At 33.2% G+C, this 144,179-nt stretch overlaps 1 protein-coding gene and 1 pseudogene across 1 annotated transcript; one reads left to right on the top strand and one right to left on the bottom strand.

Moving 5' to 3' along the window:
- Positions 1-36,947: 36,947 nt before the first annotated feature.
- Positions 36,948-115,873, bottom strand: TRPA1 (transient receptor potential cation channel subfamily A member 1). Its single transcript, XM_031946268.1, has 27 exons — positions 115,712-115,873; positions 106,973-107,135; positions 104,939-105,114; positions 100,582-100,689; positions 87,760-87,868; positions 87,429-87,574; positions 86,025-86,161; positions 82,374-82,422; positions 80,348-80,447; positions 79,791-79,891; positions 78,862-79,031; positions 78,479-78,643; positions 72,406-72,520; positions 71,801-71,967; positions 67,742-67,835; positions 66,034-66,093; positions 63,253-63,348; positions 58,554-58,624; positions 57,979-58,141; positions 56,376-56,465; positions 50,608-50,777; positions 48,279-48,408; positions 47,740-47,922; positions 46,306-46,374; positions 40,079-40,189; positions 38,752-38,849; positions 36,948-37,846 (listed from the first exon to the last, which is right to left on the bottom strand). The coding sequence occupies exons 1-27, from the start codon at positions 115,826-115,828 to the stop codon at positions 37,645-37,647; spliced, it is 3,360 nt and encodes a 1,119-aa protein (XP_031802128.1). The 5' UTR covers positions 115,829-115,873; the 3' UTR covers positions 36,948-37,644.
- LOC105749680 lies at positions 76,513-77,277 on the top strand (annotated as a pseudogene).
- Positions 115,874-144,179: the final 28,306 nt, after the last annotated feature.

Here is a 144,179-nt window from a genome sequence, read left to right as displayed (position 1 = left end):
CACTTGCATTATTATAAGAAGTTAACTAGAGAACCCTCCAGCCTTCTTTTTCCTTGTCATGGTGACCAAGTTTAGGGTGGCAGAGGTGACCTAACTACATGAACTGCCCCCCACCCCATGTACTTTGCATCTCTAGACCAATCTTTTTGTCCAACAGAAGCAGGTGACTATATTTTGACCACCTTATGATTACTTAGGTCACTGATTGTGATGATACCTTGTATCATCTCATCTTGACTCATGTAAGGAGAATTCTTTTCATCTTCTGACCACCTAATTAGTAGAGATATTCCCTGCTTCATCCATTCTGTGACCTTGCTGATATGTTATTTTGCTTATTTTAGCTCATGCATCAGATGTTAATTGATGGAATTATTTTGTATTTGGTATAGATGTTCTTGAATGTTTAGCTATTTAGTCCTATAAAAAATAGGGTCCTGGAAGAAAGAGACATTTCAGATCATGAGAAAGATGTGAACTCTACTTAATTAGAGGGGACCATGGACCCTTTAATGAAGTATCCATTGGCTCAAACCTCTGCCTTGTCTTTTTCATTGTAAGTAGGAAGATTTTAATCCCCACATCCTATAGGAAAGTAGGAGGGAAATGGGGATAAGAGAAGGGAGGGGGTGGTGCTGATAGAAGGAAGTTCAGTGTGAGGGAAGTAATAATCAGTAAAAAAAAACACTTTTTAAAAAAATAGCATTTTCTTGACAGAACATATGCACAGGTAATTTTTCAACATTGACCCTTGCAATCATTTCTGCTCCAACTTTTCCCTTCCTTCTCTCCATCCCCTCCCCTATATGTTTACATGTTAAACATGCTAAAGTATATCTAAAATACAATATATGTGTACATGTTTATATAGTACTCTTGTTGCACAAGAAAAATAGAATTTAGAAAGATAAAAATAAACTGGAAAGAAAAACAAAAATGCAAGCAGTCCACACTCATTTCCCAGTGTTCTTTCTCTGGGTGTAGCTGGTTCTGTTCATCAGTGATCAATTGGATCTGAATTGGACCCTTTTACTGTAATTGGAACCTTTAACTGTAAAAATGTTTTCCCAGTTTATTGAGAAGCAAAACACTTTTGAGGTTGGACAGTGTGAAAAGACAGCAAATGTAGGATAAATGGGAGGAAATAGGATAGAGAGAAATATACAATTAGTAATCATAATTATTTTATATTTCTCTGATAAAGATCTCATCTTTCAAATATATAATGAACTGAATCAAAATAAAAAATAGGAGCTATTCTTTAATTGACAGTCAAAAGTAAAAAGAGGCAGTTTTTGGATAATTAAAGCTATTTATGATCATATAAAAATGTTATATGTCACTATTATTAAGGAATTGAAAATTAAAACAATTCTAAGGCACTACCCATACTTATTAGATTAGCTAATGTGGCAAAAAAGAAAATGATGGTGGAGGAGATATGAGAAAATGGAGATACTAACGCACTGTTGGTGATATTGTGCATTGACTCAACCATTCTGGAGACAATATGGAACTATGTCCAAAGGAATATAAAACTGTGCATATGCTTTGACCCACCAATACTACTACTTTCAAAAAAGAAAAAAAAAAGACTTTTCTATGAAAAAATTTATAGCACTTCTTTTAGTGATTGCAGAGAATTGAAACTTAGGGGCATGACTATTAATTGGGGAATGGCTGAACAAATGGTTATGATGAAATACTATTGTACTATCAGGAATGACAAGCAGGATGCTCTCAGAATAATCTGGAAAGACTCACATTAACTGATGCAAAGTGAAATGAACAGAATCAGGAAAACCCAATTATAGCAATATTGTATGTTGATAATCAATAAATAACTTAGCCATTCTCAGCAGTACAATTATCCAAGAAAATTCTGAAGGATTTATGATGAAACATGCTATCCATTTCCAGAGAATGAACTGATGGAGTCTGAATGCAAATTGAAGCATACGTCTTAAAAACTGCTTTTATTGGGATTTTTTTCATGTTTTCTTTTATATGACTAATATGGAAATATTTTTTCTGTGACTGCACATATATAACCTATTACAAATTGCTTGGCTTTTCAGGAGGGTTGAAAGAAAGGAGGGATGGAAAGAATTTGGAACACAAATTTTTTTTTTAAATAACGTTACATTTGTTTTTGTATGTAATTCAGGAGAAATAAAATATTAAGTATATTTATTTTTAAAAAGATAACTACCAGTCTTTGTTACCCTACAAAGCACTAAAGAAAGATTTCTTTCTTTCATGCTTCAAAAATGTACGACCATAAGAGCTCCTTTATATAAAATTTTGCCTGCATTATTTCATTTTACCTTCACAATAACCCTGAAAGGGAAGGTGCTGTTGTTATACACTTCTATTTCATCGATAAGGACTTAGAGTGTTTAAATGATTTGCCCCAAATCCCATAGCTGGCAAATATTTGAGGCAGGATTCAATTCCATGTTCAGTTCCTTATTTTAATTAATGCCACCAAGAGATATATACTTTAAAAAAAACCTTTTCAAGAAACATAATCTTAAATACTTTTAAAATAGCTTAATTCAGAAAAAAATTGGAATTCTCTTGCCCATTTATAGGGATTTCCAAGAGTACCTTCTATAGGCCATTGATGTTGTGGTGCTGAATCACAGTAAATAAAATAAAATAACTTGGGAATTTTTAAAAGTTGCTAATAACAGAAATGAGATGGTCTTTCCTATTGAATAAATTTCAAAATAGATATGTCTTTTAGAAAGGTTCTCCATGAAATAAAGGGTAGAGAGATAGAGGACTTTTTGATTTCAATTTAAATGGCTGAAAATGGAATGAAAGAAATAATATCTGGTATCCAAGGGACATTTTCTATATTAAAATTGAGAAGAGGTCAAAATTGCTTTGTACTTTGAATATTTGAATGCCAATGTATTTTCCAAAGAAATGTTGTCTTTTACTGCCACCTACTGTTATTCAGGTAGTGGAACTTTTCAGAATTTTTATTATTAAAATCCATATATTGTATTTCTCATTCTCTAAAAACAAAATGTCAAAACTCTTTCCTCGATTTTTATAAACATAGATTGTGGAAAAAGAAAAGTAATTAAGACTAAGCATGTCTTTCAAATATCTTGCCTTTGCCTAAAATTCCTGTATGCCTCAAATCAGGTTACTATCTTTCTATTATTTTCACTCCAAATCCCAAGTCTCCAGGCTTTTCTTTTACCTTTAGTCATCTACATTTAGCCATTGGTCACCTACCTATCAGTATGTAGGGCAAATATCATTTCTCAGACTATTGATTCTCACATTGTCTTATTTCTTCTTCATAATGTGATCTTTCAGAGGTGGGCTGGCCAGAAAAAAAGAATAACAGCTGCAAAAGTTATATAGTAACTAAATAAAAACATAGTAAAAAAAAGGAAAGCAACAATTTGTTCTAAGGGGAAAAAATATCTATTGCTTTAAAATAAATCAATCCTGACACAAACGTTTTATGATAAAGATACTCCTACTGACTTCAGTGTCTATCCCCAAATCTTATGACTGACCTCAGTCACTGACCTCTTACCACTACAATGGATGAGGGAGTTTATTAAAAAAAAAAAAAAGAAAGAAAGAAAGAAAGAAAGAATTAGGGTAGCTAGGTGAAACAGTGGAAAAGCAATTGCTGTGGACGCAGGAAGACCTGAGTTCAAATCCAACCTCATATGTTTGACACTTTTTGTATGCCTTTGGACAAGTCATTTAACCCTGATTGCCTCAAAATAAATATGTAAACTGAAAAGAATCAAAACTAATACAGAATCCTGCAAAAATGATGTAAAAAAGCTAACAAATACTTGTTGACTATTTTCAGTATAAATTGGGAAGGAATGAGTGGATACACAGTAATTTTCAATGAGTTCAACTAAGTGTGGCCTAAGTAATTCATCCCAAGGAACTGTGGAATGGAGTTACTTAGGCCATCCTTTTGATAGTGCAATAGTATGTGTGATTTTTGAAAAAAAAAATGAAGAATCTGTAGAAAGTGAATCCTTCTATTTAGAGACTAGCTGGTGAGTATAAATTCAACTCCCTATAAAATCTTAGAATGTTATAGTCAGAGATAGTTTGGTAACCTTTAGAAGGTAAAGCATGTAATTAGTAGGAATCAGCTAGACATAACCAAGAATAGGTTATTGCAGATTAAATTCATTTCTTTTCTTTTCTTTTCTTTTGAGAGCAACATCTGGTAGATCAGAGGAGTGCCAAAGCTTGATTATGTCTAGATTCCATTGGATTAGTTGTTGTAGTTCTTTCTTTGTTTTCAAAGAAGACCGATGCTATCATGAGGTGATGTCTTGGATTGTGCATGAATTGGATTTAAGTGAAGCATAGTTGTACAAAGTCTTCAGTCTCTCTCTTATTTAAGTCATCAAAGACCAATGGCAAGACAAAATTCAGAATGACTGACAGTGACCTGGGTTGTAATATATGACCTTGGCATTTTTGATGTCTAAGCACTAAGCAGTTCACAGCACTTGTTTCAAGCTGCCATCATAGCTGTTGGAACAAATTGTTCTCTTCCTTCCATTGTATCAGGGGAAGTCTTCACATGTTTAGGGTAAAGACCCCTTAATGCACGGATAGGTTTGAGAACTGTTGGTCACCTTCAACCTGGTTTAGCCCATATTTATATCAGGAGAAAAATGGACAATAGAAGTAGGGGAGTAATGATTGAGTGATCAGACTCCAAAGAGTATTGTTAACGCATAATTATCAACCTAGAGAGAGGTCTCTAAGAATCTCTCCCTTGTTTGATTTAATATATTTTTATCTATCACTTGGATAAAGTCATTTAAAAATGCTAAAACTTTAGAGTTTTATTCAGAAAAAATAGCTTCTTTACAACTTGGATAAAACCTATCTTACTTGATCAAATCCAGTAAAATAAAGTATAATAAAAAAAATTCCAGAAGACTGCACAATTGTAGTTTAAAAAAATCAACTGACAAGAGGGAAGTCTGCTTAGAGGACAATTCAGATAAAAAAGACCTGGGCTTTTTAGAAAATTTTAAGGTTAATATGAATCAATAATATTATTTGGTATGATTCTTTCATTACAAAATTTTCATGTCTTTATATATATATACTTTATCCTTAACATATATATGAATGTATAAGTGTATGTATAGTTAAGAAGAAACTTTTGTTTTTAATCACAAAAATTAAAAAATGCAATATTTCTCATGGGCATCTTAGTCTTCTCAGATCTTAGTCACAGTACCTTCTTTATCAATTGATTAATATTGTTCTTGGGGACATGAATATCTGGAAGACATATACATATTTGGAAGACTATCATATATCATATGATTTAAGAAACAACATGGTATGGTAGAATAATCAGTCAGGGTAATTGGGTTTTAGTACCACCTCTATAACTTACAAAGTATGTTTTCCTATGAGGATTTCTTTCATTTTTGCATTGACTACATGACTAGTGAGGTCACATACAACTCTCAAATTCTATACATCTATGAAATCATAGGTCTCCATATCTTCATTTCTGAAATGTAAAGGTTATTCTAGATGTTCTATAAGATGTGTGCCAAGTCCAAATTATGGTCCCTTGATTAGACTTGATTTTTTTAGATCTTATAGAAATATGTAGGGATTATAGTTGAAAATTATAGCAAGGTAGATTTTGGGATTGATAGGAAAATCTTCCTAAAGATTCAAGCAGCAATGAAACAGAATGGGTTGCTTAGGAAAATCATTACTTTCCTAATCACTGGAAGATTTTTAAAAGTTGAGAAAACTTTTATGGGTGGCATTGTAGTAGGAAAGATTTATGATTGACTTTTATGATAGGCTTCTCCAACTCTGAGCTTCTGTTATCCTCTTTGTCATTAGGTAAAGAAGAAAGCTGTGCCTTTGTCTCTCTTGAGATACATTCACATAAAAAAAATTACTATAAATCATCAGTTTTATTGTCTTAGATGCTTCTAACTCAACTGAAACCCTGGCTATTCAATCTACTTTTTTACTTATAACTAATTGACCTCATTCTGGCAATTCTTATACTGTCTGTCTTTATATTCTATGTGCCATTTGCCTCTGTACTATCTACACCTTATTAAAGAGTGACTGAAGCATTACTTCCAGCTTGCTGTCATTATAGTATTTTCTGAAGATTATCCAAAAATGAAAACAGACATGTTTACCTTGAACCAACAGGACCACTTTGTGTTTCTTTTTCCTTAGCTCATAAATAGGAATCATTGACATTGAAGCTTTTTCTGTTCCCCAGCTATAACTTTCATGGATGAGCATGGCACTATAAATCCACTGGTGGGCAGATGAATCCTCTACTCCTTTTTGGAAGGAACTTTTTTATCATTGTGTCATAACAAAGGAATGAATAACTTATCCCCAGTGTTGAGCACAATACCTGAAACATAATACATTTTTATAGATGTTTATGGACTTTTTAAGGACTTAGGGCTCCTCCTGTTTTCTTTTCATGATGTTTTATAACTAAATTTGTTCTTGTTTAATCTACTATTGAAACACCTCTCTTTTAGCTCAAAGATTCTTTTATATTTAATTTTGTTGGAATCAAGATGACTTTGAAAACATAGTTTTTCAATTGCAATTTTTTAGATTCAAGGTCTGTTTATTCAGCAACTTTTCCTTTCTCATCTGTGGGCTCCTTTATTAACACAATCCAAGTTTCTAGTCAGAATTCCTATTTGGAGGAGAGGATGATGATTCATATATACCTATTTGAGGCAAAAAAAAATGAGTCTTAATTATCCCCAGAAATTAGAAGATTCTAATGTAAAATGCTCCAAGCTTACCTGAAAACTTGGATTATATTAGGTTAATCTGCTTTTATGCTATAAGAATATATCACTTCTCTTTTTTCCCTCCTTTTTGACCATTTTGGAGTTTTTGGTATGGGGATAACTCAGTGGTTTCCATGATTTATTATTTTTCTTTCAACAGAAGCCAAGGACATAAGATAAAAATATTTAAGAGCCATTAGACTTGAAAATATTATGCTATTTTCTCATCAATAAGTCAGTGGTTTGTAGATACTGAGCTAAAAGATTAAGGATCATTTAAACCAATCCCTCCTTCCCCCACCCCTTTTTTTTTTTTAACAAAGGTAAAAACTGAAACTGAGAATTGCACTATTTTGTCCAACATTGCACAGGTTGTCAGTAACAGAAAAAAAGGATTTGAATCCTGTTCCTTTGATATCATATCCACTGTTTTTCCCCCAAGATCCAATACAACATAGGCTATTGGCATTAGCATTGTGAAGAGCTGGAAACCATAGGACAGGTGGACACCATAGACATCATCAAGCACAGAGAATTATTTGTGATTATTCTATTGTTTTTAGTCATGTCTGACTCTTCATGACATCATTTGGGGTTTTCTCAGCAAAGATACTGGCATGGTTTGTCATTTCCTTCTCCTGCTCATTTTATAGACAAGGAAACTGAAGTAAACAGAATTAAGTAACTTGCCAGGATCACATGTCCAGTAAGTTTCTGAGGCTTTATTGGAACTCAGGAAGATGATCCTTTCTGACTTCAGGCCTGTCATCTAATTCACTGTTCATTCAGCTACCCACATAATTATTAAAGAGCACTGAACAGGTTTTTTTTTTTTTAATTTTCCTGATGGTTGTCTGATTATTTGATCCTGTCCTAGTCCATACTGTAAGCTAAATTCTCATGCTCCTGTCCTCCTTTGATCTGACCTCTGGCATTTGATTCTTTTGAAAAATTTTTATTTTATTTTCAATTCATGGAACAAAATAAATATTTCCTTAATACAGTACAATAAAAAGATGATTTCACAAGAAACTGCACATCTACCAAATACAGATTACTATTCCTTCCAAATATAACAAAGATATCACATAAATTTCTTCTTTCCTCTTTCTTTTTCTTCCCTCTCTTGTCCCCTGCCTTAGAGATGGCTACCATCACACACACACAAACATGTGTGTGTATATAAAATTATTCTATGTATATCTCTATTTAACAGTTCTTTCTCTGAATTGAGATAATGTCTTTCTTCATGTGCCCTTTATTTTTAATTTGTTTATAATATGCAAATGACAGTCACTGAAAGTCATTTTTTTTTTGTAAATAGTATTTTATTTTTTCCAAACACTTAAAGATAGTTTTCAACATTCACCTTTGCAACATCTTGTGTTCTAAATCTATCTTCTTCCTTCCCTCTACCCACTCCAACAGCAAACAATCCAATATAGGTTAAACATGTGCAATTCTCCTCAATATATTTCCATATTCACATTCATTATATTAGCTCTGCCAACTCTTGAGCACTTGATATTCTCCAAATATTTAGATATAACTTTATTTCTGTGAAAAGTGTTTTATAATTGTATTCATATAGTTCCTGACTTTGTCTTGGCAGGTAGACTTCAAAATATTTTATATTATTTACAGTTATTTAAAATGGAATTTATCTTTCTTGTGGTTGAACTTTGTTGGTAACATATAGAAATGTTGATGAGTTATATGGGTTTATTTTATATCTTGCATCTTTGCTAAAGTTGTTAATGGTTTCTAGTAGTTTTTTTTTTTAGTTGATTCTCTAGAATTCTCTAAGTATACTATCATATCTTATGGAAAGAATAATAGTTTTATTTCCTCACTACCTACTAATCCCTTCAATTTCTTTTTCTTTTGTTATTGCTAAAGCTAACATTTCTAGTACAATATTGAATAGTAATGGTGATAATAAGCAACCTTTTTTCACCACTGATCATATTGGGAATTCTTCTAGCTTATTCCTATTACATAAAATGCTTGCTGATGGTTTTAGATAGATACTACTTATTATTTTAACGAAAATTCCATTCATTCCTGTGCTCTGAAAAATCATTCTTAAAACAATATTGCTATTTCTGTATGCAGTATTTTCTTGGTTCTGTTTACTTTGATTTCCATCATTTCCAGTAGGTGTTGTCATGCCTTTTTAAATTATTTAGCTCATCATTTCTTATAGCACAGTAGTAATCCATCACAACAATACACCACAACTTGTTGAACTACTCCCCAATTAATGGGGATCCCTGCAATTTCTAGTTCTTTGCTACCACAAAAAGAATAGTTATAAAAATCCCATTAATATTTGTGAATTTGTAGAATTTGCTAATTATTTTCTTTATAAGCCTCTCTTTCTACTCTGTTGGTATTACTTTATCTTCTCCCCTCAACCTCCCATCCCTATTTCACCCAATCAGCTCTCCAATCACAATCTACACACTCCTATGAAAATTCTCCCTGCATCTCATCCCCCAGTTTTCTCATCTCTCTACATCTTCAATAGGCTAATTTTCAGGCTCTGTGCTCTATCTAAACCAATATTTAGCAGTTTGGAAACTAAAAAAAAAAAACTGTAGTAGTTCAATTCAGGAAGAATGAAACATGCCCTCTAAAAAAACTAAACCAAACAAACTTTAAAATTTCAAAACATCTCTGTGCTGTTTTGTAAATACTAACTGTAGTTTGTTTCACTGTGGATGAGTTGTTATTATTATTATTAGCTCCTTGATGATTACAAATTTATTTCTCATGCTCTCAAAGTCCTTCATTTTGATCCACAGCACCAAAAGATATATTGAATCTCTTTTTTTAAAAATCAAGTTCTTTCATGTGGTAAGAAGAACCAACAACCTGAAAAAAATGTTCAAATCAGTAATTATCAAAGAAATACATATTAAAACATGAAATAATGCCACACCCATTTATTGAAATAACTTTGAAAACAGAAAAATGTTATAAAAGTTGTGGGGAAAAAAAGTAATGAGAATGCATTACTGAAAGAATTAGATTAGTTCAGCTCTTCTGGATAACTTGATTTAGAATTATCAAAAAATTACATGATTGTTAATGCCACTGTACTCGGATATTTCAGCATTTTATAATACTTCACAGATGTGTATTGTGACAGCAAGACCTACCTGTTTAAAAACATTCATAGCAACATATTTATTATAATAAAAAAAAACTGAAAACAAAATATGTAAAAAAAAATCAGGGGGCCGCTAGGTGGCACAGTGGATAGAGCACCAGCCCTGAAGTCAGGAGGACTTGAATTCAAATGTAGCCTCAGACACTTAACACTTCCTAGCTGTATGACCCTGGGCAAGTCACTTAACCCCAATTGCCTCAGGGAAAAAAAAAAGAAAGAAAAGGAAAGAAAAGAAAAAATTCAGCATATCAGGCTATCAGGACATTTCTTTCTTACCAGTATAGCATACTATTATTATTTGTTTGTTTGTTTTTTGCTGAAGCAATTGGGATTAAATGACTTGTCACACAGCTAGAAAATGTTAAATGTCTGACACCAGATTTGAACTCAGGTCCTCTTGACTTGAGGGCTGGTGCTCTATTCACTGCACCACTTAGTGCAATACATTATTACCATTTCTATGAGTAAGCAAAAGCTATCTAAGTTTGATTAAGACTTTCAGTTTCCAAACCAAAAAGAATAGAGATCATATATTTGCAGGCTAAGATATTACCAAATTTTAAAAGATAAAAGTTCTTACTTTTGCTTTTCACTATTTTTCTGTAAAAAATAATATTCATAAATGACCACTTGACCTTATGAATGAATTTTATTCTAAAGTTGCTGGACCAACTATTCTATTCAATATGAAAAGAGAGGAAAAAACAAAGATATTTTAAATATAGAATGAGCTATATTTCATCTGTTATGGAATATGTTTCCAGAAGACTCAAGATCTCTGATAAAAGGAATGAGTTGGGAATGACAAGTGGAAATAGTTAGCTTGCAGCTATAAAATTTTAGTGAGGCTAGAAATGAAATGGTTGTGAGGATCCAATGAAATAATAGTTGCAACGTGCTTAACACAGTGTCTGAGACAGTAAGCATTTTGCATGCTTTCATTTCCTTCCTTTAATCCTTTTAAATTTGGGGCTATGAATGTCACCTATCATTTTCAATTCTTTTATCCATTTTCCCCTTTTGAGCAGTCCTAGAATCTTGTTACCATTCTATGATCTCTTGGGAGACTGTTAAGAGTCTTATCTTTCATCAGGTACTGTTAGTTCACAGTCTTTGATATTATGTAATTCTTGCATCAAAATCCATTGGAATTGGACCTCTCTTTATTGGTGGAGATAAAAGTCCTTCCCTGTGTGAGAGTGAAAGTAGAGCCGTAGGAGGTAAGAGCTTCACTTCTCAGGTATACTATCTATTCTACCATACTGCCTTTCAAACACTAATATTGATTGGTGTCTGTTTCACATTTGCTATGCATAATGGTGTTTGGAAGTCCACATAGGGATGTGGCACAAGAAGGAACTTAGATTATTCCTTTAGACCTTCTCAAACTAAAGGCTCCCCAGGATATTTGCTCAGACAACTTTTGTCAAGGGTGAATCTTGATGTATTCATTTAGTTGGCAGAATTGTTATCAGTTTAAAAACAAGTTATTTCTTCCTTTATTCTTTTGCTCTATGTATTGTGAATTAAAGAAATAATAAAATATGAAGGAAAAAGTGCTAGATTTTGAGTCAAAACACTTTTATAAGAATCTTGATTCTGCTGCTTGCTCCCTGTGTCAGCATGGTCAATTACTTCACATTTCTGGGCCTCGGTTTCCTTATCTATAATTTGAAGGAATTGAACTAGATAATTTTTTCACGTATCACTTCCTTTTTTCCCTCTTTTCTTGTTTTTATCCTTGCTTTCTCTAATTATCCTTTCTCTAAGTTGTTTTGATACAATTAATCAATTTATTGCATGCCTTAACATCCTATGCAAATGCAGCTGTCAGTCAAGATATAATTCTGCAGAACCATAACAGCTATTATCCTCTAATCATTTAAGTTTATTTTTTTTTTACCAGAGATACTTATTTCTAATGGTTTCTTTTTTGTATTTATTTATTATATTTGTATTTAAAGCTATTTTAAATGTCATTTCAAATTTCATTTTCTCATTGATTCGTTTATTATCATCTCTTTCATTATTCTATTATTATTACTATTATTATCTTAGGATGGGGTAAGTGTTGGAGACCAATGACAGAATGAGAATTTTAAGTATCTGAGCTCTCCTTGTTCTCCTGCTGCCTCTGATTGGTTTTATGAAAACTGGTAACATAAAATAGTGTGATTATTCCCTCAAAACTACATTTAATAGCAGTTGTCAATAAGTAATATGTAATCTTTGGATTTGTATCGGACTTAGAATCAGAGATGCTACTCAGAGATTTGTTTTTTGCATTATGTTGTGTCTTTAATGAAGTTATAAGAACTGGAGATTATAAAATATAGCTAGATAATTAAAAGTATCTTTTAAAAAAGCATCTGTTTTACACAGATGAATGGCATGCTATCAGCCCCTGTCCTTATGTGATAAGTGATATGTTTGATGCTATAAATAACATTTACTTTAAAATCCAGTCCATCTTCCACTCAACTATTAACTGATCCTGCTAAGGCACTGCTCTGACCACATCATCTCACTATCCATATTCACTAGTCACATTATTCTTAATCTGATTTCTTCCTACCTTTTCTATTTTTTTTTTTTTTTTTACATCTTCCTCCCCTTTGTGGACTATATGATCTAATAACATTGATCTTCTTACTATTCTTTACAAAAGACATTCTCTGGATTCTGGCCATTTTTACTCTTTCTCAGATTCATAATTCTCTCCTTACTCATTTCAATTGCTTCCCAGGCTTCTTTTAACTTGTATCTAATGTCTATCTTCTGCAAGAAGTCTTTGATCACAAAATCTCAGAATTATAGTATTAGATGATCTCAATGTCTGAATAATTCCATCCACATTACATACTTGACAAATGTTCTCTGCTCTGCTTAAAAGATCTCTAGGAAGTGGGGACATGCTAATTTCCCAGGTTTCACTGTAGTATATCTCTAATTGTTAGAAAGATTTTTCCAGAAAGAAATAATGATCTTTGTAGTCTTGAGTGAATCACCTAACCTTGATGCACATCAGTTTCTTCATTTTAGAATGAGTAGGGAGGAGGTAGCATATTTAGCTATCAAATGTCATCTTTAACAGTCACATCTTATATCATTTAATAACATAAATATTTTCCTTTAAGTAAAAATGTTTTCTTCTCTTTTCATCACCAAATTACAGTACACTTTACATCCGAATATCTTAAACTTTTTCCACTCACAACCCCTTTTCATCTAAGAAATTTTGTGTGGGGGGGGCGGAGCCAAGATGGCGGAGAAGACACACGCGACTTTCTAAGCTCTTCTCTTACCCACTTTATCAATATTATATCGAGCCTCAAAAATAGTCTTGACTGCTACAATTCGTAAAGATAAGAAGTAGAACAACTCAACGGCCGAAGAAAATCTCAGTCTCGCCAAAAAGGTTGGTCTGGGCCAGGGGAGATTCGGCGCAGACGGGAGAGAAATTAGGTTCCAGGAGAGTCTCAAACCCAGGGTGAAGGCACAGATCTCAGCACAAGCGGCAGCCCAACCCGCAGTACAGGGCTTCTCCTTGGGCAGGTGATCCTGCACAGCAGGAGGACGAGCGGTTAGCCTCCAATCTGCGCAGTGGGGAGCCGGCTTGGGCCATAGAGCTTTTCCAGGGCCGATTTGATCAAGCAGAGACGCTGGGCAGAGTTTGCGCGGTCTGCGGTCTGCAGTCTGTGGTCTGTGGTCTGCGGTCAGCTGCCAATACTCACAGTCCCACAAGAGGCCCGGCCTGGGGGGCAGTGAACTTTCACCACTTAGTCTCTAGCCTAGGGCAATCGCTAACCCACTCAGCCCACTAAGCAGTTTGATAGCCTCGGCCAGTGCTGAATCCACTTCCTGTTGGGGACGGAAAACTCCCCAGAGCACCCCATACCTCGGAGCCGGAAATTGGTTTAAATCTTTCCCTGCTCTGCTGAGGAAGCTGGTAACCCCTTGCCTAGAGACCCACCCTAAAGGCTTTAAACATGAATAAAAGATGAAAAGAAGATCGACAGCTTCTATGCAGAAAAAGAGCAGGTCACAAACCTGAAGAGACCTCAAACAGCAAAAATGCATCAGACTGTCCTCCTTAATAATGCTTCCTAGGAGACCATTAAAAGTCTCAAAAGAGAGTTAGAAGAAAATGGGAAAGGAAAGAGAAGCCTTACAAGAGAGCAACAACTCCTGAAATACGAATTGGAAAAATAAAGAATTCACTGATAGGATCTGTGAATTGGAAAGAAAATAATTCACTAAAAAAAATTAGTGAAATGGAAAAATTCCACAGACCAAAACAATACATTCAAAAACTCAATTGGACATATACAGAAAGAAGTAAAAAAGCTAATGAAGAAAATAATTCTTTAAAAATTAGAACTGAACAAATTGAAACTAATGATTCATTGAGACAGCAAGAATCAGTCAAGCAAAAACAAAAAATGACAAATGGAAAAACCATGAATTATCTACTTGCAAAATGACAGACTTGGAAAATAGATTCAGGGAGATAATCTGAGGATTATTGGACCTTCCGAAAACTATGATGAATAAAAGAACCTAGATACTATTTACAAGAAATCATCAAAGAGAACTGCCAGATGTAATAGAATCAGAAGGTAAAATAGGCATTGAAAGAATTCATCGAACGCCTTCTGAAAGAAAACCCTGAAAATAAAAACCCCAGAATATTGGGCAAAATTTCAGAACTATCGATTAAGGAAAAATTTTACAAGCAGCCAAAAAAACCATTTAAATACCGAGGTGCCACAATAAGGATCACCCAAGATCTGGCTGCCTCTACATTAAAGGAAAGAAGGGCCTGAATATGATATCTCGAAAGGCACAAGAACTTGGGATGCAGCCAAGAATAAACTACCCAGCTAAGTTGAGCATTTTCTTCCAGGAAGAAGATGGACATTTAATGAAACAAATGAATTCCATTTGTTTCTGAAGAAAACCAGAATTAAACAAAAAATTGATTCCAAAAATAGAACTCAAGAGATGCAGAAAAGGTAAAATAACTCTTGAGAATTGTATTTCGTTGTGGATATACAAAAAGAATACATGTAAAATTTGATTGTACTGATATAAATAAAAAAGTAGATATGGAAAAGGGATGATGGCAGAATAAGGTGGGAAGGAGGGATAAAAGAGGAAACCACATCCCACAAAGAGGCAAAGGAAACTTATCATATCTGAGGGAATTTAGAGAGGGAGGAACATTGGTGAATCTTACCTCATCAGAGTTACCAAAGAAAAATAATTGACATTTGTTTTAGAGAAAATTTCCTGCCTCATTAAAAACGGGGAGAGGAAAAGGAAAAAGAAAAAGAGTAATAAGGGAAGGAAGGGGAAAGACCCAAAGGGTGGAGGGAGGGATTATAAAGAGGATAAGTATCGTGATACAAGAGGGTACATAAGTTTAAAAGGGGAAAGAGGGTTGGGGAGGCAAGAATAAAAAGCACAATCTGGGGTTTAGGATGGCAGGAAATACAGATTTAGTAATTCTAACTGAAATGTGGAATGGGATGAACTCCCCAAAGAGGAGGCAGATAGCAGATGATCAAAAGTCAGAACCCTACAAATTGTTGTTTACCAAGAAACAATTTAAAGCAGGGAGATACATATAGAGTAAAGGTAAAAGGCTGGAGCAAAATCTATTATGCTTCAGGTGAAGTCAAAAAAGAGGGTAGCCATCCTTATCTCAGATCAAGCAAAAGTAAAAATTGATCTAATTAAAAGAGATAAGGAAGGAAACAACTCCTGCAAAGAATAAACAACAAGCAATATCAATATTAAACATATATGCACCAAGTTAATGGCACCAGCTTCCTAAAGGAGAAGTTAAGAGGAAGAAGAAATAGACAACAAAACTGTAATAGTAGGAGATCTCAACCTTGCACTCTCAAATTAGACAAACCAAACCACAAAACAAATAAGAAAAATTAAGAAGTAAATAGAATATTAGAAAATTAGGTATGTTGATCTTTGAAAAATTGAATAGATAGAAGGAATATTTTGTTCTCACAGTTCATGGAACCTATTCAAAATTGACCATATATTAGGACATAAAGACCTCAAATTAAATACAAGAAAGCAGAATATAAATGCTTTCTTTTCAGATCATGATGCAAAAACTACATTCAACAAAAATTAGGGAAAAACCAAAAGTAATTGAAACAAACAATCTCATCTTAAAGAAGATTGGGTGAAAGGCAAAATAGATACAAATAATTTCACTCAAGATAATGACAATGATGAGACATCATACCAAAATTGTGGGATGCAGCCAAAGCGGTAATAAGAGGGAATTTTATATCCTAAGGCTTACTTGAAAAAGAAAAGAAAAGATTAATGAATTGGCTTGCAACTAAAAAAACTAAAAAGACCAAATTAAAACCCCCAATCAAAAATAAATTAAAATTAAAATTAAAAGGAGAAATTAAAAATATTAAATAAAAACTATTGAAACTAATAATAAAACTAAGAGTTGGTTTCTATGAAAAAGCCAAAAAATAGATAAGCCTTTGGTAAATCTATTAGAAAAGGAGGGAGGAAAAAATGTAGTCTTAAAAATGAAAAGGAAACTTTCCACAGAAGAGGAAATTAGAGAAAAATAAGAGTTATTTTGCTCAACTTTATCCAAAAATTTGAAACCTAAGGAAATGGAATGACTACCCAAAAATAGACTTCCAACTAATAAGAGGAGGAAGTAAATTGTTTGAATAGTCCCATTAGAAAAAGAAATAGAACAGGCAATTAAACAACTCCGTAAGAAAAACCCAGGACCAGATGGATTTACATGTAATTTTACCAAACATTTAAAGAACAATTGCCCCAATGATATAAATTATTTGATAAAATAGGAATGAAGAGTCTTACCAAATCCTTCCATGAAACAGATATGGTAATTGATACCTAAACCAGTAGGCTGAAAACAGAGAAAGAAAATTATAGACCAATCTCCCTAATGAATATTGATGTAAAACTTAAATAAGATATTGCAAAAGACTACAGAAAATCATCTCCAAGATAATACACTATGATCAAGAGATTTATACCAGAATGCAGGCTGGTCAATATTAGAAAACTATCAATATAATTGGCCATGTTAATAACCAAATTAACAAAACCATATGATCATCCTCAATAAGCAGAAAAACATTTGATAAAACCAACATCCATTCCTATTAAAACACTTAGAGCATAAAAAATGATTTTCCTTAAAATAATCAGCAGCATCCATTTAAACCATCAGTAAGCATCAATGTAATGGAGACAAACGCAACCATCTAATAAGATCTGAAGGAAACAAGGTGCCCACTATCCGTTACTATTAATATTGTATTAGATACACTAGCTATAAATAAGAGCTGAGAAACAGATTAAAGGAATAAGAATGCAATGAGAAGCCAAATTATCACTCTTTGCCGACATGATGGTATACGAGAACCCCAGAGATCTCAAAGTTATAGAAAATCCAACTTTAGCAAAGTTCTGGTTAAAACAAACCACATAAGTCATCAGATTCTTATATATCACCAACAAACCAACAGTCAGAGTTACAAAGAGAAATTCCATTTAAAGTAACTACTGATAATATAAAATATTAGGAATCCATCTGCCAAGGAAATCAGAAACTTTAGAGCAAAATTAAGACCACTTTCACACAAATAAGTCTGACCTAACCAATTGGAAAAATAAATGCTCTTGGATAGTCAAGCAAATAATAAAGATGACAATATTACCTAAACTAATCTATTTATTTAGCGCTATACCAATCAGACTTCTAAAACTATTTTAATGACCTAGAAAAATAAACAACAAAGTTCATATGGAAAACAAAAGGTCAAGAATTCAAGGAATTAATGAAAAAAAATCAAATGATTGGCTTACTTACTAGATCTAAAATTATTATAGAGCAGCAGTTACCAAAACTATTTGGTATTGGCTAAGAAAGATTAGTTGATCAGTGAATAGATTATCTCGGGACAAAAGTCAACAAATATACAACCTAGTCTTTGACAAACCCAAAGATCCCAGCTTTGGAAAGAACCACTGTTTGATAAAATTGCAAAATTGGAAACTAATATGGCAGAAACTAGCATTATCCATACTAACGCCAGACACCCAAGATAAGGTCAAAATTCGACCAGGCATAAAAGAATGAAATTATTAATAAATTAGAGGAACAAGGATAGTTTACCCTCAGACCGAAAGGGAAGGTCTTATGACCAGCAGAACTAGAGATCATTACGATCACAAATAGAAAATTTCGATTATACTAAACTGAAAAGTTTTTGTACAAACAAAACTAATGCAGACAAGATGAAGAAGCAACAACTGGGAAAAATATTTTACAGTCAAAGTTCTGATAAAGGCCCATTTCCAAAATATATAGAAAATTAACTCTAATTTATAAAATCAAGCCATTCTCCAATTGAAAAATGGTCAAAGGATATGAACAGACAATTTCAGATGAAAAATTGAAACTATTTCTAGTCATATGAAAAGATGCTCCAAGTCATTACTAATCAAGAAATGCAATTAATACAACTAAGATACCACCACACACCTGTCGATTCTAAGATACAGAAAAATAATGATGATTGGAGGATGCGGAAAACTGGACAATGACAATATGTTTGGAGTTGAACGAATCCAACCATTTTGGAGAGTAGTTTGAACTATCTCAAAAGTTATCAAACCGTGCATACCCTTTGATCCAGCAGTGTTACTACTGGATTTATCCCAAAAGAGATTATAAAGAAGGAAAACCTATTGCACGAATGTTTGTGTACAGCCCTTTGTAATGGTAGAAACTGGAAATAAGGTCCATCAGTTGAGAATGGCTGAATAAATTGATATGAAAAATGAATATTACTGTTCTGTAAGAAAACCCAACAGGATGATTTCTAGAACCTGGAGGATCAAATGAACTGATGCTAGAAAGAGCAGACCAGGATATCATTATATTCAAAATACTATATAGACCAGTTCTGATGGACCAGGCCGCCCCAGCAACGAGATCAACCAAACATTTCTAATGGAGCAGTAATGAACTGAACCAAAGCTATGCCCAGAAAAATAACCTGGAGATGACTAAAAACCATTACATTAAATTCCCAGTCCCTATATTTATGACACATGCATTTTGATTTCCTTCAAGCTTAATTGTACAATAATTCAGAGTCTGATTCTTTTCACAATAAAATAATGTTTTGCCGATACTTATTGTGTATCTGGATATTTAATATATTTACATCTACTGGTCATCCCCATCTAGGAGGGGTGGGGGTAAGAGGAAAATTGGAAACAAGAGGTTTGGCATTGTTAATGCTGTAAAGTTACCCATGTATATATCCTGTAAATAAAAGGCTATTAAAAAAAAAAGAAAAAAAAAGAAATTTGTGTGAATCTGAGCTAAGATGTTTTTTGTTAGCATTCATGCATTCATAGTTCAAAGTGTATATATGTTGTACTTTCAGAATCAAGGCCACAGTGAAGTTGCTAAATGCAACACAGGTAAATGCTACCAGAAACACTTTGGGTTCACTATGCACTTGATTTTGAATTAATTTTTTGTTATTGTATTCAGAGACCTTTTGTGACCTACAGTTTAAAAAGCGTTGCCTTATACTATCAGTGCATTTTTAAATACTACATAAAACTGCATTATTCAAAGCTTTGATATGTACCCATAGAAGGAGAATCTAGAAGACAGAATATCTAAGCATTATCATTCTCACTTTGCTCACCAAAGACTCCATTTTACTTTAATGTTCATGGTTTAAGACAAAGAAATTTTTGTTTCAAGAATTCTTTTTAAAATTAGATTCTTGAATTTTTAAAATGAATGCTTCATTTAGTGTAGCCCTTTGAGGTAGCAGTAGGCAACACATTACATTTAAGTAATTTTTTTTTTTAAAGCTGGAGTTTTTTAGGGCATCACTGATAGGATGTCCAGTAGGATGCTTCTGACTAAAGGCTCATCAATATGACTAGTAGCCTTGGAAAATTTATAAATCAAGAGATTTGAGACATCAGTGGACTTTGAACATGGGCTAATTAGGACATTATGTGCAAATAGCTGAGTAGCTGTAACTAATTGATGAGCTTTTTTTTCTTTTAAATTCTGTATCTTGCAAAAAAGCAGCAATTGTTCTTTCTCAGAGACCTTGGCTGAAATAAAGTGAGACATTCAGTCATATCCAAGCTAAAATGCAACACCTACAGAAGACTGTCAAAAGTTTCCACTTAACATCTGAGGATAAATTTATAACAAAGATGATACAGTTCAGCTGAAACCCATTTTATTTGCCCCTTTTCCTAGTAATCATCTAAAATACATGTACGGTATAAATTCTACAACTGCCAAATAGTTGGGATACCACCACTTATAGACATTGAAAAAAAGAAACAGGAGGCAGAGTCAAGATGACAAAGTAAAGGTTAGAACTGGCCCAATCTCTTCTGTTAGCCACTCCAAATTCCTTTAAATAATAACTCTAAACAAATTTTTGAACATAAGAATATTCAAAAAGATGAAGTAAAATATTTTCTAGCTAAAAACAACTTAGAAAATCATCAGGAAAGGTCTGTAGCACCAAGGTGGAAGTCCAACATGCAGTCCCAGTGCATAATGTACCAGCTCCAGCCCACTTCTGGCCCCATGTCAGCAAACCAGGGACCTCTGAATCAACACCAGACCTGGAGGATTCCAGAGCTCTCAGCCCAAAGACACCCAAGAAGACTTGGAAGGTCAGCAGAAAAGTTCTGGGACGACAGGGTGGGAGTCCAGTGCCTAATCCCAGCACAGGCCATGCTAGGGCAGGTCTGGTCCCATCTGCTTATGTCTGTGCTCCTGTCCTCAAAGGATCAGCATCATCAAGCTCATTACCCACGGGCTATAAGGGAGTGGATTTTTCGGACAAAACAAATTTTAAAGATCATTTCCCAAATAAGTTGTGATTTGTGTCAGTGAAGGGAGTACCTATATCAGCAAAATTATATATCTCTGAAGGATTGGTTGTCTAATCTTTGGTGGAAGTAGCACATCTTCTCTACTGTGACTGCCGTTGCTCATTTCAAGTAAACTTGCATAAAATAAAAGATATAGGAATAGAAATGGGGGAACTGAGAGGTATGGACAAGTTGGAAGCAACAAATATTAATAACAGTTAATATGAATGAAATGACAAGTAAGAATTAAAAGTAAGGTTTCAAAGATTTCATACAGTAGAAACAAAGATAAAAGTAGGCAAGTCAGAAGCAGCAAGTAGTGGGAAAGGTGAATCTGTTTTTGAACAAACTCATAAATTGAAGATTGATAGAACATTCAAGTTTCTGTGTAAATCATGTATTAGGATTCAGTATGTCTGAGAATTTTCCTCTAATTATTTTTCCATTCTCTACAGAGAGAGACTGAGTATCATGATTACTCACCTAGAAATTGTTCTTTAGGAAATAGATGTCCCGTTTTTCAAGGACTAATTTCTTTTTTTCTTTTCCCTACTTTTATCCTTTTTCTTTTCTTTTCTTTTTTTAAAAGCAGTAATGCAAGATAGCCATAGGGTAGCAAAAAAGAGCAGAAGATAAGATATCCAGGTTTGTGTTCTTTGTCCAAATTCTGTGATCTTGGCTAAGTTATAAATATATTCAGAATCTATGTATTTGTGTTTGGTAGCTAACTAACTTTACATATATAAAAATATTTATCTTTATCTGTATAACTATATATCTTGAATTATCTATAATTATATAATCTCAAGGAAAATACTTCAAGCAGCCAGAAGAAAAAAAATTCAAATATCAAAAAGCAATCAGGATTATCCAGGATTTGGCAGCTTCTACAATAAAGGATTCATACAATAAAAGCCTGGAATACCATATTCCTGAAGGTAAAGGACCTGGAGTCATAACCAAGAATTAACTACCCGGCAAGACTAAGCATTAACTTTCAGAGGAAGTGATACTTCTTCAATGAAGTAAGAAACTTACAATCACTTCTACTGAGAAAAAAATACTGAATTAAACAGGAATTTTAATCTTCAAACATGGACTCAAGATAAGCATAGAAAGGTAAATTGGGGAAAATATATACAAATATAAACATATATATATATATATGTGTGTGTGTGTGTGTGTGTGTGTGTATACATATATTTAAAGGTTAAACTATTTGTATCCCACAATTAATAATTTCACTCAAGATAATGACAATGATGAGACGTCATACCAAAATTTGTGGGATGCAGCCAAAGTGGTAATAAGAGGGAATTTTATATCCTTAGAGGCTTACTTGAATAAAACAGAGAAAGAAAAGATTAATGAATTGGGCTTGCAACTAAAAAAAACTAAAAAAAGACCAAATTAAAAACCCCCAATCAAATACTAAAATGGAAATTTAAAATTAAAAGGAGAAATTAAAAATATTGAAAGTAAAAAACTATTGAACTAATTAATAAAACTAAGAGTTGGTTCTATGAAAAGCCAATAAAATAGATAAGCCTTTGGTAAATCTGATTAGAAAAAGGAGGGAGGAAAATGAAATTAGTAGTCTTAAAAATGAAAAGGGAGAACTTTCCACCAATGAAGAGGAAATTAGAGAAATAATAAGGAGTTATTTTGCTCAACTTTATGCCAATAAATTTGATAACCTAAGTGAAATGGATGACTACCTCCAAAATATAGACTTCCCAGACTAACAGAGGAGGAAGTAAATTGCTTGAATAGTCCCATTTCAGAAAAAGAAATAGAACAGGCAATTAAACAACTCCCTAAGAAAAAATCCCCAGGATCAGATGGATTTACATGTGAATTTTACCAAACATTTAAAGAACAATTGGCCCCAATGCTATATAAATTATTTGATAAAATAGGGAAATGAAAGAGTCCTACCAAATTCCTTCTATGACACAGACATGGTACTGATACCAAACCAGGTAGGCTGAAAACAGAGAAAGAAAATTATAGACCAATCTCCCTAATGAATATTGATGCTAAAATCTTAAATAAGATATTAGCAAAAGACTACAGAAAATCATCTCCAAGATAATACACTATGATCAAGTAGGATTTATACCAGGAATGCAGGGCTGGTTCAATATTAGAAAACTATCAATATAATTGGCCATGTTAATAACCAAATTAACAAAAACCATATGATCATCTCAATAGATGCAGAAAAGCATTTGATAAAATCCAACATCCATTCCTATTAAAACACTTGAGAGTATAGGAATAAATGGACTTTTCCTTAAAATAATCAGCAGCATCTATTTAAAACCATCAGTAAGCATCATATGTAATGGAGACAAACTGCAAACCATTCCCAATAAGATCTGAGGAAACAAGGTTGCCCACTATCACCGTTACTATTTAATATTGTATTAGAAACGCTAGCTTTAGCAATAAGAGCTGAGAAAGAGATTAAAGGAATAAGAATAGGCAATGAGGAAACCAAATTATCACTCTTTGCCGATGACATGATGGTATACTTAGAGAACCCCAGAGATTCTACTAAAAAGTTATTAGAAATAATCCACAACTTTAGCAAAGTTGCTGGTTATAAAATAAACCCACATAAGTCATCAGCATTTTTATATATCACTAACAAAATCCAACAGTCAGAGTTACAAAGAGAAATTCCATTTAAAGTAACTACTGATAATATAAAATATTTAGGAATCTATCTGCCAAGGGAAAATCAGAAACTTTATGAGCAAAATTACAGACCACTTTTCACACAAATTAAGTCTGATCTAACCAATTGAAAAATATTAAATGCTCTTGGATAGGGCGAGCAAATATAATAAAGATGACAATATTACCTAAACTAATCTATTTATTTAGCTATACCAATCAGACTCCCAAAAACTATTTTAATGACCTAGAAAAATAACAATAAAATTCATATGGAAAACAAAAGGTCAAGAATTTCAAGGGAATTAATGAAAAAAAATCAAATGAAGGTGGCTTAGCTGTACCAGATCTAAAATTATATTATAGAGCAGCAGTTACCAAAACTATTTGGTATTGGCTAAGGAATAGATTAGTTGATCAGTGGAATAGATTAGGTTCAAGGGACAAAACAGTCAACAAATATAGCAACCTAGTCTTTGACAAACCCAAAGACCCCAGCTTTTGGGATAAGAAGTTACTGTTTGATAAAAATTGCTGGGAAAATTGGAAACTAATATGGCAGAAATTAGGCATTGATCCATACTTAACACCGTACACCAAGATAAGGTCAAAATGGGTTCATGACCTAGGCATAAAGAATGAAATTATTAATAAATTAGAGGAACACAGGATAGTTTACCTCTCAGACCTGTGGAAGGGGAAGGTCTTTATGACCAAAGAAGAACTAGAGATCATTACTGATCACAAAATAGAAAATTTCGATTATACCAAACTGAAAAGTTTTTGTACAAACAAAACTAATGCAGACAAGATTAGAAGGGAAGCAATAAACTGGGAAAAATATTTTTCCAGTCAAAGGTTCTGATAAAGGCCTCATTTCCAAAATATATAGAAAATTAACTCTAATTTATAAAAATCAAGCCATTCTCCAATTGAAAATGGTCAAAGGATATGAACAGACAATTCTCAGATGAAGAAATTGAAACTATTTCTAGTCATATGAAAAGATGCTCCAAGTCATTACTAATCAGAGAAATGCAAATTAATACAACTCTAAGATACCACTACACACCTGTCAGATTGGCTAAGATGACAGGAAAAATAATGATGATTGTTGGAGGGGATGCGGAAAACTGGGACATTGATGCATTGTTGGTGGAGTTGTGAACGAATCCAACCATTTTGGAGAGTAGTTTGGAACTATGCTCAAAAAGTTATCAAACTGTGCATACCCTTTGATCCAGCAGTGTTACTACTGGGATTATATCCCAAAGAGATTATAAAGAAGGGAAAGGGATCTGTATGTGCACGAATGTTTGTGGCAGCCCTTTTTGTAGTGGCTAGAAACTGGAAACTGAATGGATGTCCATCAGTTGGAGAATGACTGAATAAATTGTGGTATATGAATATTATGGAATATTACTGTTCTGTAAGAAATGACCAACAGGATGATTTCAGAAAGGCCTGGAGAGACTTACACGAACTGATGCTGAGTGAAATGAGCAGGACCAGGAGATCATTATATACTTCAACAACAATACTATATGATGTCCAGTTCTGATGGACCAGGCCATCCTCAGCAACGAGATCAACCAAATCATTTCTAATGGAGCAGTAATGAACTGAACCAGCTATGCCCAGAAAAGTAACTCTGGGAGATGACTAAAAACCATTACATTGAATTCCCAATCCCTATATTTATGCACACATGCATTTTGATTTCCTTCACAAGCTAATTGTACAATATTTCAGAGTCTGATTCTTTTTGTACAGCAAAATAACGTTTTGGTCATGTATACTTATTGTGTATCTAATTTATATTTTAATGTATTTAACATCTACTGGTCATCCTATCATCTGGGGAGGGTGGGGAGTAAGAGGTGAAAATTGGAACAAGAGTTTTGGCAATTGTTAATGCTGTAAAGTTACCCATGCATATATCCTGTAAATAAAAGGCTATTAAAAAAATAAAATAAACTATTTGTATCCCTAGATAGGAAAGTGATATCTGTAACTCTTGAACTGTGGCAGACAGGAGGGGGTGGGAACCACATGAACAGACCATTGGTTAAGAATTGATCTGATATGATGATGTCATAGAAAAACATTAAGGATTAGAAAGAGGATGAATTGGATCACATGAAAATCTATTACAATTGATGGAAAGAGAGTGGGAAGGGCTGAGCATTGTCTGAAGCTCTGTTTTGGCTCAAAGAGGGAATAACAACTTAATCATTCAGTAGGGTATAGAAATTTATCTAACACTGTATAAAGAAGTAGCTCTAGAAAGAGGAAAGAAAGGGGAGGGACTGGATACAAGGAAGGGCAGAAACATTAGGGAAAAGATAAGAGAAGGGGGGAATGATGATAAAGATAAGGTGATAGGTGTGTTAAAAACAAAACATTACTAAGGAAAGGTGGAAAGAACAAAAGTACTTACAGGGGAGAATATGGGATGAAAGGAAATACAGAGCTGGAAAAGTGGAAAGGAAATAACTGAATGAGATGAACTCTTCTACAAAACAGAAGCAAAGAGCAGAGTATATTAAAAACCAAAATCCTACAATGTTTACAAGAAATACATTTGATACAGGGACACATAACAGAGTAAAGATAAAAGGCTAGAACAGAACTTATTATGCTTCAGCTGAAGTGAAAAAGAAGAAAAAAACAAAAACAAAAAACAGGGGTAGCAATTCTGATTTCAGATAAAGCAAAAGTAAAAATAGATCTAATTTTAAAAAAAGGAAGGAAAGTACATCTTGATAAAGGGGACTATAAACAATGAATTAGTAACAATATTAAATATAGGTACTAAGTAGTACAATGAATAAATACTTAGATATTAATCTAGTTACATGGAGAAATAGATAACAAAACTATACTAGTAGGAGACTTCAGCCTTCCCCTCTCAGAACTGGACAAATTTAAACACAAAAATAAACAAACAAAGGAAATGAATAAGATTTCAGAAAAACATAGATATGATAGAACTTTTTTCTCAGCAGTACATGGCAAATACACAAAATTGACCATGTATTAGGGCATGAGAAACTCACAATTAAATACTAAAAGGCAGAAAAAGTAAATGCTTCCTTTTCAGAGCACAATGCATTAAAAATTGTATTCAATGAAAAGCCAAAGAAAACTACTGGAAATTGGAAAACCAATTGGAAATTAAATAATCTAATTCTAAAGAATGAGGAAGTCGACAACAAAAAAGCCCCACAGAAACAATCCATAATATCATCCAAGAGAATGACCTATGGGATGCAGCTAAAGCAGTTCTCCAGGAAGCTTTTTAGATCCCTAGCTACACAAATAAAATAGATGGGAAAAAAAGATCAGTGAATTGGGCATGCAACTAAAAACTTGAAAAAGAACAGATTTTAAAACCCTTAAATACCAGATTAGAAATTCTGAAAACCAAAGAAGAGACTAGTTCAATAATTTTCTTAGTTTCAATTTTATTAATTAATAAAACTAAGAGTTGATTTTATTGGGGGGGCAGGGATAGATAATCCTTTGGTTAAATTGATCAGAAGCAGTTTAAAAAAAAGTGACCACCATCAACAATGAACAGAGGGAACTTTTCACCAATGAAAAAAAAAAAAGTTAAAGCAATAATTGGGAGCTATTTTGTCCAACTATATGGCAGTAAATATTACAATCTAACTGAAATGGATGAATACTTACAAAAATATAAATTGCCCAGATTAAGAGGAAAGAAAATGAATTAAATAGTCCCATTTAGAAAAAGAAATTGAATAAGCCATTAATGAACTCTAAGAAAAAAATCACCAGGGTCACATGGATTCACAAGTGAATTCTACCAAACATTTAAAGAACAATTAATTCTAATATTATGTGAACTATTTGGAAAAATAGGTAGAGTCCTGCCAAATTCCTTCTATGACAGGCATATGGTACTGATATCTAAATTGGGAAGAACCCAAGCAGAGAAAAAAATATTAGACTAATCTCCTTAATGAATATTGATGCAAAAATTTCAAATAAGATATTAGCAAAGAGATTATAGCAATTTATCAGCAGGATAATACACTCTGACCAAGTGAGATTTATACCAAGAATATAGGGCTCATTCAATATCAGGAAAACTATTATCATAATTGATCATAGCAATAAAAAGTCAACAAATCATGATATCAATAGATGCAGAAAAAGCTTTTAACAAAATACATTATCCATTCCTATTAAAAACACTAGTGGGCATAGGGATAAAGGGAGCTTTCCTTAAAATAATAAACACTATCTAAAACCAACAGCAAGCATTATTTGTAATGGAGAGAAGCTAGATGCATTCACAGTAAGGTAAAGGGCAAAACAAGGATGCCCATTATCACCACACTTATTCAATATTATACTAGAAATGTTGGTTTTAGCAATTTAAAAAAAAAAAAAGAAAAAGGAATTAGAATATGCAATGAAGAAATAAAACTATTGCTCTTTGTAGATGGTATACTTAGAAAATCATCCAAAAACCTACTGGAAATAATTCACAGCTTTAGCAAAATTGCAGAACATCAAATAAACCTATACAAATTATCAGTATTTCTATATATTAGTGAAAAGTCCACCAGTAAGAGATAGAGAAATTCCATTTAAAAATAACTTTAAACAAAATAAAACACTTGGAGGTCTATCTCCGAGACAAACTAAAGAACTACAAGAACACGATTACAAAAACCTTGTACATATAAAGTCAGACCTAAACAATTGGAAAAATATCAATTGCTCCTAGATAGGCCAAGTTAATATAATACAAATGATAATTCTGCCTAAATTGACCTACTTATTCATTATCCTACCAATCAAACTATCAAAAACTTATTTTATAGAGCTAGAAAACATAACAAAATACATCAGGAAGAACAAAAAATTAAGAATATTAAGGGAATTAATTAATTTTAAAAGGATGGTAGTTTAGTATCAAACCAAAAATTATATTAGAAAGCATCATTCAACCAAACCATTTGGTACTGGCTAAGAAATAGAATATTGGATCAGTGGAAGAGATTAAATACACACAAAACAATCAAGACCTATAGCAATCTAGTATTTGATAAACCCTTGAATTACAGGTTCTGGGATAAGAATTCTCCATTTGACAAAAATTGCTGTGAAAACTGGAAACTAATATGTCAGTAATTCATCACAGACCTACATCTCAAACCTCATACCAAAGAAAGATAAAAATGGGTACATGATTTGGGTATAAAAGTGATATCATAAGCAAATTAGGAGAGTGATGGATAGTTTATCTATAAGATCTTTGGAGAAAGGAGGAATTTGACCAAAGAAGAACTAGCAAACATTATGAAATAGACAATTTTGATTACATAAAATTAAAAAGGTTTACACAAACAAAACCAACATAAACAAGATTAAAAGGGAAATACAAAGCTAGGAAAAAAATTTACAACTTGTATTTCTCATAAAGGTCTTATTTGTAAAATATATAAAGAACTGTGTCAAATTTAAAAGAATACAAGTCATTACCCAATTGATAAATGACCAAAAGATATGAACAAACAATTTTCAGATGAAGAAATTGAAGCCCTCTAAAATCATATGAAAAAAAAAAAGTTCTATGTCACTATTGATTAGAGAAATGCAAATTAAAACAACCCTGAGATATTACCTCACAGATTGGCTAAAATGACAAGAAAAGATAATGATAAATGTTGGGGGGCATGTGGGAAAACTGGGATACTAATGCATTGTTGGTGGAGTTGTGAAATGATCCAGCCATTCTGGAAAGCAATTTGGAACTATGCACAAAGAGCTATAAAACTGTACATACTACTGAGTCTGTATCCCAAGGAAATCATAAAGGACAGAAAAGAACCATGGGAGAACTATGGAGATTGAATGTAAATCAACATATGCTATGTTTACTTCTTTTTTCTGTTATTTTTTTTTTCCTTTCCCATGGTTCTTTCCTTCTGTTCTGATTTTTCTCTCTCGACATGATTCATAAAGCAATGTATACTATAAATAAATAAATAAAAAGATTGAGATCAAGATTGGCCTTTTTATTCAATTCTACTCAACAAACATTTATAAAATAACTAAAAGAATCTCCTTTGTAGCACTACACATGAGATTTTACCCCAGATCTAAGGCCATTCCAATATCTGTCCAAACTTTATTTCAAATTAATCAAGCAAATATTAAGTGCCTACTATATGCAAAAAGGTGTAGCTTCATAAAAGGAAATGACCATCCTTTGAGTTAGAAAAACACAGATTCAAATCTTTTCTATGGCAAATATCTTGTCCCTCATACCAGTTACCTTCTAAACCAGTGAAATTAACTTCCTTATTATGTTCACAAAGCATTTTATATCTCAGCTACAGGGAATTTTTTCCAGTTGACCTACACCTAGAATTCTCTTTTTTCTCATCTCCCACCTGACTTCCTTCAAGTTGCAATTAAAATCCCATCTTTCCCAAACCTAAATTCTAGTGCCTTCCCTCAACTATTTCCTATTTATCCTATGTATATTTTGTATATATTCATTTACTTGTTTTCCCTATTAAATTGTGAGTCCCTTGAGAACAGGGACTGTATTTTGCATTTTCCCTAAAGTGCTTAGCATTGGTCTGTTAGGAAGTAGGCTCTTAAAAAATACTTATTATTCACTGATTGACTGACTGTTACCATGGACAAAACATTGTAACTATAAGTTATAGATAAACTATTAATCTTCATTAATCACAGGCATATGAATTTAAAGGTGGAAGGTTCTTAGAAATCACTGAGTCCAATACCTGTCTTTTTAAAAATCAGAATACAGAGACAGAAAGATTCTCTTATCCAGGCTTACAGTTACCAAATGTCTGAAGTAGCATTTCAACTCAGGACTACCTGATTGGTTTAAGTAAGTTCCAGACATGCAAGGTAATTTGCTGGACACTATATCCTTACAATAGCTCTAATTGCACATTAGAAAATAATTCAGTTTACTAGAGGTATATAAGGGATTTGAAAAGTAAAGAATCCCTTCTAGTTGGAGAAATCCTGGAAGGCACTATAAGAGAAATGTCATCTATACTGAGACTTGAATGACAGTGATAATCGAAACAAGCAGAGCTATAGAAGATGGAAATATGAGAGAGTACTTTCACATGGGAGAATGAGCTGAATGGGGACAGGAGACAATGAACCTGTAATCCAATCTGGCTTTAGCATAGGGTGCTTGGAAGGAATTAGTAGTAATGAGGCTGGAAAGACTAGACACAGGTACCATCTTTATATATATTCTTGGCCTATTTTTTTGAGTCCCATATTTTCCCCCTACTCTTTTATTTTGCTTATTCTTTTTTAACACCCCCCCAATATTTTTGTTTTAGAAAATACTCCATTTTCTTCTACACCTAACCCAAAGAGTCCTACAATGCTAGAATCTTATAGCCAAAATAAATTTGAGGTGATAGAATTCAAATTCTTAGCTAAGGAAGCAATCCCCTAGATAATATCTTCTTACTTGGCCATCTAGCTTATATTTGATTCTCAGTGAGAGAGCTCTTATTACATCTAAAGACAGTGCTAATTACTTGAAAAATCTGTCCTAAATGTGCATCCTGAGAGCCTTCACTCTTTATTCTTAGCTCTATCCTCTGGATATCCTCTGGATATAATGTCTTTACAATTTTACAATTATAGTGTTCTTCTCCAGAATTTTTTTACCTTGATCCAACATCTCCATTTTCTTCAACCACATCTACGATTTCCAGATATTTTGGTCATCATTTTCGGCTAATATTGTTCATCAATTCATCAATATTCATCAATTCGGCTAATAATATTCTCCTAAAATGATATACTCAAATTGAATATGTAATTCTTCTATTAATTCAGGCCAAAGTTTCATTAGCTTTTGTTGACATCATTCTGCATTTACTTGTAACTATTGAAAACCTTAAGTAATTGTTTCTTCATATAGATTATTAAATCACATCTTCCCATCTTATACTTATTTAACTGACTTTATGAAACTAAATATAAGATTTTAGATTTATTCCCATTTAATTAATCCCCTTGTAATTATATTTTAACAATTTCAGCTGTTCAAATTTTAGAATTGTAATCCTGTCAACAGCATTAAATATTAAATATCCTTCCCAGCACCATCATTGGCAAGTATGATAATCAGGCATTTTATGCTTTCATTTATAAAAGTATCCAATAGGAAAAGGCTAATATCAACATCCTATAATACATGACTAAAGATCTCCTTTTAGATAATTAAAACATTGATTTATAGCCTTTGCATTTAATTGATTAAACAACTACACATCTCTTTAACTATAATCACTCCACATTTCTCTATCTTGGATACAAGGATACAATGAGACTTTCAAATATTTTAGAGGAATCAAGGTGGTCTCTGTTCCTGTCATTCTCCTAATCTCTGAGTCTACTTTCTCCTCCCCTTCCTTCTTATCAGTCTATTTTGGTGGAGCATTCTTTATAACTAGCATTCCCTTCATCATCTCTAACTATTGAAATTATAGCTTCATTTAAAGCTTTTGTTGGGCCACAGTTCTCTTAAAGTCCTGACCCAGTTTCCCTAATTGTCCTATTCGGTTACTCTGCCTCAGGTTATAACCATTCCCTCTTAATGTTTGATAGGATAAAGGTCTTATATCTTAGACCTTAGGTTATACTTTTTCCCTCTTAATGTTTGATGGGATAAAGGTCTTTATCCATTTTAGACATCATTAGCATATCAGAAGCCTCTCCAGTACCTCCCTCCAATATGTCATCCTAGGTGCCTGCCTCCATCATGTCATCCTCATCCTAGGTTCCTCTCCCCATTAGGTCATCCCCATCCAAGTACCTCCCCCATTATGTCATTGGTCTTATAATCGTCTAAAAGAATCTTGTATCCGACATTCAGGGCTAGATTCTTGGAGAGGATAGTCTCATTCAGCCCTGGGACCAAATCATGCATCCATTTGGTCCCAGTAAATCTCTCCATTTAATAAATTATTCAATACTCTCTGATCTCTATCTTGCTCAGTTTCTCCAGCATTATACTTTCAAGGCTAACTACTATAAAGTTTTAGAAAAAATTTATTTGGAATAAGATAATCTGTTCTTGAATCTCAATCTTGATAATCATTAACTGCATATCCATGGATAAGTTGTTAAATTTCTTAGCTTCCATTTTCTAGTATGTAAAATGTGAGGGTTGGATTTGATAATCTCTAAGTATTTCCAGCTCTAAAAGTTGTCACTTTCTCCATAAATTCTTCCCAAGAATACAGTTTAGAAATAATCCCTCCCTTCCAAATTCTCTCCATCTGAAAATCCAATATTCACTTATCATATTCAAATAGATCTACACAACATATCTGTGATGTTGCCTTGGATGTGTCCACTCTAGATGTGACCAAGGAGATCAGGATACTAGAGAAGTATATGTGCTTATATGCCCTAACTTCCTCTGTGGCCTTTCTCCTTGAGCAATTTGCCTTGATCTTGGGACTGGCGGGAAGTCTGACTTTGGCAAACTTTTCCTTATCTTTAACTTTTAGATTACTGGATCTATGCTGTGGTCACCAGGATGGCATTCCAGAATGAAGAGTGTTTAGGTCAATCAGGCATGAAGCATGCTGAAATCCTTTTGGCCTGTTGTAAGGTAAGGGAGTTTCCAACCAAGGAACTCTGAACTTCCCTTAGCCCCAACCAAGGAGCACCCCTCCAGCAAAAGGGCAAATTGATACTGAAGAGACTGGGAGCTCCAGTTTGATTATAAAGAAGCTTTAAAAATCATCTGTGTTACATAGGGGCTGTCTGGGATAGTTGCCAGATGATTCAATGGATCCCTGTCATGCAATATGGGGCAGCATCCAGACTATTCAGTGAATTCCCCCAAATCCCCCCAAGAAGTCCATGGTATTTATAGACATCAGACAAAGGGAGAAGGAGCTAAAGAAAGTCATTGTATATATGAGTGTGGTTTTGGTTAGAGTTTTATTTACTCCTCAGTATTAGGCCTGGTTCCAGAACCCAGGTTCTAGGCCAGTGCAGATGTTCAGAAACACAAGGTAATTTGCTGGACACTGTGTCCTTACAATAGCTTTCACTTCAGTAGAGAACGTACAAAATTGTGTAGGCTGTGGGTACTAGACCCCTTTCCCAAATTAACCAATCAGAGACATCTTCAGGTACAACAAGAAAGTATTTATTTAGTCCCTGCAGGGAGAGGCCCAAGCACACCTGGGAGCCATTTCAGTTTCCACCTTGTGCTTGTGAACCTGGCCAGCTTTCGGCTTGTCCAAGATTTAAAAAGCAAAAGACCTGAATCTTTTCACTGGATAGACTAAAAGGATGTAACCATCCTTGACCAATGCTGTCTGCTTCCTGTGGGTCACTTCACTTCCTATGAATCTTTGAGGGTCTGACCTTTAGAGACCATGTGACTCCCTGCAACTCAGGGTTCAAGACCTCATCTTCCAGTTCTGGGAATAGGGATCATGTGACTTAGGCCTAGTCTCATAAACTAGGCTCATAAACTTGAGAAAACGTCATCCCATCAGTCCCATTCAGACCTCAAAAGGGACTCTATGTTCCACCCCTAAAGCCTTTGCTATGGTTTTCACCAATCAGGACCCCACACTTGCGGATAGAGATTGATAATTACTTTCATTTTCATTTGCCTTCTTTTTTCCTTTCTTTATCTACAGGGCCAGTCCATGTCTCAGAGTCTGCCTCCCTCCTTATCTTTGCTTTTAAAAGTCTGTTTATCTTTATGTTTTTAAACACATTCTGTATTTAAACAGGGTTTATCCTGCCTCTCAAGATAATAAATGTGATAAAAGCTATTAAACTGTGTTGCTGCTGCAAAAAAAGAGAAAAAACCAATGGAGAACCTGGGAAGCAGAGAGAGAGATAACAAGTTGTAGTGTTTTCTCAAAAGATGAACTTTGGCTCAGGGCTTGACTGAGGAAAGTTATCAAGCCTAGTTTATAACTTACTAGGATAGAGCAAATATTTTTCATAAGATCTTAACTCATTAGGCTGGCACTAAGATGGACAGACATAATTTTTATTCCTATGGCCTAGTTTGAAAGAAAGACACTCCCCCACAGGTGGAAGAATAAAGGGAATGTTTGAAGGTATTTCAAGGCAGGTGGGAAACAGTGATGGAATGACAATTCATTAGCACTAGCATAACACCTAACAAACCACTATCAAATATCATATTACACAGTGGGTTATTAGCTTTTTGTCACTTTTACATCTCCAGCATCTAGTACAGTGCTTTATATATAGTAAGCAATTAATATTTATTGCTATTATTCAGTCATGTCTGACACTTTGGGAATTTATTTATTTTTTTTTTGGCAAAGATATTGGAATAGTTTGCCATTTCCTTACCCAGCTCATCATTCAGATAAGGAAAATAAGAGAAACAGGGCTAAATGTCTAACATCAGATTTGCACTCTATCCATTGTACCATCTACCTGATCTAGTTAATATCTACCCCTTGCTCATTCTTTAAGGTGATACCATGAAAATAAGAATTGCAGGAAATGTTGTATCTGAGCAGATTGTTTTTTATCAAGTTCCAAATGCTCATGATGTTGAACTTTAATGGACTTCTGCTAACAAGACAGATTGCCTGGGATGGCAATGATAATGATAAATGGGAGACAGATCCAAGAAAGAATGGGAATCTAGCCAAAGGGGGGTTATAATCCAGACCATTCAAGCAAGAATCTAAGTGAATGGTTTGATAGGCAACTACAAACATTTTTAAATTTTAATTGAAATGCTGAAGAGAGATCCAGGATAAGTCCATGAGGACATGGACTGTTTTTGCCTCTTTTTATATCCCAGCACTTAGCACAGTGCCTGGCACATAATAGGCATTTCATAAATGTTTATTGATTATTAATTGCTGATCAAGAAGTTATTGCTCTGTCAGTCAATAAAATTTGTTAAGCATCCACTTTGTGCCAGTGACTGTGCTAAGTACTGTGAGTTTCTATTTTGGTACTTGGAAATATGTAATATTCTTCTCTAAATTATAATATTCTCTTTTGAGGTTTTCTTGGGGTCTCTGGAGGCAGCCTTTGTTTCAGTTCAGTAATGGAAATATGTAATATTCTTCTCTAAATTATAATATTCTCTTTTGAGGTTTTCTTGGGGTCTCTGGAGGCAGCCTTTGTTTCAGTTCAGTAATCATCCCAAGTGCAGCCAGATGTTAAAGTCCAAATCCTTTATTGTCTCCTTCACTTGGGGCTCAGCTAGTTTTCTGGAAGCCTTCCAGTCTGGCGTTGGTTCAGAGAGCTTGAGCTCCCACCTGCCTCCTCTGGCTTCTGAATCTCCCTGACTTCCAAGGATTTGTATTTCAGTCTCCAGCCACAACAAAGGTGGAAGATGGAATGAATCTGTCTTAGCCTCAGAGAGCTTCTGGTACGCTCATCCTCTCTGGCCCTGAGAGCTTCTTGCTTATATGCTGTACCCTGAGGACAAACCAATCATTATATCACTAGGAAACCATTATTTTTGTAGGATTAAATCAGTGCTAAACTAGATTTAACCATTGTCTCCTCATTCCACTTAGCACCTTGTTTCAAGTTCTGGCCCATAACATCTCCTTGTAGGATTAGATCAATCATACTGAACCATGCTAAATTAGATAAGTATTGTCTCTATCAATTCCACTGACTTAGTACCTTGTTTCAAGTTCTGGCCCATAACAGAAATAGACCTCATATTCAGAGGACTAGATCCAAAGAGACTTTGGGGATAATACAGTGATTATTAACTTTATTTGTGATTTGTCCTCAGAGAATTAATATTTATATTTGTTGTGCTAGTCATTTTAGACTCTTCAAATGGAATCATTTATGTTTTTCTCGGCAAAAATACTGAACTGATTTGCCATTTTCTTCTCCAGCTCATTTTATAGATGAAGAAACTGAGGCAAACAGGATTAAGTGACTTTCCCAGGGTCATACAGCTAATAAGTGTATAAGGTCATATTTGAACTTGGGAATATGAGTCTTTTTAACTCCAGATCTCGAACTTTATCCACTCTGCCACTCGGATGCCTATATATATTTACATATTTGTTTCATTTGATCATCATATCAGCCTTGTAACTTAAGTACTATTATCACTTCCATTTTCTAGATAAAAATACTGACATCGAGAAGTTAAATTATTTGTTCAGAATCACACTAATAAATATCTGAGCAATTTTTTTTTTTTATAAATCTTAAATTGATTGAATACCAAGGAACACTTGAACTCTAGAGATAGTTTATTAGGATAATTTCTAGAACTGGACATACAGAGCCACATGTTAGATTTACATGTAGAGAGGTTATTCTTTTCATGCAGAGTAGAGTACTTTATATTGACATATAAGCTTTGATGACATCAAATGCATTGGTGGTAGGAAACCAAAATCAGGGACAGTATCTTAAAAAGATACAGAATAAACAAGAATAACAAAAAATTCTGGGACCAATATAGTTCTTATGATTATGATCTATGAAGTAACTTATTATTCAAGATAAGTATTCCAGAGTTATGCTTTTTGACATTTGAGCTCTAAAATAATATCCTTATATTTATATCTGTCTGTTTATCTATCTAAAACCTTATCATTTGAGGGTTTTTTCCCCTACAATGCCTAGAAAATTATTTTTTATTCAAATAATAAAAGAGATGTTTCAAGTTGAAGATATCAGCAGAGATATATTTTTAAATATATACATATTTTCAATGAATGAAACATCAGGGAGATCAAAGAGAGTTGTTTAATTTTAAATAAATTTTAAGGATATTTTATTCTATTTAAATTACTTGTGCCTTTAAAATCAAAACTTTCTCTTCCTGTTCCCTCCTCTCCTTCACAAATGGAAACCTGATATGAGAAAATGAACAAAACTCCCAAATGAACCCAGTTAATAAAAGTAGCAAATCTAAGAGAAAGAATAAGGATGTTACTAAAGACAATTTGTTTTTGCTTTCATTGCTTTTAGCACAGTGTGCCACTTGCTATTTTTCTCTAACTGTTGGTTTCTAAATCTTTGTTGATATGAAAAACTGCTATCTTCATCCTCAGCCTCAGAGATAATCTCCATTTTCTGAATGATGAGTTTGATGAGCTCATGTTGTTTGTCCAGGAGAACACCAAGATCCTTCAGCCTAAAGGGATACATACAATTTATTAAGTCATTTTCTCTTTCATCATAATCACTCAGCTACCGTAAGGCTTGGGACTCTATCTCTCCTCTCAAATTAGCCAAAAACTCATTTTCAAGTTATTCTTCCTAAGATGTTTAATTTCAAGAGGCAAGGAATCTGAGAGAAAGGTAATATATATAATAACCTGGGGCATCTGAGTTTAACTTATAAATTAGGAAAGATACACTAAACAAAAGTGAACTTTTCTGTTTTTTCTTTCTTTTTTTTTTTTAACTGAGGCAATTGGGCTTAAGTGGCTTGCCTGGGGTCACACAGCCAGGAAGTATTAAGTGTCCAAGACTAGATTTGAACTCAGGTCCTTCTGATTTCAGGGTTGCTGCTCTATCCATTGCATCATCTAGCTGCCCCCAAAAGTGAAATTTTCAAAGAGAATGCTTTCTGTCTTAATGTTACTATCTAATAGAGCAAGCCGGAAAGTTTGGTGCTTTCTCTGTGAATGATTCTTTCTCAAGAAACAATTTTATCATTTGAATGTTCTCAGAAGACAGATTTGTTGCACTTTGCCTCTATCCACATGATCTTTTACAATGAAGAGATACATAATGTTAATAAGGTCCTTCAAAACATGTTTTTTTGGAAAATAACATCATTGTGCTATTAGCACCTAAATAAAATGTCTACATAGACAACAATTTTTCCTAAACATTTCCAGAACTGATTTCTTATATTTAAATGCAGAAAGCTTTTGCATAGATGAGATTCAAACATCGATACCAAATACCCAGAAAAGTACATTTTACTTCCCACTTAACCACTACTAATATCATTCAATGAAACAAGTCTCCTTGACACAAATCCACAATTATCAATGAAATTATCTGATACAGAAAAAGCAAAAGTAATACCTGTATTTCTGCTTCAAAACTTCAACTTCTAAAGTGTTATCAGCATAGTGTGTTTCTGGTTTTGTATATCGAGCACAAAACCAGTACTGGAACATGTTCTGTGAGATAAAACGTGGCAATTAAACTGTCATTTGATTAAAGTGTTTTTTTTTTTAATCTCAGGTAATATAAATTAATAGCATCTTAGATATTAATTCTCTAAAAATTATCTTCCTTTTATTCAGTAAAATGATATTAAATGACAAATTTACATGGGTCTTTGGTAAATTGTTTTTATGAAATTGTACCATAAATGAATAGCCACATTTTCTAAATCAGATTTAAATCACTGTCAGAGTGTTTGTTGCTGAGGAATTTTCATTATAAAGTAGATTAACATGAAAGCACACTGAGAATAAGAGGGGCAATAATCAAATGATAGGATGCACCATATATATGTATGTGTGTGTGTGTGTGTGTGTGTGTGTATAGGAATAGAGTACGCCTGGTCAATTTTCTTTGAGTCTTCTATGAACTACTACATTAAATGAGATAAGTATGTGTGTCTATGGACTGAAATAACAATAGGGAAAACTAAACAAGACCTTCACTAATTAAGGTCCTATCTGTATTTGTTATATTTGTTGCTGTTTTGGTTTTTTTTTTAATTTGTTTTCAAATCTGAAAATTATTGGAACTACATTGTTCTAAAATTATTACTTGCAAATACATTTTTTACTTTAACAAGGATGTTATATATAATATCTAATATTTTACATTTTTGCATTAAGGTAGAGACTAAGTGATCTTTGATTAAAATCATAAGCTTTTAGGAACAAAGCTGGCATTGGAACTCAGGTCTTATAGTTTCAGATCACTATTTATTCAGAAATAACACTTTCCTCTATATGATGCTGTACGTGTTATTGTTGATGAATAAATGTATGGAAATTCAACTTTTAAAAAGATATTAATTTAAATATTAACACAGTAGGTTCTTTATATCTGAATGAATGAGCTAGCTTAAAAAGTCACTTTGACCATGAATTAAAGCTTTTATGTCTTCAACTACTCAACAACAATGCTCATTTTTATAGGAATATTGTGAAAATTAATACATTCAGTCCTATCTTATAGAAGAGAGTGATAACTAAGTTTGGGAAGACTCCTTTAGATTTATTTAAATCATCTCTCCTAATGCATCACTCACCCAACAACAAAAACAACAAAAAGATAATTACTTCCTCCCACAGACTGGATTAGTCTCAAAGTCCAAAAAAGAAGTCCTGAAAGATAACACTATATAAATGCCAAGCACTATAAATGTATTATGATTGCATGCATTTACCATGAATCCAAAGTTCTTCCTTCTATTAGGATACACAATGATCGATTCGTGGTCCACTTTATTTAGGAACCAAAACGGCAGTTTTTTCTCTAAATTGGTATGAAGTTTCACCTTATATATAAAGACACAGCAAAAATATACTCATTAGCATAATTATTAAACAATTTTTACACAGTTTAATAAAACTTAACTGGAATTTATTATATTATTACTAAAAAAATCACTTAAGAACTTATTTCCCTGTTTTCCTTCACTTTTCTTTTCTCTTGCTGTTCTGTTTGGTACCAGCCCTAGACCCATCATTTACCCATCCACTAATGTAGTTTATTGTGAAAGGTTGGATAAATAAGGGAGAATAAACAAAGGAGGGAAAAGCCAGTCTCTTTTTCTTCTATGTCCCCTCCCTTGGAGAATTAATTTATTTTCAGTGTTTTAAATATGGTATCAATGCCAATGGAATCTTGCCATCTGTCCAATTACTCTCCCCTCACCCTTGAATTACTTACTATCTGGCTTTTCCATTTGCCATGAATTAAAAGAACACAAGAACCCTCACTTATGAGTTGCCTTTCAATTAAAATATGAACTCCCTAAGAACAGAGACTGTTTTGATATAGCCTCAGCACTTAACAGACTATTTTGTATATTGTAAGTATTTAAACTATGCTATTCTATTCTATGTAGTTTTGTAACCTTCACCAGCTCTCTAGTGCACTCTCTGCAATAATCCACAGGACTTGCTCACTTATATGTTCCATCATCAAAATTCAACAAGACAAATGACCATCTTCCTACCAAACAATCTTAATAAGTTTCTCAATTATGACATCATTCACCCACGTACACAATATTGGAACTATCCTTGACTACTCCTTTTTCTTTTTAATTATATGAGAGGTAGTTTGGCAATAAAGAAGACCTGAATTAAACCCCTTTGATATATACTGACTTCATGAACCTGGGCAAGTCACTTAACCAATCAGGTAAGATTGTGCCAGCACATTATTAAAAAACAAAACAACAACAACAACAACAACAAAAACTTGAGTTTTCTCATCTAGGAGTTTCTAATAACATTCACTAATATTTATACTTTATGGTTCACAAATGTGAGAAATAGATGAGGCTTCCACAGTTATGAAACTTAAATTAGAGAAAGGAAACTTAAATCAGACACAAATTAGAAAAATGAAATTGAAACCTAAGAAATGGAATCTGAAGCTTAGGCTGAAAAGGAACAAGGAAATAAAACATATGAAGGGAAGCCATAAATTAGAATAAGAAAAACATTAAAAGATGTAATCAGGGGTGGAGACTTAGAACAAGAAACACATTATAAAATGTAATTAGAGGTGGAGACTCACTTCCAAGTGGAAGGGAAGATGTAATTAAGGATCCACACTCACTTGAATGGAAGTTGTTGTCAGAGGTGAAGATATAATGATGTAATTAGGGGTGAAAACTCACTTAGGGAATTAGGATCTCCAGTGAGGCTATAACCTCTGTAATACCTGGGCAATGGGGAATCAGGGAAGGGACTTGCATTTTGATATGCTTTTGCACTTCAAGGGTATGCCTACAAGAGATACAACTCTTGCAAGAATAAAAAAAAAAACAAACAAAAAAAAAAAAAACCTAAAACTTTTTGTTCTTGAATTCTTCAGACTCAGTGGAGTTCTTAGTAAGACATTTTGTTTCTTACATCAGACTACTGCACATAATTGTTTCATCTGATCCTCACAATGATACTGTGAGGTAGTTGCTATCATTTTTGTTGAATTGTTTCAGTCATGTCCAACTCTCTGTGAACCCATTTGGAGTTTTCTTGGCAAAGATACTAAAGTGGTTTGACATTACCTTCTTCAAATAATTTTACAGTTGAGAAAATTGAGGCAAATAGAGTTAAATCATTTACCCAGGATCCTATAGCTAATAAGTGCCTGGGACCAGATTTGAACTTACACCCTTTTGACTATGGGTCTAATCTTCTACTCATTGAACCTCATAACTGCCCAGGGTACTGTAATTATTCCCATTTGGGGTCATACTGCCAATAAGTGTTTCAGGCAGGATTTGAACTCAGAATCTTCCTGATGCTGTTTTTTATTCTCTATTTATTAATAAGTCAAATCTATTTGTTATGCAGAACAAAATTCAGAAAGCATCTTCCTCACAATAAGTCTGAGGAGGGAAATATTCCTATTTAATAATGAGAAAACTGATTTCCAGATAACTTATTTGCCCAGAGTCATACATGATAATTTGCCATTACTAGGGAATAATATTTGTGCCTAGTCCTCTTAATTCTAAGTCTAGTACTCTTTACTATATAACTCTCAAATCAGTTCAAATAACTGTTTTCTAGCAATTATTCCTTTGCAATGTCACACAGATTTAATGTCTATTTCAATTCCACTACCATCTTTGTTCAGTCAGTCAACAAACTATTGTTAAATATTATGTGCCAGGCACTGACTGGACTCATGTGCCATGAGGCTTCAAAACAACAAGAATGAAACAAGGTCTTTGCCATCAAATATGGCAAGCGTTAATGAAAGAGATAATGTTGAAAAAAATGTATCTACTAGACATAGTGTAAGGGGAAGATAATTGCACAGAGAAAGGCTTCCTGCAGAAGGCAGGGCTGGAGCTGAAGAAAGAGAAGAAAAAGATACAAATCATGCTGATTCTCCATCTGTTGCTTTACTTTCCCCATCACTCCCCTCCTCCTCCCCCCCAAAATTCTAATCATCTGAAATCTCATCAGCATGAAGAAAGACTCAGTTTTATATATTCTACACCTCTTCAATTAACCCATAGATGTCTCTAACCCTTTAATGGAGGGAACACAATTCTTTCCAAAGACTTGCTTTATAGGGAACTCAAAAACTTCCCTCCTTCAAACTGTCATAGCTGTCCATCAGCAGTTCTAGTTGTTGTCCATTCCCATGTACCTTCTTTTTTTCTTTCCTTTCTTCCCCTCCTTCCCCTCTCTTTTTCAGTTTCCTTTTGTGTGTGGTCTTTTTCCTATTAGACTATAAGCTCCTTGAGGGACTGTTGTTTTGTTTTGTTTTCTTATTTGTATCCATAGGGCTTAGTACTATGCCTGAAAAGTAATAGATGCTTAATAATTGTCTATTGAATTGAAGGGAGAAAGAGAGAACATTCCAAATGTGGAAACAACAAAAGGTATTTTGCTAAGGAAAGGTGTATCCTGGCAGAGAAATAGCAAAAGACCAGAGTTATTACATTAGACAGTATGTGGTGTGTAGTAAAGTGTGAAAAGACCAAAAAAGTGGCAAGAGGTCATCATTGCCTAGGATCCCATTTTATTTCTAATTGACATTACTGTAAACATAATATTAGAGATTTCCCTGACTCTTCCCAGCCTCCTATATATCAGCATGATTTTATAAAACATTATGATATTAACATTTCTTGTATAAAATTTCCATTATGTTATTTTCTTTCCCAAGAGCTCAAATACTCGCAATACTGTATGGCAAGTAAAATTTTAACCTCGTAATACAAGACCTCTCATAATCTAGAATCAACTAGATATTCATGAATTCGTGAAAAAATTAATGAACTTTTTACTTCAGCCAAGTAGTCTTACTAGTCATTAAACATAAAATTAACTTGTACTTTTCTGCTTTTGCTCATTTTATTACCCCTAACTATGTTTGTTTCTTTCTATACTTTAAGTTCTATTCAATCTTCAATGTCTAGTCCAAGTCTCATTTCATCTAAAAAACCTTCTCTTACTTTAGTAGAGTATCTCCCAAATTCGTCATTTATTATATATTGTTCATTCACTTGTTCTCTGTGTTAGTCTTTTCTCTCCAATAAATTTCAAGAAAACTGAAGATCCTTAGAGTATAATATTTTTGTCTCTCTAATGACATCTACTATAATGTGAGACACATGTACTTCACAGTTAATGAGAGAAGGCATTTAGTATATTCTTTATCGTTTAACTCCCCCCTAAAATAGATTTTTGCAATTTAATATATAGATATAGATATATGGATATATAGATATATAGAGACAGGTTATTTAGATATGTATATGTGTATGTCTGTTTTGTGTATATGCATATATTAAGATGTATATATATGAGAGAAACACATACAAAGTATCTACATATGCATATATATTCATATATATGTATATGTGTATGCATCTACATATATTTTATTGTAAACATGTTTATGGTTTTGTCACATATGTTTTTGATACATAGAATCTCACTATCTCTTCCAAATGGAAGTGGGGAGGCTGCTCACAACCCCAGTCCTAATACTGATCAGCACAGAAATTTTAAACTATTCCATTTTCCCAATTTAGATCAGTTCACCCCTCCTTAGACAGCCTGATGGTTCTCCATACTCAGCATTATTAACTAGTTTTTAAACAATTCAGGATCCTGCAAGGACCAAGTCTTTTATCTCTTTATCTCCTCAGAATATGTAATATATTGTTATATATCCACAGCAGATCTTGGAAGCTATATTTTGAATAAATTAATGAACAGCAGGAAATAAAATTCTGAATGATTAGAGTCAAGAAAGTTAAGTGATCTCTGTTAGGGGCAATGAGGCACTGTTCTCTCTGAGATATGCCACGTAGCCTGTATGTTATAGACCACGTCTAAGGAACAGGATGACTCTCCAAAAGCCCCCACAACAGTGAATCATAACATACTTGAAGAAGTTGCAAACAAGCTTTACTGATGCAGATGTTGCTTGTGAATTGGGAATGAAATAAGTTGGAGGCAAGAGAGAAGAGGAGAGAGATCAGAGAACACAGCTGCTTCTCAGTCTTCTTGTATCATTATCATCCTCTCACATGAAGGGATCTATTCTGCTGGTCAAAATTAGATCCCCATCAGTTACTAGCCAGTTGCTCCCATAACAGATCTCAGAACTTGTCAGACCACATTATTTATGGTGTGGAACTCTGTAGATACAAATGATAATTATCCAATTTTCTGACAGACTTAAAACTCATTTTTGAGGGAAAAATTCATTCCACCCACTGCAACTCTGAAAATCCAACCTACCTCTTTGTGAGAACATTATATAGCCCTCTGAGTGGGCAAAATTAAAAATCAGACTCCTAATAATTCAAAAAAGAAAATCAACCCTTCTTCTAGCACACCAGAATATAAAGAATAAAAATCCTTCTTGAATTCACAAAATAGAACTGCAGCATTTTAGCTGACTGGCAAAACACTCTTGGATTGATGGAAATCTAATAGCTTCCAAAGGAAGGATGTCTTCTTAGGAGAAGGGGCTATATTTTTTTTGTATTTTTTGTGTTTCTAGATCCTACTAGCACATGACACATTGTAAGTGCGAGATAGCTGCTTGTTGAAAAGAAATGAATATTTGACATACTAAACTAATTGTCCCACTAGGCTTTCTAAATTCCATCCTATGTGAATTTAGATAATCACAAAGCAACATATCTAGACTATATTATTTTAGCTCATAGGAGAAAACTATTTCATGGAATTAAACATTTTTGTTAAGCCACCAGTTTTTGTAACATGAGAAAGGTAACTTTGAAAAAACATTAGTCTTATGCAAAACCATATCCAATTATATTAACCAATGTTATCCATGTAAGAATATATATGAAACTTTTAAAAATTCATTGCTAAAAGAATGTTCTTATCTCCAAATCAGCCAGGCTAACAAAATTATGAAATTCTGACTCTGTCTCTGTGTTCCCCTCTTACTTTCCTCTGTCCTCTTTACTGAGATAACAAGTTAACAAGTTCAAAACCTCAGGACAAAGAGATAAAATTCATATTCACAATACAGCCTAAAGCTCCTAGTGTCCACTAGTTTGTTTTGTTTTGTTTTATTTTCTTGCTCCACAATAAATATAATAAACGCTGAGTAGAAAGAGGATCCACCTACTCAATGTAATATAGATTCCTGGATTCAATCATTGGCAGGGTGACCATATATTAAGAAGAGAAAAAATGGTAGGCGATCTCACCAATGAAAACATTCCTCCTAGTTTTATTTTGTCTATAGCAAACAGACTAGACAATATGAAAAGTAGTCAGAGAAGTTCTTAGGGATAAACAAGTTAATTATTTAGAAAATATTTGTTAAATAACTGCTCAATAATAACTTTCCAGCAAATCAGTTAGTTCACATACTTAAATAATAGTTCTAGGAGTAGTCCCCATACTTTTATACACATCTGTTTACCTGCATGGCAATCCTTTTCAAAGAGGCATTCTTCTGTACCTCAGCAATGTCACCAACTGCCAAACCAATCTGTAATATATTACCAAATTATTATTAAATGTATAAGGTTAATTGGTTAATAATATCTCATTACCATTAACATTCTAGCGGTTTAGTTAAAAATGCACATATCTCTTTCTGAGCTAAAATATATAAAATTATAGATTCTGTTTTATTAAGACTATTAGCAACAAACAACATTTAGAATATACTAAATATAGATAGTCTAATCCTCTGATTATAGACACAGTCTATTATTTGGGACTCATATGTCCACTGTCAGGCAAAATCTACACTAAATTGGCATCTTCAAGATGCCAGTATCATTTTTACACTGCAATGGACCATCACAATAGGACTTCATTTCAAAAATAAATGAATGCCACATAGCATCATGAGGAGACCATTTTATAACATCAAAAGAGTGATGGGGTATTTCAATTCCAAAATAGCTTCAGAATTACTATTCTCAGAATTAACAATAAAAATTAGACAGCATTGACATGGGAAAATGTGTAGAGGATAAAATCATTAAATTGATACTGTAAAGAATCATTGTCATGGGTGAATCAATAAAAAGAAGCAGTTTTAGGGAGATGGGTTAGGCACTGGGATAAACCATTTAAAGCTTATATCTTTATAAAGAATGGAGTAAGAAGAAGTTACTAACTTAATTCTTCAAAATTCAAATTTAATACTAAGAAGTTTGTCTATTCAGACTTCAGAATCCACCAAATTTAAGGAGGGAAGGGAACAATTATTTACTATACTTACTGTATTCTAGGCAATGTGCTGAGTACTTTATAAATATTATCTCATTTGATATTCATAATAATCCTGGAATTATTGAAGAAATTCAGGCAGACATGGATTAAATGACATTCTCAGTGTCACATAGCTAGTAAATACCTGAACCTGAATTTGAACACATCTTTCAGATTCCAAGAATTACATGATATCTATTGCCTCACCTACCTGCTTCTGAGGAAAGAAACAAGAATAAAAGTAGCATATTGGATAAATATTCATAAAATATTTTCATTTTGATATCCAATAGAATATCATTCTTAACTAAGAAAAGATAACAGAACAAAGGCATTGATTGGTCATGATTTTGATTGAAATACTAATAAATACTACAAAATCCTATGTAGACATTTCTCACTAGAACAACTCTTTCACTCTGTGTTTTAGAATCAATCAGAGGTCAGGGATTAAAACATATAGTGAAATATTTGGGGGAGGGAGATTCTCAATCATAGGACTATTAGAGTGAGTGAATCATGGAGGAAGGAATAAGATCATAAAAAACAATACATTCAACCATATTAATCACAAGTCTTCAATAGCAAAAGAACTTTGTGAATACATATTGAATGAATAAATATTACTTACAAGTAAATTCATCAGAACAATTGGAATGTATAGGGTGAAGATGACAAGGAATAAAAATGATAGAAGGGGATATGGTAAACGATCTTCAAGAAGTGGCTCAAGGAATGACTCATGGTAATTAATGTCTCCCAGCATCATGCTAAAGGTCTGCATTATAGAGAGCACTGGGGTCTTGAATGTACTCTAAAGATAAAAAAATAAAAAAGAAGGTAATAAAAAAAGTTTACAAACAATATACAAGTTCAACCTGCCCACAAAGCAAATCATGAAGAAAGGATACATATAAAAGAAATGATGGCATGCAGCAATAGAAATACAACAAAGGAGCACAAACAAAACCCAGAATCATAAATGGTGAGCTCTTATTTGGAAAATCAGAAATTTTGATTAAATTTCTTCAATTCATACATATTAAATGATAATTCATTGATAAAAGGGAGCTAAAATGAATATCAAAGATGAGTAGATGATGCATGAATAGGCAGATACACACTTATTTTCATTATTTAGAATGTTAGCAATCATGGTGGATATCTTACTTGGAAACCCAGGAGAACATGGAAGCCAAGTCCAAAAGCCAAAATTAGGAAGAAAAATACAAAAGTAGTCTTCAGCAAGGTTTTAGTAATTTCTAACAACATTACAACATAGATCCCATAATTTTCAAATCTAGGAAAAAGCATAAGAAGAAACAAAAAAAGTTTTAAATATTTTATTCGTAATAATATATTTTGCTCTGTTGGTTACTTTGATCTCTGCACAGTACTTGGCATAGAATATGCACTACACTTGTGCTCTTTACTTCATCTGTTTTTTATCCAGATCAGTTCATCTTTGCAACTTGTCAAACCTCAAGCTGGGTATCAGAGTTCAGAAGGATGAAGTGCAGTATTAGATTACCAGATTGAAAAGTTAAATGAATTACAGATGGAAATAGTAGTACTATGATGGTGGGGGACTTAAATCTTCCACTTTCAGAACTAGATAAATCTAATCAAAAATAAATAAGAAAGAAGTCAAAAAAGTAAATAGAATTTTAGATAAATTGGGTAGGTTAGGTAAGAATCTGAATAAAAATAGAAAAGAATACACTTTTTCTCAAGCAGTTCATGATATCTTTACTAGTTGTATATCAAGACACAAAAATTTTATACTTGAAAGCAGAAAACAGAAATATTAAAATATCCTTTTCAGTTTATAATGCAATAAAAGTATATTTAAAAGGGAACCACAAAAACATAAGTTAAATACTAATTGAAGATCAAACAATCTAATCTTTAAAAATTCATGCTTTAAAGGATAAATTATAGATGCAATCAATTTCATTAAAGAAAATGCCAATAACAGAACAACATTTTAACAGCTATCAGATTTAACAAAAGTAGTAATCAGAAGGAAATTTATATTTCTAAATGGTTACATCAATAAAATAAAAAAAAAAAACAGACCAATGAGTTGGGTATGCAATTTTTAAAAATTAGAAAAGGAACAAACTAAAAACTCCCAATTAAACAGTAAATTGGAAATCCTAAATATTGAAGATAGGAGTAATAAAATTGATTGTAAAAAACATTGAATTAATAAAGATTTAAGATTTTGAGATAAGATTTCATTATTTGGTAAAATTTATATAGTTGAGAAAACTAGAAAATAGTATGGCAGAAATTGGACATGGAACAGCTCTCATCATTTGCCAAGTTAAAGTCAAAATAGATATATGACTTAGATATGAAGAGAGAGATTACAAAACAAATTAAAGAAAATGCAACAAATTATATTGCAGACTTATGATTAGGAGAATAAATATGAGATAGAGAGCAGAGTGAGGTATAAAATGGACAATTTAAATTACATTAAATTAAAGAGATTTGGTAAAAGAAATGTAGCCAAGATCAGAATAAAAGCAGAAAATTGGGGGAGAGGGATTTTCATTGTCAATTTCTCAGATAAAGGGCTCATATGTCAAATATATAAAGAACTATAAAATCTACAAGAATGGGTCATTTAACATTTTGATAAGTGGCCAAGAAATATGAATTGGAAGTTGTTAGATGACAAGATCAAAACTACAGATAATCATATAAAAATGCTCTAAATAGCTATTGATTAAAGAAATGCAAATTAAAACAACTTTAAGATACACCTATCAGATCAGCTAAAATGATTAAAAGGAAAAGCAACAAATGTTGAAAGGAGTATAAAAAAATAATAATTAATGGAATTGTGAACTGATTCAACCATTTTGGAGAACTGTCTATGCCTCCACTCCAAGCAATACTATTATGTGTTCTATTTTCCAAAATAATTAGGAAAAAAAAATCTGTGTATCCAGAAATATCTATAGCAACTCTCTTTGTTGTGGCAATGAACTGGAAATTGGGAAAGAGGGAGGATGCCTATGTATATGATCATGATGGAATAGAAATGATAAGCTCATTAATTTTAGCAAAACATGGATAGGCTTACCTATCTTTCTGTTAAATATTGATTTAGTTTGATTCCTGAACTGAAAAAATGAGTACTATTATTGTACTATAAAGAAAATAGGTTGATATATTTTATTTCCAAAAGTTCTCAAAGAATTGTTAAAGGGAATTAGCTTGTATTCTAAAATGAATACAGGAGTTACCTTGGAGAAGCATATTATTATTTATCAAAAGTATGTGTGTGTACACAATTATATACACACAAATATACATGTATCAGATATATAATAGTATATCTGATGATAGATATTTATAAATAGCATATGTAAAGTTTGATGCCTTTAAAATTATATGAAAATTAAATGTCACTAAATTCAAAAATCAAATGCATTTTATTGGGGTTTTTTAAGAGAAGGTAGAAACCAAATACAATCAGCTTTACCTCTGCAAATACAACAAAAAATTCATCCAGAAACAGAAAACAGAAATTGCTCCACACTGCCACTGGAGGTAAGCTGGTATGCTGATAAATAAAGGTGACACAAAAACGATGCTAGTTGTGTAGATTGTCCATTCTATGAGATTGGAGTGATCCAAAAAGTAATTTATTTTCTAGGATTTAAAAGAAAGAGAAGATTTCTATTATATATGAACATGAAATAAAATTAATGACTATCTTGGAGAATGACAGAATCTTTCCTCTCCCTGGAGTAATTTATACCAATATTTTTCAGGATTTGTAAGATCATAGAGTTTAAAGCTGATTCACCAGATATTATCCAGTGCAATATTTTCTATTCACCACACAAGGAAAATTAAACACACAAAGGCTGACTTCTTCAAAGTCCCCAAGTTAGTAATGGTTAGCTAGGTAGATAGGAAAAGGGAAGCTATTGAGGAAGTCCCTCCTACAGAACTAGACTACTAGGACTCTTTCTATGGATCCATGTCATCCAGAGCAGACCTATGTTTTCAGTTCTGGTTGGAAGTACTATGAAAGTTCATTATACATTATCCAGCTCATAATGGTTGAAGAATTGTACAAGTCTTCCCGAAAGGTATATTCAGCTCAGAAAGCCCCCAAGGGGGATTATAATGTGAACTAAAATTTGATAGAATACATGTATTTAATATAAACATGTTCAGGCAAGAAGTAGATTTCTGGGTGTCTGAGCAGATTTTTTAAAGCCTCACTTAACCTTCTCAAAGGGACTTACTTAACATTTAGGATTGGTATCTTATTCTCAAGGTTTAGGCCATGGTATCCTAACCAAACATTCTTTGACATTTTTTCTTTTAAAATCTAGACTGCATGTCACATTATGCCAGGTTTTCTTCTTCTCTACTAAAGATTCAGATTTGAATGGTAACTTCCTTTCATGAATGCCTCCACTCCTGAAGAATTTAATTATCATTAAGGTAAGTCAATAAAGTATAATAAAGTGTTTTTGAGCTCTAACTGATGTGAAGACAATTGACAGTCCTGTGACTGCATCATGCCTTTGGGTCAGAACTGTGATCTGTTTCCTGATCTGTCATCTATTTCCCCCTTTGGTCCAAGTGATTATCTGTTCATGTGACAATATGACTTCTATCTTACTCTTTGCTGATCTTCACTGAAACACTTTTAACCATGTTTATCTCCTCTAATAGGAAGATTTTCTCAAATATATCTCTTTAATATACAATGCTACCTAAATACCCCAAATTACCTGTTCTGTTGCTTTCAAACAAACTAGCCCCTTCCAGGGACTATCATGGTCTTTCTTATTTCTTTCAATTGTTAGTACTTTCCTCTGAATGTACTTTGTATTTCATTATTTGAATTTTCTTCCTTGAAAGCATTCTGCTCATAATTTCCCAGAGAACAATAATATTCCATTAGAGAAACTTGTTTTGAAAATTGTTTTTACAATTACTACTGTTAATTGTATTTCCCTCCTCTCTCAAACTCTCAAAAGTGTTTTGCTACTGACCATTCCCTCCCCCATTATGCCCTCTCTTTTATCACTCTCCCCTACTTTCCATATTGCATTCCCCTCCTATTTTCTTGCAGGGTAAAATAGATTTCTATACCCTTATTGAGAATGTAAGCTATTTCCTATTTGAGCTAGTTTTGACAAGAATAAGGTTCACTCATTCACCCTCTCCATTGTAAAAGCATTTTCTTGCCTCTTTTTTATGGCAGATAATTTGCACCATTCCACTTCTCCCTTTCCCTTTCTCCCAGTACATTCCTCTCTCACCCCTTAATTTCATCATTAAAAAAAAGATATTATCCCTTCATATCTAACTTATACCCATACCCTTTGTCTATATATGCACTACTAACTGCCATAATAATGAGATAAAGGACTTTATTAAGTCCCTTATGATATCACTTTCCTAATTACCCTCTTATGCTTCTCTAAAGTCCTGTATTTGAAAATCAAATTTTCCATTCAGCTCTGGTCTTTTCATCATGAATACTTGAAAATCCTCTATTTCACTGAATGAGCATCTTTTCTTCTTAAGGACTATACTTAGTTGTACTGGGATTCTTGGTTGCAATCTTAACTCCATTGTTCTCTGGAATATAGTATTGCAGTCTTTTAATGTAGAAGCTGGTAAATCTTCTTTTATGTTGCCTTGTGGCTCCATTATACTTGAATTGTTTCTTTCTGGATGTTTGTGATATTTACTTCTTGACCTAGGATTCTAGAATTTGGCTATAATATTACTGGAAATTTTTGTTTTGGGATTTTTTCAGGAGGTGATTGGTGGATTCTTTCCATTTCTATTTTACCTTCTGGTTCTAGAATATCAGGACAATTTTCCTTGATAATTTTTTGAAAGATGATGTCCAGACTCATTTTTTTAATCATAACTTTCAGGCAGACCAATAATTTTAAAATTATCTCTTCTAGAGCTATTTTATAGGTAAGCTGTTTTGCAATGAAATAGTTCAAATTTTTTTTATTTAAAAAATTTTTTTTGGTTTTACTTTATTGTATCTTGATTTCTTATAAAGTCATTAGCTTCCATTTGATCAATTATATTTTTTAATAAATTATTTTCCTCAGCAAGCTTTAGTACCTCCTTTTCCAATTGGTCAATTTTGCTTTTTAAGGCATTCTTCTCTTCATTAGCTTTTTGTATTTCCTTTTGCATCTCTCTCAATTCTGTCCCTAATTTTTCCTCTGTCTTTCTTACTTGATTTTCAAATTCCCTTTTGCGCTGTTCCATGACCTAAGCCCAATTCTTATTTTCCTTGGAGGCTTTGACTATAGGAGCTTTGACTTTGTTATCATCTTCTAAGTGTCTGTTTTGATCTTTCTTATCATCATAAAAACTTTCAATGGCCAGAAACTTTTTTTTCCCTGCTCATTTCCCTAGCCTATTACTCTGCTTTTAATTCTTTGTTAAAGTAGGGCTCTGTTTCCAGGGTGGAGAGTACACTGTCCCAAATTTTGGGGGTTTTGTGCAGCTGTTTTAAGAAATCCTTCTAGGCATCTGACCACAAGCACTCTTCTGCCCTGGAATTGTTGGTGTATTTCCACCCCACTGTAAGCTGTAAGATCTAGTGTGCTGGCCAGGACTGGGGCTCCCACTTTGGTTCCACAGACCTTTTCTGCTGACCTCCCAAGTCCTCTTTGGTGTTTCTGGACTGAGAGAACTGAAAGTCACAAGTACTGCAGCTGATTCAGGCTGGGCCTAGGTCCAGGGCTGTCCTGAATTCCCACCTTGCCGTCACAGACCTTTTCTGCTGAGCTTTGAAGTTGCCTTCAGCTGGAAAATGTTCTGCTGGGTTTTTGGGGGGTGTTCTGATGCTCTGATATTTGTTTAAAGTCATTAATTAAAGGAATTTGGAGCAGTTTGAGGGAGAGGTTAGGCAAGTTCCTGCCTTTACTCTATCATCTTGTCTCTGTCTTTCAACACTCACTTATTAAGCACTTTCTGCATGTCTAGCATTGTACTAAAGTGCTGAGGATTCAAAGAAAGACAAATATAGTGCCTGTCCTCCAGGAGCTCACAGTCTAAATGTCACTCTCTTACTCAATAACCTGTAGAGTTCTTTATTTTATCTAGAATCAAACACCTATGCCTATCATTCAAAGCTTTTCACAGTCCAGTTTCTTAACATTCAAGTACCTTTATTTATACATTATTTTCCTTAAAACTTTATGATCCAGCCATATTGACTTGCTGTTTCTCATTTAGGACATCCCATCTCTTGTCCACATGTTTGCACTGTCTAGCCACTGAGTTTAGAATGCTCCCTCTCCTTAATTCCGAATGTCAGAATCCTTGGTTACCTTCAAATCTCAATTCAATTGCAATTTTCTACATTGTTTTCCCCGGGGCCCTGTCATTTACTAATATCCTCTCTCAGAATACTACATTTTATTAATTTTGCGTGTATTTTGCATATATTTCTAAATACTGTCATCTCTACTATAAGAATGTAAGCTTCTTGAAGCCAGGGCAGTTTCATTTTTGTCCTTTTAACTTCAATCCTTAGTACAGGGTTTGGAGCATAGTAAGTTTTTAATAAATGATCTTGTCAAGTTGCCAAATATGACAATTGTTAGCAAGTTACTTTCTCAAAGCCTTAGACAACTCTCTAAGACTATAAAATGCTTAGAACAGTTTCCAATCTGTATGAATAATGTGAGTTTTTTTTTTTTTTTGCTGGATGTTCATCATGTTATTAAAATTATAGGCTTGTATCACAAAAATGCTTATTGAATTGAATAGAATGTGGCTGAATTGGACTCTTTATTTTAGGATTTCTACCTTTTTTGCAATGGATTCTTCAGGCATTTGTCTGTAGATATGTAGAGGGCTGAAACTATTGAGTTGATGCACTGAGGTCAGGACTGCTGAGCACTTGAGGCTAACTACCGATGAGACAATACTCTATGGGCATATGCTTGGAAAATGGTCCTTCCTGCTATCCTGTGCTGGCTCAATGATTGGTGTATGCAGAGGATTGTAGGAGGGACTAGGGGGTGGTGTAAGACTAGCTAGGATCACTCTTTGGCAGTAGGCGAGGGAGAAGGAGGTCACCGAGATTCTGCTTCCATCTTATTCAATCCTGTGTCTAAAGACCAAGAATAAAGACTAAGGACTTTTGCTTATCCTGACTCCAGCTGATTCTAAGGTATTTAGGGTGCTAACGTGGTCGTAACATAGATAAATAAAGCCAGAGATTTTATAGCTTTCTCCTTTATAGTATATCTCCGTTAAGGCACAACAGTTTGTAACTAAATGAGACTAGGAATTGAGTGCAAGATGACTAAATTGGATTACTCATTATAAAAGTCTTAACAAAATTATTTTCTCAATAATGACATATGAGTGTAACTCATGGAACATAACTATTTTGGAAAAATCAAAATAATAATTGGGACATACAGATGCAGTGACCAGAAATGAAGATGGGAGAAAAAGAAATAATAAATAGACTAGCTACACAGTAAGTAGCCCAGAGATAATAATGATCTGGAGGAAAGCCTCAAATTCATTGGATGTTATCCTCTACTGAGGAAATGGGAGGAGGGGAAGGAATGGAGAGATAAGAATGACAGGACTCAGAAAACCTGAAGGCATTTCTGTTTTGGTTTAGCTGCAAGACTGTGTACATCAAAAAAAAATTTTTTTTGACTTTATCAAAGTCACCATTCAAAATTGTATCATGACTACTTTCTACCTTTCATGAAATCAGAACCAATTTGACTGGAATTTAAGAAAATTGGCTCATATCAAGAAGAATATAGTGACAAAACTTGAAGAAAAAGAATGTTCAATGAAGCCTTTTATATAGAGAAAATAACCAATTTGTATTTGTTACTTGATAGATTGAATAAGCTTAGAATTCAAGATTCAAATAAAAATATTCACAACCAAAAGTATTAATCAAAAAAATCAAAACAGATACAAGAAACATCACTTTTAGGATGCATTAATAAACAAGACAGACTTCTTACACAAGCTTAGATCCATAATAGATCAAAACCCACACAGAATCTCTTGTGTCTTACCCAACACAGGAACTACCAGTAACATTCTTTCTGGCAATATTTTGATGTGTAAACTCTACATTCTAATTAAGGCAGTTGTGTCAACTGTCTCTACTGAAATAAAATTTGCTATAATTCTTTCCATTAGGCCAATTAATGTTCTTCATTTTGAGGTAGTTGCAAATATGAAGATATAAAAATTGATTACCTGTTGGAAGATTTGGATTATTTCTTTGCAAAATCCCAATACGCTTGACAGAAAAACTAAAATCATACAAACTCTTATGAGATATGAATTCTGAAATAGAAAAGTATACAAGATAAGTTGAAATGTCAATGTAAAAAGAACTAATAATTTAATGTTTTTACATTTCCCTGGTAAATTTTAATTTCTGATTTGGTTCTTTTTTATATTACTAAGTTCTGAATAAAACACATGAAGTCACTCTGAAGACAATATATGAATTTTATAGAAGTGAAAAATTATATTTCCTTTATTCAGAGAATTATAGAAAAATATAATTAAACCTAAAAATAATACATCTACACATTGTAAGAACCATAACAAACAGATAAGCAAATCAGTTTCAGATCCTATGCTACTATTATTCCCCCTGCCAAAGTAGATCACCAGATGTCATGCCTGAGAGGAGAAAGAGCTGGGCTCTCTGGTTTTTTTTTCTCTGACTAACTTTACTCTGGTTTTCATCCCCGCCACTGCACTCAACTGTCCTTACATCTTTGTTTGTTTGTTTCCAAGAAAGGTAATCAAATCACCACTCCATTGCCTCTGGAAAGGGTCCATTTCTGGAATGTTCAATTGTTATGTTCATTATTTTTGGGATTACTCAGACAATGGGCCTTCCCTGGCTACTTTTGTTCATTAGGTACTGTCGTCCTCCAAAAGCTCCTTTGTCAGGGACTGTCTTAATTTTATATTTGCTTCTGGAAAGAGAACACTTAGTACTTAATAGATGATTTTTATCCAATCATTCATTCATTCTACAGACTGATCATGTACTTAATGTACTGCAGTGTCAGATTAACTACTAGTAGTACCAACTCATATTAATATAGTATGCTCACATTTATAAAATTCTTTATACATTAATAATCATGTGGAGCAGGATTTTTTTTAACTTAATAGTATTTTTTTTCCAATTACATGTAAAGATAGTTTTTATAAGTATTATTATTTTATTTTGAAGAGAAGGAAACTGAGGCTCAGGGAGATTAAGTGATTTGCCTAAGACCACATTAACTAATTCTAATATTAAAGCTTGTTTCTTTTGCTTTTCAGTCTGGTACTCTTTTGAATGTAGTTCATCTTTTTTATTATTAATAAATGAAAAAGCATTTATTAAACATTTACTATGTACTAGACACTGTACTAAATACTGGGGACATAAAAGAAGAAGCATTTTCAATCCTCAAAGTATCTATATTCTAGCAGGGAAACATAACACATATGGGGAACTAATGACCAGATGTATATCCTATGCTCAATGATAATATTGATTTGATTGCTATTCTCAGAGCAAGATGTAGAAAGTGAGAGTGGAGTGAGAGAGAGCAGATAGATAATGAGATGAATTGGTTAGATGGCGTACACAGATAAACTGCAATCTAGTGTTTAGGACGAAGTTAATAGAGTGCAATGAGAAGTGTAGTTCTCATCCAATTATCAATCTTCTGTTTAGAGTCTTAGATAAGACTCTTTGCTCAATAAATCAAATGGACCATCTTCTAATAATTCATTTTAAAGATACCATCAAAATTAAGTCAGAATGGAAATAAATTTAAAATAATACCTTAGTGTCTAAAGGTTCTGATCCATTGTCAGTCATATTGATGATACCTGTTGAATTGAAAGCCACACCTGGCTTTACATTAGAAATGAGAATTGTCATAGGAATAAGGCCAAGGCAGTAAAATCCTAGGTTCATAATATGAGCTCTAAATCCATAAGCCATCCTAAAAAACAAAATGTATAAAACATAATTTATATAATTTAAATGAAAGTGTTTATTTTTCTTCTTTGTTGTAGAAAGTTTTAAGATCTACATAAAAGAAAAGTTCATCTCTGAGGAATCTAGTTTATTATCTACTTATAGGTCCTTAGAATTAGAGAGGTTTGTTTTATCTTAGATGATCTTAATATTTCCCTATGTGTAGGTTTACTTCAGACAGCCAAAGCAAGACTATCAAAATCTCCCATGAGTGACAAAGTAGTACATAAGAATTTGTCCAGTTTAGATTCCAAAATTTGATAACACAAAGGAAGTATTTATCTTGGATGAAACAACTGTTTAGAAATCAGATTTTAGCAGAGATGTCTAGAAATGTCAATAAGAATTAACTTATGCTTAGAAAATTAATTTCTTACCATTTCATGACTAAATATTCTCTGCAAACAGGGTGGTTAAGAAGTTCTCTACGATTATGTTTTACCATTGCCTGCATAAAGTATATGGGAAAAGTAAGAAAATTAAAATATATTAAAATTTCAATATAAAAAGCTTAACTTTCTATAACTATGGCATCCAATATATAAAATCCAGCAGTAAAATAGCAATTTCAATAGTTTATAAATATACCACCTTGGATGCATACTTGCTGATTGTTAAATTTTCTCCTTTCTCTGCAGAAGTTGTAAACTGTGGGAAGGATCTGAGAGTGATATCTCCCAAAATATTACAAGCTTTCTAAGGGGGAAGAATCCTTTCATTTTTTTTATCTTATTATCTTCAAGGAGGTCATCTTAGAGTAAGTACTTAAATAGTTTTGTTGAATGTGATATTGTTGGAACAGTGTGTCAGTGTGTGTGTGTGTGTGTGTGTGTGTGTGTGTGTACTTGATACACACTTGTACTTGTACTTGTGTGTATGTGTATACATACAAACACACACATACACACACACACAGAGAATATCTCCATATCCCCAAAAGCTTAAAGTTCCAAGAAGAATTTTGAGAAACTTTTTACATTCATGTATATGTACACATGTGCATATGTGTATATATTCCATATATATCATGTCACATATCTGCACATAAATCTATATATACATATATGTGTGTATATCTTAACACTGAAGTTGATTTATACATGTAAGTAAAGTATGCATATTAAATTCAACGTTGAATTTGAGATGCTTCTGGAAAACTTAGTTTGCAACAGCTAGTAGGAAGTTGAAAAGGTGGGACTATTACTCAGGAGAGAGTTTAGGACTGGCTAGATATATAGTACTAAGAATTATTTATATAGATATGATAAATTGGACACATGAATGCTAAACTGCATTGTAGGGAGAAGAGACCAAAGATACCGATTGAAATTATCTCATTGTTAACCCAAATTGCCTTGCAAATAAATAAATTAATTAAAAAAAATAAAAAAGACTCAGCTTTCCTGAGTTTAAATATGACCTCAGACTCTTACTAGATGTGTGATCTTGGATGAGTCATTTAACTTAACCTCAGTTTTCTCATCAGTAAAATTAACTGGGAAAGCAAACCATTCCAGTATCTTTGCAAAGAAAATCTCAAACAGGGCCATCACTACTACTACTCTTACAAAAACAATATTGCTGCTGCTGCTGCTACTACTACTACTACTACCACATGCTAAGCAGTTTACAATTGTTACCTCATTTTTTCCTTACATAGACACTGGGAGGTAGATGCTATCGTTATCCTCATTTTCCAGATGAGAAAGGTGAGGCGAACATAGGATAAGTAAGCTTACTAGGGTCACACAGCTAACAAGTATTTGAGACCAGAATTGCAGTTAGGTCTTCCTGACTCCAGATCTAGTGCTTTATGTTCTGTGTCACCTAGTTACTCCATTATGCCTCTCACATTCTTTCTCAAATTCTCTTCAACTAGGATTACTATGACCAGCATCACTTGTATTGTCTCTTTTCTTGTCTCCTTTCCTTGGCCGGGTTAGCTTTCTTAGAGGCCTATCCCTCTCCTTGATTCCGAGAGTTTAAACTCCTGCCACCAGTCCTTTGTCTTCTCTGCTTCTGCCAGCTTCTTGAGGTCCTTTGAATGTGTCTTGGTTTCTGTGAAGGAGGCAGGAGGACCACCACCATGGTCTCTGCCTTCCAATTCTGATTCTGGCTGAGTTTGTCCAAATTATATCCTCTCTCATCATAAGTGTGAATCTTGTGGAACTGTAGTAAGTACTAAGTACTTGGATTGAACTAGAGCACCATGCTAAACAACCATTGTCTATCAATTCCACTGACTTAGCACCTTGTTTCAAGTTCTGGCTCATAACAGTAGAGTGATGTGTTTACGCTTCTAGAGGAGATTTCTGTGCTGTACTTACAAATGTGTTTTTTTCCTTTGTCATTGTGCATCAGTTGGAGACCAGGTAAATGTGCTACCCAGTTGTCACTATGGCCCAGATATACTTGACCAAAATCATATATATTTGATGATTGATTAGAGTAGATTATTTACCATGTCATATTAAAAACAAAGATAACTTCATATTATTTTATGTATATAAATATATGTGTATATATATATATTTTTTTTTCTGATACACATCATCAGATATCATCTGAGTAAACCACTGGTTACATAAGGCTGGTTTTCCATTCATTAAAATCAAATATGCATGAGATATATGAAATTATCTTCCAAATTATTTCTTTAGAATGATAATCTTGGAAAATAAAAAATCAGACAACAATACGCTGAATTCTTAATAGGATTGGGCTTAGTATCACTTGGTACCACTGCATCCTTCTACACTAGACATGCTAGTTTCATTGTTTCATTGAAGCAGAGCAGAAAGGTACTGAATGATAATACTTAAAGTTCTAAAAAGAAATATAATGTGATGATGATATGTTGTGATATATATAATTCATGTGTCATACATACATATGTGTGAGTATATATATGTATTTATTTATTCAATGACATGCCAAACTACCAAATGATTGTTTTACAAGACTAGAAAAATAATAAAGAAAATTCATATGGATAAAAAAAGTCAAGAATCTCATGAGAAATAATGAAAAGACCAAATGAAACCTACAATGCCATATCTCAAATTACAATACAAAGCTATTTAGTACTGGTTAAAATAGGTAGATTAAGCATACAATATAGAGAAGGAAATGTATATAATCCACTGTCATTTTATAAACACAAATCCCAGCTACTGGAATTAGGCTCAATGGTTAAGAAAAACTGCTGAGAAGACTGGAAGTAAGGGAGAAGTTAAATTTAGAGCACTTCATACCTTACAAGCTTCAGATAAATATATGACAGGTATAACTGTCACATTATAAACAAATTAGAGACATCAAATCTGTGAATAGGAGAAATTTTCATATACAAAAAAAGATTGCAAAGGATCACAGAAAATAAAATGGATTATGTAAAATTTATGTAAACAAATCTATTAAAATTTAAAAAAAAGAAAAATAAGTATGAAAATATTTTGAGCAAATTTTTCCAAGAAAGTTCTCATTTTCAAGGATCTTATTCAAGATTTTAGGAAACAGTTATTTCTCAATGGCAGTTCTTGAAGAAAAAAAAAAGATTCCAACCATTTATAATGATGTAAAACAATGCTCTACATCACCAATTAGAAAAATTGACAAATTAAAATAGTTCTGAGATTTCATCCTTTGCCTATCAGTAAAAATGATAATAAAGGAAAATCATAAATCTTGGAAGGGCTGTGGGGAAATAGACGCATTGATGCATTGTCAGTGGGCTCATAAAAGCAAAAAAGCACAGTGGAAACAATTTATAATTATACAAAAAAAAGCTGTTATATAGTGTGTGTCCTTTGACCTAACTATACCACTATTAAGCTTATACCCAAATGAAGTCAAAAAAGGAGGAAAAGATTGGTATGTGCAAAAATATTTATAACAACTTTTTTTGTGGTAGTTCAAAATCAAAACTTTAAAGTATGTCCATCATATGATATGAATGAATAAATTGTTTATGAATGTGATGGAGTATAACTGCAATACAAAAAGAAGAAACAGAAGATTTCAAAAAGACATGGAAAGACATATGAACTGATCCAGAGTGAATTAAGCAGAACCAGAAGTACAATTTATATTAAACATCGACATTATAAAAGCAAAGGATTTTGAGGACTTTTATACACATGAAGAGTGAAATGAGCAGAATTAGGGGAATAAAATTAGGGGAATAATTGATATAACAAGATAAAAACACCTTTGAAATTATCATCAATTGTGTAGTTGGGTGCAGTGAGTAGAGCCCTGACTCTCAAGTTGGGATGATCTCAATTACAATCCAACCTTAGACACTTACTTGCTGTAGGATACTGGGCAAATCAATTTACCTGTCTGATGTGTTGTCTTTAACTGGAAAATGGGGATAATAATAACACCTATCTTACAGGATTGTTATGAGGCTCAAATGAGATATTTTTAAAATGCTTGGTCCAATGCCTAGCATTAATGCCAAGCATTAATAAATGCTTTTTTTTCCTCCCATCCAATATAATGATGATTCATGATTACAGAAGACCAATGATAAAGCATGCTGTTCATATTAGAGAGGTGATAGATCTAGCTTCTAGTGCTCTTTCCCTTTGTTTGTAGCATACAAAATGAACATGAACATTTTTTTAAAATTTATGATTTATTTTCAGTAAATGTTAGTGGCAGAAAATATGTCAAATTAGACCACATCTTGATAATGCTAAGATACTTTCTGACTCCTTCTAAGTAGTTGAAACAAATTTTTAAGTAAATTTATCTTCCTTTTTAAACATGATCCATAGCTGCCTGTTCCTACAGGCTTTAAACTTACCCCTTTGACTTTAACAGGACTATCATTTAATTTTTTAAAATCTTGATTATAATAAATACCACTGATACCTTCTTGCCTTCTCTCTCCCTCTCTCACTTTTTCTCTGTCTCTGTCCCTCCCTCCCTTCATTCTTTAAAGGCCCCTAGGTTAAGAACCTTTGGTTAAATGGTTTCTAAAGTCCTTGCAATTATGACATAATAAGGTATTTTAAAAGTTGCATGTTCATACCAATGTAGCTAGGGTAATAGAAAAATTATACTTACATTGAGTGCAGTCAGTGGACCATAAATTGTGCTATTAATGTCTTCTTTCCTTCTGAAATCTAATGGAGCTTGAAGATACTTAAATTTGTACTCAACCTAGAGAACAAATATTAAAAGCAAAATGAATAAAGTATGACAGTAAAATTTCTTTCAATGATTAAATTTATTTAAACACAAAAATTCCATGTTAGCAATAAAAGCTAATTATTTTATTATTTTTTTTATTCCTAATAAATAATTATCCTGAAAAATGTCATCAGTTTTTTGAGTGCAGTGAGCAGCACCAGGAGATCATTATATACTTCAACAACAACGCTATATAATGATCAATTCTGATGGACGTAGCCCTCTTCAACAATGAGATGAAACAAATCAGCGCCAATAGAACAGTAATGAATTGAACCAGCTACATCCAGCGAAAGAACTCAGGGAAATGAGGGTGAACCACCATATAGAATCCCCAATCCCTCTATATTTGTCCGCCTACATTTTTGATTCCTTCACAGATAAATTGTACACTATTTCGAAGTGTGATTCTTTTTTTGCAGCAAAATAACTATATGTACATGTATACATTTATTGTATTTAACATATACTTTAACATATTTAACATATATTGGTCTACCTGCCATCTGGGGGAAAGGGTGGGGAGAAGGAGGGGAAAAATTGAAACAAAAGGTTTTGCAACTGTAAATGCTGAAAAATTACCCATGCATATAAAAAGCTATAATTAAAAAAAAAAAGAAAAATGTCATCAGTGTTGCCACCATATTTAGTCATAGAACTAGATAGAATTTCAGAAGGTAACTAAATGCAATCATGTTTAGATAGAAACATGTTTTCCTAAAAATAAATTTAAACACATCTGAGTGATACAAAACATCTAAACATTAGAATGTTTGTATTTGAACCTGAAAAACAAATGAAAAACTCTTAACAAACTAAAAAGTTAGTGATGTGTCAAAATTTAAAATAAAATATATTAATATTAAATAAATAAGTTTAGATTTTTGTATCTGAACAGCATCTCCATCTTTAAATCCACTGGATTAATTATTAGATCAACATTCTTTGTTCCATGAATGCAGGAATTTCATCCACAAGGCATATTGCAACTAGTCTAAAATTTAGTAGATAAGGCAGTATCCTATTGAGTCAACTGGTTCTGGAGACAAAGAACCTGAGTTCAAATTTCAACCTTGATACATGCTATTTATGAAACCTGAAATTCATCTGTTTCAATTTCCTCAGAACTAGGTGTCCTCTTCAGTCTCTCTCAGGTTGACATTTATTACTTTAGGACCAAATATTAGGTAATTTCAAGAGACATAAACAAATGACTTGTCCCTGATTATTCAGCCACTAAGTATAAGAAGCATGATTTGAAATATGCCTTCTGAATTTATGACCAAAGAAGAACTAGAGATCATTACTGATCACAAAATAGAAAATTTTGATTATATCAAACTGAAAAGTTTTTGTACAAACAAAACTAATGCAGACAAGATTAGAAGGGAAGCAATAAACTGGGAAAATATTTTTACAGTCAAAGGTTCTGATAAAGGACTCATTTCCAAAATATATAGAGAATTGACTCTAATTTATAAGAAATCAAGCCATTCTCCAATTGATAAATGGTCAAAGGATATGAACAGACAATTCTCAGAAGAAAAAATTGAAACTATTTCTAGTCATATGAAAAGATGCTCCAAGTCATTATTAATCAGAGAAATGCAAATTAAGACAACTCTGAGATACCACTACACACCTGTCAGAGTGGCTAGAATGACAGGGAAATATAATGCGGAATGTTGGAGGGGATGTGGGAAAACAAGGACACTAATACATTGTTGGTGTAATTGTGAATACATCCAACCATTCCGGAGAGCAATTTGGAACTATGCTCAAAAAGTTATCAAACTCTACATACCCTTTGATCCAGCAGTGTTACTACTAGGCTTATACCCCAAAAAGATCATAAAGAAGGGAAAGGGATCTGTAAGTGCACCATTTTGTTTGTGGCAGCCCTCTTTGTAGCGGGCAGAAACTGGAAACTGAGTAGATGCCCATCAATTGGAGAATGGCTGAATAAACTGTGGTATATGAATACTATGGAATATTATTATTCGGTAAGAAATGACCCCAACAGGATAATTTCAGAAAGGCCTGGAGAGACTTACACAAACTGATGCTGAGTGAAACGAGCAGGGCTAGGAGATCCTTATATACTTCAACAACAATACTATATGATGATCAATTTTGATGGGCCTGGCCATCTTCAGCAATGAGATGAACCAAATCAGTTCCAATGAAGTAGTAATGAACTGAACCAGCTACGTCCAATGAAAGAACTCTGGGAGATGACTAAGAACCATTACATTAAATTCCCAATCTCTATATTTTTGCCTGCCTGGATTTTAGATTTCCTTCACAGGATAATTGTACAATATTTCAGAGTGCAATTCTTTTTGTACAATAAAATAACTGTTTGTTCATGTATACTTATTGTGTATCTAATTTATACTCTAATATATTTAACATCTACTGGTCATCCTGCCATCTAGGGGAGGAGGTGGGGGGAAAGAGGGGAAAAATTGGAACAAAAGGTTTGGCAATTGTCAATGTTGTAAAATTACCAATACATATAACTTGTAAATAAAAAGCTATGAAATAAAAAAAGTGAAATATGCCTTCCTACTTCAGATCCATCACAATATCTCCTATACCATGCTGTCCCTTCCTTGCACATCAATTAAAAATAGATTTTTAAAAATGACTTACATGAAAATTTGAGCATGACCTTTCCTCTAAGGACTCCACAATACAGATATCTAAAAGAGTCTTTAACAGAGAAGAATAAGTTACAATTTAGTTTTATGTCCATTAGAATCACAAGGATCAATATAACAAAATGTCAGCATGCTTTTAAAATTATGGTATGAAAGAATACTATTTGTATTGTTTATCTGCCATTTTAAACAATAATTATAATGAAAGAAATAATGTAAAAATCAGGCATAAGATCTTAAACAAAAAATATTACTGCTACTAAAATTCCTACTAAAATTGCTCCTACTAAAAATTGCCCAACTATCTCTTAATTACTCTGCATTCTTTTGGAAGACTTCTTCACTGTACTTTATAGCTTTCTTTTGTGCACTGTCTTCTTCAGTTAAGTTGTAAAGTCTCTGAGAGCAGAGTCTTTCTTTTCTATTTTTATCTCTATAATATCATTTCTATGATAATGGAAGTCATAACTCTAAATATATTAGTTGTTTCCTTATTTGTTTTTCATAAATTACTATTGACTCATATTGAATTTTTAGATCACTAAAGATACTAGCCCTCCAGATCTTTTTCAGAGAGATTACTTACTGTAAAATTACTACTCTTTCATCTGTACTTGTTCATATATGACATTTCACTTTAGTGCCCTAACCTAGCATAATCTTTTTGTATTTTGACTAAAATCTACTAGATCTATTCCTTACATTTGTTATCTGCAAATTTAATTGCCATATTTGCCTTTATTCAAACAAATAAAAGAACTTTAAAAAACATATCACTAAACATAAATCACAGATGCACTCCAGAGGAGACCTCCTTCCAAGGTAACAGTCACATCATTAATGACTGCTCTTTGTGTGCAGCTGTTCATCCAATTTATCTATCAGTCATTTAACTATAACTCACATCTAGCCCTTTCCCCCCCATTCCTATTTATGGATGAGAATCAGATCTAGAATAGCAGTTCTTATGGGCTCTTCTACCTTTTCAAAGACGAAATTGTCATGAAAACATTTTTAAAATGATGTGCTACTGTGCTTCTGGTAGAAAGAAAGTTCCAGCCAAAGTCTTCTAGAATAACTATGCCCAAGGGTGGCACACTTGGGATTTATGTCCTGAAAAGCATTTATTTCTGTTGAAGAAGTCTGTTATATTGTATATTTTTTGACAATCACTTCTGTTTCTTCCTTCAATACTTAAGTAAATTCCTCAAGGATGCTTCTTCCCTTTAGTCTCTGGGTAGTCTTATTTGGTTATCTCTTCTTATTACACAATGTTTTACTGTCCCACCCCTTTTACCTCACACCAACAGTGACATTTCTGAGGTTGGATTTTTCTCCTTACATTAGGATCTTCAGTTGACTTTACTTGTACCCTTTATCTTCTGTATTTGAATCCAAATGCCTCATTGACAGGTAAAAAAAATTAAGTCCTTGAGCTGTTGACTTCCTCAATGTCACACAAATAGTAAGGAGTAAAACTAAGACTCAAATCCCAGTCTATTGATGTGAGTCTGAGTGTTTTCTATTTCAATAACCTGCATTTCGAACCTACCCTACTTCTCTATCAATTCTTATTGCATACTATCTTTATATACTGAGAGAAGTGGGAAGAGAATGAATCCTTTATATTCACTTGAAAGTAAGAATTATGTTTGGATAAGATTATGTCATTAAGATGAAGCCAACTTTGCAGAACTTACATTCATGCATTCAGGAAGGTATTCTATCATTTCCAATATAGGACATGTATTGGTTAAAGAAGTAGCATTGAATACAACCATACATTCATCCCATCTGTTGAAAAGGGAAAAGAAAGCAAATTAAATTATTTATCATTCTGCTTAAAAAAAACAGAAATACGAGAAGAAAACTTGAAATGATATACTTCAGTTCAACATGATTTATATTGCTGATTGCATGAAAGGCTGAATAATAAAAGTAGTATTTATATAGTGCCTTAAGGTTTGCAAGCCACTTAACAAATATTATCTCATTTTATCTCCATGACATCCCTGAGAAGTAAGTGCTATTATTATCCTCATTTTATTGATACAGAAACTAAGGAAAATGAAGTTAAAGAACTTGTCCAGGATCACACAATTACTGTCTGAGGCTGAATTTGAAGTCCTGACACCTGATTCAGTATTTTATCCAATGTGCCACTTGGGTGAACCAGGTTGATCCTCTGGAAGTTATGGGATTAGAGCAACAAGCAAACTTTATTTGCTGACTTGTCCATCAGGCAGTTATTAGGATCAGTGGGTGGTCATTATGCATCAGAAAGTTATGGTAACACCAATTAAAATTTAGAGAAGAGAGACAGACAGAAACAGAAACAGGGAGAGCAAAAGAGATATACAGACAGAGATAAAGAAAAAAAAGAGACAGAAAGAAAAGGAGAGAGGGAGAAAGAGAGAGAGAGAGAGAAAGAGGGAAAAAGAGAGAGAGATAAGAAGGAGGAGGAGGAGAAGGAGGAGGAGGAGGAGGAGGAAGAAGGAAGGAGGGAGGGAAGGAAGGAAGGAAGGAAGGAAGGAAGGAAGGAGGGAAGGAAGGAAGGAAGGAAGGAGGGAAGGAAGGAAGGAAGGAAGGAGGGAAGGAAGGAAGGGGAAGGAAGGAAGGAAGGAAGGAAGGAAGGAAGGAAGGAAGGAAGGAAGGAGGGAAGGAAGGAAGAAGGAGGGAGGAAGGAAGGAAGGAAGGAGGGAAGGAAGGAAGGAAGGAAGGAAGGAAGGAAGGAAGGAAGGAAGGAAGGAAGGAAGGAAGGAGGGAAGGAAGGAAGGAAGGAAGGAAGGAAGGAAGGAAGGAGGGAAGGAAGGAAGGAAGGAAGGAAGGAAGGAAGGGAGGGAGGGAAGGAGGAAGGAAGGAAGGAAGGAAGGAAGGAGGGAAGGAAGGAAGGAAGGAAGGAAGGAAGGAAGGAGGGAAGGAAGGAAGGGAGGGAGGGAGGGAGGAAGAAAAGAAGAGGAAGGAAGGAAGAGAAAGGAAGAAAGAGAGAGAGGATGCACAACCCAAGACTTTTGGAAATTAAAATTGACACTTGACCTCCTCCTCAAGAAGATCTGAAGCCAAAAAAGGGGAATGCATCACCAATATGAAAAACAACAGCAACAAGAAAACATTGACACAAAGCATAGTGAGATGGATATATTCAGAGCAGTTGGTTGAATGTTTTAGAAGAAATGGAGAGTATGTGAAAGGGTCTAATGGGATAATAGGCAAATGGAATCATATTGTGGAGGGCTTTAAATGCTATACTTGACATTATGTGTTTTAGCCCAGAAAAATATATGGATCCATTGATTTTTTTAAGCAGGAAAGGATGACGGTGGCATGTATTGATGCCAGAAATAAAATCTGATAATTATGTGGAGAAGTTATTTGAAAAGAGAGTCATTTGAAAATGGTTGAACCAAATCTACTTTTTTACTGTTACTTGCACACAGCTCCTGAATTCAGGAATTTTTACTATTTATCCCTCATACCTGGAAAGTTTTCTCTCATTCCCACTTCTTAGATTTGCTAATTTTCTTAAAGATTGATTTTTTTCATTCCTCTAGTTCCTCCCTACTCTTAACCACCTTTTATCTATGTTATTTATGTATACATATGTATGTATTAATATCTACTAAATTGTAACATCCTTGTTGAAAAATACTGTTTCACTTTTGTCTTTGCAACCTCAGGACCTAGCATACAGATCCAGTACATAGTAGTTGCTATTTGATTGAATAACATTCTATCCAAATTTTTTTGGATTCTATCCAAACTTTCCTAATTTTTTATTCCCTTTCATATCCATGTCTTTGCATTAGAATACCATTTCCTCTTTATAATTCTTTCAAGATTCAGCTGAAGATCTATCTCCTAAGTGAAAACTGTTTTGATTTACCCAATTGTTAATGCACTGGTCCCCACTTGGAAACTACTTTGTATATATTTCATATTTACTCACCTAGATACAAATAATTTTCCACCCTTCTCCAAAATAATGACAGCCACTTAAGGATAAGGATGTTTTAATTTTCTTTGTAATCAAACTCCTAAATTGTTGTGATATGGGAGCCACCTGCCAGTGGCTGCTGAAGGTCTAACTCAGACCTGTGGAATGGATCTCTTCATGTGAGAGGATGATGATGAGACAAGGAAACTGAGAGACAGTTGCATTCTCTGACCTCTCCACTGAGAGGCAATTGTGTTGTTTGACCTCTCTCCTCTTCCCTTTTGCCTCCAATTTATTTCATTCCCAATCCACAAGGAACATCTGCAAAGGCTGCTTTGCAACCCCTTCAAGTTTATGATTCACAGCTGTGGAAAATTGATCTGCCCCTTTACCTAGGCCTGGTCCTTAACACTAAATAATTGTCCACATTTAATAAATACTGAATGAATGAGCAGATGGATGAATAAATGGATGGAAACCATACCTTCAAGGAGAAGGCAAATCAAGGAAAGTGTTGGAAGAAAAAGTCTATTTTTTTCTTAGAAATTAAGTACATAATGATAGAAAAAATTTAAAAATATTCTTAACTTTTAGTTAAAACAATTAGCAGAAAACTTATACAATGGTAGCTTTATCTCCAAAAAGCACTGGACCATACTGATTAATATACTAAAATTATCAACCAAATGGCTCTTCCAGGTATTTTTTACATATTTTGCTGGTGACTAGGATAGTAGTATCCTCAACCTTAATAGGGACATTAAGAAAGAGTAAGATTTGAGGGGAAAAATTATTTCAGTTTTGGAAAATTTGAGTCTAAGATGTCTACAGGACATCCTGCTTGAGATATCTCCCAAAATAGGTTTTTTTTTTTGTTTGTTTGTTTGTAAATAGTGCCTGTGTGTCCCTATTGAATGAGTCTGAAACGGTATGTATCTGACCTTGAATGTACTTCAAAATGCACAATTGCATGGTAATAATCGGGCATATAACAGAAGTAAATTCCATATAAATTATTTGGGCCAGCTAAAATGATACTGGGCATAATCTACCATTATTTACAAACACACTTAAATACCACAGTTTCTCCAATAATAGGATATTTCTATTAAATTAAATTTTTAAGCTAGAATAAACAATATTTGTGTTAGGAAAAACCACATAAAAACATGAGTACCACAAAGACTCAAAATCTGTGTTGCATTAGTGAGGATCCTCATAAGACAATACCAGTTTTTTTTTTTAAATTTTACATATTAGGAAATTGATGCCCAGCATGATTAAAAGAATTGCCTGATGTCTCCCATGAAATGTCTTATATGTGAAATCTGTATCCAGGTCTTCTGTATCCTTAAATCATGTTCTTTCAATTATACCATTGTGTCCCAATTTACTTTATATACATCAACAACAATCTTGTAACACCATCAGAGGTTTTTTTCTGGAGAAGATATTTAAAAGGATAGCTAGGTGGCACAGTGGATAGAATACCAGGCTTGGAATCAGGAAGACCTGAGTTCAAATCCAATCTTAGATACTAGCCAGGTGACCCTGGGCAAATCACTTAACCCTGTTTGTCTCCATTTCTTCAACTGTAAAACTGGTGAAGGAAATGGTCAATCACTATGATATCTTTGCCAAGGAAGCCCCAAACGGGGGTCATGAAGAGTCAGACACAACTGAAATGACTAAGCAACAAAATTAAAACATGAAAGGAATTTGGGAGAACATTGACAAAGAGTCAAAAACAAGATACATTTAAGCTAATGAATCACTGTTTAGTGTCACAATATGAAGCATATTCTTCTATGATCCAGAATTTTACCTTTTGCTCTTAATTGTAGTAATAACTACGTCCTTTCTCCTGTTATGAATGGCCTCATGCAAAAAGGACGCTGATTGCTTGTTCATGAGAATTTCAGCATCATAATCCAAAAGTAGTTTAACTGCCTTGGCATGTCCTTCTCGTGCAGCGTAGTGAAGAGCAGTGTTCTTCAGAGAGAAACCTCATATAAGTGACAGTCAATCAAAGATTATGTCAAACAGTTGTTTGCTCATCTCTATTTATTATGAAGTTGCTAAACATCATTAAATTAACAAAAAAATCACCAAATATATCAAAATCCTTAAATCTAAAATTGGCAGAAAAATTATAATTGAAAGTTCAAGCTCTTTTTCCAACTGCAAGGCATTCTGAGTATTTTCTTGTAGGAATTAATGGATTGGAAGGAAAGGTTCTATTATAAGGAACGTCATCTGTACAGAACCACTTTTCTAAGCTTATTCTTTCCTCTCTAGCTATATCATTCAACCTTCCCCTCATCACTTCTCAGAGTCTATATTTGACTTTCTTTTTAAAGGGAAGGAACCTTTGAACAACAAAACTTATCACATGATTTTCAACAGGCATTAAGTATTATATAAATATACCCCTTCTTCATCTACATGATCTGTACATTTCACATTAGTATCAAGAATTATCTTCATGGTCTGAGTGTATCCTCCCATGGAAGCATGATGAAGAGCGGTCCAACCATTATGATCACTGTTAATGAGAATAAAAAGTATTTAAAAGCAATGAACTGCATGTAAATATGCATTGCACATGTATATACATATGTGTGTGCTAGTATAAAAGAAATTTTAAAAGTCTTGGAAGAAGTTTTCTCTCTAACATATTAGACACATCTATTGTGAAAAATTTATGAAGAAATTTCATCCAAAATTATATCAGATGAGAAAGCTTAGCTAAGTTGTATCCTGTATCAATGGGAGTACTTAAAACCAATAATCAATTAAAATCAATAAAAATCATGGAACCTCAGACATTGATTAGTTATATTTCTATGAGCCAGTTACTTAACCTCACTTAAGTCACTTAACCTCACAGTCTCAGTTTCTTTAACTGTAAGATATAAACAATAGCACCCAACTCCTAGTGTTGCAGTATAAATAAAATGAGGTATCTTATTACAAGGTTTGTTGTGATTAAATGCTGATGTACCCAAATGATTCCTTACAACAAAATTGTCCTTTGTTGTTTCATCATCCTCTAAAGATAGCATGGCCTATCCTAGTAGAATGGACAAGCCCTACTAACCTGAAAAGGCTTTGACTTTTGGCTTGGGAGAGACCATATATCTGTAATCTAAGTTCCAGCCTAGCAAAACAAAAAAAAAAAACAATTCAATAAGATGATTTCTAAGTAATGAAAAGGTGAATTTGACTTGGTGCAATCTGATGAAACCATAGATTCATTCTGCCAAAGAGAATAATCCATGTAACTGGAAAAGATAGGGGAAATTTTATTAAAGAGGAATTGAAATTACAGATAAGAAAGGAGGTGGTAAGAAAGCACTCATCTTGGCACCAAAAAAAATTGCACATGTATATGCATATGTGTGTGTATATGGAAAACATTATGGAGGAGAACATAGAGTCATTGTCAGTGTTCTTGTAAAAATAATGAAAAATGAGAAAGTATCTAAAGAAGAGGTAAAGAAAAAATGTACCAATTCTCAAAAAAGAGCTGAAGACACTAAATGAAAAATAAATGATACTTCAATACATATCAAAATTCTAGATCTTTAATTAAACATATTTTTTGAACATCTAGAAAAAGAAAAAGCCATCATAACTTCCTCAAAAGTATGCCCTTGTATTTGTCATTCTTTTTTCTATTGTTTTCTCTTTTGTAGATCAAAAAAATTCAGTAGATGGAATTTGTCTATGTAGATGGTCTTTATCAGTAGAGTATTTGACAAGATCTTTCATGCTACCTTTGCAATAAATGAATTTAGAAGTATAGTCTAACAGTAGACATTGCTAGTTCAGTATCAACTCAGAGTAATTCTTATAAAATTACTGTGTTTGTAATTCTTAATGTCAGTGTTCTGAATAGAAAGCCAGATGACATGCTTATCCAACAAGACAAATGTAGAAGAGATAGATAACACATTGGGATATCAAGGGTCTAGATCCAAAAAGATTTCTGATTAGAATGATGAATTCAATTTGAACTCAATAAGATGAAACATTTTTATTTCTATCAAGCTTTTCTGACCAAATAAGTTATTTTCTCAGTGCAGGGAGTCTTGGAGAGTAACTTTCTCAACCAATACAAATGGATAAATTCTCGGCAACTAGGAAATAGGAACTGGAAAAACAGGGGAAAAGAAAGCCACCTTATTATTCTATAGCTTATTAACTATAGACTAAGTCTTGACTGAAAATGGCAAAGTAAATCCACATAATGTTTTAGGGTTTTTTTCCACAAGATTGGAGGAAAGTGAGAATCAAAGAAGGGTTAAGACTGCTATTAAAAGTAGATGGGTTGATAACTGATAACAAAGAGAAAGCAGAGGTACTGCATTATTTTGCTTCTGTTTTCTTCTCCAAGAATGAATTTTGCACTGGAAATGGCAGGATATAACTTGCTGATGAGAATTAGATATCGAGATAAATAAGGAGTTATTAAGAAAAATCCTAATTGTATTTTGTGAACTCAACGTTGGGGATAACTACATGCTTTGATACTTAAAACAAACAAAATCCGGGCAGTTTTAATTGTCTAGTCATTGTCAATAATCTCTGAAATTCTGAGAGAAGTATCTAAGATTGTAAAAGAGCAAATATCCCAATTTTTAAAAAGACAAAAAAAAAAAAAAAAAAGGAATGAAAAGTTAAATTAAACCAGTGACACTGATTTAGATCAATGGAAAAGCTCTGGAAGAGATCACTGAAGAGCTGATTATTGACCATATAGAAAAATTAGTGGTTATCACCAACACATTGCATATTTCTAACAGGAACAAATCATGCCATCTAGAATGGATAGAGTGCCACACCTAAAGTCAGAATGATCTGAGTTCAAATTCAATCTCAAAGAGTTACTAGCTCTGTGATCCTGGGCAAGTAATCGATTCTTGGCTTTCTCATCTGCAAATAATATCTAACTCTTAGAATTGTAAGGTTCAAAGGAAGTAATATTCACAAAATACTTAGCACATTGACTGGCAAATTATAAATATTATCAGGAATATTAGCTATTATTATAATGGTATACTAACCTTATTTTTTTTGGACAAAGTTATCAATCAATAGATAAGGGAAATGTTTTATCAAATATCTGATAGGGTACCTCAGGTTATTTTAGTGGAAAAATATAAAGGGATAAAGACTAGAATTTAGTGACTCAACCATAATACTCATAGATAGCTTCTCTACTGGTTAGTTGGCTAGACTCAAAGAAGTTGAACTAATAGTTCATTGGCATATTGGAATGTGTCAAATTTTATGCCCCAAGCATCTGTGGTTGACCTTGTAATAGGTAACATTCAATCATTGCTCTCAATAAGGATGTAATGTTCATCAATTTTGAAAATGAAGAAAATAGTAGAAAAATGCAATGAATTATAATTGAGATTGAAAAAAAAGTCAAGCTGTCAATAAATATTTATTAAGTATCTAGTATATTCCAGGACCTTGGCTAGAGATAAAAAGAAAGGTAAAAGAATCCATTCTCTCATAGTCTAATGGTAGAAATAACTTGCAACTATTGTGTACAAACAAGTCATACCCAGGATAAACTGGAAACAATCAACAAAGGCAAAGTGTAAGGAAATGGAAAAAAAAAAAAAACCTCTCTTACACAATATTAATAAATAAACTTCATTAATACAGGATATTTGTGCATTAGTTTGAAAAAATAACTTAGTCATTTAATTGACATAATATGAATCAGCAATATGTGGTAATGAAAAAAGGTAAATGGAAATGTGGGCTAGGTTAAGGGAGGCACAACTTCCCAAAAGAAAGAAGTGATGTAGGTCTAAGGAAACCACATCTGGAGCATTGTGTTCAATTCAAGTCACCACAGTTTAAGAAGGATATTAATAAATTGAATAGAATCTAAAGAAGGGTAGTCATTATGGAAAAGGGCTTTAAATCTATTTTAAATGAAGTTAAGTTGATGGAACTATGGGCATTTAGCTTAGAGTAGAGAAGACTCAGAAAGGTCATGACATCCATCTTCAAGTAGATGAAGAACTATCATATTGAGTAATTAAGAGTTGTTTTGTTTGATCCAATATATTCTACCAGAAGCAATAGGGAAGTTACAAAGTGGTAAATGGAGGTTTGACGTCGAGAATAAACTTCCTACAATTAGAGCTATCAAAAATTAAAATGGTCTTTGGATGTTCCCCTTCTTTGAAAACATTGTAGCATAGTCTGAATGACTACTATTCTGCTTTGTGTAAAAGACAAACTAGAGTTAAGTTCCCACAGAACAGCTAAAATTCAATTCCTCAGAAATCTTGAGCAGATAATGAGAAATATTGAAAAGCTAAGTTTTCATAGAATGTTGTATACTTCAAGGTAATAAAGATAATAAGTATCACTGACCAATAAATTTTCAGAAGGAGAAACTGACTTGGCTACAGAATTCTGATAAATGGATCTAGGCTAGAAACTAGTTTTCATCAGCCAAATCAATGACCAGAAGAAGGGTTTTCTTTAACATGCTTAATTAGGCTCATGCGTATTATCTTTTCTACCCAGGTAATAGAAGTAACAGAAATCTAGACACAATAGGGTGAGGAAGAGAGCCTAGGGCTTATCAGGAACAGTTCTCTACCCAATTAAATATTAAATAGAAGGGCATAGGAAGGGGAAGAAACTAATCTAGAAAATCTTAAGACTTTTTGGACAAGCAGGGATTCACTACCAGGGAGGAAGGAGATTTGGGGCCAGTGTATGGCTTCCAGTAGAGACATTTTGGGTCAGAATATAAAGAAATGAACACAGATTATTCCAGGCAAAGAATAGATCAACTACAAAAATTAATTGACACAATCAAAACCAACCCTGATGAAAGAAGGATCATGTGTGCTTAGAATTCTAAATCCTAAAGGAATCTTCCTCTGATGGCACTTCCTCTGTGTCACACTCTCTGTTAGTTCTTTGTATTAAATGGCAAGCTCTCTTGTTAGTTATATCAAAGATCTGGAGATGAGGGTCTCAGGATGCTGTTCAACATTGCCAGTTATTCCCTGCTCACCTACATGATGGCCCAAGTCAAAGGCCTAAAGCCAGGTGAATTTGTACATAATTCTGGGAGATACTCATATATACCTGAATCGTATTAAGCTACTGAAAATTCAGTTTCAGCAAGAACCAAGACCTTTCCCTAAGCTCAAAATTCTTTGAAAAGTTGAAACTATTGATGATTTCAAGGCCGAGGACTTCCTTATTGAAGACTACAATCCTCATCCAGCTATTAAAATGGAGATGGCTGTCTAAAGCAGCCTGACATCCAGCTGAAAATATATATTGTTATAAAACATCTTTATTTTGGCTAACAGAATATAGTTTATATTATAAAGACATGAAAACGGATTTGGAATGGAGAAAATCTAATTCACCTCTATGACTAACACATAGATCAGATGATTATTATATATATATATATATATATACACACATTGATATATGTGTATATATATATATATATACATATATATGTTTGTATATAAAATAATCTGATCTGAAACAGTCTACAATTTGCACCTGAAAATTTTAACTAAGTGAATACACTATTCCAATTGTATAGAATGGTTATAAAAAAAAGTTGCAATTTTTGTCTTATGTAATTATTAAAACAAAGCAATTTTTACAAAAAAAAATTTCTTTTGCAACACTGCACTCTCCCTCAGGAAAGTATGCTCAGTTCTCCAAGAAGCAAAGGCTGAATCTTTCAATATCTCTCACTATTTCAATAAAATATCACATTCTTTGAGTCTGGAGTCTTGTTTCTAATAACTGTTACAGTAGAGATCTCTTTTAGATATAAATTGGGCTACATGTTCACTGAGATTCTTTACACTTTTATGATTGTGGACTTAAGTGCCTACTTAAATTAAAAGGGAATGCACATCAGTAGACAAGATCCATGGATAGAAGTCAAAATATCCAGGTTCCAGTGTTGGTAACAGCAGCTGTGGTACAATGGATACAGTGCCAGACGCGGAATAAGGAAGACATGAGTTCAAATCCCTCCTTAAACCCTCATTAGTTGTGTGACCCTGGCTGGGCAAGTCATGTAACTGCTTCAGTTTCCTAATCTATAAAATTAACTGGAGAAGAAAATGGCAAACCGATCTAGTATTTTTGTCAATAAAATCCCAAATAGGATCACAGAGCATTGGTTATTACTGAAACAACTAAATAACAACCACAAAAGTATTGTTAAACTTATGATCCTAGGCGAAGCTTTGAATTTCAGATTTCCCCTCTATCAAACTGAAGATATTAATAAATGACTCAAATCTCTCGCAGAACTGTTATAAGATTAAAATAAAATATACTGTCCTAAAACCATAAATCCCAAAGAAAGCACTTCAAATGGCAGTTATTAGGAAAAAGAACAGTTTGGTATCTGGAAAATGCTTTGTTTGTATGTCAAAAAGAACATTTAAAAATGCTCTATCAACTGTGTTCTGACCTGAGGAATAAAGCACCTTTCTTCAAGAGGAATTTAACTACTTTATCATGTCCATTTTTTGCTGCCAAGTGTAATGGAGTCATTCCATTCTGGTCACCTTCATTCAAAAGTCTTGTATCAGTCATCTCACGAACAAGTCTTTGACAGGTGTTTATTCGGCCAAAACTTAAAGAAAAAAAATGTTATTTAGCATAGTTCTTTAGAGGTAAATGGGTTATTTAAAGATAGATACATAGATAAATAATTATAGATATATAGAAATGAGCCAGAGAGGGATATTACAAAAATACACATGTGTATGCACACAATACACATCCCTACATGTATATACAAATAGATATATGTTTGTATATATGTATATATGCACATATGCTATAACTTACTTGGCAGCAAAATGCAAAGGTGATTTGTTATCTTTGCTTTTGATACAAATGGAAACATCTAAGCGAAGCAAGTTATTTACAGAAAGAGGTACACCTTGGCTGCATGCATAATGTAGTGGAGTACAGCCATCAATATCTTCATCCATTACAAGATTTTTAACACATTGCATCTGTTGAAAAAGAAATCTAAATATTAATACAATGTCCTTTTAACATTGTTTACCTCAAAATGAAAACCAAGTCCAATGTTTCTTCCTATTAATTTTAAATACTTAAAAAACCTTAAATATGAATGTCTTAAAATGTTATAATATACTCTACTCTCATATACATATTTCCTTAGAGAAAAAAGACAATATTTATTTATTTGCTTGCTTGTTTATCTGTTTATTTTTGAGATTGTGCTGGATCTCTATCTCACCCAGCCTAGAAGTATAGTGGTCACTCACAGGCATGACGCGGCTGCTTATCAACACAAAATTTTGACCTGATCTATTTCTAATTTTGGTCAGGTCAATCTTTTTAGGTAATTTGGAGCTTTCCCACTTCTACCCCAAGAGATAAATGCACTGATGATCGACTTAATGTGCATCCTTAACCAGCTTAACGTAGCACAAGTCAAAACGTACCAATTTAAGAGATTCATCAACCTCAATTTTCCTCAGTATCTAGGATTACACCACACCCAGTAAAAAGGATATAATTTTTTAAATGAATCAAGAAATATATTGAATTTCACATATAATGATGATTAGGCTACAGACTGACTATTGAAAACTACGTATGCTGGATTAGTTTTCTAGTCCAATGATAGTTTTGTACTGATCTCCTAGTTAACTTGATTATGGTGGTAAAAAATACACTTTACAACACTTAGCAACAATGTTACATGATTTCATACAAAACAAAACAAAGCTTTTGCTGTGTACCTGTAGAAATTCTGGCTTCAAATTTTTTAGTCCATAAGGCTGGAGGACAGTTAAGTGTAAAAAGTTCCGTCCAAAATAATCTTTTATTTCTACATCAACTCCTGAATAAACATGAACAAAAAATACAAATTATGTTCATCTATTCTAAAATGCAGCAATATCAAGGAAGAACCAAAGCATAGTCTGTGTGACCCATTGGTATTCATATGTTAAAAGACTACAGAAAATCCCCAAGATGTTTGATGCCTTATTCTAAATTATTCTCCCCAATCTTCAATACCCAATAGGAAATATATGGGATTTTAGAATAGCTCAAAATAGAAGACATCACTGGATGGTGATCTGCACTGGTTAAAACCACAGGGTCATTCAAATAACAATAAGATGGGTTTCAAACTTTTAAGCATTAAAGACCTTTTCTACTAATACCCGATATTTTATCTTTTTATCTTTATCTTGTTCAACTAACCAGATACAAATAAGATTTACTTGGCATCACATTTTAAAAAGAATAGCAAAACAACATATTAATTACTATTCAAATTTTATCACTATACCTTTAGAAAGTAATAAATTCACTATATTCCATGATGCAGAACTAGTTGCTAGCAGAAGTGGAGAACGGCCTTCATCATCAATACTGTTAATATTTGCTCCCTAAAGTAAAGTGAAAAGATCAACATGGAGTTTACTAATGAAATAATTTGCTCCAAAAATTTAGGAACAACAGAAAGCATAAGATATATTACAAAAGAAAACATACACATGGAAAGATATACCAAAAACACACCAAAATAGCTGTCATTTCAAAAATTAGTTTCTGAATATGTCCCTTTGTTTTCATTGTTGAAGATAAAATATAAAACCATTATTTCACAATTTCAGCCAAATAAAATTGCCTATTTTTTTCCTTGAGAGCTGAACAAATAGCTGTTTGTCACTATTGTCCTATAGATATTCCCTATAATATAATATAATATCAGTTTGTATTTCAGTCTTGTAAGTCAATTATATCTTGGACTTATTAATAACAGTAATAACAATAACATTGTGGGTGTATGTGTTTAAGGTGAATTTTCTTCACAATAATTCTGTGAGGTAGTTAGTACAGAATATTAATTTTCTACTTTAATAGATGAGGAACTCAAAAGTGAATTTTTTAAAAAATAACTCTTACTAATATGCTTGATAAGTAGAATCCAGGATTTAAATGAAATCTAAATTGAATTCCAATGTACTTTATAAGGTACTATGTTGTCTCAAATTTAAAAATGATACTTTTGATAACGTCCATCTCTAAAGCCCAAGTTTTCACAAATGAATTTTGAACATTCCTGTCCATATTTTCTGGTGGCCTTCCTGCTATTTTTCATACACCATTTGACCTCCCATTTTGATGTTTTTGCCTAACTGGCTCTTCAATAGTCTTTTTCCACTTTCATGTCTGAGAAGCTCAAGTTTTCTTCAGAACTAACACCAAATACCACCTCTTTTCCTGATATTCTCAGAAATTAATAACACCCCATTGAAATTTGTTTGTATTTCTTATGTAGTGACTTTTATATGTGTTGTATCCCCCGATAGAGTTAGGTTTCTTGATGCCAGGAACTATTTCATTTGTATCTATAGATCCTCCATTCCAAGCACAGTGTCCCTACCATAGAGCAAGTGTTTAAAATCAATATTTTCTGTTCTACATTGTGAGTAAAACATTTTGTATAATAAGAAATCAATTTCAAGAACAATGTTATTTTCTTAAAAACAAATATTACAATACAATTTATAATTGCATGTCTTATTAAAATATACTTTAAGTTCATAAGACACTTGCAAAAATTACTGTGAAAAGTTTATTGATCTCAGGCATCACCTCTGGAGAACAGCATGAGAACAGAGAGGGATAGGATAGGAAGAAGGAATTGTATGCTTGGAGAATAGTGACAAAACTGTTTATCAAAACAAACAACTACTCAATTAAACCAAGGTTAACTCATGTCATCTGGTTCACAAGATCCCAATGCAATCCATTCAACAAACATTTATTGAATACCTTCTGTGCATTATCTCATATATCTATGGGATATGGAAGGGAAAAAAATTAAACAAACTATGTCCTCATGGAATTTCATTCTCTTGGAGGGATATGGAATATAATTGTAATTCTGAATTGAAACAAATTAATTTGCAAATGTAGCTCAGCTTTATAAAGGTAGCATGGAAGCCAAACTTTTAAGGTTGGAATAGATCCAAAAAAATATTCAGTTCCAGGGACATAAGGAAAATTTATCTAGGAAAGTTTCAGAGAATTTTCCCCATAATTTAAGTATGACATTTAAATCATATAAAAGTAATATCTTCTATAAACAGATACTCATTAAATCCATATTGATTATTTATCTTTTCTGTCATAAATGAAAAGTAATAGCCTGCTACCTGAAAATTCTTTAAATTTCTTTCATTTGGTAAATTGGAAATAATGTTAAATTATTGTAATCTCTACATTAGGTTATTTGTAGAAAAAATAATTATGTATTTTCAGCTGGAAATAATAATATTATACAAATCCATCAATCACATGCTTACCATTGAAATTAAATATTCAGCCAGTTCATGGTGATCAAATAATGATACTCTACAAAAAATGAAAATAATTATTATATAGATTATTTTAAAATGCCTAAAATCAATCATTCATAAAATGGAATTTATTATATCATCTTAAAATTTGGAACAAAATCTTTCATTTTTTTTTTTTGGGGGGGGGACTGTTTCCTTTCCTTGAGATATGCAGTCTGCAAATGCAGTTACCACTCAAAGACAAAATGCCAGTACTGATCATAAAAGAATATTTACTTATTCTATTTTACTGACCTGTGTTAGTTTTCACTCCTCCTTAGGTAGCTCAATAGCCACCAATATCTTAGATGCTCACCACATTGGCAGCATACATACCAATTGATCAACCAATTGATTTTAGTCCCACCTATGGCAGCCCATAATTCTCAAAATTATGTGATCTGCCAGCTTCAACTACCCCTGCAGCAGGTACTAAAAACAAAATTTCATAAAATTGCTAAATATTGTATAATGTGCCCTTTAGTTTAAGAGGGATCTTTAGTGAGAGGGATCCCACTGTTTCTATCCTGGTTACCTACCTCAAGACACTTTCCAGCTTATCAATGTCCTATCTGGAATGTGATCCCTAACCTGAACATATTACTGAATATGTGATGTGACCAGAGCAAAGTACAGTAGGAATGTCACCTCCTCAGTCTTGGATATTCTGCCTCTTTTTCAGACAAATTGGTCTTTAGTCATATATTTCCCATTGTATAATTTTGAGTTTACTTTTTAAAGTTATATAACACCTTCCCTCCATTATCAACTTCCTAGTCACTAATGTGAATTACAGATTCCCTATATTACTCTCCCTTAAAACAGAAATAAAATTAGAGTTTAGTAAATCTACTTTCTCCACGTTGATAATTTCATCATACCAAGGCAACTTTCTTATTTCTCATTTCATTGTCTTCCTTATCTTAAAATAACTTGTTTTTAAACTCATGAAAACTGACATTTATTGTCTTTTGCTTCCCTCAACATCTTCAACTCATTTTGAAACTTAGCACTCCTGGACATGCCAGCAGGAATTTACATTCTGTACTTTGGTATTGTTTCCTCCTCCTTGCTTATGTCTTCCTAATATGTCTTTTTACATTTTAAATAGGTCATCCTATCCATATATTTTGGCATCTTATGCTTTTCATCTGCAAATAAATTATTTTTTTTGTGTGTATGTGTGTGAGAAAATCATTAGAAATAACAAGAGCACACTCAGGACTGCTTGGGCAGTCTTGGAGAGTTTGGGTCATTAGAAATTGAATCTGCTGAAGGGACATCCCTTGTTAACACTGAGAATGAACCACTCGAATCTGACATTATATCAGCTTGAGCAAGCTACAGATGTCCCAGGTCAGTTTCAGTCTAACTTTGGAGAATATTGAAAGAATCCAAAGAATTATAGAGGAGCCTATAGCTCATTGTAATCTATCTGTAGATATAATGTATACTTTAAGGCTTCACACACAAAAAAACTAGAGTTGTCTAAATAGAGTTCCTATAAATAACTGACTATGATACTTGATGTAAAGGTCACCTGTGAATGACTGCTCATGAAAAACAAACTACTAATTTCATGAGCTTGAATATATTAAAAATGAATTTTTACCAAATTCAAAAGGTTGATATATATATGCATATATATATATATATATTTATCAACCTAAGGGAACTGATATAACAACTAATGTTTGCAGAGCATTAGAAAGCTGGCAAAACATCTTACATAGACTATCTTCTTTAAGCCTAATAGTACTATAGGCATTACTGTCCCCCAATCTGAAATTCGGAAGGAATCACAAATTCAGAGAGCTTAGGCCTTCAATTCAAGAGTTTTACCTCTAAGTTGCCTACAATTTGTTATTCAGTCATTTTTCAGTTGTGTCTGACTCTTCATGACACCATTAAGGGTTTTCTTGGCAAGACACTAGGGTAGTTTAACACTTTCTTCTCCAGATCATTTTTACATATGAGAAAACAGAGGCAAACAAGGTTAAGTGACTTGTCCAGAGTCACATGGCAAGTTAAGTATCTGAAGTTTCTCTGAACTCAGGTCTTCCTGTTTCCAGGCTTGGCACTCTATCTATTATGCCACCTAGCTTCCCTTCTATAATTTCCATCTCTCTCTCTCTCTCTCTCTCTCTCTCTCTCTCTCTCTATATATATATATATATATATATATATATATATATATATTAGTCACAATAATTCTGTGAGGTAGGTATAATTACACCCATCTTATATTTGAAAAAAAAACTTAGTGAAATAGAGATTGACTTGCCTAGGATCACACAGATGCTAAACATCTGAGACCAGATTTGAACTTCAGTACTCCTGACTTCAGGCCAAGAAGTCTATCCATTATGTCACCTATGTTCCATTGTTGACTGATTGTACATTGTCTTTCCCACTGGAATGTGAATTCTTTGAAGGCAGATACCATTTTTACCTTTCTTTGTAATCACAATGATTAACAAACAGTACACACTTAATAGATGTTTGCTGACTTAAGCAATTTTTTTTAAACCATGGTCAGGCAACTAATTAGTGTTAGAGACAAGATCTAAATCTATGTTCTCTTTTTAGCAGACCCAATTTTCTATTCACTAAGCCATTTAGGTCCTCACTATCTTGAAAAGTGATAAAAGTTTTAAATAACACTAACCAAATAAATTCATTTAAGGGAAAGAATAAAATATTTGTTATCCAGAAATGTTAAGTAAGTAAGTGTGTGTGTGTGTGTGTGTGTGTGTGTGTGTGTGCATGTGTGTGTGTATTATCAGGTGAAAAGAAAAGAAATATTTTTTCAAATATGCTTACAAGAAATGATGGTTGCTAAGGACCACACCTAACTGTGAAGGGGCAGGTCGATTCTCCAAGAGCCCCCATAGCTGTGAATCATAATATACTTGATGGAATTGCAAGTCAGTCTTTGCTGATGCAGATGTTGCTTGTGAATTGGGAATGAAATAAATCGGAGGCAAAAGGGAAAAGGAGAGAAGTCAGAGAATGCAACTGCCTCTAAGTTTCCTTATATCTTTATCTTCCTCCCACATCGTCTAATTCTGACGAGCAGAATAGATCCCCAGAAGCCACTGATAGGTGGCTCCCATAACATCCAGCAGCTACCATCAGGTGATTCCCATAACATATGGTCACTGTTTTTGCTTTTGACTGTGGAAGGGAAAGTTCCCATGAAAGCACAGAAAAAGAATTTTGCCCCTGATTATAAGGGACTAAGGAGTTTGGGACATCTTTTAAGGGTTTATAGGGAAGAATATGGTACACAGGTTAATTGTTGCATAAGAGCCTTCTTTTGTATTTAGATGATATACAGTTTCTCAACTCCCTGGTGTCAAAATCTCCATGACATTTTCCACTAAATGGCCACTAGATGCTTCTCTCTTTAAAAAAAATCAATTTATCTTTTTACTTTGATACCAAAGAGCAACAACAGCACTAATTGGCTATTGAGGATGAGCCTTAACTCCAGAAACTTGTTGAACCATGTTTCATTTGTGTATTCTTTATAATGTGAGATGAGACCAAGAAAGTAAAAGTTAAAAAAAAAAAATTATGGAACAAGAATGGCAGAAGAAGAAAAATTCTTCTTACCTATGAAGCAATGTTTCATTATTTCCATCTACTGTATTAATAATATCCTCACTGCCGGAATAAGAGGAAATCATAAGTTTTACAATCTCAATTGCTCCCTGAGTGGCAGCAAAATGAAGAGCTGTGCATTTCCCATTCTAAAAATAGGAATATAAAAAAGAAAAAAAAGCTTGTTGTAGAAGGCAAGGCAAGGCTTAGTGATATAAGACCAGTTCATTTGCTTCCATTTTAAAATAATTATTTAATTTTGTTAAGTAATTAATTTTGGTTTTAATCTTTACTGTGATTTTTGAATCATTGGTCCTTAAAGTTAAAAATATTGGTATGTGTGTGAAATGGCTTCATTGTCACAAATTAAGACAGGAAAAATCATAATCTTAGCCTTAAAAGGAAATGTATAAATCATCTTTTTTTGTTTCCCACACAAAATAATGGTTTTCATTTATATATTTGGCACATAATCATCCAAAATCTACTCAAATGTTGGAAAACTTCCTATTTAATCAGATCATCCATTCCACCTACTGGACATTCTTTTGGAAAGCCATTTCTTATACTGGACTGAACAGTGTCCCTCAATATCATCTTCCTACTTACTAATCCTACTTCTACCTTCTGAAGTGCTGCAGAAAAATATCAATAATATTTTTTACATTATGATAATTCAAATATTGGAATATCACTGTTATAGAGAATTATAATAGAATATTATGATTCCCTTAGTCTTCTATTTTCTAAACTAAATTACAATTCCTTTAAAGATTCCTTTTTGTGAATGTTTTCAAAATCATAAACATCCTAATTCATCCATCTTCATATCTGCTATTATTTTTTCCATTATTTTATTTCAGTATTGTAGGAAGCTTCTTTGAAGAATATCCTTCCCTCAGTCCCTGTCAATCTTTATTATACCTTCAATCAGTGCAGATCTATAAGTCCTCTTCCACTTAGTCTTAGAACACTGCCCAGGGCAGTCTCAGATGATTTAATCAGTATATATCATACATAAGACGTAAGCCCAGATAGTTCTAATTCCAAAGTAAATATTCTATCCATTACATGATATTGTCTTTGTTAATAAACTTCCTAAATCATGGTATCTAGGAGTCCATTCAATTCATCAGCTAATTTTGGAATATATCTCTACTTCTCTTTGCCATGGCAGCAGGATTGGTTATCTATTTCTCCCATTGTACCCATTATTTCTAAACTATTTTGTGTTTCAAGAAGTCCTATCATATCTAACTGAAAGCTAGACTTTTGGTTTTATTCTGTTTTGCTTTTTTATATACTTTGCTATTTTTATTTACTCCCTACTCAGTGATCATGATGCCATAAAAAGACTTTGGAAAACAATTTATAAAAATAAAATATATAACTTATTTTTAAAGTATGAAAAATTACCTCCTCTAGATTAATCTGTGCTCCATTTGCCAGGCAGATTTTAATCATTTCTAAGTCACCACTTTGAACAGCAAAATGGAGAGGACTTGAATTTTTATTATTGAGAAAATTGATTTGATATTGCCTGGAAAATCCTTGTTCTTCACCTTCATAGGAAAACCAAATTGAATATTACTTAAATGTACAATCTGAAATGTCACAAAACATGAATATCAAGAATAAAATCTTCCCTAAATCCACATAGTATTGTCGACAAATAATATGAATTACAACCTCCATTAAAGAAATAGTAGATTTATTATTGTCTACTACATTAAATGGCTTTACTTACCAAACTTTAACAGCATTTCTATACATTTCTTAGAACCTGAAAATGCAGCTATGTGCACTGGAAAACATCCAAATTTATTTGTTTTACATATTTTTGCCCCATTTTCCACCTGAAAAAAAAACCCAGAATGAAATCAAATGATATAATGCCCAGGAGTAAAGTGGGGAAAATGGATGCTGATTCTCATCTATTCTTACAGACTATTTAGCCAGTACTGAGTCAAGTATAATCAAATTAGGTTCAATGCTAAATTTAAAATGTGTAAGGAAAACTTCAGGAGACCAGATAAAAACCAATGAAGAAAAAATTCTAAGAACTAAAGTGGAATCTGGCAGCATAATAAAAATTATCAAAAGATGAAACAAATGAGGTAGAGATAAGAATATCAACTTAGATTTCAATGGAATCCTTTTTCAATACTTTAGGAAAATGAAGTAAATTTACGATAAGATCATTATTCTGTCTTAAAAATATCACTTTGCTACTTCAATTCTAAATCCTTTTTATTATATAAAGGAATGATATCCTCAAGAAAAGCCCCAATTTAATGCAGTTATACAAATTAAAACAGCAGTCAATACTGCTGTTACTGAATTATAGAAGTCATTTCATGGATAAACCTTATAGTTAGGCAATCATTTTCATCTACCCATTTCTATAACACATTTAGCATATGCTGATAATAAAACAGAATTGACTGGTTTTTAAAATTTATTTTCTTTCACAATTTCATTCACTAGTAGGGAAAAAAAGAATTATTTAAAAATTGGTCCATGCGACACTGGGCAAGTCACATCCATATTTGCCTAATTCCTCACCTTAAAAATGAGCTGGAGAAGGAAATAACATATCTCTCTAATATCTTTTGCCAAGAAAACTCCAAACAGGGTCACAAAGAATAAGACATTACTGAAACCCACCACAGTTCCAAAAATCTCATGAAGAAATATTGTTTCCATCTCCAAAAAGGCAGTTGATAGAATGAAAATTGAAGCATATGTTATTCTTTTTCTTTCTTCCTTTTATTTTTTCTTTAAATTTTTATTTACTTATTTATTTAAAAAATAACAAAATTGAAAAAGAAAAAAAAGAACTTTTCCATGAGCACAGAAAAATATGAGAAGATTCAAAATATAAAGCAATTAATTTCCATTTCAAGAAAGCCTATACAATAAATACTACACATTGTGTTTAGAGTTGTCCATCTTTTCATTGGTTTTCTTTTGTTCTCTGCTGTGTACTTTTAATTCCTTCTTTCCCCCCCATTACTTCTATCATTATTATTATTATTATTATTTTTGCTGAGGCAATTGGGATTAAATGACTTGCCTAGGGTCACACAGCTAGGAAGTATTAAGTGTCAGAGGACAGATTTCCTTACTTCAATTATTACAATTAAGAGCACATATATTAACAAACATATCACACATACACATAGATATCTGTAATCATACACATATATACACATATACTTTCACATATATCTATTTAACACTGTACTATGATTTTTCCTCTTTTTCTCTAAAGATGGAGTCCAAGTCTTTCCATAATCCCATATATATATATATATATATATATATATATATATATATATTCTCCCTTTAATTCAGATCTGACCTGAGTAGTTTCTCTTAAAAATCCCTTTCTTATCTTTCCCCCATCTCTATACCCTTACCATCTTATTTCTTTGGGAATTTAGAAGACTTTTATGCATACATACACACATATATAATTTTCCTCTTTAACTCATTTCTCCTGTGGGTAGGATTCAAGAACTACCAGACTTCTTCCCCTATCTAATTCCTCTTTGTCAGTTCTTCCTTTTGTATCTCATTTGTATAAGATTATTCATTTTTCCTACATGGTTTTGGTTTTTAAAATCATAAAATACCCAGCTCCACCCTAATCTTTCTTTTAAACTATCCAATTAGTAATCTTAGAGATAGATTGAATTTTTATGTATAAAAAATAAAATATTCTTATTGAATCCTTTGGAATTAGTGTTTAAATGTTTAAATTTCTTTTGAGTTTTTTATTTCAAATTTTCTATTCGGTTCGGGTCTTTTTGTAACAAAAATCTGAAAGTCTAGCAATTCATTGAATATTCATTTTTTCCATTCAGGAATATGTTTTGCTTGGTAAAATATTTTTGACTACAACCCCAATTCTTTGTTCTTTGATACAGTGTTCTGTGGTCTTTTGCTATGGTCAATATTAGGTCTTCTGTGATTGTGACTGTGGCTCTGCCATATTTGTATTTCATTTTTCTTGTTGCTCTTAATTTTCTCCTTGACATGGGATATTTGGAATTTGACTATGATATTCCTGTAGATTTACATTGCAGGATCTCTTTCAGGTGACGATAAGTAGATATATTTTTCCTATTTCAACTTTCTCTTCTTGTTTTAACATTTAAGGGATTAAAATATTTTTTCTATTATTTTATCAAGATTCTTTTTTAATCATAGCTTTCAGGCAGTTCAATTATTCTTATGTTTTCTTTTGATCTGTTCTCCAGTCTGTTTTTCTTATGAGATGTTCCACAGTTTTTTTCTATTTTTTCTTTCTTCATATTTTGTTTCTTGTTTCTGGGTCTCTTATAACTTTATTAATTTCCCCTCATAGAATTCTAGTTTTTCAAGGAGACATTTCATCCTTAAGATTCTGGATCTTAAGGAAGAGCTAAGATGGCAGAGTAAAGGCAAGGACTCACCTAAGCTCTTCCCCGAGCCCCTCCAAATACTTTTAAATTATGATTCTAAACAAATTCTAGAGCATCAGAACCCACAAAAAGGCAGGTTGAAACAATTTTTCTGGCCCAAGACAATCTAAAAAGTCACCAGGAAAGATCTGCTGCACCAGGGTGAGAGTGGAGAAGAATTTGGAAAAAATAGTCCCAGCACAGGCCCAGCTGTAGGCAAACCTGAAGCATGCTTGGGAGCCACTGAATCAGCAGCAGCAGCAGCTTCCAGAGCTCTTAGCTCACAGATAGTAAGAGAATACAATAATAGTAAGAAGGACATTATAAGGAATTTCTTTACCATCACTGAGGCAGGACTCCATTGCTTTTCTCATACTGAGATCTGAGTCATAGTCCTGAGAAGCCATCTCAGAGTGAAGAGGGCTACTAGCACATTAAAGCTTGCAATCATAGTGAAGGAGGTAGAAAAGAGTGTTTGTGGTTCCTCAGACAAGAGCACAGGCCAGAAAAGTAGTAAATGAATTTCTCCTTAGATCATACCACCTTGGAAGAACTGAAAACTCACAGGTCCTTGCAAGTAACTCTGAAAAAACTGCATAAAATCCCTGAACCTTGGGACAGTACAATGTCCACTGATGTGGAGGGTATAACCCTATTTTAACAAATAGTAAAAAGTCAAGTAATAGGCTGGAAAAGTGAACCATCAACAGAAAAGATTCTGACTGGAGAAAGTTATTATGGTGACAAGGAAGATCAGAATAGACTCATTCGAAAAATAACAAAGTCAAATCTCCTACATGCAAAGTGTCCAAGAAAAATGTGAATTGGTCTCAGGCCATGGAAGAGCTTGAAAAAGATTTTCAAAATCAAGTAAAAGAAGTAGATGAAAAATTGGGAAAAGAAATGAGAGTGATGCAAGAAAACCTTGAAAAAAAAAACAATTCAACATCTTGGTAAAGAAAAAAATCCTGAAGAAAATAACACCTTAAAAACAAACTAAGCCAAATAGTAAAGGAATTACAAAAAAAACAAATAATGAGAAATACCTTAGAAGTAGAATTGGTCAAATAGTAAAAGAAGCACAAAAATACACTGAAGAAAAAATTTCCGTAATAAATAGAATTGGCCAAATGGAAAAAACTATCCACTGAAGAAAACAACTCTCTTAAACATAGAATTAGAGAAATGGAAAAGGAGATACAAAAACTCACTTAAGAAAATAATACCTTAAAAATTTTAATTGAGCATATGGAAGTTAACGACTTTATGAGAAGTCAAGAAACAATGAAACAAGATCAAAACAATGAAAAAAACAGAAGACAATGTGAAACAATTGACCTGGAGAAAGATTCAAGAGAGGTAATTTAAAAATTATTGAAGTACTTGAAAGCCATGATCAATAAAAAATTTTTACATATCATCTTTCAAGAAATTGTAAGTAAAACTCTTATGTTCTAGAACCAGAGGGTAAAAAAGAAATAGAAAGAATTCAGCATTCACCTCCTGAAAATGATCCCAAACTGAAAACTACCAGAATATTATAGCCAAATTCCAAAGCTCCCAGGTCAAGGAGAAAATATTGCAAACATCCAGAAACTGTTAACATCTCTAGATGGAAAAAATGATATCTGTAACTCTTGAAAACTTTATCTATCATTGGGGTGGATGGAGGGGAATATCACATGGACTGAGGGCATGGTTGTGAATAGATTCTGATGTAATGACATCAAAGAAAAAAACATTAAGGGGTAGAAAAAATGTCTGTACTGGAAAAAGAGGAAAGGGAAGGTGTAATGAGACAATTAGTTCACATAAAGAGGTACAAAAGACCTATTACAATCAAGGGAAAGAAAGGAGGGGGATAAGCACTGTGTGAAGTTTGATCTTATCAGTTTTGGCTGTAGGAGGGAATAACTTAACCATCATTTGGGTATAAAAATTTATCTAACCCTATAAAGAAGTAGGAGGAGAAAGAAGAAAGGGACAGGATAGAAGGGAGGGCAGAAACACTAGAAAAATGGTAAGAGAAGGGTGCAAAGAGTGATAAAAGATAAGATAGTGGGTGAAGTTCCTTAAAAAATACTACTAAGAAAAGAGGAGAGGTGATAGGACATAAGGCAATGGGTAAAGTGGGTAAAAAAAAAAAAAAAAAAAAAAAAAAAAAAAAAAACCACTACCAAGAGAGATAAGGTAGGGGGGAAGGTAAAAAACATGACTAAGACAGTGTGGAAAGAAAGAAAATTACATACAGGGGATAAAATAGGATGGAGGGAATGCAGAACTGATAATCATAACTGTGAATGTGAATGAAACGAACTCTCCCATAAAATGAAAGCAAATAGCAGAATATATTAAAAAACAGAGTCCTACAATATGTTGTTTATAAGAAACACATTTGATATAAAGAGACACAAAAAGAGTAAAGGTATAAGGCTAGAACACAATTTATGCTTCAGCTGAAGCCAAAAAAAAAAAAAAAAATCAGGGGCAGCAATTCTGATCTCAGATAAATCAAAAATAAAAATAGATCTTATTAAAAGACATAAGGAAGGAAAGTACAAATTGATAAAGTGTACTATAAACAATGACATAGTAAGGATACTAAATGTGTATGTACCAAGTGGTAGAGTAGGCAAATTTCTAGAGAAGATTTTAAGCCAGTTACAAGAAGAAACAGACAAAATTATTCTAGTGGAAGACCTCAACCTTCATTTCTCAGAATCAGACAAATCTAACTACAAAATAAACAAGAAACAAACTAGGGAAATTAATAGAATCCTAGAAACCCTAAGTATGATAGAACTTTGGAAAAAATTGAATAGGGATAGAAAGAAATACACTTTTTTTCTTAGCAGTGCACAGCACATAAACAAAAATTGACCATGTATTGGGGCCCAGAAACCTCACAATCAAATGCAAAAAGGCAGAAATAGTAACTGCTTCCTTTTCAGACCACAATGCAATAAAAATTATATTCAATAAAGGGTCAGGGAAAGAGACTAAAAACCAATTGGAAATTAAATAATCTAATTCTAAAAATGAATGAGCCAAACAACAAATAATAGAAACTATCCATAATTTCATCCAAGAGAACGACAATGATAAAATAATATAACAAAACCTATGGGATGCAGCCTAAGCAGTTTTTAGGGGAACTTTTATATCTCTAAATAGCTACATAAAATAATGAGGGCATCAATGAATTAGCCATGCAACTAAAAAAGGTCGAAAAAGAACAAATTTAAACTTTCCAATTAAATAGCAAATTAGAAATTCTGAAACTTCAAAGGCGAGATTATAAAATAGAAACTAAGGAAACTATTGAACTAATAAAACTAAGAGTTGGTTTTATGAAAAAAACAAAATAGACAAACTTTTGATTAATTTGATCAGAAAAAAATAAAGAAAAAAACCAAATCACCAGCATCAAAAATGAACAGATTGAATTTTTCACCAATGAAAAAGAAATTAAAGCAATAATTAGGAGCTATTTTGCCCAACTGTATGGCAGCAAGACTGACAATCTAACCAAAATGCATGAATATTTACAAAAATATAAATGGTGCAGCTTAACAGAAGAGGAAAAAAAAATTCCTTGAGTAGTCCCATTGTAGAAAAAGAAATTGAACAAGTCATTAATGAGATTCCTAAGAAAAAATCTTCAGGGCTGTATGCATTCACAAGTTAATTCTATCAAACATTTAAAGAACAATTAATTCCAATACTATGCGAAATATTTGGGAAAATAGGTAAAGAAGGAGTACTGCCAAATTACTTCTATGATACAAATATGGCACCGATACCTAAACCAGGAAGAACCAAAACTGAGAAAAAAAAATTAATCTTCCTAATGAATACTGATGAAAAAACTTAAATAAAATATTAGCAAAGAGATTCTAGCAATTTATCCACAGTATAATACACTATAACCAAGTGGGATTTATACCAGAAATGCAGGGGTGCTTCAATATCAGGAAAACTATTATCATAATCAGCCATATCAACCAAATAACAAAATAAAAGAAATCATACGATAATGTCAATAGATGCAGAAAAAGCTTTTGACAAAATACAGAACCCATTCTTATTAAAATACTAGAGGGCAGAGGATAAAGGGAGCTTTCTTTAAAATAATAAGCCGTATCTTTCTAAAACCTACAGCAATGGAGAAAAGCTGGACACATTGCCAATAAGATCAGGAGAGAAATAAGGATGCCCACTATTACCACTATTATTCAACATTTTACTAGAAATGTTGGCTTTAGAAATAAGAAAAGAAAAATAAACTAATGAAATTAGAATACATAATGAGAAAATAAAACTATCACTCTTGGCAGATGATATGATGATATAATTAGACAATTCTAGAAAATCATCCAAAAACCTAGTGGAAACAATTCAGTGCTTTAGCAAAGTTGCAGGATATAAAATAAACCCACACAAATCATCAGCATTTCTATATATTACTGACAAAGCCCATCAGCAAGAGATAGAAAACAAAATTTCATTTAAAATTACTGTAGATACAATAAAATACTTGGGGAGCTACCTGCTAAGACAAACACAAGAATATGAACACAATTACACAACACTTCTTACACAAATAAAGTCAGATCTAAACAATTGGAAAAATATCAATTGCTCATGGCTAAGTTGAGCTAATATAATAAAAATGACAATTCTGCCTAAATTGGTCTACTTTTTCAGTAGCATACCAATCTAAGTGCCAAAACATTATTTTGTAGAACTAGAAAAAATAATATCAAAATTCAACTGGAAGAACAAAAGGTAAAAAATATCAAGGGGATTAATGATAAAAATACAAAGGAATAGTAGCTAAAACTGCATTATAATGCAGTAGTCATCTAAACCATTTGGTACTGGCTAAGAAATAAAGTGATAGATTGGTAGAATAAGTAAGATACACACAATACAATAATCAAGGCCTATAGCAATCTAGTATTTGATAAACCCCCAAACTCCAGCTTTTGGCATAAGAACTCACTATTTTGACAAAAAAAAATTTCTGAGAAAACTGGAAAATCACATTCAGAAATTCAGCAGAGATCTACATCTTACACCCCATACCAAAATAAGGTCAAAATGGATTCATGATTTGGTCATAAAGGATGATATCATTAAAAAATTAGGGGAGCAAGGAATAATTTTGTCTATCAGATCTTTGGAGAAGGAAAGAATTTATGATCAAAGAACTAGAGAACATTATGAAAGGCAAAATGGACAACTTTGATTACATTAAATTCACACAAAAAAACCAACAGAAATAATATTAAAAAAGGAAGTACAAAGCCGGGAAAAAATCTTTACAATCCATATTTCTAATAATGGTCTCATTTCTAAAATATATAAAGACGTGTTAAATTTATAAGAATACAAGTTATTCCCCAAATGATAAATTGGCAAAAGATATGAACAATTTTCAGATTATGATATTAAAGCCATCTATATTTATATGAAAAAATGCTCTAAATCACTACTGAGCAGAGAAAGGCAAATTAAAACAATTCTGAGATACCACCTCACACCTCTCAGATTGGCTAAGATGATAGGGAAAAGTAATGATAAATGTTGTGGGAAAACTGGGATACTAACACATTATTGGTGGAGTTGTGAAATGATCCAACCATTCTGGAAAGCAATTTGGAACTATGTCCCCAAAGCTATGAAATTGTGTATACCCTTTGACTCAGAAGTGCCATTCCTGAGTCTGCATCCCAAGGAAATCATAAAGAAAAGAAAAGGGCCCACGTGTGCAGAAATATTTGTCTAGCTTTTTGTGGTAAGAAAAAGTTAGAAAATGAGTAGATGCCCATCAACTGGATAATGGCTGAAAAAGTTGTGGTCAATGAAGGTAATGAAATATTATTGTTTTATAAAAATGATGAACAAACTGATTTTAGAAAGAAAGATTTTAAAAAGATTTACATGAATTGATGTTGAGGGAAACAAGTAGAACCAGGAATGTATTGTACACAATAATAGCAAGATTGTGCGATGATTAACTATGAAAGATTTGTTTCTTCTCAGTGGTTCTGTGATCCAAAGTAATTGCAATAGATTTTGGACAGAAAATACCATCTGTACCCAGAAAAAGAACAAAGAAGACTGAATGTAAATCAATACATGCTATGATCACTTCTTTTTTTCTGTTTTTTTAAATATCTCTCCCATGTTTTTTCCCTTTTGCTCTGATTGTTCTTTCCCAACATGATTCATAAAACAATGTATATTAAAAATAAATAAATTTACTAGAAAAAAAGAAATGTATTGTGTACAAAGCAATAGTGATATTGTAAGATGATCAGTTGTCAACAACTTGGCCATTCTCAGCAATACAGTTATCTAAGACAACTCTGAATGACATATGATGAAAACCATTCTTCTTATCCAGAGAAAGAACTAATGTTAATCTGAATATAGATTGAAGCAAATTTTTCAAATTTATTTTTCTTGGGTTTTTTTGTCTCTGTTTTGTTTCACAACATGACTAATATGAAAATACTTTATATGACCACACAATTTACAGCAATGAGAGATTTATACATGAAAAATGGACAAGGCTTTGCATTGGTCTACTCCATCATAGCACAGTCCACATTTAATGATTTACAAAATCTTTGAGAACAGATACTTCGAGTTAAAGATACTGATGATATGCCAATGATTCTTGTTGGTAATAAGTGTGACCTGGAAGATAAAAGAGTTGTAGGTAAAGAGCAAGGACAGAACCTAGCAAGACAATGGAACAACTGTGCATTCTTAGAATCTTCCGCTAAATCAAAGATAAACATCAATGAGATCTTTTATGACCTAGTATGGCAAATTAACAGAAAAACTCCAGTGCCTAGGAAGGCACATAAAAAGTCTTCATGTCAATTGCTTTAATATACAGATGCATTGTATTAAATTTCTTGCATTCTCAATGGAGGTGGGGGATGGGAAAGGAAGACAGGAGAGAATCTGGAACTTAAATGTTTTAAAGATTGTTAAAAATTATTTTTACATATAACTGGAGAAAAATAAAATACTAAATTTAAAAAATTGAATTAAATTTTTAAAAAGATTCTGGATGTTTTTTAAATTTGATTGATTTTCTTTTTATAATTTTGTTTTTCTTGGATTGTTCTTATTTTTAAAATTATCTTTAATCTCTCTCATTTGATTTCTGAAGTCTTTAAAATTCCTTTGTAAATTCCTTTTTGTCAAATGATCATTTGATGTTACTCTCTGTGAAGGAAACAATATTTTTGCTTCAGTGTTCTCCTCTGAAGGCAAACTTTGGTCTTTTTTTATTCCCCTACTAACTTTCTAAAGTTGTGTTCTTTCTCTGTTGTCTGCTTTTTTTGTTTGTTTTAGTAGGAGCTTCTTATTGTAATCAATTCTAGTGTTGGAGTATGGGATTTGATACCTCTGGCCTTAGGTCTCCCTCCTCCTACATGCCCACAGGTAAGTTTCACAGAAACAAAATTTCTATTCTGGATCATCTCCACTTGTCCCCAAAAGACAAATGTTCTGCCCCAACTTATGTTTACTTTCACCACTCTACATTTGTGCTAGTGCATAATTTGATCTTTTTTTTGTGGGAGAAATTTGGAGAGCTTGGAATTTTTTTCAACCTATTCTGCCATCTTTCCAGAATCCTCTCCTTTCTTTCTTTTAGACATGACTGCTGTAGCAATTTGTTTTGCCCAAGTATTCATTTTAGTAGTATTTTTTCTTTGCTTTCTCAATGAATGGGAAATGAGAGTAGAAGAGAAAGAAATCAGAACTGAAAATAGAAATAAAAATAAAATGATTGCCTAGTCTTGAATAACAAAAAAAGGTCCAGATAAATTCTAATATAAAATAGTGCAAGATTAACATCTCACTTGTTTTGGATTATATGTTCCCATAAAAGCAGCCCTAGTTTGCATTAGACTTGGAAACAAATGCGTCACCATGCTAACTTTTACAGGGACCAACTAAAACCTCTCTGTTTTTTTCCTCAATCATTGCCACTAAACTGTGACTCATGCAGTTGTATTCTGCAACAATTGAATTTATGAATTTAAGATGAACAATTCCAAATGATCTCTTTTAAATTTTACTTTGTTAGTTTTATGTGACTATTTTTTATTTATTAAAAAAAGAACACTACTATTGGGTTTATATCCCAAAGAGATCTTAAAGAAGGGAAAGGGACCTGTATATGCAAAAATGTTTGTGGCAGTCCTTTTTGTAATGGCCAGAAACTGGAAACTGAGTGGATGCCCCTCAATTGGAGAATGGCTGAATAAGTTGTGGTATATGAATGTTATAGAATATTATTGTCCGGTAAGAAATAACCAGCAGGATGATTTCAGAAAGGTCTGGAGAGATTTACATGAACTGATGCTGAATGAAATGAGCAGGACCAGGAGATCATTATATACTTCAACAACAATACTATATGATGATCAATTTTGATGGACCTGGCCCTCTTCAACAATGAGATGAACTAAATCAGCTCCAACAGAACAGTAATGAATTGAACCAGCTACACCCAGCAAAAGCACTCAGGGAAATAAGTGTGAACCACTACATAGAATTCCTAACCCTTCTATTTTTGTCTGCCTGCATTTTTTATTTCCTTCACAGGTTAATTGTACACTATTTCAAAGTTTGATTCTTCTTGTGCAGCAAAAACTGTATGGACATGTATACATATATTGCATTTAACATATACTTTATATTGCATTTATTAAATGCATATATTGCATTTAACATATACTTTAACATATTTAACATGTATTGGTCAACCTGCCATCGGGGGGAGAGGGTGGGAGGAAGGAGGGAAAAAGTTGGAACAAAAGGTTTTGCAATTGTCATTGTGGAAAAATTACCCATGCATATATCTTGTAAATAAAAAGCTCTAAAAATAGAATTTAAAAAAAAAGAACATGTTGATTAGCTTATAAGGGGGAGATACTGGAATCCTTACAAAGTGTTAACTCATTAGAGTTGATAGAGAAAATAATTATCTAGTTTAGCATGGTTCAGTATGATTGATCTGATCCTACGAGGAGATGTTATGGGACAGAACTTGAAACAAGGTACTAAGTGGAATTGAGGAGACAATGTTTAAATCTAGTTTAGCATTGATTTAATCATACAACAAATAATGGTTTCCCAGTGATATGATGATTGATGTGTACTCAGTGAACAGCATATAAGCAAGAAGCTCTCAGGGCCAAGGAGTACTCTGGGAGATACAGAAGCCCACAAGCCCACTCTTGGAGGTGGAGTCAGATTCATTCCATATTCTACCTTTGTGTTGGCTGGAAACATTAGGAGAGAGCTAGAGGCAGAAGCTGAAAGAGCTAAAATACAAGCTGCAAGAGCTCTTGGAATCAAGGAAGGAGAAAATAAGTTTGGATTTTATGGATCTGGCTATATTTGAAGTGATTATTACTTGGAACTGAAACTAAGGCTGCCTCCAGAAAACCTCCCCAAGAAACCTGCTCAGAGAGAACCATTATCTTTTAAGAAGAGAACACCACACCTTGTAACTCTATGTCTTCTGATATTATAATCTAGGTAGTTAGATTTTTTGAGCTCTTTATTCTGTTATTTGATACATGAGCTATCTCTTTCTGCAAAATTCATAGGTATGCCTTCCCTCAAGAAGTTTAAAACATTGAACAGAATAAGATTCAATAAAAAGTCATTCGTCAGAAATCCTCCTCTAGTTTGACAACAATTAGTTAGTACTCTTTGGTATTGTTAGTATTCAAGATATAAATGTAGCTAACTGGACAATTATTTGATTACATATTCTCATTTATTTACCTGGCCAAAAAGATATTAGAGACATCACCAAATACTTTGTTGAAATACAGACAGACTGTATCTTTGACAGTACCTTAATCATGCAGTCTAAGATAATAAAATACTGGAAAAGTTTTTTTTTTTTTTTTTCTGGAGAAGGTACTTATGTATCTTTTAAAATAAATTCTAATAATAACTCACAATTCCCTATTACTTTATCTATAACCAGTCTGTGAGATCTGTAACATAAGTATTACTTATAAATGATTGAAGTTTTGAATTTAAAAAATTTGAAAAAATAAAACTATACAAACCAAAAGTTTTAGTGCTTCACTATTATCTTTGGAGCAGGCCAGCATCAGGGGTGTGTTTCCATTTTCTCCTATTAAATTAACATCAGTAGTATTGTGCTCAATCAAAATCTATGGAGAAAAGGAAATAAAACTGTTAAGAACCAAAATTACAACTTGAACTAATGAAAACAAATTTACTAAAAGTAAGAATTCACAAAAGCTTTATTTTATAAAAAAAAGTAAGATTTCGATAGTAATTTTTTTATACCTGTGAATTGTGAACCCTATTTGTGGATGATGTTACAGAATCAGGGATGTTTAGGGTAAGCAAAGACCTCATAGGTCAGAGGTCTAAGCTTTATTTCATTAGGAAATTCTAAAATCAGATGTGAGAAACAAGTGGCTATCTAGTCTTCTCTTTCCAATATTACCATTATTTGATTTATAAACAAGAGTCTAAAGGAGTGAGAGTAAAATGGGACTAAGAACATAAAGCAATTACTTCTAAAAATTAAAATGCTAGAGTTAGCGACCCAGCTCTTGAAAATTTCTGCCATTTCTAGATGACTACAAGAAGCATATTCAGAGAAGGGTATACTGAAGGTACCAGTTTGCTCAGAAACTGGGAGATATACAGTTTTGTAATCATTCTAAAGAACTTCTGTAAAGTTGAAAATGCTGTAAAGGTAATATTTTAATATGGATCCCTTGGGTCTATATAGAGGTGAATGGATTTAAGCAGATGATTCCCAGATATTTGTTCAGCCTCTACTTCTCCTATCCTCCAACTTTACATCTTTACAGACTTATTAGAAATCTCAACTATGGTTTCAGAATTCTTAAATTTAACATGTCCAAAACGAAATCCATTATCTTACCTCCAAAACCTTCCCTTATTCTTAACTTCTCTTTTTCTTCATTCCCCCCTCCACCCAGTCACTCAGGCTTTCAACTGGTGACATCTTGGTTTCCTCACTCTTTTACTCCCATGTTCAATCAGTTGCCAAATCTTATCATATCTACTTTTATAACACCATATATGTGTGTATATATATATATATATATATATATGTTATATATATGTACACACACACATACACCTTTCTCTCCTCTGACACTGACAACATCATGTCATAACTAAATCTCCATATCTCAAGTTTTTGCTTTACTCTAGACCACCCTTCACCACTGTCAAAACAATCTTCCATTAATACAGATATAATCTTATAACTCCTTCCCACACTTCAGTCAACTCAAGTGACTCCCTATTGACTTCAAGATCATGTATAAAATCTTCTACTTGGCAATTAAAGCTCACATAAACTGGATCCTTTTTAAACCTCCAGCCTTCTTGCATTTTACCACTCACTACATCCTCTGTAATTCATTAACACTGCCTTTCTTCCTATTCTTTGAACACACTAGTTCTCCATCTTCAGACTGAGCATTTTCTTTGATTGTCTCCCATACCTGGAATCTTCTCCCTCTTCATCTCCTTCTTGTGCATTCCCTAGCTTGTGTCAAGGTCCAGCTAAAGTCCTGCTTTCTACAGGAAGCCTTCCCTGATGCTTCTTAATGCTAGTGAAAAATCCTAAGCCCATTGATAATCAACTTGAAGTTACTCTGCATTTCCTTGTTTGTACATAGTTGATTGCAGTGCTTGGTACACAGTAGGTACTAAATAAATACTGGCACAGTGGAAAAAGCACTGGCCCTAGGGTCAGGAGAACCTGAGTTCAAACCCATCCTCAGACAGTTAACATTTCCTACTTGTATGACCCTGGACAAATCATTTAACCCCAATTGCCTCACCAAAAAAAAAAAAATAAATTTATTAAAAAAGTATTTGTTGCCTTGACTCTAGTTGATTGTCATCCTTTGTTCTCAAAGAGGCCCAAAATGACATCACTATGTAAGAGTCAAGAATCAAGTTAGTGTGCCTGACTGTGACAAATAGGAGCTTGGAATGCTCAGCCACAAGTCAGATACAAATAGTCTCTATAAACATTTGGAGTGACTTCCCAGAAGCAATGCAAATCCCTAATATTCCTGAAGACAAATCTCCAGTCTTTTTCTTGTTCAGTTCTACAATACTAGTGTGAAGAGATGAATAACATCTTCTAGAAGAAAACAATAGTTACTATTTATATAGCACTTTAGGGTTTAAAAACATTTTACATATGTGATGGAGATGGAAGAAGTCAAATACAAATGAAGCCTTAAAATAAGCAAAGAGGGAAAAAAAAGATGAAATAGGATGGTGAGATTCATTGGAAAATAAAACATATTGCTAGGAAATTTTAAAATTCCCCTTTGTCTTCCCTATACAATTGAAATCATTAAAATGTTAAATATTATTGGTCAGTTTTAAAAGAAAAAATGAGTATTATATTTTATCTAGACATATGATTTCATCAGATAGAAATTCCTGCTACCAGTGCAAATTTACAATTTCTCTGGATTTTTTCTTTACACATTCTTAATTTTTACCAGTTCTGTGACTTCATCTGAGTTGGAAGTTCCCTCTTTTGAAGCAGAATGATACTTGCTATATCTTACAGTTGTCTAGTGGTAATGAAGAAATCAGTAATAGTCTCACAGTCAGAATGAATCAGAGGTATACCTCAAATCTAGGTACATCCTGATCTGAAGGCAATACATTCTCCAAAATGGCAGGTGGCCATTCCATGGCCTATGATTATATGTACAAGCGGCTACAAAATGAACTAAATAGACCACCATTCATAAGGTGTTCTTTTTTTTTTTATCAGAAAATGTGTTCCAGATTCCAAAGCATGGTCTTTCCTACACTGACAGGATTATCTCTACTTCAGTCCACATGACATTTCAATACTGAAAAAATGATGACCCAGAGGTATATATTGTTTATACAGGTTCACAAAGTACTTATTTCATGACATTTTCAAGAGATGAGTAATTCAATTATTATTTTCCTCATCCTAGAGGTGAAGGACTAAGGCTGGGAGGTAATAAGCAAATTATTCTGGAACAGAGAGTTAGTAAATATAAGATCTATGACTTGAAAGGTTTCTCCTCACTCCATGCATGGCCAGCACTGTTTTATACATGGGACAATGATATCTCTGATATAATTAATGGAAAATGCTAGAGAATATAATTTTTCTATATCTCATTTGGAGCAACTTTTGTACAATTTTTTAAAAATCCTATATAGAGGATGCGATATGTTGAAGGTCTTACTCTTGTCCACTTAATATATTAAAGTACAAATTCTATTATTATTCCTCATTTTGACTATATGGCAAGGTCATCTCTCTGTTACCTTCAGAATCAAATATAAAATCATCTATTTGGATTCAGAGACACTTATAATTTGACTCTTTCTTCTCAGTCATGTCACATCTTACTTTTCTCAATATACACTACTTCTAGTGACAATGGCCTCCTTACTGATCCTTAGAAATTGGCACTCCATCTTCCAACTCTGGGCCTTTTCACTGGTTGTTCCTTATCCTAAAATTCTCTTAACCCTATCTTCATTTCCAACTTCCTTCAAGTCCCAACTAAAATTCTATCTTCTTTAAGAATTCATCCTTCTTCATGCTAAAGCCTTTTCCTAAATCATTATGACCAGTTTATCCAGTATTTATTTTGTTAATGCAAAGTTGGCTACATTTTGTCTTCCCTAAACTGAAAATTAAGCCTTTTATGCCTTGCTTTTTATTCTGAGGGGTTTACAGAGTAGCTGGCACATAGCACTTAATGCTTGTTGACTTGATTCTTCTGACTTGTATTTAATGAAAGGTACTCCTGAAACAGAATACACATACACGCACACACGCGCGCGTGTGTATATATATGTATGTATATATGTATGTACATATAGGCTTCCTGAATTGAGTGATCCAATTCTATAACCTTTTCTAGTTTCATGATGATGGTGTGATGCTGTCAACAGTTGAAGAAAATGATGCTATGACTATTTCCAAGACCAATGAAAAAAATATTGCTAATTCCTATGCTATTCAGAGGGTGAGTCATTTAATTTGTTCAGAAATGGTGTTAATCACACAATTTCTGTTTGTTCTGAGTTTGACAGGTCAACCTGATTCACCTGCAGACAACTGCATTGTGAAAAAGGATTCATGAATTATACATACCTACTTTCACCCTCACATATCTCCCTTCCTTCCTCCTTTCTCCTTTCCCTCCCTTCTTTCTTCCCTCCCTTTCTTTTTCCCTCCCTCACCTCTCTGTCTCTCTGTCTCTGTCTCTCTCTGTCTCCATCTCTATCTATGTCTCTGTCTCTTTCTCTCTATATCTTGCTCACACACACACACACACAAATACCTGCATATACACACAAATACATGCATACTTCTCATGGTAGCCTTACCTTCACAATATCATTATGAAAACATTGAATAGCTAGGTGAATGGGTGCTATCAAGTTGTTGTTGCAAATGTTTGGATTAGCTCCTCTGCTAAGAAGACATTTAACATTTTCAACTTGATTTTTTTCAACAGCCCAATGCAAAGGGGTATTTCCTGAAATATCCAGTATATTCAGTCCTAGGAGGGAAAAAAAGGCAGTATAAAATAGAAACAATTTCTTTTCTTCTGGCCATACTATATGACATATAAAAAGTTCAAGAGACAGTTTCTGGATAATTAATCATTTTATTAATCATGCTAACAGATAATTAATATAAGGTGTCAGTGATACTACTGGAGGCTAAACACTCTTCATGCAACCCATTGAATGCTTATATGCCCTTGGAAAAATGGGTGTTCTATCTAATAGTAGCCATCTGTACAATAGCAGGTGGAAGGAGAGAAGAAAAAAAGGGGGGGGGGAGAAATTTACATGATAATTTTGTTGCATATATTTGAAAGAATAGCATGTTATGCATAGGAAATTTGCAGTTTCATGTTCAATCATCTTTGTATTTCAATGTGTTGTTGAAATACTAGTTTTATTGCATAAATTAAAAATAAAATAAATTTAAGAAAACAAGGAGAATAATGAATAGTATAATGAGAAGTGGGTTTATTGTAATTACTCTAATCACTTAGTCTTGGAGATAGAGATTTCTGTTATCTAGACTACTTCTGCCTAGATCAATCTAGACAAAAGGGGCGGGGGGGGGGGGGGGGGAGGGAGAATCAACTCTGCTTAGACTGGAACAAAATGTGCCAGAATTTATTTGGATTGAATTTTTTGTAAGGTTTTCTAGTTAAAAGGAGCAATCCCACCCAGAATCAGGTACCTGATGGGATTTGGCCAATTTCAACCATCAACAATGTCATTCAGATGCTAGGATGGCATGAATGAGGATCTAGGAAGGGGAAAAAATCACTTGCATCTCCCCCATAATTGGTTATTTAATAAAAATTTCTCTCAAAAGATTTAATAACAACACAATTAGTTTTACTCTATCGACAAATCAAGTATTTCCTGAGTGCCTTTTGAACATAATTTACCAAGCTAGAAACAGTGACAACAGAAGCAAAACAAGACCCAGACCCTGACAAAGGTAGAGATAACTGAATGTTTCCCAGTGAAGTTTCCTTTGTATTTAATTTGGAGAAATTCACCCTTAGGAAACAAACAACTTTGCTCAAAAAGAAGATTTCCTAACAGATATTTCACAGAGGAATGCATCTACATTTTATTCAATTTTATATATTTTATACATTGTAAATATATGTGAGTGTCTACATAGACAGATGGAGGTGATTAATTTAACTGCTGAACAGATCTATTATTTCACTGGGATAAGGACTGATTAAAGAGGAGCTGTCCGTATCAATAAAGATTAGCATCTTTTCTGCACCTTATAGCTCATTAGGCAGTTGACCAGAACAGTAATATGTTAAATGTTTTGTCCATGGTCAGATAGCCTGGGTATTGCCAGAAGCAACCAGGTATCCCAAGTATTCTGATGAAGGCTAGCTTTCAATATACCATGCTGTACTACCTCTTAATTAATTATACATATGTATATATGTATTATCACACACATGAATGTATACATATTTAAACACCTCACATCACGAGGTTCCCTATATGTGTACATGTATGCATTTATGCATATATACATATTTCCTATAATGCATAAATATACAAGAATAATAATTAATGTAGGGCTCATTCCAATGTGATTATGATATCACTGGCACTTCAGGAACTAGTAAACTACCAAATCTGGGATTGGATTTGTTTCATAGTCTATATATCCCTCATGAAGAGCTTTGGTCCAGAAATGTTGTTTTTTTTTTTTTGTTGTTGTTGTTTTTTGCTTTTTGTTTTCTCCACTCACTTTCTTCATCTTCCTAAGTTTATGCTCTATTGAAGGGATATTATTGACTTATATGGAACAGGAACTGGTTAACATTAGGATATATACCTGTTATAACCTTGAGTTACCTTCAAATGAGGAGTCATTGATAATCATTTCCAGCAGTTCAACTTGATCTTGTGCAGCTGCATGATGCAAGGGCGTGGCATTCAGTTCATCATATCTATATAAACCATCACGATTTTTCATGATGAAGCTTTGTAACCTCTTTACATTTCCTTTAAAAATAACCTAGTTTTACATAAAAAGATGATTAGTGATATACTAAAAACATTTATTTAAGCATGGCGTTCAAAACAAAAATATTTTTTTTAACAATCTAACCTCCTATTATATCCCAAAGTATGATTCTGTACGTTTTCTACATATTATTCTATATAGCCTAAAAAGGATTATCATTATCTAAAAATTGTTTATTGCATATTTGGAACTGTGGAGGTAACATGGGGACAGCTGTGTGGCATAGTAAAGAGAGTGTAAGGTTTGAGTCATTAAAATTCATATTCATGAGTTCAAATCCAGTCTCAGAAATCTAATAACTATGTGCAAATAGGCAACTCACTTAATCCTGTTTGTCTCAATTTCCTCATCTGTAAAATGAAGTAGAGAAAGAAATAGCAAATGAATTCAATTTCTTTGCCAAGAAAACTTCAACTGGAGTCACACATGAGTCAGACACAAGTGAACAACAACAACAAATTTGGTAATGTGATAGGCACTGCATAAAATAAGTTTGTAAACACAGGTCTTGTCTTGCAAGAATAGAATTTGTTTCCAATTTTTTTATTAAAGTTTTTAATTTTCAAAATATACACATAATTTTCAACATTCACTCTTGCAAAGCTTTGTGTTCCAAATTTTTTTCCCTTCCTTCTCCCCACCCCCTCCACTGTTAGTCCCCCCTGAAAAAGATTTTCAGATGAAGATATGAAAGTTGTCTATAGTCATATGGAACAATCCTCTAAATCACTATTAGAGAAATCATAATTAAGAAAACTCTGAGGTACTGATTCACATTTATCAGGTTGGCTAAGGTAACATGAAAAGGTAATGATAAACGTTGGAGGGGATGTGGGAAAACTGTATTACTAATATATTGTTGATGTTGTGAAATGATCCAACCATTCTGGAGAGCAATTTAGAGCTATATCGAAATGGATATAAAACTGTGCATACCCTTTCACACAACAATGCTATTACTAGGTCTATATCCCAAAGAAATCATAAAAAAGGGAAAAGGGCTCACATATGCAAAAAATATTTGTAGCAGCTCTTTTTTTAGCGGCAAAGAATTGGAAAATGAATGGATGCCCATCAATTGGTGAATGGTTGAATTTTATGGTATTTGAAAGTAATGGAATATATTATTGTTCTGTAAAAACAATTTTAATTTTAGATTGGCTTGTAAAGGTTGATTTTAGAAAGGCTTGTAAAGATTTACATGAAATGATGCTGAATGAAACAAGCATAACAGGAAAACATTGTGCAGAGCAACAGCAGGATTGTATGATGATCTGCTAAGACAAACTGTTCTTCTCAGTTGTTCAGTGATCCATGGTAATCTCAATAAATTTTGGATGGAAAAAAAATCTAAATAAAAACATACTATGTTCAACTTTTTTTTCTGTTTTTTTTTCTTGCAGGTTTTCCCTTTTTGTTCTGATTTTTCTCTCCCAACATGATTCATATGGTGATTTGTAAAAAAAGAATGTACAAGTATAACCAAAAGAAAATTTGTTTTACATATAACTGGGGAAAATAAAAATAATAAAGTCCATTAAAATACTGAAACCTGGAAAATAAATAAAACCTGGTTTTATAATTGTCTCATAATTTCTAATCTACCCTCTAATCAATTTATACTTCATTGCAAGATGAATAGGATAATTTTTTTCAATCTTATTATTCCCTGGCTCAATAACCTACAAGGGCTCCCCAATTACTGTATCATGGATTAAATCCAAGGCTTTTAAGGCCTTTAATAATATGGCAACATATTACCTCTCCAACCTCATTTCCTCATATTCACCAACATGTACAGTTTTCTTTCTCCTGCCCCCCTCAGGCTGTTTTCTTTACTTTCCTCTGAATATAATATGCATTCTTGTTTCTGTAGCTCCATTCTGTATCTGCCTGTGAACACCCTCTGTGCTTCCCTGCTTCTGCCCCAAAGTTAACTATATTTCAAGTGTAAACTTGATTGATCCAAACATGAATTTTCTCTTGACAATCAGAAATGTGTTAACACACATTTAATGCTTCTTATTTTAAAAATTAAACACAAAACAAAGCAAATGGAGGTATTTCAGTACACAATTCTGCCCTGGGTTCAATATATTCCTAACTAAAAGCTGAAGAAAAGGACACAAAATCAGTGAATTTGCAAATACCTTTCCTTTCTATGAAAACAAATAAACAACTGAAATGAAGGATTTAAAGTGCTGAGGACATTGCTGTATACATAAGAGTGTAATAAGGGTGGGTTTTTTCCATTCTGAAAAAAAAAAAACAGTCTGAATATGGAAAAAAAAAAGTCCTCTCCAAATTTATGTGTTTGCATAAAAAAAAATTCCTTCACCACATTTAACTTTACAAAATGAATCTTATGTAGTTACTATTAAAATCTATGCTGTAGCAGTACCATAGGGTAAGGGCATCCTCAAAACTTACATGTATTCAATAATGGATCAGTTATGAAATCTACCTAGTATTAGATTCTCTTCAATATTTGTCATCCCTAACAAAAATGTCTACCTATTCCTTTTTTTTTTTTTTTTTTTTTTTTTGGCTAAGTCTAATTTAGAGGTTTTTTGCCTACAATTTTCAGTTTTGTAGTTAATTTTCCCTCTGGACAACTGGATTCCATCTAATGGAGCCAGTAAAACCAGTTTATAGACTCATTCAGTGGCCCAATGTCAACAGAAATTCAATGATACTCTATTAAGTGTATATCAGAATCAAGAGCTCATGGAAATACTGCTGTAATGCATTAAGATAAAAAAAGAGTTCTAATACTGAACTCTTGCATCAATGAAATAGCATCAACTTGTAGAACTAAAATTCTCTATTAGATTACAAATGAAACACTTGTTCATATAATTGTTATAACCTTTGAAAAAATATTTTGAAGTTGCAAAAGAAAATGAAGTATTTTATTTCAGCAAATTAATAAAATATTTTGCATATATTTTTCATCCTCTTTAGGACATTAACATACTTTTTTCTTTATATTTACATACTTCTGCTTTGAGTCTGATGTTAACAAAGGCATAGAGAAAATTAAATTACCCTTAAAGAAATTCATTATTAATCATTTTTCAACAGTTTGAATTTAATCTTGCCTCAGATTTTTAACTATGTGACATAGTTTAACTATGTAACTTAACATCTTAGCCTCAATTTTCTCTTCTGCAAAATGTGAATAATAATAACTAACTTATAATGTTGAAAAATAACATATGTAAAGTTGCAAATCTTGATGTGCTACATATAGCTAGCCATCATTGTCATAATCATCATATATCATCAAATATTTTAGCAAGTCTATGCTAATTTAATATGTTTCCCAAGAAAGTTAGTGAAATAAAGTAGAAAACTAGAAGGGAGACTTATAATATCTTGTCACTGAAACCAGATGGCTCTGGAGGGGAAAATTAGAGAGGTGACTTTGCACAGCCCTCCCTCACTTAAATTCAATGAACTTGCACGTCATGGCATCATTTCCCTGATGTTCTGATACTCTTCAAGAAAGAAGGACAAATAACAACAATATCTGCAACCTAACCTTAATGACTGAATCAGTGTGACCTCAGTCAAAATGAGACCTATTGAAGACCTTACCTTAAAAGGCCAAAGTCTCCCATTTCATTCAAGACTAGCTCCAGTTGTCTCAATCTTTGTCTTAATCTATATCTTGCCACTGGACTCAGAGTGGCTCTGGAGGAAAAGTACAGCAGGCATCTTGCACAGCCCTTCCTCACTTAAATCCAATTCACTTGCAAATCATGGCATCATCTGCCTGATGTCAAGGTCTTCTTCAAGAATGAAGGACAAACAATAATGATAAAATTGTTAAATAGTATAAGCCAAGAACTGATAGATACCTGGGACTCTCAACTAATGATCTTTTGAAATAGCATCAATGAATATTCTCTGGATACAGTCATTCAACCAATTTCCAAAACACTTGATTATACCACTAAATAGTGGTTCAGACACTAACTAGCTTTGTGACCTTGTACAAGTCACCTAACATCATTCAACACCAGTACCCTCCTCTGGAAAATGAGGATAATAATAATACCTACCTCACAAGTTAGTAACAACAAAACTAATAATGACATCACTAGTAATAATAACAACTAGGACTGATATTATCCATTAAGATTTGGAAAGTTCATTACGAACGTTATCCAGTTTCATCATTATAAAAGCAGAGAAAGGAAGGAAGACAGAAAGAAAGAAAGGAAGGGAAGAAGAAAGGGAGGAAGAAAAGGAGGGAGAGAGGAAGGGAGGAAGCAAGGAAGGAAGCAAAGAAGGAAGGGAGGAAGAAAGGAAGGAAAGAAGTAAGGAGGGAGGGAGCAAGGAAGGAAGGAAGGAGGGAGGAAGGAAGGAAGGAAGGAAGGAAGGAAGGAAAGAAGGAAGGAAGGAGGGAAGAGAGGAAGGAAGGAGGGAGAGAGGGAGGGAGGGAAGAAAGGAGAGAGGGAAGAAGGGAAGAAGGGAGGGAGGGAAGGAGGGTGGAAGAAAGGGAAGGAAAGGAAGAAAGGAGAGAGGGAAAAAGGGAAGAAGAGAGGAAAGGAAAGAGGGAGGGAGAGAGGGAGGGAAGGAGGGAAGAAGGAAGGAAGAAAGGAAGGAAAGAAAGAAAGAAGGAAGGAAGGAAAGAAAGAAGGGAAGGAGGACTGTTAAGTGCTTTACAAATATTATCTCATTTCATCTTCATAATACTCTGGGAATAGAATTCATTATTATTGCCCTTTTACAATTGAGGAAACTGAGATAGACAGTTAAGTAACTTACCCCTGATCTCACAGCTAGTAACTGTGTAAAGTTAAATTTGAATCTAGATCTTCTATCCACCGTGTCACTTACCCATTTATTATTATCTCCATTTTACAGATGAGGAAACTGAGGAAAACAGAGAGTAAGTGATTCATCCAAGAGTCAAAAAACTAGTAACTCAGTTAATGAAACCAGATCTTTCTGACTCCAGATTTAGTGCTTTATCAACTGTATCAGCTACCTTCCCGTTGTTATGAACATCAAACAAGATAACATATATCATGCTTCACTGAGATTCTACTCAATCATGGAAAATACCTGCTGGTTTTCATTTTTCTTCTTGGAAACATTATTTAACACTCAATTTATAAATTTTTAGTTTTGAAAAAAAGGTGAGAAAACAAAAGGCTTCAATTAAAATTTAAAGTGTCCACTAGAATGCGTTACAATAATACTTCACTATTTTTCAAAAAGCATCTGAGAAATAAAAAATGACACTAGTCTGTGAATCTCTACTGCAAAAATAAATGTAATATAAAGAGAGATGAAGATTAGTGTTATTGTTAAGCAGATTAAATAAGATTTTATCTGTCAAAAAAGACATATTGAAAGCCCCAAATTAAAACTACTTCTTTCAATGGCCCTCCTCCAGTGCCTACAGTTTTGAAGTTACTCCTTCTCTTAGGCTAAAGCAAAAAAAAAAGTTTACTTGAAAATATACATTTAGGGGCTACCTCCTGCTTGCCTCTCTAAATTTAAAAAATATTTACAACTTAGATACTCTGGATAAGGTACCTTGCTAATGGCTAGAAGCTATTCAGTAAATAAAAAAAAAAAAGGTTTTGCTCTCAAATTTTAAGGGTACTCAAGGTAGGCAGACACATAAATATAAAACAAATCATATCCTGATACCTGACAAAGCTTTGACAGAACAAAATATAAGATTTCTTAAACACAGTAGAAGGGAAGAATGGAACTTACAAAAACTAAGGTGTGAGCCAATATCAGAAAATTGGGGGAGGTCACCTTTCACTGCCCTCAAAACCACATCATCCTGTAATAAATATTATTAATAAATTAGGAATAATTGAGTACAGAAATTGAGGATAATAGTCTTAACCTTTAAAAGCTAGGATCTTTATAAACTTGTTGAACTTTCAAAAATACACATTGAACTAGAGCTTGGTACTAAAAAGATGACATGAGTTTGTCTGAAGCAAGGATCTTTAATTTAATAATCTCTATGGAGAGATTGCAAGGGGTCCATGAAATTGGGTAGGAAAAAAAGGATCTTAATTTACAATAAAAATTAAATGAAATACAATGTTTCCTTCTATTATGTATTGAAAGAAAACATTACTCTGAGAAGGGTTCGCAGACTTTCATGGACTTCTAAGAGTCTAGGATTCAGATAAAGTTAAGAATCCCTGGTCTAGATGGCTCTGAGGTTCCTTACAACTCTTAGTTTCTTAATTCTATAATGTTTATATTTGCACGGCAAGGATTAGAAGTTAAATGATATAGGGACGGTAGACTGGTATCATCCAGAAGGGCATCTTCCTAGAACTCCCCTTCCAGGGAATCCAAGGATGATGTGATACATTGCTGGGAACTTTGCGAGGGGGTGAGTGGTAACCTTCCTGGCAGAAAGAAAGGGAAAAGAAGGGAGAGAGAGAGACAGAAATACAGGCAGAAACAAACACAGAGAGACAGAGACACAGAGCCTTAGAGACAGAGAGAGAGAGAGAGAGAGAGAGAGAGAGAGAGAGAGAGAGAGAGAGATTGAGGCTGAGATAATAGAGGGACAGAGACGCAGACATACAAAGACAACAGTAAGACAGACAGAGACAGGAAGAGAAACACACATAGAGAGACAGAAAGATGGAGAGAGATGGAGAGACACAGAGGGAGAAACAGAAAGAGACACACAACAACAGAGACAGACAGAAACACACACACACACACACACACTCATAGACTGTATGCCCTGACCACACTAAAGTAGGAAAAGATGGGCTCTTCACCAACTCATTCATAGCATCTAGTGTAGGTAGCTTACTGTAACTAGTTGCACTTACTGTAAATAGCTGTAACTTATCTTCACATTAGCATTTCAAATATGTTAAATACTTGCAGAAAATTTTGCCTAATCTCCAAAACAACAAAATCCACTGTTTTGTGGCATTCTAGAGAGAATGTAGGGGTTGGAGTCAGGAGGGACAGAGGTTCCAGTGCCTCCTGGCACTTCCTAATTTGAGACCAAAGCAAGCCATTCTTCTGGGAAGTCTTCAGGTCAAGCTCTGTCTCTTGACAAAACTTCTTGGGCTGGTCACTTTACTTTTTTAGGGCTCTTGGCAACTCTCCAAGTTTATAGAAAAATACGATCCTGTATTACAGACCCCAATTTAAATCCTGCCTCAGTCATTTACTATGAAAATCTGGGAAAGTCATTTACCTTCTCAGTGCCTCAATTCCCTAATCTCTAAAACTATTAGAAGGAGATGTTTCTTCATCTGAGAGTTCATTAAACTGAAAAAGTTGACAGTTCCTGACCCCTACTCTATTAATTGGGAACCATTTATTAAACTGACTTCCAAAACAAAAACAGCAATAACAAAAACAGATTGTTTATATTTTTTAAGATGAGATAAGACTTTCTGGAAAAGAGAATTGAATCATTTGTCTTTGTTTTCCCTCTAATAGCTTCTTAGATATTCCTTCTTTTCATCAAACCAATGCCAATCTAATCAATGTACCCCCCCATAAAGGGAAACATCCAAATGAATTACCTCATAGAAAGTCTCTTTATAGAAAAAAAATAAAAGAAAGGAAATTGATAAAGTAGAATTTTAGAGAAAGCATAAATCCTATGCCACATTCCTGTAAAGATGCTGCCAAATTCTGTCAAGTTTTGCTAAAATGCTGTTGCTATGTTTGCCACATCCCTCTACTAAGTCAGTTAACAAGCATACATTACCTTATGTGTATTCATTATTAGAGGAAAAAGTTCACAGAAAGAACCTTACTGTTCTCTAAGACAATTAAAAAGTATGGATTTTTTTAAATGTCAGAAGCCTGGAGTAAATTAAATTATTGAGAGGGAAAGGGATGAGCTCAGAACAATCTCTACTGGTTCCCTATTTATATCAATAAAGTAAGGATATCTACTGGGGTAGTCTTTAAGACATTCTTTATAAAAGATATAGTTTCTTCCCAATATCTCCCTGGCAAAAAAAAGTTCCCAGGAGCATCTGAAATGGACTTTTAATTAAATTCTTTGGGCCAAGAGTTCAATATGGTACTGCCTCCCCTCAATCATACATTTAAAAGTACGCACACATAGATAAGCATATATACAAAACTTTCCTTTTACCCACTTATGCAAGGATGCGCTATGCACTGGTGTAAAGCTACAGGAGGACATTGGATTCTCTGTTCTAAACGAACGAGCTTAAGACCTAGCCATACCTTTTTCCCTTCGTGTCAGCTTGAACCTGGGTCCTGTTTGGATCATTCCCTTTCTCCCCCCCCTCCCCCCTTTCAAATGATAAGGCAGGAGATGAGGCAAGACGAAGGAGAACGCGAAGAAGGACCAAGATTAAAGTTGCTACTCCCTTCTAAGCATTGTACGCCAGTTTTTCCTAAACTCTAGTGACACGGGCGCACACGCAGCACTCCCCGGATTTCCAAGCCGTGTCTGCAGTAGGCACCTATGAAAACTTCTGAAGGAAGTAGTGGAAATTCAGTTGCAAGGAAGGGCGAGGACCCACATTTCAGAGCATCTTCCAGTCGCCCCCGAATCCCTTTACCTTAAATACATCTTCCTCTGTGGCATCCATTTGGTTCTCCACCCCCTCATAGGCAACGCCCTGGGGCTCTTTATTCTCCCCGGTGGAGAGCTGTACTTTCTTCGCGTTGCGCTTCATTGACCCCGCCCCAGGCACAGCCAGCTGGCGACTGGCTCGGGTGGTGCTGTGGGGACCCAAGAGAGGAAAGAAATAAGTTCCAGGGAGGGAACTAGGAACTGAAGAACATGAGAAAGGGCACAGAGCTTGGCTGGAGGGCAAGCGGCAGAGCAGCCTCGGAACCTTCACCCGCCTGTGTGGACTGAGTTCTAGACAAACACACCTTTGCTGCACTTCAGCAGCTCCCGAAATTTTACTTTTGGAGGAAAAGCCAAATTGGCGTTGGAGGTTCATGTGGAGCTTTCTAGTCCAAAAGCATTACTTATCCTTCTCTTCCCTCTCCTCTTTTGGCAAAACAGCAGAGGCGGGGATTGGGGAAGGGCAGTGGTCAAGAAATCAGACGCTACTCAGTTTTCAGGAGTCACAGTCTCTGAACTGCATAGGACATACATTCTGTCCGTGTGTGGGTGTGTGTATACAACTGTATAAAATGAATGTTGTATGTCCTTCAGAGGGATCTTGGGTCATTTCATTGAGTCATTTCTTCTGTTCCTAGGACCTTTGGATGGGCCTCCAGTTTGCTCCCCAATAGAAGCGGATATGCCTTTGGATAGATTGTGCTTCTAGAATCTTGGAAGAAATCGTATCTTTACCAATGATATGAGGGAAAGGTGAGGAGGAAAATTCTCAAAGTAAATCATTTTAGGAGGTCTAATGAAACAAACATATGATTGTTGAGAATCAGGAGACATGGCTCCTAAACTAGGACATGAACTATGTGTTGTGGGATCACAAATCACTCATTCACTTTGCTCTAAGATCCTTCTAGTTCTATATGTTATATAATATGCTTTCTATTACTTCAATCTCAAGAGATTCTTTTCCTGAAAATGGAAAATAGTTACATTTTAAAAGATTCTTATGAGATTTACCTAAACAATAGACAATGATTTTGATAAATGAATTATAATGAAAATTCTACATTAAGTGATTCAATTTGGATACATTTAGTAATTAACTTTGCCTGTAACATTGACTTTTAAAAAATTTGTACTGTATGAATCAATATCATAGCAGAAAGACTTTCTCCTACAAGTTAAATTCAATAAACATTTGCTAAATGATTACCACAAACAAAGCAATGTGCTCTTTATTGGTGGTATAAAGTTACAAATGTTCCTTCTCTTACTTACATTTAACTGGGGACAGAAAAGGTCATAATATTTATAAAAGTAACTAAATACAATATGACATGAGAAGGCAATACCAATAATATTAACATAATTTAACATGAGGAGAGTGGGAAAGATTTTTGTTAAGTTTAGGAAGTGGTGACTAAGTTTTATGGAAGCTAAGGCTTCTAAAAGTTTATGAACATTTGCTTAATATGATCTGAGAATGCACCATCATTATTTGTTGTCTCCTTTGTGGGAGCCTCCTCCAGATCATGGTTGCTAATTGTAAATGTTGCAGTGTTCTGTCCTGGACGTACTTCTCATCTTCCTCAATACTCTTTCATTTAGTGATCTCACCAGCTTATGTGGCTTCAATTGGAATCTATGTTGACTCTTTTTTTTTTTTTTTAATAACTTTTTATTGACAGAACCCATGCCAGAGTAATTTTTTACAACATTATCCATTGCACTCACTTCTGTTCTGATATTTCCCCTCCCTCCCTCCACCCCCTCCCCCAGATGGCAAGCAGACCTATACATGTTAAAGAGGTTACAGTATATCTTAGATACAATATATATGTACAGAACCAAACAGTTCTCTTGTTGCTCAGGGAGAATTGGGGATTCAGAAGGTATAAATAACCCGGGAGGAAAAACAAAAATGCAAGCAGTTTACATTCATTTCCTAGTGTTCTTTCTTTGGGTGTAGCTGCATCTGTCCATCCTTGATCTATTGAAACTGAGTTAGATCTTCTCTTTGTCAAAGAAATCTACTTCCATCAGAATACATCCTCATACAGTATCGTTGTTGAGGTATACAATGATCTCCTGGTTCTGCTCATTTCACTCAGCATCAGTTCATGTAAGTCTCGCCAATCCTCTCTATATTCATCCTGCTGGTCATTTCTTACAGAATAATAATATTCCATAACATTCATATACCACAATTTACTCAACCATTCTCCAATTGATGGGCATCCATTCATTTTCCAGCTTCTAGCCACTATAAACAAGGCTGCCACAAACATTTTGGGACATACAGGTCCCTTTCTCTTCTTTAGTATCTCTTTGGGATATAAGCTCAGTAGTAACACTGCTGGGTCAAAGGGTATGCACAGTTTGATAACTTTTTGGGCATAATTCCAGATTGCTCTCCAGAATGGCTGGATGTGTTCACAATTCCACCAACAATGTATGAATGGCCCTGTTTTCCCACATCCCCTCCATATGTTGATTCTTAAATCTATGTTTAAGCGCCAATCTCTCCAAAGATTTCCAATTTCTCATATCCAACTACCTTTCAGACATTTCAAACTGGATGATCACTAACATCTTAAACTCAGTATGTCCAAAACAGAACTCATTGTCTTTCCTCCTAACTCATCACCTTTCCTTACCTTTCTCATACCTTATCTATTACTATAGAGGGCAACAGGATCTTCCCAGATCTTAAGGCTTGCAATATAGGAGTAAGCTCACTATCTCTCACCCACTATAAAACAAACTGTCCAAGACCTGTCAATTTCACCTTTGTAGCTTCTCTAATACTGCTACTATTCTAGTGCAGATCTCTGTCACCTCACATCTTGATTATTGCAACAGCTTTGCTGATGGGTCTGCTTGCCTCAAGTGTCTCCCAACTCCAATCCACTCTCCATTCAGCTACTGAAGTAATTTTTCTAAAGTCTAGGTCTAAGTATGTCACACACACACACACACACACACACACCCAACAAAATCTACTCCAATATCTTCTTATTGCCTTCAGAAACAAATACAAAATGCTCTGTTTGACATTCAAAGTTCTTTATGACATACCCTCTTCCTACTTTCCCAGTCTTTTCACACTTTATTCCCCAACTCATACTCTTTGTTTTAGTTACATTGGTCTTCTGACACTCCATTTTTTAGCTCCACACATTCTCTTTAGCTATCTTTTAGTCCTGGAATACTCTCCCTTCACTATGATTACTAACCTTTCTAGCAACATTTAAATACAAAATAAAATCTCACTTTCTCTTGGGATCTTTTCCTAGGCCCTCTAAACTTCAATGTTTCCTCCTTTTTATTTCTTTCTTAGTTACCCTGTATATATTTTGTATATACAGAATTTGTTTGCATGATTGTCTCCCCCAATAGATTACAAATTCCTTGAGGGAAAAAGTATGTCTTTTGTCTCTTTTTGTATCCTTAGCTTTTAGCACAGCATTTGGCACATAGTAGGCACTTAATAAATGTGTATTGATTGATTCATTGATTGGTAAAAATCTTTCTGATTCTATGCAAGACTACCCTCAAGACTAGGAATAAGGAGGATCCTTACTTAGAGATCATTTCCAAACATGGGGAATGCCCACTCTGAAATGTCTTCCTCATGAATTTCCCAAAGTTCTTGAAATATCTTCCTTCTAATAAAAAAAAAAAAGTTTTGTTAATGTGTTTTGTTTTTACACTAATGTATTGGTTGTAGGTTATATATGTATGTATAAAACATGTACTTTATATACTAGGTATGTTTGATGTACTATATATGTACATATAGTGTATAAACACAACATATGGTTTGCAAGTTCACATTTTTGCCACTCTAGTGAAAAGTAGACTCTCATGGTCTTTTAAATATGTATTTCCCTAATTAGTAGTAATTTGGACAAGGAAATATATTTTCTAAATCATCATATTTTTTTTTCAAAAAGCCATAATTGTAATATTGAGTAAAAGACTATGGGAAAAATGCATCACTATTAGAAATGAAAATTTTAAATCTTAAAAAATCTCAATTTATATATTCATCGGCATAGCAAAAATGACAGAATAAAAGGAAAATGACAAACGTTGGAGGAACTATAAGAAAACAGCATATTGTTCTGTTGACGAACTTATAAATGATTCTGAAATAGTTTTGGATTTATACTGAAAAAGATATTAATATTTTAATAACTGATAAGCCTATACCTAAAAGAAATTAAAGAAAAAGGAAAACATCCAGGATGAACAAAAATATTATAGCAGCTATTTTTGTGGTGGTAAAAAAAAATGGGAGAAAGGAGAGATATTCATCAATTGAGGAATAGTTGAATAAGTTGTAGTATAAGAATATAATTGACTACTATTGTGATGTAGGAAATTAAGGAATAAATTATTTCAGAAAGACATATAAACTAATGCAGAATGAAATAAGCAGAACCATAAGAATAAAATATAATTAATATTCATCCTGATTATCAATATTATAAAAGTAAAAAGTTTTTAAGTCTTTTATAAACTGAGGAAAATGGAAGCAGAAAAATAATTTATACAATTACAACACTAAAAACAAACAACTACATATGCACAAAATTTGTTTTTCCTTTCTATTCTTTTCTTTTTCCCAATGGGATAGAGGTCAGGGGGGTAAGTAAATCAATTTCTATTCATTTAAAAAAATAGAGGTGGGATAGTTTTACAGATGTAGAATGTTGTAGGCACTCTCAGTTGAGGTTGCTATATTATTAGTTTTACTTTGTGAAAAGAAATCTTTCAGAGTGAGAATAATCTATAAACATTTATTTTTAAAACCAAAATACAGCAATAAAACTTATTTTTAAAAATGTTTTCTCAGTATTATTATCTAGAATTATTGATTCCAAAACAGTATTCATATTTCCCAAATATCCCATTTTTGTCTTATTTCTGTGTAGCAGAATTTTCCCTGTGTAACATAATTCCCTACATTTCAAAAAATGTACCTTTGAAAGTTGAATAGGACTTGGCCATTTAATCCCATCAAGGCACAAAAGAAATGTTTATTTTGCCATAACTTGCAAATTGTTGTCGAGCCAGAATTTGAAGATCTCCAAATAAGGGAACCTATCATCTTCTGAAGTTTCCCATTTCATTTTGGGACAGTTGCCATTCCTAAAAAAATTCTGTCTCATCATCAAGTCTAAATGGTGTAATTTCTATCCTTTTGCCTCTGAGGCCAAATGGAACAATTAAAATGCCTCCTCCTAAATTACAGCCTTTCAAAAACTTACAATTTCCATGTCCTTTTGATTAGTCTTCTCCAAACTAAACATCCCCAGTTCTCAACTTATCCATAAGTTGTAATTCTTGTAATTCTCCTCCATACCTTACCTTAAGAATAATAGATTCATCTGATCTAGGAGGGCCTTCATAAAGTTTACTTCACAATGTATAAATAATAAGGGAATTGAGGGAACAGCTGTCTGTTATTTCTTAATCTCCCTAGTTTATCCTTCTAATTTTTCTAATGTGTATTTCTCCTCCATAATTCATTTTAATGTATTAGTCTTTTCTTGATCAATATTCTTTATTTCTTCTTTATTAATATCATTAACTGAACTGAAAGGAATTTTGGGAAAATGGATAACTGGAGTTTACAAAATCAAGAAGACCTAGATTCATGTCTTGCCTTTGATATATATAAAGTGACCAAGACAGATAAATCACAGTTTCTCAGTGCCTTAAGTAAGTCTCTAATAATATAAATTACGAACAAAATTATGGTGATGGCTAGATGAGGGATTGACAGAAAGATAGATAGCAAGGTAGTCTGGACCTTGTTATCCATTTACAATGTGAATTATATAGTCAAGTTATTAGAATGAGAATTGCTAGCCATTGGTTGACCCAATGTCCTTGCAATCTCTTTAAAACCAAAATATACTTTCCAGGGAGGATCAGATGAGATAATATTTGTAAATGTTTAGCATAGTACCTGAGGTGCTTAATAAATGTTTTTTGCCTCCCTTTTCCCCTTTCAACTTCTCCATGGTGTGAGAGTAGAAAGGAGACAGCTCTGTGGAATATAAACCCATGGTAGTCAAAAAAAACAATCAACTATATAGAAGAACCACCCAGAGGAGAGGATTTATCTCATTCATCCATGAATAAAGGAGTTGTATAGGAAATAGGTGCCTCTTTGTTTTACTGTACTTTTTGTTTAATTATGTTTCCTTGATACTGTATATATATTAGTGGAAGAATGTATTGCAATTTTATAGGAAGGATTCTTTGTAGCTGGTGTTCTTATGACACTGTTTCACTAAATGGCTTTGTTTTGTATTGCTGTGTTTAACTCAAAGAAAAACACACAGATGGGGTTCATGAGCTATCATTCCAAGCATGTGGACCCACAGAATATCTTTCCTAAAAAGAGATTCAAACTTTGAGTGCAGTGGATATGAAGGAAGCTTAGAGGGGAAAATAGAAAAGTAAATTGTGATCTGCATTGCTAGACAAAGTTTTTATATTGAAAGTTCCTTCTTCCTATGAATTTACAGGTCTGGTGTCCAATAGAATTACTTTCACTTCCTAAAATGTTTAGTTATTTATCTTTGTCATCTTTTTTTTTTAATCTGGCTTTTCTATTTCCCAATATATAAACTGTGGCTGTAAACTTGCTTTATTTGATATCTAGCATATGACTAATGTTTTTCTCTTTTAAGTTCTAGATTACAAATAGCATTTTGAAAGGAATAAAAGGATAGAGATATTTATATTTTAAGTCCCATATTTTCCTAATTGGTGTATATGTAGTAAAAATCTATAGTCTATGGCCGAATTTTTTTAAAATAAAAAACTGGTGACCTTTTAGAGGCTTCATCATCATCCCTTTTAAAATGCAAGGAACTCAGTACTCTCCCCATTCATTACTGCACAAGATCAAATTGAATTATTGAAAATGATTATTACTGACTCTTCTTATAGTAAATAAATCTTAATCACATGCATGTACACCAATGTATAATGTTTATCATTTGATATAAACTTCCAAAGAAGTTTACTGGATTCCAAAAAGACCTCCATGACATTCCATTATAATTAGTCCTACAAAAATGATAGTTAGTACATTATAAAAATTAGTTGTCTCACATGTGTATTCACCAGGAATTGGGTCTTACTCTTTCTTAATTATTATTATTATTATTATCTCCTTTCAGATCATATCTCAATATTGCTATGTCTTTTGCCATTCCTGACAATAATTGATGCTTATTCATAGTTATGGAGGATCATAAATTTAGATGTAGAAAGTATCTTAGAAGTCATTAAGTCTATTTTAAGTTGGGTTTTCTGCAGTAGATGGGAAAGAATACTAGCATAAAAATCTAACAATTAATGACCTCACTTGTTATTGTTTGCTCAGCTGTTTCTGTCATGTTTGACTCTTCATGCCACCACTTCCAGTTTTTCTAGCAAAGGGATTGGAGTGGTTTGCCATTTCCATTTCCAACTTATTTTTTAAAGATGAGGAAACTGAAGCAAATAGGGTTAATTGACTTGCCCAGGGTTACACAGCTAGTAAGTATCTGAGACTGGATTTGAATTCAGGAAGTTGAGTTTTCCTGAAATCAGGCCCAGTACTCTTATCTAATGTGCTATCTATATGACTTCAATTATATAATAAATAACCAGCATCTCATCTCATCTCATCCTATCCCATCTTTTCTCTTCTCCTCTCTTCTCAAGTTCCCTTCAATTCCCTTCTGTTTCCTTGTTGCCAATTAATTTCCAAGAATTGATGATCACACATGGTTACTTTTCTGATTAATAGATTCCAGTATTTAACTTTCCTATCTTTATAGGTTTCTCAGGTTAGCCTTTGAAGTACTTTACAACCTGGTTCCAACCTGCCATTCCAAACCTATTTTGTATAACTTGCATTCCCAATCTCTGTTCCACATCAAAACTTGGCTTCTTGCTATTCTTCATACGGGACAATCCATCTTCTACTTCCAAACCTTTAAGTATAGCTGTATCATATGCCTGGAATATAGTCTTACCTCTCTTTGTATCTTAGAGTCCCTCTAATCTTCAAATTTTTCAATTGACAATATCTATATAAATTCTTTCCTGGTCCCTGCAGATTCTATTACTCTACTCCTCAACCCCACTGCCAAATTATATCTTGTATTTATACTACATATATTTTGTTTAAGTTATTTCTATACCTTTTATCTTTCCAATAGATTGCAAACTCTATGAATGCAAGGAATATTTCATTAATGCTTTTGTATCTCCAATTTCTAGCACAGTGAATAGAACAGAATGGTCATTTAATATATATCTGATGACTGAATGATTGTGGAACCAAGATATTTGAGCTTTTCCAGTCTTCCCTCAGATCAACATTAGATCAAGCCTCTGAACTGGTTTTGGAGTGATAGAACACACAAATATTTGTGTGTAACAAATTTCCAGTGAAAGATATTTTGGAAGAACTTCAGAAAAGGTCTATTTCAATCAGGCATGGGGGAGGCACCTGAGCACAGGTACAGTACAGGAACCATGGTGGTACGGTTTCCCCAGGGGAATCTACCAGGAGGCTCTCAGCCAAAATACAGTAGCACAGGTTACTCTGTCCTGGTTCAGAAGCCAATGAACCAACAGACCAGTTGTGAGAGACCCAAAGCAATTACAAAAGGCAAATAGTGAGTCCCTGAACCCCAGAATAATGCAGGACTTGACCATGCCCATGCAGCATGGGAAGAAAGTTAGCAGCACCAGCACCAGGCAGTGAGAAGCTGCTGTCTCCTGTAGAAGAAGCTTGGAAAAATCTCCCCTTTGCCCTAAGAGAAGACCTCAACTTTTAAAAAAGAGCAAAAAAGCAAAAAGAGTTCTAATCACAGATAGCCTTTATGGAGGCAGAGAAAAACAGATTTCAAACTCTGAGGACACTAAAGGCAAATCATCTCTAGATGAGCTCCAAATGGTGATATGAGTTGGTGTCTATCTCACAAGGCTCTCTTGGAAGTATTCAAAAAAGATCTTAAAAGAGAGTTAGATGAAAAATAGGGAAAGGAAATAAGAACTTTGCAGGAGCATTTGCAATTGGAGATATAGAAATTATCTGAAGAAAACTTCTTTAAAATAGATTTAGTGAAATGGAAAAAGCATATAACTTCTTAAAAATAAATTTGACAAAACAGAAAATACAATTCCTTACAAAATAGATTTGATGAAAGGGAAAAAGAAACCAACTCATTGAAAAGCAGAATTTGTGAAATTGAAAAAAAAACCCAATAAACAAAACAAGTTATTTAAAAGTTGAATTGGCCAAATGAAAAAGGTGATAAAAAAGCTAACTGAAGAAAACAATTTACTAAAATTAGAATTGAACAAATGGAAATGAATGACTCAAATAGACATCGAGTCAATTAAACAAAATAAAAAAAAAATAAAAAAAGAAGAAAATGTAAAATACCTCATTGGAAAAACATCTTACCTGGAAAATAGATCCAGGATAGACAATCTAAGACTTATTGGACTGCCTGAAAACCATGATGAAAAAAAGAGCCTAGACAAAATCTTTCAGTAAACCATCAAGGAAAACTGTCCTGATGTCCTAGAAGCAGAGATTAAAGTAGCCATTGAAATAATTTACTGATCACCTCCTGAAAGGGACCCAAAAATGAAAACTCCAAGCAATATCATAGACAAATTTCAGAATTATAAGATCAATTAGAAAATATTGCAAATATCTAGAAAGAAATAATTCACATATTGAGGAGCCACTATTAAGATTACTCAGGACCTAGCAACTTCCACTTTAAATGATTCAAGGGCCTTGGATGTGATATTCTGAAGGGCAAAGAAATTTGAATTGTAATAAAGAACCAACTATTCAGAAATAAAATAAGAATTATCTTTCACGAGAGATGGACATTCAATAAAACAAGTGAATTTCATGTATTTCTGATGAAGAGACCAGAGCTGGACAGAAAACTTGATCTTCAAATACAGAACTCAAGAGAAGCATACAAAGGTAAAAAGAAAAGAAAACAAAGAACTGTTTTTTTAAAAGTTAAAAAGTTTACATACTTAACATGGGAAAATGACATGTTTCACTCTTGAGAACTTATCTCTCATCTGGGTATACTTAGAGTATGTAGGTATAATTTGATTTTATTATGATGATATAAAAAAGAAACTAAAGGTGGAAAAGGGATTGTATTGGAAGAAGAGAAAAGCAGAGGTAAAATGGGGTAAATTATATTTCAAGGAGAATCAAAAAAGATCTATTACAATTGAGGGAAAGAAAGAAAGAATGGGGCTGAGCATTGTGTGAACCTTAATCTCATTGAATTTGGTCAAAAAGAGAATAACAGATATATTTAGCTTTGCAGTGAAACTTCTCTCACCCCATAGGGAGGTAGTAGAGAAAAAAGGGAAAGGAAAAGAGTAAGCTAATAGAAGGAAGAACATAAGTAGAAGGGAAAAGGAATATGAAAAGGGAAGAAACTGTAAAAGGGGAGGGCTCTTTGAAGAAGGTGGTGGTCAGAAGCAAAACACTGGGGTAGAGAGAAAGAGGGAAAGGAAAGAGAAAAGATGACTTTGGAAAAATAAGATGGTGGAAAATACAGTTAGTGATTTTAACTATGATTGTGAAGGGAGTGAATTCTCCTATAAAATAGCGGTGGATAGCAGACTGGATTAAAACCCAGAATCCTACAAGATGTTGTTTACAAGGAACACATTTAAAGCGGGTGATACATACAGAGTAAAGGTAAAAGGCTGGACTAGAATTTATTATGCTTCAGGTTAAGTAAAAAAAAAAAATGCAGGGATAGAGATCCTGATTTCAGATCAAGCAAAAGCAAAATTAGATCTAATTTAAAACCTAAACCAAGTAAGGTCAAAACAGAGAAAGAAAATTATACAATTTCCCTAATTACAATATACCACAACCAAGTAGAATTTATACAAGGAATGTAAGGTGGTTCAGTATTAGGAAAATTTTTAGCATAATTGATTATATCAAAAAACAAACTAATTAAATTCATAGGATTATCTCAAAAGAGGCAGAAAAAGCACTTGACAAAATCCAACACCTATTTGTGATGGGCTAGAACTCTGGAGAAATATTCTTGAGGAAAGGATTCTTACAACAAGGTATTAACTCAGTGGAATTGATAAGACAATAGTTATCTAGTTAGCATGGTTCTTAATTACTCTCTAGTTCAGTATGATTGATTTAATCTTATAACAAATAATGGTTCCATAGTGATATAATGATTAGTTTATACTCAGAATGATGAAATGATTTAATTATAATCATCAAGAGTATATAAACTGGGGACAAACTCAGTCAGCGACAGAGAAGACTTGAAGACTTGATCAGCCTCTGGTGGCCCTCTTGCCTCCTGCATTCCTCCACCCAGACCAAGGCCCATCTCAAGGTAACCCAGAAAGCTAGCCCAGCCCCAGGCGAAGGAGACAGACTGTGAAGGAGGTAATAAAGACTTTGGACTTTATTCCTGATGATTCATGTGGTGATTATTCTGCTGAAACCAAGGCCCATTTGGAGGACCTCCAGAAAGCTAGCCAGAACATTATACCCATTTATATTAAAAACAGTGTAAAATATGGGAATAAGTGGAGTTTTTCATAAAATGATCAGCAACATTTATTTAAAACACTCAGCAAGCATCATATGTAACTGGGACAAGCTAGAACCATTCCCAATAAGATCAGGGGTGAAATAAAGTTGCCCAATATAACCATTCCTATTCAACATTGTATTAGAAGTGTTAGCTTTAGCAATAAGAGAAGAAAATGAAATTAAGAAAAACAAATAAGAAGAAAAAGAAAAGGAATTAGAGTAGGTAATGAGGAAACCAAATTATCATTCTTTGCAGATGATATAATGGTATACTTAGGGAATCTTAAAGAATGAACTAAAAAACTACCAGAAACAATTCACAACTTTCAGTTTCAGTCTACAAAATAAATCCACATAAATCATCAGTGATTTTATATGTTACCAACAAAATTGAGCAGCAAGAGATGCAAAGAGAAATTCCACTTAAAATTTCTGCAGATAATATAAAATATTTGGGAGTCTTCCTGCCAAGGCAAAGTCAGGAACTATATGAACACAATTAAAAAAATTTTCCATGCAAATAAAGTCAAATCTAATCAAATGGAAAATATGAAATGCTCATGGATAGGTAAATTAATATAATGAAAATGACCATACTATCTAAATTAATCCACTTATTCAGTGCCATACCAATTAAATTCCCAAGAAATTATATGGAGAACTAGAAGAAATAATAACAAAGTTCATCTGGAAGAACAAAAGGTCAATAATTTCAAGGGAATTAATGGAAAAAATGCAAATGATGGTAGCCTAGTTATTCCAGACATAAAACTTTATTATAAAGCAGTAGTCATCAAAACCATTTGGTAGTAGCTAAAAAAAATAGTGTAGTCAATCAGTAGAATAGGTTAGATTTACAAAATACCATAGGCAATGACTGTAGTAATCTAGTGTTTGATAAATCCAAAGACCCCAGCTTCTGCGACAAGAATTCACTGTTTGACAAAAATTGCTGGGAAAATTGTAAATTAGTATGGCAGAAACTAGACATTGACCCACACTTAACACCCTATACCAAGAAAAGGTCAAAATGGGTTCATATTTTAGACATAGTGATACTATAAGCAAATTAGAACAATGGATAATGTGCCTCTCAGATCTGTGAAGAAAAAATTTGAGAACAAAGATTAACTAGAATATATTATGGAATGCAAAATGGGTAATTTTGATTATATTAAGTTAAAATTTTTGTACAAACAAAACCAATGCAGATAATATTAGAAGAGAAACATTAAACTAGGAAAAAATTTTACATCCAAGGGTTCTGATAAAGGAGTCATTTCAAAAATATAGAGAGAACTGACTCAAATTTATAAGAATTCAAGCCATTCTCCAAATGATAAATGGGCAAAGGATATGAACAGACAATTTTCAGATGAAGAAATTAAAACCCTTTATGGTCATATGAAAAATGCTCTAAATCACTATTGATCAGAGAAATGTAAATTAAGACAACTCTGAGGTACCACTATGCACCTTTCAGATTGGCTAAAATGACAAGAAAAGATAATGATGAATGTTGGAGAGAATGTGGGAAAATTGGGATCCTAATGCATTGTTGATGGAGTTGTGAACTGATCAAAACATTCTGGAGAGAAATTTGGAACTACGCCCAAAAATCTATCAAAGTATACATATCCTTTGATTCAGCAGTATTTCTACTGGGCCTGTATCAAACAAATTATAAAGGAACAAAGAAATCCACATGCGCAAAAATGTTTGTGGCAGCTCTTTTTTGTAGTGGCAAGAAACTGGAAACTAAGTAGATGCCCATCAGAGAATGGCTGAATAAATTATGGTATAAGAATGTTATGGAATATTATTGTAAATAAGAAATGATCAGCAGCATGATTTCAGAGAGGCCTGGAGAGACTTACATGAACTGATGCTAAGTGAAATGAGCAGAACCAGGAGTTCATTGTACATAGCAATAGCAAGATTATAAGATGATCAATTCTGATGGACATGGCTCTTTTCAACAGTGATGTAATTTAAATCAGTTCCAATGGTCTTGTGATGAAGAGACATCTGTACTCAGAGAGAGGATTGTGGAACTGAGTGTGGATCACACAAAGCATTTTCACTTTTTTGTTGTTTGCTTGTTTTTTGTTTTCTTTTTCATTTCTCCATTTTTTATCTGATTTTTGTTGTGCAGAATGATAATTGTGGAAATATGTACAGAAGAGTTGAATTGAACATGTTTAATATATATTGGACTGCTTGTCATCTAAGGGAGAGTGTGGGAGGGAAGGAGGGAAATTATGGAATCCAACATTTTCCAAGGGTGAATGTTGAAAATTATCTATGTATGTGTTTTGAAAATAAAAGATTTAATAAGAAAAAGAAAAGTCAAAAATATATAAATATTGGACAAACATATCTAGTAAAATTAAAGGATGAAATAAAAGGCAACTTAAGATAACTATTTAAAACTAGATGAGTTGAAGATCTAAGACAATTAATTGAACTCATCTAGTTTTAAATAGATGGCTCTGTGAACTTTTATTTGAGGACCTGCTTTCAACAATGCATGCCATATTTATTCATTCCTACCTATCTATTTAATTTTAAGTCATGTAGTCTCAAAAGTTCTCACAGAGATTCTTCTGCAACATTATAGAAGCCTTTTTGCATTCTTTCAATATCACAAGGACACCAGGGCTGTCATCTAACTATTCCAATTTTCATCCTTTGATTTTGTCCTATGATGATTGATCACATTCTGTCATATATTTCCTTGATGACATCATTTATTCTTGTTATTTTTAAACTTCTTTGGGGTTACATGTTATAAGTCTATTCACAACTACATGTCCTTTTTCATTACCATAATGTTGATCTTTCATTCTTCATTGGTGTTTTAGGTCTCATTGCCATAAAAACAGCATTGCTAAAATGCTTGTATTGAAAAATAGGAACTGGATCAGTGAGGTGGCACAGCGGATAGAGCACCAGCCCTGAAGTCAAAAGGACCCGAGTTCAAATGTGGCCTCAGACACTTAACACTTCCTAATTATGAGACTTTGGGTAAGTCACTTAACCCCAATTGCCTCAGGAAAAAAAAGAAAGAAAGGAAAAAGAAAAAGAAAGAAAATAGGAGCCTTTGATGTTATAGGAAGCTTGGGATCACTAAAAGTACTTTGTAATTTTCTGAAAGGAATTTTACTGCTCTCTTCATTTTCAACATTGAGGCTAGAACAATGTCTATCTGTATTGTCTGTTTTAGAAATACAAAATATTGAAGAAGCCCTGAATGCCAATATCTAGACGCTATACTCTGTGCTGCTTTCATACTACTTCCTGCTTCTGCCTCATCTTTACCTCAAATGAGATCTCATATGTGCTAGTGCCCTGAGCCTTATATCTATTGCTGTGTGATAAGCTAGATAAAGGTTTCTAATAGCCAGGCTGGATATTTTCCATCAACTCCAAATGATTTACTTTCAATCTATGCTAGAACAAGGCATTGCCATCTTTTGCTGCTGGGCCAATTTCCCAACTGGGAGAAAAGAAACTCCATTGAAAAGAAGAAAAACCCTCCTTTTGACTTTAAGCCTTCCATCTCCTATTGTAGCTGTCCTTTTAGGGCAGAAGTGAAGCACCTTTCTTTTAATTATAAATATTTTCACATATGGTTATATTCTTCATATCCTATTCATTCTGAACTCCCATAGATCATTATCCAAATTCCATTCCTTACTTCCTATCACTGGATTCTTCATCCCCATCCCTCTCAATCCTTCCACCCCAAAGTTTCTTTCCTAGCTTTACCTCAACTGAGAGCTCAGGAATTCTTTTTTTCCATATGCAACAAATTTCTCTTCATCTTAAGTTTATATCTCTCTCAATTCTCCCATCTAATTGTTCCCTACTGAAACTTGTCATCCCCTTGATAACAAAACTCATTGGCTACCTTTTCCAGATCTGGCTTCTCTTTCACTCATTCTCCTCAGTTCACTGGCTGAGGCAAGAAAATTGGTCTCCTTGTTCACCATTGCTATTTCCAGGTTCTTTCTCTTTCTTTACCAATCATTAACTTCTATACAGCTGCTATCTATAATCCCAAGGGTTACTCTCCTTCTCACCTCAGAAGTCTGATGATACATGGCTTACAATTTTTCTCTCCTCTCCCACTCTTGCTTTCATATTGGGAAGCTTCAACATACACATTGAATTTCTTCAAATACTCAAATCACTCAGTTCTTCAAACTGCTCTTCTCTCACGAGCTACTCTTCCATTTTACCTTAGCCACATACAAAGAGGTATCGATCCTATCATGAACCCTAAATATAGCACTTCTATGTTCAAGAATTATAAAATTCCCCTGTCCCTCTCACTCTCTCAGCTGAGAACTTTACCTCATCTTTTACAGGAAAAAATTAAGGCCACATGCCATGAATTTCCCATTCTTCCTTCTTACTCATCTCCTATCATTCAGGTACTTCTTTTCTCTTTCTTCACCCTGTCTTACATTATGAAATGGTCTTACTCCTTACCAAAGTTAACCTCTCTATTTGTTTAAGTGATCTTATTTCATTCTGATTGCTCCAACAGAGAGTTCACTTTACATCCCCATTCTTTCATGTTTTCAATCTCTCCTCTACTGGTTCATTTCCTACCCACTGCAAATATACTTGTGTCTCCCCCATACTGAAAAAACTCTCATTTGACACTTCCAGCTACACTATCCCATGTGTTTTTTACCCTTGTAAATAGACTGCTTGAAAAGACTATCAACAATAATTGTCTATACTTTCTCTCCTTTCACTCTCTTAACAATCTGGTGTTTTTTCATTCTACTGAAACTCATATCTCAAAAATTATTAAAGACCTTTCAGTTGCCAAAACAATACCCTTTTCTCAATCCTTATTCTTCTTAACTTTTCTAAAGCCCTTGACACAGTCAATCTTGCTTTCCTTCTTGATATTCTCTTTCCTATAGGTTTTTGAGGCACCAAACTCTTGGTTTTCTTTCTTCCTATGAGATCACTCTTCTGCCTCCTTTGCTGATTTTTTTTTCAGATCGTGTATTATAAATGTAGATGGCATTCAGACTTCTGCCTTGGCTATTCTCCCTCTATTCTACTTCAATTAGTGATTTCATGAACTTCCATGGATTTAATTGCCATTTCTATACTAATAATTCTTAAATCTATCTTTCATGCTCTAAAGTCACTGCTGACCTCTAATATTACACTTCTAACTGGCTTTCACACATCTTGAATTGTCTACTAGACATCTTAAACTTAATATAACCCAATTAGAATTCATTGTTGCCCGTTCCCCAAATGCATCCTCCTCCTACCTTCTAGGACTATTCTCATAGTCAATCAGGCTCACAATTTAGGAGTAATCCTGGAAGCCTGGAATATTATCATATACTGCTAGTGTTGGCATCCAGTTTCTCCTCATTCCAACCCGTCTTCCATTTAGCCACTAAATTAATTACCCTAAATCCTAGGTCTGATCATATCACACACACACACACACACACACACACACACACACACACCCCTAATCAGTAAACTTCAGTTGTTTTCTATTATTTCCAGGAGAATATAGAAATTGTTCTGTTTATCATTCAAAGTTTTTCATACTCTAGCCCTCTCCTACATTTCCAATCTTCTCTCACTTTTTACCTGACACATACTCTTCAATCCAGTGCCTCTGGCTTTCTAGCTATTCAATAAAGAAAACATTCTAGACTGTGGGAATTCAATGTGGAATTACAATATAACATTCTCATTTTTTTTGATGTGTTTACATTTTGTTTCTTATTCATTTTCTTTCCTTTGTATCTGATTTTTCTTGTACAACAAGAGAATTGTATACATATGTTTCCACATATTGTATTTAACATATATTTTAACATGTATAACATATATTGGATTATTTGTCATCTGGGGGGAAGTGAGAGGAAGGAGGGAATATCTGAAACACAAGGCTATGGAAGAGTGAATGTTGAAAAATTATCCATGAATATGTTTTGAAAATAAAAAGCTTTAAAAAAAAGAAGAAAATACTCTATCTCTCAACTCCAGGCACTCTGTCTGGAAGCTAACTAGCCTGGAATGTTCTCCTTTTTCCAATCCAAGTTCCTTTAAGTCCCAACTAAAATACCATTTTCTATAGGAAAACTTCCCTAAACCCTTTTAATGCCAGTACTTTTTTAAATGATTTATTTGCTATTTTTTGTATGTATATCTATATCTATCTATACCTATATCTATGTCTGTCTATACATAGACACACACACACACACACACACACACATATATATATAATATATATATCTTGCCTTGTATAGGCATTTTTCATGTTGTTTCCCTCTTAAGGAAAAGATTATTTATTGTGTTTAAAATTTATTTTTTAGTATCTTCATTGATTAACAGTACCTGGCACATAATAAGCTCTTCATAAATATTTTTGATTGATTGAATCAAGTCCCTAAAATTGCTGTCTCCTGGAAGACATCTGCAATACTTCATTTGGTCTTTACATCCATATAGGAAAGACCAAATGTATTAAAGGTAAAGTTTCTCAAATCTCAGATATGGCAACAATAAATTTAAAAAGTAAAAAGATATAAGCAGGAAAATATATAAGACTCAAATCTATCATGCTTAATGGGTAAAAATGAAACACAGTATATTAAATACATATATCTATGTGTGTATATATGTGTGTGCATGAACATGCACATATATATGGGGTATGTACCAAATAGTATAGATTTTGTGTGTGTGTTCAATTAAATTTCTTGTTTTCAATTTATTTAATTTTTTCCAAAGTTCCATTTAAAACATTTTTACATTTTTTTAAAATTTTTGCATTACAGATTCTCTCCCTTATCTTCACCCCCAACCCCCATTAAGCAACCCCATGTGATGTTATGCAAAACATTTCCATAAAAGTCATAAATCTTCCACTCAAATAAAAAAAAAACCCTCAAGAAAAGAGACAGACAGACACACACACACACACACACACACAGAGAAAATGCTTCAGTCTGTATTCAGACACATTCAGTATCCTCTCTGAATATGAATAGGATTTTTCATCCTAAATCCTTCAGAGTAGTCATTGATCATTGTGCTGCTAAGAATAACAAAGTAATTTATAGTTGGCTATTCCAGAACATTATTATTACTTTGTATACAATACATTTCACTTTCCTTGAGTTCATGGAGGACTTTCCAGGTTTTTTATTAGAAAATCTTAGCTCATCATTTCCCATAGAACAGTAATATTCCATGATACTACAATTTATTCAGTCATTCCCCAATTAATGGGCATCCCCTCAATATCCCCTCAAAAAAATTTTTTTTGCCCTGAGAAGATAGCTAAATAGCATAACTTTTAAGCTCTTCTGTAACTGTAAGAGAGAGAGGAAGAGACACAGAGACAGAATAAAATCTTCATAGATAAACAATGATAGTGAGGGAATTAAATATTTCTATCACAAACCTAGAAAAATCTAATAGAAAATTAACCACAAATAAATTGATTTTTTTATTTAGCTGACTTTGTTGACAGTTAAATGATACTTTATATTCTGTGTTACTTTTGCAACAACAAACAAAACAACAACAAATATATTTCTGCCTTTCAAGATTATAAAGGAATCAAATGATTCTGGATAGCAATTTGAAACTATACAAAGAGTTATAAAACTGTGCATACCTTTAGACACAGCAGTTCTTCTGCTGAGTCTGTATCCCAAAGAAATCTTAAAAGAGGGAAAAGAATCCACATGGGCAAAAATGCTTATAACAGCTCTTTTTGGGGTAGCAAAGAATTGGAAAATGAGTATCTACCCTTTAATTGGGGGATGGCTGAACAAGTTGTGGTCTATGAAGGTAATGGAATATTATTGTTCAGTAAGAAATAATGAACAAACTGACTCTGAAATGATGCTATGTGAAGTAAGCAGAATGAAGAGAACATTGTACCCAAGAACAACAAGGTTACGTGATGAACAACTGTGATGGGCCTTGCTCTTTTCAACAATGAAGTAATTTAAAACAATTCTGATAGACTTGTAATGGAAAGAGTCATCCACATCCAGAGAAAGAACGATGGAGATTCGATGCGGATCAAAATAAAGTATTTTCACCTTTTTTGGTTGTTGCTGTTAGTTTGCTTGTTTTTTTTCTTTCTAATGTTTTTTTCCCCTTTGACCCTTTTTTGTATTATTATTGTACATGTTTAATCTATATCAGATTGCTTGTTGTATTAGAGAAGGGGGAGAAGGAGGCGAGGAAAAATTTAGGACACAAGGTTTTGTTTGCAAAGGTGAATGTTGAAAATGGAAAAATAAAAAGACTAAAATAAAAAAAATAATTTTAATACTATATAAACTATTTGCCATATCAATCAAATAGCCAAAAATATTTTATACAGCTAGAAAAAATCATCAAAACATTCATCAGGAAAAAAAGAAAAAGTAAAGAATATCAAGGGAATAAATGAAAGAAAATGCAAAGAATGCTGGCCTAGCAGTACCTAAAACACTATAAAAAAGCAGCAGTTATTAAAACCATCTGAAACTGCCTAAGAAACCAAGTGGTCAATCCGTTTAATAAGTTAGGCACACAAGATGCAATAGTCAATTACTATAGCAATTAACTGCTTGATAAATCTAAAGTCTCCAGCTCTGGGATAAGAATTCACTATTTAACAACAATTCCTGGAACAATATGAAAGAAACTCAGCATAAGCCAACATCTCATATCGTTTGCCATTAAAAGGTCAAAATGAGTACATGATTTATCTGTAAAGAATGATAATATAAGCAAATTAGAAAAGCAAGGGAAGTTTTATCTATCAGATGTTGAAGGGAAGAATTTTGTTGAAGGGATGAATTTGTGTTCAAATAAAACTAGAGAACACATGAAATGCAAAATGGATAACTGATTACTTTATATTAACAAAGGTTTTTTTCAGAAACAAAACCAATAAAGCCAAGATTACAAGGGAAACAGAAAGCTGGAAAATGATTTTTATAGCCAGTGTTTCTTATAAAGGCCCCATTTCTAAAATATATAGAGAAGTGAGTCAAATTTATAAGAATACAAGTCGTTTCTCAATTGATAAGTGTTCAAAGGGTATGAACAGGCAATTTTCAGATGAAGAAATAAATCATTTACAATCATATGAAAAAATCCTCAGTGTTTCATCAGTACTTCAGAAAAAGAATGAGAAAATATTTGTGGAATGACAAAACTAAAAACTGTAATAGATTCTATTTTTAAATATTAAAAATTGCTTGTAAATCTTATGATAGTGATTCCTAAATTAGCTATTTTTGTATATAGGTAAATTATTTATTGAAACAAAAATCATTATCATTATAATACAATAAAATAATAATACATAAGAAAATGATTAAAAGTAAAAATGAGAAAAATTATTTAATTGAAAAAAATTCTAATTTCATCTATCTAAAGAAATTATTGGGTTTTTTTAAAAGGTGGAAATTGGTAGTAGAAAATTTTCAGGTTCAAATCATCACAATTCCATATAGAAGTTTAAGAGATATTACTCAAATGCCATAAGACAAAGACCAAGGGACATTATATCATTCAGAAAACACTTGATTTTCTTGCCAAGAAAGGACTTTATTAAGGACCTACTCTGTGCCAGACATTGTGCAAAATAAAGGTATTATTATCTCACTTGATCCTCTCAAGAATCCTGGAAAATAGATACTATTGCTGTTGTTATTACTTTTGCCTTCATTTGCAATGGAAGAAACTGAGAAAGACAGAAGGTAAACATTTGCCAAGTCATTCACACATTTAAGCAAGACCAAAAACTTTTGAGAGAACTTCCCACATAATTATGATCATGTATTTGAATTTTCCATCTCATTCTCATTCGAGGCCATAAGTGCATTTGGTGGAATGATGGGCTGATAGTTGGATGACTAGTTAAGATTTTTCTCTTTTAAAAAATGCTGCATTCTCTAGTTGATGTTTGAAGTTAATATGTATTATGTAACTCCACTGTACTAAGTATATGTGGTAGAGAGGATATGAGACATGAAATCAGGAAACCTGAGTTTAAATATTCCCCTTTGATATTATGTGATACTAAAAAATCACTCAATTCTCTGTGCCTTAGTTCTCTTACCCTAAAAACAAGGTGATTGGATTCTCTGAGATTTCTTTTAGTTATTGTACAATATTTTATTCATGGATGTCATCATAGAAATATATAACCAGAAAAATGATGGAGGGGTCACAGACAAGTGATTACATATAGATGGACATTTTATGTGCTACATTTGTATACAAACAATGTGAAGAGAAAAAAAAAGGACACCCTCAGAATACTGAGTATCCACTCACAGATACCCTACTAAAGCTATAAAAAATCACCAAAAGAAATAATTATTATGAAAATCAAAGTATTTCAGCTACAAACTTCTCTGTCTGATTTAAGATAATACTCAAAACAACTAGATTTCTCTGGAAGACCTGAACAAATATTAGCCATCATGAATGAAAGGCAAAGTACAGAATAGACTGGTCTCACAGTAAGAGGAGTCAAAGTAATACTTAGTATCTAGGTGCCCCAATTCAAGTAGAAGATGGAGATAACTAGTGTCTAGGCAAGCTACATATGACCAGCATACAAGCAAATTCAGCCTAACCCACTAGATAGGCTAACCAAACCTGGACTATGAAAAGAAGGAAGGCCAGATAATTCTTCCAGAAAATGAGGCATAGTCTTAGCTTAAGAATGCAAGATCAAGCAAGTCTCACCTGCAGTCTATGAGGAAATGAGAACAAGTCCTGAATCCAGTGCCTAGAAATATGAGTAAACAAAAGAGAATGCTAAATACAAGGGGGGAAATGTTGGACCTAGAGAAACTCAAGGGATAAACCTAAAAGAGCAGAATAACTTCACAATAAATCCAAGCGAAGTTCAGAAAAAAGAATGTGATGGACACAAGGATAATAAGAATACATAGAAGAAATGAAATAAATGATACAGAATGGAGTAGCATGAGAGTTGGGGAGAGAATGTCAAAAAAAACTTTGTATTTGAGAACAATAAATGGTAAATCTTAACCAAGAATTGAGCTCCCTGAAAAGTGGAATGAACTAACCAGAAAACAAAAATTCCAAAAAAAACAATTAGAAATATTATAACAATGAAAAAATCCACAAAATGCAACTTTCATATTATTAAAATGACTAGAAAGCAGATCAAGGAGAAAGACTTAGAGAATCATTAGCATACTAAAAGAAGTTAAATCATGATGGATGAACACAATATAGTAAACATTATGATTTTAATTAGCATCTTTCTCAAACTTTTCAACACATAACATTTTAAATAACATAACTATCAGGCTCAAATTTTCTTGAATAATTAATTTTTAGTATTATTTATTGATAAGGAACATTTTTGGTCAAAATAATTCTTCCTATAAAACAAGTGGAATCTTTTGTCACAAATTAAAACTTTCAAAGTGGAACAAAAGTCTCAATGAATTACTACAAAGCCATTTACAGAATATAATTTAGAGAATAGCTTTCTCTGATGCTCAATTATTAATGAATGATATCGAAGATGATTCCACTAAGTAGAAAATGGAATCCCTGCATAACCTATTTAATAAATTTTAAGTAATACTAGCAATGACCCATATTTGTAAAGATAAATTGAATGCAAAGAAAAGAAATAATCTTTAAATTATTTTCTAGATACAAATTATTTTTTCAAATTACTTTCATAGAAAATATTAAGAAGTAAAAATTATTTGAATAAAATTATTTTTATTTCCTAAGAGAACCCAGAGAAAAATACCTTCCCATCTTAACTACTGATGATTTTATGAGATACCACAATAGATAAAAAAATCATATTCTCTAAAGAAGAATCAAAGTGATAATATTTTTCTTTCTATTCCCCAGTGTGTTATTATAAAGAACACCATGTAATGAAAAATAATCCAAGGAAGTCACTGCTAAAATAATAATAAAAAATAAGTAATGAAAAGAAAATTTTATTTATCACTGTGCAAGCAAATTGCAATACAAAAAAGTATTGACAATTGAACAAAGTTTGGTTATATCATAGTTATAGGTAATTTTATACAAATAATTGAAATTAAAGTAAAATGTCATATTTAATTGATACAGTAATATCTAGAAATAAAATAATCTTTTATTTTTGTTTTATACTATCTTTGTTTCTAATATTGTACTTTTAAAATATACATTTTAAATTCCACTTAAATTGTGTAGTCTCATACCTTCCTTTAGTAAATTGATTGTTGCAAGAAAAACATCTTACTGATAATTTCTTATTCTTGCTTATCCATTTGCTCAATTTAGGCTCTGTCTCCCTGAAATTCACAGGCTCCATGGGCTAGAAAAATAGTCACGTATAGAGATCCAATACATAAACAAATTATCAGGGACCAATAATTTTTCAAACACATTTAAGAAGCTTTAAAATGTTAGATTATAATATATCAAAAAGAAACATCTTTAGCAGAGCTTGAACCATCTACTACTCCCTTTTTGGAATATGCTATAATTAAAATGCCAGGCATGAAAAAACAGAGCTATTTTATCAAAGAAGAGCTTCTGTCTTATACGAATTAGACTCACCTTTAGTACACACGTTAGAAATTGTATTGATTTATATAAAACACCAAAAGGTATTAGTCAAAGTTAAGAAATTTTTTCCACAAGAATCACTAATGTGGTCATTTAAGGTTTATTTAAATAGAAAATGATTTTTTAATAAACCCTGCTAATATTATTCCACTTTGTGGATCCTTATAAATTCATTTTAAAATTCCCAGTAATGTGTTTTCTCCTTTAAGTTCTACCTATTTGGTAATGCCTTAACTAAATATCTATAATTACAAATAACAGAAAGACTTTTCAAGGGGAAATTTTAAAACTTTTATTCATTTAGGTTTTGGAGGATATATTTTCATTTTACATTAAGTGTAAATTTTTACCTCTCATTCTTTCTGAAGTAAAAAAAACCCTCTATTTTATCATTTTTATAAAGTTCTTAAGATTAAAAAAAATTGCTGGAAGTTCTAACTCAGATGTAATTTCCTGTTATAGTATAATGTATTTTTTAAAGCAGAATAATGTAGTTTAAAACAAATTCAATGATATTAGCCCTAGCTAACCTTGTTCCTCATGATAACAAATAACAATTGAAATAATTTATAACATATTAAAATTCATTTTAGAAGTGACATTAATTTCTTTGTTTCATGAATAACTGAAACTGAATTATTTAAATTAAAAAATATTAGTTTTAAATGTTCTATATTTTACATCCAGTTGGTTAAATTACACAATTATATTTCAATCAACAAAACAGCAAAGTATTTTTTTAAGGAAGGGCATGTTGTGCTTACCTTTATTTACAGAAATGGAGATCCTATTTCTGAAATAACAGAGGCTTAAAGAATGAAGCACTGAACTATCTTACCTTTACAATGTTAACAAAACAGATTGTTCTATTTTATAGCTCTATGCAATTATGTTGAGGAGTGGTTCATTCCATGTGTCAATATTGTATCTTATTTTTATTAGAGACATTTATGTAGTTGATAAATGTGAGCAATAGTAATTTATATATTGCAATATGAACATTGATAAACCACCAGTTTTTATTATTGGCTGTTATTTATCCCTATTCTATAATATATTTTGTATGATTCAATTTTATTCCATTTATAGTCCTATAATTACTATTAATTATTTTTAAGAGAAAGCTAATCATTCTTTCACTGAAAAATTAATGTGAGAAATTACCAAGGAATTATTTATTCATTACAATCCTTCCGATAATATTCTGGGCTCTAAAAACAATGAATGAACATAAAATGTGACAACTGCCTCATCTATCAAGCATGCTTCTAAATGATATTTTTAAATATAATATTTTGGAGATATTCATGCCAAATATGATTGTCTGGTAGTATGCCCTAATAAGGGAATCACTTAGAAAAGTGGAGATGTTACTGGTCATCCTGCCATCTCGGGGAGGGGGTGGGGGGGGTAAGAGGTGAAAAATTGGAACAAGAGGTTTGGCAATTGTTAATGCTGTAAAGTTACCCATACATATAACCTGTAAATAAAAGGCTATTAAATAAAAAAAAAGAAAAAAGAAAAGTGGAGATGTTAAAGTATGTTAAGCATAAATCCTACCAGATTAAACTCATTTCCATTTCTCAGAGTTATCACATGAGTTAAATAGAAGACTTAGACATAGACTTCTGAGTAGAGTGTCTTTCTCCCTACTCTAGTCTATTCTCCATTCCAATGTCAAATTGACATTCCTAAAGTACAAACCTGATCATATCACTCCTGCTCCTCCACCCATTGATCTACTCCAATTGCTCCCTGTATCTTCAGGAACAAAATTTGGCATATAAATTCCTTCATACCTGGTCCTCTCCTCCTTTTCCATTCCTTTTATACCTCACTTCTTCTATCCTCCATCTCTACTAATTTCATAATCCAGTGACACTATTTTCTTTGCTGCTCTTTGAACAAGACACTTCATGTCCAGACTTCAGACATTTTCCCATTATTATCCCTCATTACTGGAATTCCTTCCTTCCTCATCTCCATCTTCTGACATTCTTCAATTCTCTGTGAAAATCCAATCTTTTACAAAAAGCTTTTCCAAATATCCCTTAATTTTGGTGTCTTCCTTTTTTCAATTACCTCCAATTTTTTCTTCCTGTTTATATCTTGTTTGAGCATAGTTGTTTGCAATTGTCTCCTCCATTTGACTGTGAGTCCCTTGAGAGGAAAAGGTTGTTTTTTATATTTTCAGCTTTCTTTGTATCCCAGCACTTAGTACAATGCCTAGCACATAGTAAATGATTCATAAATGCTTATTAACATGACTTATTGACATAATAAAACAAGATTTAAGCAAACTACTTGATAATAACCCTCACAACAGAGACCCATTTAAGAGGTGTGGACATTCCATTCTGCATCTGCTGCTCTATCTCATTTCAACTCCATGGAACAAGATAGGCCCTTTGCTGGATATCCTCTAGTCCGCCTCCACTTTTCCTGCCTCTTCTTTGTTTTATATCCCCTTATCAGACTGTGAACTTTTTGAGGATAGAGACTTACTTTTGAAAAATTATTATCAATTGTATCCCTAGGATTTGGCACAATATCTGGCATATAGCAAGTGTTTAATAAAAGTTAATTGAATTGTATTGGGGTATGATAATAGACCTAGATGATTATTAATCATGCTCTGACATGATTTATTCCCTGACATAAAGAGTATTACTAGAATAGTGTCAACATGGAGACACACATTTATGGGCCAACTCCAGAACTCTGTTTTGTTTTATATTTTTATTACTGACTTGGAGATTACATAAATCACATGCCTCTCAAAAATTAAGTCAGAGGAATAAATAATACTACGGATGACAGAATGGAGATCGAAAAGAATTTTGACAAACAGGAACTATGGGTTGAGACTAATGAAATAAAATTTATTAAAATTTAATAAAAGGTCAACACTTTGGTTGTAATCTCACTTGAATATGGGAGACAAGATTAACAGAAATTCATATAAAAAAGAACTTTGAAAGAGAATGTTTAGTTAACTATTAGTTAAGAATGATTCATCAGTCTCATGTGACTGTCCATGAAGCTCATTTAATCTTGCAATATATTATTAGTTAAGCCTAGATCAGCAACACATAAACAGAAAACCATAGTAATATGGGGATACAGAAACACTATACAGGCTAAGATGTTAAAATATATATATTTTTTAAATGCAATCTCACAAATTGTTGAGTTATAAAATACAGTATAATAACTACAAATAAGAAATCTGGACAAAATGTCATGATAATTTTGAGACATATAAATCACTTTTATCTAGGGAATTGGGCTGCATGAAGAGAATAACCACCACCAAGAACCACAATAATAGAAAAGTAGCTGGTACACTAAATAAAGCAGTGAGCCTAGACTCAGGAAGACTTAAATTCAAATGTGTCCTCAGATACTTACTAACTGTGTGACTTTGGACAAGTCATTTAAACTCTGTCTCAGTTTCCTCATATATAATAACACCTACCTCCTATAAAATGGGTTTGATAATAGCACCTACATCCCAAGATTGCTGTGAGGATCAAATGAATTCATATTTACAATGCTCAGCTCAGCACCCAAATCTAATAAGAACTACATAAATATGAGGCGGCGGTAGCAGTGTTGTTTGGTGGTAGTGGTGCTGATAGTAATGATGGTAGTAGTCACAGTAGTAATGAGCATTTATCACCTCCTACATGGTAGGCACTGTACTAAGCACTAAGAATATAAAGAAAGGCAAATAAAATACCAATCTTTAATGTGAGATTGAGAGTGGCAGTGGATAACATGAAAACAGATATGTATATATATACAGTATTCATTGAGGCTAATTTGAGAGGGAAAGCCCTAGATTAAGTGGGATCAGATAAAACTTCTTGCATAAGTTGACACAGTAAGAGATCTAAAGAAAGCCAGAAAAGCTAGGAAGTAGCAAGAAGGAGAGAAAAAATATGGGTATAAAAATCTATCTTATCTTGCAAGAAAGTAGGAGGAGAAGGGAATACAGGAAGGAAAGAGACTTGTAAAAGAGAGAGAGCATATTGGGGAGGGAGTGGTCAGTAGCAAAACTCTTTTGGGGAGGATCAGGGCGAAAGAAGAGAGAAAAGAATAAACAGGGAAATACAGTTAATAACAGCAATTGGGAAAAAAGAATTTTGAAGCAAATTTCTCTGATGAA

Source organism: Sarcophilus harrisii, chromosome 1, assembly GCF_902635505.1.
Source record: "Sarcophilus harrisii chromosome 1, mSarHar1.11, whole genome shotgun sequence".
Lineage (NCBI taxonomy): Eukaryota > Metazoa > Chordata > Mammalia > Dasyuromorphia > Dasyuridae > Sarcophilus > Sarcophilus harrisii.
Note: the sequence above shows the minus strand (reverse complement) of the source record. Positions and strands in the feature narration are given on the sequence as shown.

What these genes read in the sequence shown, in the direction of transcription:
- TRPA1 (XM_031946268.1), bottom strand. Translation starts at nt 115,828, where the DNA reads ATGAAGCGCAACGCGAAGAAAGTACAGCTCTCCACCGGGGAGAATAAA. An exon ending in ACCTTCCTGAATGCATGAAT is followed by an intron (nt 66,094 to 67,741) that starts GTAAGTTCTGCA and finishes TCTCTGTTAAAG; the next exon opens with ACTCTTTTAGATATCTGTAT. An exon ending in GTTTTGAAGCAGAAATACAG is followed by an intron (nt 37,847 to 38,751) that starts GTATTACTTTTG and finishes GTATCCCTTTAG; the next exon opens with GCTGAAGGATCTTGGTGTTC.